General features: G+C 40.6%; 4 protein-coding genes and 2 long non-coding RNA genes across 12 annotated transcripts; 5 read left to right on the top strand and 1 right to left on the bottom strand.

Annotated features, from left to right (window-relative positions):
* Positions 1-13,779: 13,779 nt before the first annotated feature.
* LOC133552130 (class I histocompatibility antigen, F10 alpha chain-like) lies at positions 13,780-19,410 on the top strand. Of its 2 annotated transcripts, XR_009806623.1 has the most exons (7): positions 13,780-14,142; positions 14,824-15,090; positions 15,263-15,541; positions 17,798-18,106; positions 18,272-18,382; positions 18,602-19,005; positions 19,117-19,410. XR_009806623.1 is itself a non-coding variant. In XM_061899494.1 (6 exons), exons 1-6 carry the CDS (start codon positions 14,088-14,090, stop codon positions 18,625-18,627), a joined length of 1,047 nt encoding a protein of 348 aa, XP_061755478.1. In that variant the 5' UTR covers positions 13,780-14,087; the 3' UTR covers positions 18,628-19,410. The 2 variants fall into 2 exon arrangements, 1 of the variants encoding a protein (XP_061755478.1); XM_061899494.1 differs by having other exon boundaries at positions 18,602-19,410.
* Positions 19,411-22,619: 3,209 nt separating this feature from the next.
* LOC133550619 (uncharacterized) lies at positions 22,620-26,929 on the bottom strand. The gene is made up of 5 exons (XR_009806346.1): positions 26,869-26,929; positions 26,414-26,515; positions 26,292-26,340; positions 24,242-24,385; positions 22,620-24,053 (listed from the first exon to the last, which is right to left on the bottom strand). It is a non-coding gene; the product is annotated as an uncharacterized LOC133550619 (long non-coding RNA).
* Positions 26,930-33,271: 6,342 nt separating this feature from the next.
* On the top strand, positions 33,272-39,313 carry LOC133550621 (uncharacterized). The gene is made up of 2 exons (XR_009806347.1): positions 33,272-33,562; positions 38,880-39,313. It is a non-coding gene; the product is annotated as an uncharacterized LOC133550621 (long non-coding RNA).
* A 24,191-nt stretch (positions 39,314-63,504) lies between these two features.
* On the top strand, positions 63,505-68,414 carry LOC133552131 (class I histocompatibility antigen, F10 alpha chain-like). 3 transcript variants are annotated; one of them, XR_009806624.1, is made up of 7 exons: positions 63,505-63,683; positions 64,367-64,633; positions 64,841-65,119; positions 66,810-67,118; positions 67,284-67,385; positions 67,605-68,008; positions 68,120-68,414. XR_009806624.1 is itself a non-coding variant. In XM_061899495.1 (6 exons), exons 1-6 carry the CDS (start codon positions 63,629-63,631, stop codon positions 67,628-67,630), a joined length of 1,038 nt encoding a protein of 345 aa, XP_061755479.1. In that variant the 5' UTR covers positions 63,505-63,628; the 3' UTR covers positions 67,631-68,414. The 3 variants fall into 3 exon arrangements, 2 of the variants coding, with proteins under 2 accessions (XP_061755479.1, XP_061755480.1); XM_061899495.1 differs by having other exon boundaries at positions 67,605-68,414; XM_061899496.1 differs by lacking the exons at positions 67,605-68,008; positions 68,120-68,414 and adding an exon at positions 67,472-67,503.
* Positions 68,415-93,784: 25,370 nt separating this feature from the next.
* On the top strand, positions 93,785-99,158 carry LOC133552128 (class I histocompatibility antigen, F10 alpha chain-like). The gene is made up of 6 exons (XM_061899492.1): positions 93,785-94,171; positions 94,855-95,121; positions 95,319-95,597; positions 97,555-97,863; positions 98,029-98,130; positions 98,701-99,158. The coding sequence occupies exons 1-6, from the start codon at positions 94,117-94,119 to the stop codon at positions 98,751-98,753; spliced, it is 1,065 nt and encodes a 354-aa protein (XP_061755476.1). The 5' UTR covers positions 93,785-94,116; the 3' UTR covers positions 98,754-99,158.
* Positions 99,159-126,879: 27,721 nt separating this feature from the next.
* On the top strand, positions 126,880-132,211 carry LOC133552120 (class I histocompatibility antigen, F10 alpha chain-like). Of its 4 annotated transcripts, none has more exons than XM_061899479.1 (8): positions 126,880-127,267; positions 127,949-128,215; positions 128,439-128,717; positions 130,611-130,919; positions 131,085-131,183; positions 131,403-131,420; positions 131,754-131,806; positions 131,918-132,211. In XM_061899479.1, the coding sequence occupies exons 1-7, from the start codon at positions 127,213-127,215 to the stop codon at positions 131,804-131,806; spliced, it is 1,080 nt and encodes a 359-aa protein (XP_061755463.1). In that variant the 5' UTR covers positions 126,880-127,212; the 3' UTR covers positions 131,918-132,211. The 4 variants fall into 4 exon arrangements, 2 of the variants coding, with proteins under 2 accessions (XP_061755463.1, XP_061755464.1); XR_009806619.1 differs by having other exon boundaries at positions 126,884-127,267; positions 131,403-131,695; XR_009806618.1 differs by having other exon boundaries at positions 126,884-127,267; positions 131,403-131,695; positions 131,754-132,211.
* Positions 132,212-142,755: the final 10,544 nt, after the last annotated feature.

The raw sequence follows: 142,755 nt of genomic DNA on the forward strand, positions 1-142,755 counted from the left end.
TGGGTTCTGACCTTGATCTGACCATTGAATTATGGTCATTTTTCCCAACCTATATTCTAAAAAACAAATACAACGTTGAAACAACATGCTTTTTGACAACGTTTAATCAATGTTGGATTCTGACCTTGATCTGACCATTGAATTATGGTCATTTTTCCCAACCTATATTCTAAAAAACAAATACAACGTTGAAACAACATGATTTTTGACAACGTTTAATCAATGTTGGGTTCTGACCTTGATCTGACCATTGAATTATGGTCATTTTTCCCCACGAATATTATAAAAAACAAATACAACGTTGAAACAACATGCTTTTTGACCATCTTTAATCAATGTTGGATTCTGACCTTGATTTGACCTTTGAATTATGGTCATTTTTCCCAACCTATATTCTAAAAAACAAATACAACGTTGAAACAACATGATTTTTGACAACGTTTAATCAATGTTGGGTTCTGACCTTGATCTGACCATTGAATTATGGTCATTTTTCCCCACGAATATTATAAAAAACAAATACAACGTTGAAACAACATGCTTTTTGACGTTTAATCAATGTTGGGTTCTGCTGTTGATTTGACCGTTAAATTTTGGTCCTTTTTCCCAACCTATATGCTAAAAAAAACAAATACAACGTTGAAACAACATGCTTTTTGACAACGTTTAATCAATGTTGGATTCTGACGTTGATTTGACCATTGAATTATGGTCATTTTCCCAACCTATATTCTAAAAAACAAATACAACGTTGAAACAACATGCTTTTTGACAACGTTTAATCAATGTTGGGTTCTGCTGTTGATCTGACCATTGAATTATGGTCATTTTTCCCCACGAATATTCTACAACACAAATACAGGGTTGGAACAACATGCTTTTTGACGTTTAATCAATGTTGGGTTCTGCTGTTGATTTGACCGTTAAATTTTGGTCATTTTTCCCAACCTATATGCTAAAAAAAACCAAATACAACGTTGAAACAACATGCTTTTTGACAACGTTTAATCAATGGTGGGTTCTGACGTTGATTTGACCATTGAATTATGGTCATTTTTCCCCACGAATATTCTACAACACAAATACAGGGTTGGAACAACATGCTTTTTGACGTTTAATCAATGTTGGGTTCTGCTGTTGATTTGACCGTTAAATTTTGGTCCTTTTTCCCAACCTATATGCTAAAAAAAAACAAATACAACGTTGAAACAACATGCTTTTTGACAACGTTTAATCAATGGTGGGTTCTGACGTTGATTTGACCATTGAATTATGGTCATTTTTCCCCACGAATATTCTACAACACAAATACAGGGTTGGAACAACATGCTTTTTGACGTTTAATCAATGTTGGGTTCTGCTGTTGATTTGACCGTTAAATTTTGGTCCTTTTTCCCAACCTATATGCTAAAAAAAAACAAATACAACGTTGAAACAACATGCTTTTTGACAACGTTTAATCAATGGTGGGTTCTGACGTTGATTTGACCATTGAATTATGGTCATTTCCCCCCACAAATATTCTACAACACAAATACAGGGTTGGAACAACATGCTTTTTGACGTTTAATCAATGTTGGGATCTGCTGTTGATTTGACCGTTAAATTTTGGTCATTTTTCCCAACCTATATGCTAAAAAAAAACAAATACAACGTTGAAACAACATGCTTTTTGACAACGTTTAATCAATGGTGGGTTCTGACGTTGATCTGACCATTGAATTATGGTCATTTCCCCCCACAAATATTCTACAACACAAATACAGGGTTGGAACAACATGCTTTTTGACGTTTAATCAATGTTGGGATCTGCTGTTGATTTGACCGTTGAATTTTGGTCATTTTTCCCAACCTATATGCTAAAAAAAAACAAATACAACGTTGAAACAACATGCTTTTTGACAACGTTTAATCAATGTTGGGTTCTGACGTTGATTTGACCATTGAATTATGGTCATTTCCCCCCACAAATATTCTACAACACAAATACAGGGTTGGAACAACATGCTTTTTGACGTTTAATCAATGTTGGGATCTGCTGTTGATTTGACCGTTGAATTTTGGTCATTTTTCCCAACCTATATGCTAAAAAAAAACAAATACAACGTTGAAACAACATGCTTTTTGACAACGTTTAATCAATGGTGGGTTCTGACGTTGATTTGACCATTGAATTTTGCTCATTTTCCCAACCAATATTCTACAACAGTGGTCCCCAACCACCGGTTGGTACCGGGCCGCAGAAGAATTTTTTATTCATTTTTATTTAAAAAAAAATATATATATATATATATATATATATTTTTTTTTTTTATTAAATTAACATAAAAAACACAATATACACTTACAATTGGTGCACAAACCACAAAAACCTCCCTTTTTCATGACAAAAACGTCCCTTTTTCATGACAAAGAAAAAAAAAAAAAGATTCGTGGATTTGACCATAGAATTTGGATAATTTTCCCTACAACACAAATACAACGTTTAAACAACATGTTTTTTGACAACGTTTAATCAATGTCTGGTTGTGATGCTGATTTGACCATTGAAATTTGGGTATTTGCTCAACCAATATTCTACAACACAAATACAACGTTGAAACAACATGCTTTTTGGCGACATTTATTCAATGTCAGGTTGTGACGTTGATTTGACCATGAAAATTTGGTCATTTTCCCAACCAATATTCTACAACACAAATACATTGTTGTAACAACATGCTTTATGACGTTTAATCAATGTTGTGTTCTGACGTTGATTTGATCATTGAATGTTGGTCATTTCCCCCACAAATATTCAAATACAACGTTGAAACAACATGCTTTTTGACAACGTTTAATCAATGTTGGGTTCTGACGTTGATTTGACCATTGAATTTTGGTCATTTTCCCAACCAATATTCTACAACACAAATACAATATTGAAACAACATGCTTTTTGACAACGTTTAATCAATGTTGGGTTCTGACGTTGATATGACCATTGAATTTTGGTCATTTTCCCAACCAATATTCTACAACACAAATACAACGTTGAAACAACATGCTTTTTGGCAACGTTTATTCAATGTCAGGTTGTGACGCTGATTTGACCATTGAATTTTGGTCATTTTTCACCACAAATATTCTACAACACAAATAAAACGTTGAAACAACATGCTTTTTGCCTGCGTTTATTGAATGTTGGATTCTGACGCTGATTTGACCATTGAGTTTTGGTCATTTTCCCAACCAATATTCTACAACACAAATAAAATGTTGAAACAACATGCTTTTTGACAACGTTTATTCAATGGCAGTTTGTGAGGCTGATTTGACCATTGAAATGTGGTTATTTTTTCAACCGATATTCTACAACACAAATACAACGTTGAAACAACATGCTTTTTGGCGACATTTATTCAATGTCAGGTTGTGACGTTGATTTGACCATGAAAATTTGGTCATTTTCCCAACCAATATTCTACAACTCAAATACAACGTTGAAACAACATGCTTTTTGACAATATTTAATCAATGTTGTGTTCTGACGTTGATTTGACCATTGAATGTTTGTCATTTTCCCAACCAATATTCTACAACACAAATACAACGTTGAAACAACATACTTTTTGACAACGTTTAATCAATGTTGGATTCTGACCTTGATCTGACTATTGAATTATGGTCATTTTTCCCAACCTATATTCTAAAAAACAAATACAATGTTGAAACAACATGCTTTTTGACAACGTTTAATCAATGTTGGGTTCTGACGTTGATTTGACCATTGAATTTTGCTCATTTTCCCAACCAATATTCTACAACAGTGGTCCCCAACCACCGGTTGGTACCGGGCCGCAGAATAATTTTTTATTCATTTTTATTTAAAAAAAAAATATATATATATATATATATATATATATATATATTTTTTTTTTCAATTTTTTTATTTATTTATTAAATTAACATAAAAAACACAATATACACTTACAATTGGTGCACCAACCACAAAAACCTCCCTTTTTCATGACAAAAACGTCCCTTTTTCATGACAAAGAAAAAAAAAAAAAAGATTCGTGGATTTGACCATAGAATTTGGATAATTTTCCCTACAACATTTTCTACAACACAAATACAACGTTTAAACAACATGTTTTTTGACAACGTTTAATCAATGTCTGGTTGTGACGCTGATTTGACCATTGAAATTTGGGTATTTGCTCAACCAATATTCTACAACACAAATACAACGTTGAAACAACATGCTTTTTGGCGATATTTATTCAATGTCAGGTTGTGACGTTGATTTGACCATGAAAATTTGGTCATTTTCCCAACCAATATTCTACAACACAAATACATTGTTGTAACAACATGCTTTATGACGTTTAATCAATGTTGTGTTCTGACGTTGATTTGATCATTGAATTTTGGTCATTTCCCCCACAAATATTCAAATACAACGTTGAAACAACATGCTTTTTGACAATCTTTAATCAATGTTGTGTTCTGACGTTCATTCGACCATTGAATTATGGTCATTTTTCCCCACAAATATTCCACAACACAAATCCAACGTTGAAACAACATGCTTTTTGGCGACGTTTATTCAATGTCATGTTGTGACGCTGATTTGACCATTGAAATATGGTTATTTTCTCAACCAATATTCTACAACACAAATACAACGTTGAAACAACATGCTTTTTGACCATCTTTAATCAATGTCGGGTTCTGACATTGATTTGACCATTGAATTTTGGTAATTTTCCCAACCAATAGTCTACAACACAAATACAACGTTGAAACAACATCCTTTTTTTGACAAGGTTTAGTCAATGTTGGGTTCTGACGTAGATTTGACCATTGAATTTTGGTCATTTTCCCAACCAATATTCCACAACACAAATACAATGTTGAAACAACATGCTTTTTGACAACGTTTAATCAATTTTGGGTTCTGACGTTGATTTGATCATTGAATTTTGGTCATTTCCCCCCACAAATATTGTAATACAACATTGAAACAAGATGCTTTCTTGACAATCTTTAGTCAATGTTAGGTTCTGACGTTGATTCGACCATTGAATTATGGTCATTTTTCCCCACACAAATATTCCACAACACAAATACAACGTTGAAACAACATGCTTTTTGGCGATGTTTATTCAATGTCAGGTTGTGACGCTGATTTGACCATTGAAATGTGGTTATTTTCTCAACCAATATTCCACAACACAAATACAACGTTGAAACAACATGCTTTTTGACCAACGTTTAATCAATGTCGGGTTCTGACAAGTATTTGACCATTGAATTTTGGTAATTTTCCCAACCAATAGTCTACAACACAAATACAACGTTGAAACAACATCCTTTTTTTGACAACGTTTAATCAATGTTAGGTTCTGACGTTGATTTGACCATTGAATTTTGGTCATTTTCCCAACCAATATTCCACAACACAAATACAATGTTGAAACAACATGCTTTTTGACAACGTTTAATCAATGTTGGGTTCTGACGTTGATTTGATCATTGAATTTTGGTCATTTCCCCCCACAAATATTCTAATACAACATTGAAACAACATGCTTTTTTGACAATCTTTAATCAATGTTGGGTTCTGACGTTGATTCGACCATTGAATTATGGTCATTTTTCCCCACACAAATATTCCACAACACAAATACAACGTTGAAACAACATGCTTTTTGGCGATGTTTATTCAATGTCAGGTTGTGACGCTGATTTGACCATTGAAATTTGGTTATTTTCTCAACCAATATTCTACAACACAAATACAACGTTGAAACAACATGCTTTTTGACTACGTTTAATCAATGTTGTGTTCTGACGTTGATTTGACCATTGAATTTTGGTCATTTTCTCAACCAATATTCTACAACACAAATACAACGTTGAAACAACATGCTTTTTGACCATCTTTAATCAATGTCGGGTTCTGACATTGATTTGACCATTGAATTTTGGTAATTTTCCCAACCAATAGTCTACAACACAAATACAACGTTGAAACAACATCCTTTTTTTGACAACGTTTAATCAATGTTGGGTTCTGACGTTGATTCGACCATTGAATTATGGTCATTTTCCCCCACAAATATTGCACAACACAAATACGGCGTTGAAACAACATGCTTTTTGGCGACGTTTATTCAATGTCAGGTTGTGACACTGATTTGACTATTGAAATTTGGTTATTTTCTCAACCAATATTCTACAACATAAATACAACGTTGAAACAACATGCTTTTTGACAACATTTAATCAATGTTGTGTTCTGACGTTGATTTGACCATTGAATTTTGGTCATTTTCCCAACCAATATTCTACAACACAAATACAACGTTGAAACAACATGCTTTTTGGCGACGTTTATTCAATATTTGACCATTGAATTTTGATTTTTTTTCCCAAAACCAAGAACGTGGATCCAACGATGGACATCGACGTTGTCTCTCAATTTACAAATACAACTTTTTTGCAACGTTGTTTCAAAGTCAGCTTTAAAGGACACATTGTATCAATGATCTTGTGTCTTCTGGGAGGCGATGGCATGATGTTGTTAGTAAAACAAACACATTCGGGTCTAGAGTTATATTGAGAGTAAATGTAATAAGTCGTCATCCAAATAATTACTCGAGTATAAATGCAGTGAAAAAATTACACGTACTGAGTGAGTAACTTCTGATTTATTTGATAGCATGTTTGGTGTCTCGTAGGTACTGCATGCACACCTGAACACACACCTGCATGCTTCATGATCCTCAAATTTTACTGTTTAGAGGGAGAGAGAAACAATTACTTCAAAATATGCAGATTTTACACTCACTAATATTTGTTTTTTTATTTAATTTACCAGGTAAAATCCATCCATCCATCCATTTCCTACCGCGTATTCCCTTTGGGGTTGCAGAGGGCGCTGGCGCCTATCTCAGCTACAATCAGGCGGAAGGCGGTGTACACCCTGGACAAGTCGCCACCTCATCACAGGGCACCAGGTAATTTATTATGTTTATTCATATATTATTTTGTATATTTATAAATTACCAGGTTGGTAATTTAATTTTATTTAGTATTTTTATTTATTAGTATATCCGATTTTCATATATCGTTCGCGGACCCTTGAGCTCTTGCAGTCTGCTTTTGATCTTTCTAGCATAGCGTTCCTAAAAATAGATTTACTGGCCCCCCAGACACATTTTTTTTCTCTAAATGTGGCCCTCGAGTCAAAATAATTGCCCAGACCGGTTCTACGGTATCTCCTTCCAGCTGCATCTCTGTCAATTAGACCTGGACGTCCTTTTATCGTCATTCAAAATTGAACTTTCCAGTACAGATAACAACATTTTGTTGCATTAGCTCGTTGGAGTGTAGGATAAAGGATATCAATAAATAGATTACTATAAAGATAAATATACTGCACTTTTGCATATTCATCCACGTTTATGAATGTATGTTGTACTGTCTTTATATCCCAATCACTCCATCCGCAGCTTCTTCATATTTTCATGGATAAATGTCCGCCGTTTGGATGTCACTGTAACATTCCTGGCTAACGTTATCGGCTCATTCTGCTGCTGTCACGACTTGGACTTGGGCGTGGATTGTTTTCCCGAGGCAACAAAAAGTTGGCGTGAATGAAGGTACGTATTTTTTATTTACACTATAACTAAAAACAGGAACACATAAAATGGCGATACAAAAACTGGGCTACGAAACAAAAGACTAGCATAAAGGTTATGAACTAAAAACACGAAACAAAACACTTGCACTGTGGCATGAATAATGAGAAAAACGTACTTGGAACAAAACGAGAACGGGACATGGAGCATTGGCATGGGTTACAAGGTGCACAGCAGGTGATCGAGGGTATGAAGGAGGCGATGTCGCCAGAATGAACAACAGAAACAGACAGGCTTAAATAATACGATTAGTGAAAACAGGTGTGAGACATGAGAACAGGGGCGTGACATGAGGACAAGGGGAGTTGGCATGGTAATAAGACAAACAAGGAAGTGCAAAAAACTAGAAACAACGGAGTGTTTAAGCAAAACAGAACATAACTAAACAAAAACATGACAGCTGCAGTTTGATGCTACACTCCATAGCTGCTTCGCCCAAGTCAGCTAGCTGCGCGCTCCGCCATATTTTTGATTTCTTTCTTTAATTCAACGATTATCATCCACGTCTTCACAGCACTACGTCTGGAAAAGCATCCATCTCTGGCTATAAGCTAATGCTAGAGAGTAAGAACTGATGGAGCATATATATTGTCTCACAAGTGTGTTATTTCAGAATAACAATGTTCCGTAACAAAATTGAGCGACTTGCTAGTCGATATTAAATCTGCTGGATGAATCGGAGTCTTCCTCGTCTTCTTCGGCAGGTCAGGCGGGTAAATTAATCCTAAATAATAAACTCTGGAAAATGGAGCTTAACAGCTTAACGTTAAATGAATTGTCACTCGGGGGAAAAAAAGTCTTTATTTTCAATCTGCTCTTTGAACTGCTTTTTTTTTTTTTTTTTTTTTACTTTTCTTGCTTAAGTTTTTTTTTTTTTTGTCAAACTACTCCGAGTCGCACGTGAAAACAAATACTTGCGCCTACTGTTGGGTGGAAAACGAGTGCAGGAGGGGGGAAAGGGCCAAACACTTTGGCACACTCTAGTGGACCCTTTGTGCAATTACAGGTTAATTGATCGATGACGGAGATAAGCGAAGGTTAATTGGAGGGAGATGCTTAGAGAATCCGTCACGTTGGGGACGGAAAAAGTATTAAAAATAACATAAGTATGTGATTTTGTTTCTGTGACGTCGCCTCTTGTGGGGATGAGAGCGACAAAAGGTATTAAACAAGTCCTGTTAGAACACTGGTGTCAAACTCAGATCTGGCCCTCCACGTCATTTTATATGGCCCGCAAAAGCCTGGAAAAGTGTCAATAAAATCCCTTATATTTTATTTATTTACTTTCTATTTATTAACTAAAAGGTTGTTTTTTTTTGTAGTTTGACAGGGGAAAAAAACATTGTCCAATATTCATCTTTTTTAGTCAAAATCCAAATAAATACTAAAATATTTGCATTAGGTTTTTTTTTTTCTATTTTGACTTGGGGAAAAAAATATCTTCCAACACTGAACTTTTTTTGTCACAATCCAAATAAATATTTAAATATCTGCATTAGTTTTTTTTGTTGTAGTTTGACAAGGGAAACAAAATATTGTCCAATATTCAACTTTTTTTTTGTCAAAATCCAAATAAATACTTAAATGTCTGCATTATTTTTTTATTTTTTTTTGTTTGATAGGGAAAAAATATTGTCCAATATTCAACTTTAGTCAAAATCCAAATAAATACTAAAATATCTGCATTAGGTTTTTTTTTCTATTTTGACAGGGGAAAAAAATATCTTCCAACACTGAACTTTTTTTTGTCACAATCCAAATAAATATTTAAATATCTGCATTAGTTTTTTTTGTTGTAGTTTGACAAGGGAAACAAAATATTGTCCAATATTCAACTTTTTTTTCTGTCCAAATCCAAATAAATACTTAAATGTCTGCATTAGTTTTTTGTTTTTTTTTGTTTGATAGGGAAAAAATATTGTCCAATATTCAACTTTAGTCAAAATCCAAATCAATCCTTAAATATCTGCATTTGGTGTTTTTTTCTAGTTTGACAGGGAAAAATATTGTCCAATATTCAACTTTTTTTTTTGTCAAAATCCAAATAAAATACTTAAATGTCTGCATTAGGTCTTTTTTTTTTCTAGTTTGACAGGGAAAAATATTGTCCAATATTCAACTTTTTTTTCTGTCAAAATCCAAATAAATACTTAAATTTCTGCATTAGTTTTTTGTTTTTTTTGTTTGATAGGGAAAAAATATTGTCCAATATTCAACTTTTTTTTTGTCAAAATCCAAATAAATACTTAAATGTCTGCATAATTTTTTTTTATTTATTTTATTTTTTGATAGGGAAAAAATATTGTCCAATATTCAACTTTTTTAGTCAAAATACAAATAAACACTTAAATGTCTGCATTATTTTTTCTGTTTTTTTTTGTTTGATAGGGAAAAAATATTGTCCAATATTCAACTTTTTTAGTCAAAATCCAAATAAATATTTCAATATCTGCATTAGGTTTTTTTTTCTGGTTTGACAGGGAAAAAATATTGTCCAATATTCAACTTTAGTCAAAATCCAAATAAATCCTTAAATATCAGCATTTGGGTTTTTTTTCTAGTTTGACAGGGAAAAAATATTGTCCAATATACCACTTTTTTTTGGTCAAAATCCAAATAAATACTTAAATGTCTGCATTAGGGTTTTTTTTTTTTTTAGTTTGACAGGAAAAAATATTGTCCAATATTCAACTTTTTTAGTCAAAATCCAAATAAATACTTAAATATCTGCATTAGGTTTTTTTTTTTCTAGTTTGACAGGGAAAAATATTGTCCAATATTCAACTTTAGTCAAAATCCAAATAAATACTTAAATATCAGCATTTGGGGTTTTTTTCTAGTTTGACAGGGGAAAAATACTGTCCAATATTCAACTTTTTTTTTGTCAAAATCCAAATAAATACTTAAATGTCTGCATTAGGGGTTTTTTTCTAGTTTGACAGGGAAAAATATTTTCCAATATTCAACTTTTTTTTTGTCAAAATCCAAATAAATACTTAAATGTCTGCATTATTTTTTTTTCTTTTTTTTTGTTTGATAGGGAAAAAATATTGTCCAATATTCAACTTTTTTAGTCAAAATCCAAATAAATATTTAAATATCTGCATTAGGTTTTTTTTTTCTAGTTTGACAGGGAAAAAATATTGTCCAATATTCAACTTTAGTCAAAATCCAAATAAATCCTTAAATATCTGCATTTGTTTTTTTTTTCTAGTTTGACAGGGAAAAAAAATTGTCCAATATTCAACTTTTTTTTGGTCAAAATCCAAATAAATACTTAAATGTCTGCATTATTTTTTTTGTTTTTTTTGTTTGATAGGGAAAAAATATTGTCCAATATTCAACTTTAGTCAAAATCCAAATAAATACTTAAATATCAGCATTTGGGTTTTTTTTCTAGTTTGACAGGGAAAAAATATTGTCCAATATTCAACTTTTTTTTGGTCAAAATCCAAATAAATACTTAAATGTCTGCATTATTCTTTTTCTTTTTTTTTGTTTGATAGGGAAAAAATATTGTCCAATATTCAACTTTTTTTTTCAAAATCCAAATAAATACTTAAATATCTGCATTAGGTTTTTTTTTTTCTATTTTGACCGGGGAAAAAAATATCTTCCAATATTCAACTTTTTTTGTCAAAATCCAAATAAATATTTAAATACCTGCATTAGTTTTTTTTTTTGTAGTTTGACAGGGGAAACAAAATATTGTCCAATATTCAACTTTTTTTTTGGTCAAAATCCAAATAAATACTTAGCTACTTGAAGCTAATCTTAGGGAGCTGACTCGCAACAGGCCTAGTAAACACGTACGAATGGCTAACCGCACCACTAGTTATGCGAACATAGTTGTACACGTTGGCTCCAATGACGTTAGGATGAGACAATCAGAGATTACAAAGAGAAACATAACCAGGGCTTGTAATCTCGCTAGAAAGATGTCCAGGCATCGAGTAATTGTCTCTGGCCCCCTGCCTGGGAGAGGCAATGATGAGAGATATAGCAGATTAGTCTCTCTTAACAAGTGGCTGGATAGCTTCTGTAGACAACAGGGATTTACGTTTATTGATAATTGTCCCTCTTTCTGGGGCAAACCTGGCTTGCTGAGGAGAGACGGCCTTCACCCTAACCAGAAAGGCGCTATCCTCTAATCTCGGAACATAGATTTCGCATTGAGCCACATTTGACTAACTGCACTAGTGCAAGCCCGGTCACAGGCAATTACAGAGCCTGCTAGACTGGGTATGGAGTCAGTTAAGTTAGAACTAGCCAGCGCCAGGCTGGATAAACCCTGTACACATAGCAATTTTCTTAGAACAATACACAACTCACATAATGGTTTTTCTGCTATGACTATGACTACGTCAGAGTTAGACATGCGTTCTACTGAGGTGGCAAATTATGGTGCGTTCAGTTTATCGCAGCACCAAGTAGACAATCTGAAAATTCCCCTCATATCAATTCCTAGATATAGTCGTAATTATTTTAAGTGCACTGCGTATAATAAACGCAACATTATTAATATTGCTACTACGGATAATTTTATCAACAACTCCTTAAAACCGCCCACTACCTATAATATTGGGTTTTCTAAAGATCAGATCATTGTCTCCAAAAACGTTATTAGTTAATGAGGGTCATCCCCCCCCTTGTGGAGGGGGTCCGGTCCGATGACCATGGATGAAATACTGGCTGTCCAGAGTCGAGACCCAGGATGGACCGCTCACCTGTGTATCGGTTGGGGACATCTCTACGCTGCTGATCCGCCTCGCTTGGGATGGTTTCCTGTGGACGGGACTCTCGCTGCCGTCTCGGATCCGCTTTGAACTGAACTCCCGCGGCTGTGTTGGAGCCACTATGGATTGAACTTTCACAGTATCATGTTAGACCCGCTCGACATCCATTGCTTTTGGTCCCCTAGAGGGGAGGGGGGAGGGGTTGCCCACATTTCAAGTCCTCTCCAAGGTTTCTCATAGTCATCATTGTCACTGGCGTCCCACTGGGTGTGAGTTTTCCTTGCTCTTATGTGGGTTCTTCCGAGGATGTCGTAGTCGTAGTGGTTTGTACAGTCCTTTGAGACATTTGTGATTTAGGGCTATATAAATAAACATTGATTGATTGATTGATGCGTTGAAATTTTTAAGCCTCCAATTATTATATACTCTCAAATATTCCACTTTAATATTCTATTGGGGGAAACTATTGCATATTTTGTGTTTTTTCCATAACAAAACAGGGTTTTCTTTGACAAAAAGGGCATACAACTTAAATCTTTGAAAAGGTTATATTGACAGATAGACCTAATGTTGATCTACAGATTTAAACCTGGAATAATAATAATACAAAATAATGACACATTTTAAATATATTTTTGACCAAAATCCTTTGGGGTCCCTGGGATGAAGCCTGAGTGGAGGCCTAAATGTATATTTTTATACATATATTGAATATGTTATATAGCAAAGTAAAAGTTGTGTTTCTTATCTAAGTAAATGTAACTCGTTACTACTCACCTACGTGGATAAGTGTGTTCACCTTTGACAGGTACGACAAAATAAAAATAAAAATAAAAATAATCACCATCGAGTTCAATGTTTGGCTTTACCGTGTCTACTTTTACTTTCACTTTCTTTGATATTCTGCCAGCAGAAGCGTCTGCCTCACACTTTTCCCCCACGTTCAGCACTTTGGCCACAGCGAGTCCATCTCATGAAGGCTTTCTGCTGACTTTTTTACTCAGGATGAAACTTCCTGATGCAACCCTGGCCGGGAATCGAACCCATGCGAGGCAGATGCGTGTCCCGTTACCCCAGCAGGGACGCCTCACGCTTGGGAGACATAACGGAGGTGAAAGTTAAGACGTGAAATAAAAAGAAGTGAGGATGTCCTGCGGTGTAGCGACTTTATGTCTATCAATCATTATTTGTATTGATGCTTTCTTGAGAGGACTACAATACGATCACTGATCGGATGTTCCAGCCCTGTCATTACTTTTAACTCTCAATCTCACCTTCATTCCTCTTTCTTTCTTTTCTTTCCAAGTTTGGCGGCCAACTTGACACACCTTTTTGTTGTCAAGTCACGTGATTTCCCAGAAAAGCCACACAAGCATTTACCTGACGTGGCCACAAGGGGCGCTCTCTAGTGAGTCCAGTAGAAGACTTCTTGTCAGTTGACTGCTGCCACTTTTCTGTGCAGAATAGCGTTTCGTTTTCTCTCCTCACTGTGACGTCACAGAATGCTGACTCCTCATTGGCTCAGGTGGAGTATTATAAAAAGAGCCTCGACAGTTCCTGGTTCATTTTTCCTGTTTGCGAGTCAAGCGAGTGTTCGTCACTTTTGTCTTTCTCTGCGGGATTAAAAGTGGCAAACATCTTTTTGTTTCGCGCTGACATCATGAACTTGTTTTTATTCTTTCTTCTGGTCGTGCAAATGCACAGCGTGACGCCTGGTAAGTCCTTTTTATAAGTTTATTAATATTTTATTCATAAATCCTCTTTGTGCCTTCACTTATTTGACTTCTGAGAGTTTCTGTTACTTATTAATTAAATTATTGTTGTATTATTTAAGCCCTTTATTACTTAATCCTGGTTCTTTTTAAACATATTTTATTGTTTTCCCTTTTTCCTAGTAAAAATTCAAAATGTTCCAATAAGGTTACAGAAGCAGATAAATCCGTTTAGGCTCTTTATTTTTTTTACTTTAGTGTTTCTTGTTCAAAGACTTATTTTTTCCAAGGCTTGTAAGAACGAACACAAATCTTCAAACACGGAAGTGTCAGAAACTAATCAAGTGTAGTAACATCACCCCGCCACAAGATGTCAGTAAGAGTCGACATCAAATGGGCAGAACAGGTTGTGTTCAACTCTGTTGTACTTTTTATTCAGCCTCCATTGTAGAAAATATATGTTTATTTTCAAAATGTTCAAACCGTCAACAGATGTTAGTAATATTATTAATGTGTTGTATTTGTCATAGAACATGTGAGTCTTGACTGTGATATCTAGCAGTGTTTGATGTTCACTTTAAGACCCGACTGAAGACGGAAGGAGCTAAAATATTCACAGTGCAAGATTGTTGAACATGAAACTAAATAATAAAAAGTCATCCTGTTGTTGTTTTCTTCTTTCAGTGATTCACACGCTGCAGTATTTCTACACTGTGTCCTCTCAAGTTCCAAACTTCCCAGAGTATGTGAGTGTTGGTTATGTTGATGGAGTTCAGATTGATCACTATGACAGCAACAGCAGGAAAGCAGAAGCCAAACAAGACTGGATGAACAAAATCACAGCAGAGGATCCAAAATACTGGCAGAGACAAACAGGGATCAATATTGGTAATGAGTTGAGGGGCAAACACAGCCTTGAAGTTCTTAAGAAGCGTTTCAACCAAACTGGAGGTTTGTTTATGTTGAACTTTCTACTACTTAAATGTATTTGATGTACTCTTTTTATACTGTAGTAAACACACATTACTGCACTGATACTTGTCTCTGTCCATCCCATAATAATCTACACTAATACTGTGTGTGTGTGTGTGTGTGTGTGTGTGTGTGTGTGTGTGTGTCTCAGGTGTTCACATTCTCCAGTGGATGACTGGATGTGAATGGAATGATGAGACTGATGAAGTTAAAGGTTGGTATCAGAGAGGTTATGATGGAGAAGATTTCATATCGTTGGACATGAAGACATGGACATTTACTGCAGCAAAACAACAAGCTTTCCCCGACAAACTCAAGTGGGACCAGAACAAACATCTACTAGAATACTATAAGTTTTACTACACTGAGGATTGTCCTTCTTACTTGAAGAAGCATGTGAACAATGGGAAGGAGGTCCTAATGAGAACAGGTAGAAACACAACATGTACTTTCACCTTTTAACTTGTTAGCACTCCCCCTATAGGAACATTACTGACATTACACCCTGTCTCTTTATACTCTTCTCTCTTTCTCTCACCTTCTCTCCATCTTTACCTTCATTCTCACCTTCTCTCCATCTTTACCTTTGTTCTCACCTTCTCTCCATCTCTACCTCCATCCTCACCTTTTTCCCGTCTTTTCCTCCATCTACACCTTCACTCCATCTTTATCTCATTCTCTCCTTCTCTTTGTCTTTACCTCCATCCTCACCTTCTATCCATCTTTACTTCCGTCTACACCTCTACATCTGTATCTCCACTCTAACCTTCTCTCCATCTTTACCTCTATCCACACGTTCTCTCCATCTTAACCTGCGTTCTCTCCTTCTCTCCATCTTTACCTCCATTCTCTCCTTTATATCATTCTCTCCATCCCTCCATCTTTCCCTCCATCCTCAACTTCTATCCAACTTTACCTCCATTCTCACCGTCTATTCATCTTTACCTCCATTCTTCCCTTCCCTCCATCTTTACCTCCATTCCCTTCTCCATCTTTACCTCCATTCTCTCCATCTTTACCTCCATCCACACGTTCTCTCCATCTTAACCTTTTCTCCATCTTTACATCATTCTCTCCTTCTCTCCATCTTTACCTCCATTCTCTCCTTCTTTCCATCTTTATATCATTCTCTCCTTCTCTCCATCTTTACCTTATTCTCTCCATCCCTCCATCTTTCCCTCCATCCTCAACTTCTATCCAACTTTACCTCCATTCTCACCGTCTATTCATCTTTACCTCCATTCTTCACTTCCCTCCATCTTTACCTCCATTCACTCCTCTCCATCTTTACCTCCATTCTCTCCATCTTTACCTCCATCCACACGTTCTCTCCATCTTAACCTGCGTTCTCACCTTTTCTCCATCTTTACATCATTCTCTCCTTCTCTCCATCTTTACCTCCATTCTCTCCTTCTTTCCATCTTTATATCATTCTCTCCTTCTCTCCATCTTTACCTTATTCTCTCCATCCCTCCATCTTTCCCTCCATCCTCAACTTCTATCCAACTTTACCTCCATTCTCACCGTCTATTCATCTTTACCTCCATTCTTCCCTTCCCTCCATCTTTACCTCCATTCTCTCCATCTTTACCTCCATCCACACGTTCTCTCCATCTTAACCTGTGTTCTCACCTTCTCTCCATCTTTACCTCCATTCTCACCTTCTCTCCATCTTTACCTCCGTTCTCACCTTCTCTCCATCTTTACCTCCATTCTCACCTTCTCTCCATCTTTACCTCCATCCCCACCTTTTCTCCATCTTTATCTCCACTCTAACCTTCTCTCCATCTTTATCTCATTCTCTTCTTCTTTCCATCTTTACCTCCATCATCACCTTTTCTCCATCTTTACCTCCATCATCACCTTTTCTCCATCTTTACCTCCACTCTAACCTTCTCTCCATCTTTATCTCATTCTCTCCTTCTCTCCATCTATACCTCCATTCTCCCCTTCTCTCTATTTGTACCGCCATTCTCTCCATATTTACCTCCATCCACATGTTCTCTCCATCTTTACATCATTCTCTCCTTCTCTCCATCTTTATATCATTCTTTCCATCTTTACCTCCATTCTCTCCTCTCCATCTTTATATCATCCTCACCTAATCTTCATCTTTACCTCCGTTCTCACCTTCTCTCCATTTTTACCTCCGTTCTCACCTTCTCTCCATTTTTACCTCCGTTCTTCCTTTCTCTCCATTTTTACCTCCATTCTTCCCTTATCTCCATCTTTACTTTAATCTACAATTTCTGTCCATCTGTACCTCCATCCACACCTTCTCTCCATCTTTACCTCCGTCCACACCTTCTCTCCATTTTTCCTCCATCCACACCTTCTCTCCATCTTTCCTCCGTCCACACCTTCTTTCCATCCACACATTCTCTCCATTTTTACCTCCATCCACACCTTCTTTCCATCCACACATTCTCTCCATTTTTACCTCCATCCACACCTTCTTTCCATCCACACCTTCTCTCCATTTTTACCTCCATCCACACCTTCTCTCCATTTTTACCTCCATCCACACCTTCTTGCCATCCACACCTTCTCTCCATTTTTACCTCCATCCACACCTTCTTGCCATCCACACCTTCTCTCCATCTTTACCTCCATCCCCACCTTCTCTCCATCCACACCTTCTCCCCACATTGTCCTGTGTTCACACGTGACATCACTTCCTGTGCAGAGCTTCCAGAGGTGTTCCTGCTCCAGAAGACGCCGTCCTCTCCGGTCAGCTGCATGGCGACAGGTTTCTACCCCGACGGTGCCGACCTGTTTTGGAGGAAAGACGGCGAGCAGATCTTCGAGGACGTGGAGCACGGAGAGATACTCCCCAACCACGACGGAACCTTCCAGATGTCGGTGGCGCTGAAAGTGGAGGTGACGGCCGACGTGGAGGGCAAGTACGAATGTGTGTTTCAGCTGTCAGGCGTCAAGGAGGACTTGGTCACCAAGCTGGAGAGAAGAAGCATCCTGAGCAACGCAAGCCATGAAGGTGAGAAAGACACATTTAGTTGGAGATGTTTCCCATCACAAGTCCACCTGTCACCATTATTGATCCATGTCACCATGACAACGCTTGACGTCTGCATGCAAAGTAGTCATGAAGGTTTCCTCTTCATGCTTTGTCACTCCACTTGTGCTTTTTTGCTCTCCACAGACAACTTGAGCGTCGCCCTCGCTGCCACGGCGGCGGTCCTCGCTGTGGCGGCCATCATCCTCATCATCATCATCATCATGGTCATGGTCAGGCGTCACAGAAACAGACAAGGTGAGGGACGCCAATGTCCTCTGTCTTCTTCTTCTCGGTGCACTCGGTCCAGGCCGTGAGTTGATGCTTTCATCCGGGCTGCAAAGGTGCGGCCATCTTTTAGTTGCCTTCCAGCCAAACACTCAAAGATCCACAGAGACAGAGCGCACACTCTCACGTAGAAACACGGCGTGACGTGAGGGGAAAAGTCCACTTCACCTTGTTTCTCTTTCATTTCAGCCCAGTACGATCCAGCTGGTAAGTAAAACATCTTTTCTTTGAGCCGCAAGAAACAAAGCCGTGGTGAAGCGTCACTCACATGGAGGTCTGATGTGGACCTTTGTTACAAGTTTAGCCGGAAAAGCCCAACTGGAGCTGACTCCTTCACAATAAAAGTCCCTCCTGTGAGCACACGCAATACAAAGTCTGGCATATCTCACTTTTGACAGGAGTCCTCATGATGAGGATCAGCCAAATGAGACATCAAGTGTGCTGACTCGTCATGTTTCCAAGTCACACCTCAAAGATCTGATGTGAGTGACGAGGCACCTTCTGGATGTTCTTCCTTCACCGTTTGCGTTTGTCCCGCAGCTCGCCACGGCGGCGTGGAGCTCGACGAGAACGTGCAGGCGGCTGAAGGCTGAGTAAGCTCACATGGACTGTCTGCACCTCCAAATGTTCTTGTGTGAAGATGATGTTCAACTTGGATTCACCTGCTTCTGTCGGGAATGTGCTGAGTGGTCTTCTTCCTCCAGGATGCTTTGTGCACTGGAACACAGGGAGATGTCTCCATCGCTGAGGGACGTCATCACACTCGGAGATGAGATGGAGATGTGCTTTGTTCTTCGTCCGACTGCTCCTCACGCTATTCCATGTATTCTTCTTTGGCCGTTAAAAGACTTTCAAGATCAAACGTTGGTGGCTGTAAAATCGCACGTTTCATGGCCTTGACGTCATGACGAGGATTTCTTCTTTTCTTTCAATGGCCGCTGCTTATGATCAATATCACATTGTGTCACATCTCTGTCAATAAATCCGTTTTTTCTCCACTCGCCTCGCACTGCTTTCTTGGGGACCAGGAAGAGTCTCAGTCATAAAAATGGTAGAAGTAGGTCATTTTTGTTTGTTTTTACTTTTTCATTCAACACTTAAATCCCTTGATCAATTTCAGGTTTATCCGTCCTTATCAGTCTTTTTTTTTTCATAATTTACGCCATTTTTGTCAAAACCTTGTTTTGTTATGGCAAAACCACAAAATAATAATTTTCACTCGACGTAATTGCAATCTTAAATATGTCAATAATTCATAACATTATCGATTTTAATTCATTATTTTTTTTGAGCAATGACAATTAAAACTTGTCCCACTGAAATTATTAGGATCCAAACGGGCCCCACTCATAAAAATAAGTCAAATATTATTTGTTTTACTTTCAACACTTAAGTCCCTCGATAAACTTCAGATCCATCCCTCGTTTCTGTGACGACCTGTCACGTCAGGTGTCACGCGGTCTGTTTGCGTTTGTGTTTATCTCCTAGTCAGCGCTCTTATTTTGGTCCCACTTCCTGTTTGTCTCCCTGAGCCCTTTTCCCTCCTCACCTGTCGCTGATTGGCAGCCTGGCCACACCTGGTCATGGGGTGAGGGTGATGGGTCAAATGCAGAGGAAAATCTCACCACACCTAGTGTATGTGTGACAATCATTGGTACTTTTACTTTAATCAACTGGCTTCTATTTATGCCCGCCTCGCCCTCCAGTCAGGGCTCAAGGATTGTTTTGTGAAACGTTACTTTGGTTTTTCTGTATGCTGCTTATGCTTCTGTGCACTTCCCTGCTGCACCTCCCTGTGCTCCCTGTGGGAATTAAAAGACTCTCACCCGCACGTCGTCCTCCTGTCTCCTGCATCTTGGGGTCACAACTAGAGCAGCCATGCAAGTACGTGACAGCTTCTTCATTTCTGGTTTTTTTTTTTTTGCCCTTTTAGTCAAAAACCCTTTTTTTTGTAGGATAAACACAAAATATCCTATAAAAATACTCTTAAGTCAAATTTTGTAAGTGACGTAATTGGAGCCATGACTAGTTTAAATAATTTGTAACAACATTGAGTTTGATTCATTATTATTTTTGAGCAATGACAGCTTTAAAGAGAAAACAACCTGCATGGCAGCTTTATTAGACTCAACAATGCAACTTTTCTTTGTTCCATTTCACATGTTTTCACCTCTTTTATTCCACTATTTAGTTGTTTTATACACTATCTGTAGAATGTGTCGTGTATGAGCTTATATGGGACATAATGTATAATATTTCTAATTGCCTTTTTCTTTTTCATGCCTTTTTAACCTGAGTCTTTCAAGCAAAATCGTTCCAAAAATCAGCAAACCCGCCTTTCTTCTTCCCCCGTCAAAAGTAGGTGAATCCACAAATATAAATAACTACAGACCGATTTCCAAATTGGGTTAATGTTGAATGTCCAATCCAAGATGGCCGACAGGACTGTCTTTTGTTTGTCTGCTTGTCAAAGTGGTCTGAATTTCTATGTGTTTTAGTCCCTTTTTTTTAGCCGATTTAAGTAAATTGCACTAGTTTTAAGCGTAACAATTGATGAATGAAGGCTTACTTCCAAAAAATTGTATTTCTGACTGCTTTTGTTGGATTTGGAAATCTGGAGGCCTCTGACCTGCAGAAGCCGGGGGATGTTTTGCTAGCTGAAATTTTGGCCTTCCATCTGCCACAGTCTGGATCTATACTAGTCTCAGCTTGGCCTTCCACTACCTACAGTCTGAGTCGACTGGCTTCATCTTGGCCTTCCGTCTTCCACGGCCTGGATCCATCTTAGCCTCAGACTGACTAAAGCTGGGCCTCTGCTAGCCTTAGCTTGGTCTTCCAACTCTTGTAGCTTGGACATCTGAACTTTGATTATTGGACCTGGGTAGGTAGTAAAACAATTTAACAATGACTTTGACAAAAGCTCTCTATTTAATATTAATGCTTCTTCCTGGGCTTCCATCCATCCATCCATTTTCTACCGCTTATTCCCTTTCGGGGTCACGGGGGGCGCTGGCGCCTATCTCAGCTACAATCGGGCGGAAGGCGGGGTACACCCTGGACAAGTCGCCACCTCATCCTGGGCTTGTTTTCTGCAATTGTAGTGGGGTACCTGACCAGGTGCTCCACCAACCTTTAACTCTACCAAACGCAATAACAATCACCTGGTCCTTTGAAACTACAGCATTTACACAAAGGTTATTGATATCCACATGTGGGTCAGTGCTAAGTAATTCGAACCAGCTTCAGTTATGGTGTATTTCTGTGCTAAACAGATGGTTTTCTCCTTCTGATATTACTCATTTTGATATTGTGAAGCCAAATAATGTTGTCATGAGGTCACCTTGCCATATGAAACGGAAAATCTTTATATTGCTCTTACTTCTGCTATCAGGCAATGTGCAACCAAATCCAGGCCCAGCTTTATAGTGTGAAGTGAATTATATTTATATAGCGCTTTTCTCTAGTGACTCAAAGCGCTTTACATAGTGAAACCCAATATCTAAGTTACATTTAAACCAGTGTGGGTGGCACTGGGAGCAGGTGGGTAAAGTGTCTTGCCCAAGGACACAACGGCAGTGACTAGGATGGCGGAAGCGGGAATCGAACCTGCAACCCTCAAGTTGCTGGCACGGCCACTCTACCAACCGAGCTATACCTAAGCTATACAACATCAGTACTCCTGATGAACTTAGAGCTAGCCCATAGCAAAGCAAAATTGAAGATGAGATCTCATATATGTCTTATATATATCTCCTAGACATAAAAGAGCACTAATCGAGACCAAAGTAGATTTCTCATTCTTCTCAAATGTAGCTCCTGAGAAATAAGGCTCGCAGTGAGCACTGTGAGAGATCTCAAAGTTGTCTAACAGTTATCTCTTTTTCCGATTTCAACAAAGACCAAAATGAGAGATGAATGAGCTGGTCTCCAATATGTCTCAATAATGACTCAGTGAGAGATACACATGGTTTTGTTTCTCACTACTCACTGTTTGAGTTCTCAGATGTCTCTTTGCTATTTCGGCAAAAAGACAATCAATGAGTATTGGTTTCAATATGTCTCAATGATGTCTGAGTGAGAGATATACTTGGTTTTGTCTCTCACTGCTCACTATTTGAGTTGTAATATACCCGTTTTCTGGCTTAGAAAAAATAATTTCAAAAATGCATTTTAATTGACACAGTTTAATTATACCTCAATCATACTCCAGTTTATCTCACGCTAACATTTGGAGAAAATAATTAATTCAGGCAATATGGATATATGGTCTGTAATCTAAATGGTTTATTTAAATAATTTTCTACTTAATTTGTTGATTTCTTATCCACACGCAATGTACAGTAACTCAGTGACTACAATTGTGAGATTTAAAACTGAACCCAAACAATACTGATATGATCACAAGACACTTTTTAAGAGCTTTTAACATTTGTGAACTTTCTAGAGCAGTGGTTCTCAAACTCTTTTAACAAGGTACCACTTCAGAAGATATTTGGCTCTCCAACCACCATTATAAGGACTAATATTAAAATACAGTAGCATAGTAGGCCTATGTATTCATTAAAAAAAGACAGTGGTTTTATTAAACAAGTAAATTTAATAAATTGGCCACTGAAATATTACACACAATGCAAAAACATAATCAACAATGATACTCCATATACAGTACATATTTACAGACTTTTACAGCATCCACGGCAACATCACATCAGTGTGTATTTTCAGAGCATTTATAACAATGATCAAAAAATTGATTTGTGGCTTCTTAGGCCAGTTCAGTTCTTAATTATCTAAAACTTTTCAAGTGTATTGGGGAAATGAACTGCAAACACAATGCCAAGCATAGATGTGAAGTCAAGGAAAACAACTTTACCCAATATGTCATCCAAGGATACTACTGTACTGGCAGAAGTTTCCAATAGGGGAATAACATGACTGCATGTCTCATATGTTACACTATCTTGCAGCAAAGAAAAACCTGCATGTTTAAATTCACGAACAAGGGCCCATTTGGCACATGAATGTGCTACGGTAAACAAGAAATCAATCTGTACATACTTTTAAAAAAAGGATGAGGATCTTTCTTCTGACACACTAGTCCCACAAAACAGGCATTTTATTTGTTTACTTTCTATTGGCCCAAAACAATTACTGGAGGATTTATGTAATATAATAAGCGATGATGCAGAGTGGGATAAAAAAAGTTTTTGAACTTCTGCACACTGTTTAAGCAGTCTGTGTTCAGACTATCGGGATAAAGCAACTTGAACATTTTGAGCATATCGCTTAGGGCCTTATCAGTGACTTTATGACAGTTTACATAACCCATGATGATCAGAAGGCACTCTGCCATGGCTTCTGATGCATTGTCATGTATTGGTTTGTCTGTTGTGTCCTTGAAATTTGACTCTTCTGCACACTCCTCACTCAAACTATCTTCAAATCCTTCATAAAACGTATGTCCGTCATTGTACATCCAATCCCCTATATCAGGGAGAGCTTCCTCAAATGATTGAGATGAATCATACTCAGCATCGACATGTAGTTTAGTTGTTAGGCCATCAGGAGGATCTGTGAGGGCTGTTCTGGAAAATGTTTTTCCATTGTCTTTGATAGTCAGAAGTAGAAATATTTTCATGTGCTGGAATTAAAATAGAATACAAATCATTAAAGGTTTTTTATAACATTTTGTCAAAAGGCAAAACGTATAACATCTCAGCATATCGCTCACATTCTTACACCCAAAAGTTTGTCATATTTTAGCAGGATTTGCTTCGTGACAAAATTCACAACAAAACAATAGTCAGACACAGAAGACGGTGGGTGTACCTGGCAGGTAGGGAGAGGCTTGATGTTCCAGAGTGGTACATCCTGCACGGTCACCTGAAGGTTGGATGTGTTCCATTTGAAGAGCAGTGTTTTGGGATCCTTCAGGAGGCACCGCCTCCTTCAGTGTTATTCTGCTGCTATCCCCTGACACAAAGAAGAGGAACCTGGGTGTGAGTTTTCCTTGCCCTTTTGTGGGTTCTTCCGAGGATGTTGTAGTCGTAATGATTTGTGCAGTCCTTTGAGACATTTGTGATTTGGGGCTATATAAATAAACATTGATTGATTGAGTAAACACACAGCATCAAACCAAACCTATGAGAAAGGATCTTGACGAGGGATGCAACATTATTGTAAATATTACGTTATATTGGTTTCAAAATTCTCACAATAATGCCGTGATGTGTGACGCTATCAAACGAGAACTCCAGTGGGTGTGTTTTTTTCTGACAATATTAAGTGGGCTCATCTGAGAAGTAAACTCGATCTCCCATGATAACCCGCGTAGTGTGGGACAACAAAGTTCAAACAGGGGACATTATATAGGGGTGAAAAAGTGGAAGTGTGCAGGAGTGACGGGAATGTTTGTGCTTCGGTGATCCGAGGAATTGTTGCTGTGAAATATTTCTGTGCCTATAACTGTCGTGCTTGTTTAACCTTAAATAAAGTCTGCATAATACAAGGTAAAGCTTGCCACGTTCATCCAGACCATTTCCAAGTCGGCCCAGAGCTGTTGCACCTCACCAAAGGAAATGTGGACATGCACAAAATAAGAAATTTGCCGACACTTCACACCACAATGTCTACAATAAGTTAGGGACTATGAGTAATATATTAGAATGAGTTGTATTTTAGAACCATTATTTGGAAAATATCATTGATGTGAAACCAAGACGTAAGCAAGGGACAATATCCATTTGTGAGGTATTTATATGATTAAAAGTCAAATTATTAGTTAATTCTTAAGAATCAGTATTTTACAAACTAATACTAACATTTCCATTGCAAATGACAGTTTCTTAGGAAGTTAAAAGTAAAAAAAACACTAAACTAAACAGCAGTGATGTAACAATACCAAAATGTCATATCACCGTTACTGTGACCAAAATGATCACTGTTTGCATTATAATCGCATTATTGTTGAATGTGCTAAAAATGTAATCAAACCCACAATAATACAAAGTTGTATTTAAAAAAAAAAAACATACAGGACAAACACAGTATAGTTTCTTGGCTAAAGAAACATTATTGTTCTACATTAGTTACACTGCAAGTTTACTGTTAATGTCAGTTTAAAGACACATATTTGAAAGTTTTGTTTTTTGTTTGTTTTTGTGTGTTACTTGAAATTCTGGAATTCTGCACCATTCCTTTGCACCTGAAATACCTGTTTATAATAATAAATATGACTACAACATATGAACATTATGTTTGTGTTCAATTATAGTAAGTGTGTTTATCCTAAACATTCCTGCCACTTCATTTAACACCACCCATCTATCCATTTTCTACCGCTTATTCCCTTTGGAGTCGCGGGGGGCGCTGGTGCCTCTCAGCTACAATCGGGCGGAAGGCGGTGTACACCCAGGACAAGTCGCCACCTCATCGCAGGGCCAACACAGATAGACAGACAACATTCACACTCACATTCACACACCAGGGACCATTTAGTGTTGCCAATCAACCTATCCCCAGGTGCATGTCTTTGGACTTTGACATTTTTGTAACAATATCTTATTGTGGCTTTAACACTGTGACGATATCATACAGTGAAATGTTGATATTGTTACATCCCTAATCATGACCTGATGTTACCTACCAGCCTTAACTTGAAGGTGAAAGATTCAAAAAACATTAATTACACATGCTGAGATTACTTATATTTCAAGTTTCATTCTTCATACGTACTACTGTAATCAGGGTAAAAGAAAGCAATATTTCCATGCTTGTTCCTGACAAACTGTGGACAGCTTTTTATCCTTCTATCTGGTCTGTAAATCTCAATCAGAACTAATCCATTTAAACAAAGAAAACGCACATACATGTAACTTACTTAGCCATTGCTCATCAGTCTTCACATAGGTGGTTGCAGGACGGGATGACTGCAGCAAGAAAAATAAAATATCATATATCTGCTGCCAGTTTAATGCACCACTACTATGCCAGTCTGCTTACCAGCTTTACAGTCCTTCTTGATCATTTATTTGAGTCGACTTCTTTACCAGTTCTTCTCCATCGTTTTCCAGGTTTTCATTTTGTCATTTCGACACTCCAATACTATGTAAATACAGACAAAGGTTGCTGAAATATACAGTGGAACTTCTTGTAAATGTAAAACTCTATATCATGTCGAAGCAGTGTATGTTCAGTAATTTATATTGTTCATCTTCAAATGTTCTTTGAACATTTACTTCTATCATTGCTATTTCACTATGGGATGTATGAAGTGTAGCTTATCACTTGAGATGCCTCGCTGGAGGTAACTTTCATAGCTTCTAGCAAGGTTGAATGCGGCATTTATAGCTATATTTCCGTAAATCAGTGACGTTACAGTAGTTTAATAAATACTAACTCGTGTATGTTAAAGTAATTTAAATACCAAAACAAAAACAATAAATGGTATTACTTACTTGCAGTTGTTATTCCTTCAGTGCCGAATTGTTTCTTCAAGTCACATCCGCCCACTAAATGCGCATGCGTGTTTTTCAGGTAGAGCAAATATGATTGGACAGATTCATGGGGCGCGGTGCCAAATCTCGCGAGAGTGTCGTTGAGATCCACATCTCAGAATTTTGATAAAGTTGATTTTCTCCTTATATGACCATCTGAAAATAGCCATTTTTGGCTATGAGTAACTTTCAAAGGAAGGAAATTTAGAAAATTTACGCTTTCTATCAGACGGCGGCGGACATGACGCGTGGTTTGCCGTCAGTTAACGTCAGAAGAAGAAGAAGAGGCGGGGAAACAGTAGGTGGCGTAACATTTGAACGTTGTCTGTGCGCCTACCTTAAACTAAAACGAGGAAGAAGAAGAAAGCGAAGAAGAAAGAGAAGAAGAAGCGGGAAAGTTTTTGGAAACGAAGGTCGCAACGCTTGCGACATGAGACTTGGAGAGGTAAGTATGATAATATTTTTTAGTTGGTCAACCATGTAATGTTGTGAAATGAAAATATTTAACTGTTGTGAAATGAAAATATTTAACTGTTGTGACAACGGAGCGGTCCTTTAGGAGGCTGCGGTAACCATAATGGCGTCTGCCCAACAAGTAATGTTAGCATACATAATGACCTTCACAATTGGATTCTACAGTGCATATTAATTTGGGGAGCTTAACTTAAAAATGTTTTTTATAATACTGTTGTAGATAAAGTGACACTCGACAAAGGAGGTCCGGGTTGAATTTTATCGGTAAGGCTGGCTATTTGCAATAAATAAGAGATTACATCCAAAAGTATTAAATGATTCACTAATTTGCCCCGCCATTTTGAAAGCAGCAGTATATTTGCTTACTCGCTGGCAGTGGCCCAGTATGTTTTGTATCATGCTATCGATTGTATAAACTGTATATATTTAGGAAAATAAAGTAGGTATGTGTGTAAAATGTTAAACATTCATTAAATGAATTCGGTATTATCAGTCAGGTCTTGTTAAGACTAGCAACATGATATAAGAATAGTTTTCCTGTGATACATGTTTAAAAAATTATGATTGTGTTAACCTGGTCAAAATGCACTAATTATGGTCAACCTCTTCAACACAAAGTCATTGGGGCTCGAGATTATATTCATGACCTTTTTGTTAAAAATACTATAACTTTCCTAAAATGTACCCCATTATAAAAAGGTGCCATCAAGCCCACCGCACATCAAAATAGATACGAATTAAAATAAGAATTAAACTGTCTGGTTTAAGATTTTTTTTTACTATAGCCAGAACGATCATAAATTATAATTTTGTTTACTTGTTTTTAACAGAAGTTAAATATGATTCACCCTAAAAGTTACCATCCATATGGAGTGACCCCATATATGTAAATAATTTCAATTTATATAATAGTTCCATCCATATATTTTCTACTGCTTTTCCCTTTCGTGTCGTGGGGGTGCTATGTCCTATCCCAGTTCCGCTCGGGCGAAAGGCGGGGTACACCATGGACAAGTCAATTTAGATCGACAGACAACATTCACACACGCGTCAATTCAGTGTTGCCAATCAACCTATCCTTAGTTTGTGATCCAAAATGTATTTTTTAATTTACAGCATGGACCAAAAGGAAATGACTACAAGAAAGAGGTTAAGAGTTCCCACAAAGAAAATGAAGGACCTGCATAATTCTCCTCCCCCAATTAAGCAATCTGGTAAGTTTCTATGTATGTGTAGCAAAGCGGACTACGGTTAAGCCAAATTGCAGTACATGTAGCTAACAAACTGGAAAAAGGACTTTATTAGTTTGTGTAGTATTTAAAGATCAGCTGAGAATACCACCTTGGGAAAGTTGCCCCAAGGAAGTTAGGTAACAGTACCCTAATTGTAATGAGGCCACACACCTCTAAGACAGCGATGGGCAAGCTCTTCCTACTGCATCTGCTTTAAAATGCAAATAGGGATGGGGAGAGGGAATAATCATAACATTGATGTCCAAATGAGATGACAAATACCAGTCCAATTTTTTATACTCAAATTAACTATTTTAAACACTTTCTCTTTTGCACTCTCTCTTTCAGATTGTTTGGCATTCGTCAGATGGGAGGACGGTTATACCGGCAAAATCTTTACAGGAGCAGACATTTTGCCAAGAGATGAAGCTCCTGTGCAGATCTTAGATCTTAAAACAGGAGATTCTGTTTTAGCAAAGTGGTCAGATAGTAAATTTTATAGGGCAACTGTTGAACATATTTTAGGAAAAGATCAGACTCAGTCACCAAAAGGCTGCCAAACTCCACAGGAGTTATTTTTAAATATGTTGGAAGCCAGTGAGCCATCACACTCAACATCAGGGTCTGAAACCATTACAGTAGATCAGAACCCACTGTCTGAACATGATAATATTACAGCGCTGAATCTATCAAGTGACGGGGGACTTGTAACAGGCGGCAACACTGCCTATGGGTAAGCTTGACATTTATTACCTCATGCCTATGGGTCTACAAGTTCAAAACGTTTAATCTTTAGCAAATTTAGTGAATTTCAAAACCAAAAAAACCAGCATTAATTTAAACATTATTTTATTTGCCATCAAATCATTGTTTCAGTAAATAGTATGTTAATGACAAATACAAATATTTGATGTATTAAGTTGCCCAAAACCCAACATCTGTATCCACTCTGATTTCAGGATTAAAAGTTCTGAACTTGTGGACCCTGAAAACAATTTGTTGCCATCATTTTATTACTTTTTAGTTATGGTCAAAACATTCATAGAGTGTAAATATCCACTCTACAATCTCATGTGTCAAAACTAGGGAGTAACAAAATGAACATTTCATGTCATGGTTACAATTGTTATCACAGTATTGATGAATGTGCTCAAGAAGTACTTGAACACACACTGAAATCTTATAAACAAGTTTTATTGAGAAAAATTTACACAATATGTACTTTCTTAACAGTTTTTAAACATTCAGTTTCACGTCAAAATATAAATTCCGTTTGTTTTTTTTTTCAATTAAATATAAATAAGAATATGAGAAATATAAATAAAAGTAGTTTAAGGATGGGCGTTCAAGGATGAGTGTCAAAAAATCCGGAGCTAACTTCTTATCAGCAATCAAGTATTAACTAAACACTTGTAGGTTCTCAGAGCAACACTCATCGGAAATGTGTCCAGTAAAAACCTGTCCGATCGGAGCGTTCAACAATAACAAAAATTCCATGGATGAATTAAGTAAACAATATCCAAAAAATAGGATCCAAACAAAATTTGTGGAACGCTCTCCTTGGCCGCTGGTACTTGCTGCTGCTCTTGCCTAAACACCGCACTGAATTTCAGGACAGGGACACCAAAACAAGCTTGGCTTGCTAGTTAGCATAATTATCATCATCGAGCTAGCTTACTTGTTGTTGATACTGTTACATGATTGGCTGTTGGCGTGTCCCTTCCATTGCTCAGTAAATACTGTTAACTGATTGTCTGTTGTAGCATGTCACTTCCATTGCTCAGTGACACTTCCTGTTTTCTGTTTACTGGGTTCCCAAAGCGCGAGTGACCTCATGCAGCGAATCATGCTGGCTCGAATATTTTATCGAAAGCATTTAATATTGATATGATTATGTGTATTGCGATGTATAATTATTGTTTTATTGGCCCAGTGCTATGTAGTATTGATTCTTAAAAAATATTTTCGGGGCTTTTGTCGGAGCCCTACATGCGGATGGAAATGTTCCTCTTTTTTGTGAATTTTCCTCCTCTTTTGTCAAAGGGTGCTCACATGCCTGTGCTTCCTTTGTGGAGAAAGGAGGTAGGGCAGAAATCTCAATAAGCAATAGTTAAAAAAAAAAACATATTTAAACAAAATATAAGTACTGGTTTGACAGTTTATACTTAATTGTACATTTCATAAATAATCCTGAGATATATAAAGTAATAACTTTTTCGTGATAGTCAATGTTATGTATCACTTACTATTAAAAAAATCTGTTATTTGTTATTGTTGACTAAGTGAGTTGTCTATTTCCTTGCAGTCAAGATGATTTCATCTTCAGTACTGGTCCAGTTCCTTTGTCTTTGATGTGAAATGTTTTTGTTAAGGAGTACTGTACAGAATGATTATAGATATAGTCAATTTTGGTCATGGTACATTTATTTTCATTATTGGTACTGTCCATCATAGAATGAGGAGAACAAATCATTTATACATTGGTGATTTTGTAGTTCGATGTCTGTTACTTATATTATTATTTTTAGTAATATCATTATAGGCACACTTCAATTGTAAGTGATAGAATCCAAAACAAAAATCCGTAAAATCACATTGTATGAATTTTTTAAAAGTAATTAATTTGCATCTAATTGCATGAAATTTATATTTGATACTTCAGAGAAGTAGAGGTTACTATGTGATCAATTCCGTGGAGAGAAAAAAATGCAAGTTACTTGAAAATAATAAAATGTGTAATTTTTTGTTTTGTTTTAGATTTTACAGAACTGCCAGTCTATTAAATACTTGTTCTCCTCACTGCACATAGACTAAGGTCCACTTTGGCCGCTGCAGGTTCAATCAATCAATCAATGTTTATTTATATAGCCCCAAATCACAAATGTCTCAAAGGACTGCACAAATCATTACGACTACAACATCCTCGGAAGAACCCACAAAAGTTAAAATATACTGTAGGTCATTTCAGTAATTTTTTTGTAGTTCAGTATTTCTCATCTCTTTTGATGTTGTATATACATATATGGACAAATTGGGTTTATACAATTGTAATCTATTGTTCAATGAAATATCACGATAGGTTTACCATAGAGGGAACCATTGGTCCATCACCCTACAGCGGCAATACAGCCGTCCCATCACTGTATGACCTCCACATCAATTGTCAATTTCCTTACGGAGGCCATATATCTAGCCTATCACCATATGACAGGGGTGTCCAAAGTGCGGCCCGGGGGCCATTTTGGGGCCCCCAGGTCATTCTTTAACGGCACATTTTAAAAATACAACTGAAAAAAATAAAAAGTGATAAAAAGCGCAAACAGGTGAAATGTAACAAGAAAATGTTGCAATGCTTTAATAACACAAAGATGCCATGCAGGCTGTTTCTTTCTTTAAAAAATAATGAATCAAAATCAATGTCATTTTGAATTATTGACTTATTCAAAACTTCAATTACGTCACGTTAAATATTCCACTTCAAGATATTTTTTGGGGAAAATGTTGCATATTTTGTGTTTTGCCATATAAAAAAACTGAGCTGTTTTTTTTTTTTTTAAAGAAGGGCCTAAAACAAACAAACCAAAAAAATTAAACAATAATAAAAGTTCTAAAATTGACGGATATATCTGAGGTTGATCTCGAGATTATTGTGCTAAAAGTAAACAGTAAAAAAATGTATTATTTATTTTTTAACACTTTAACGAGTAGGACACTTTGGGATCCCCAATTATTTTAGTGTGATTTGTTTTTAAGTGTCATTCCTCAAAAAAAAATAATGATTAAATATCCAAAATTAAGGCTCCAATTATTATATAATCTCAAAAATTCCACCCCAAAAAGTTATTGGATGAAAATATTGCATATTTTGTTTTTTCCATTTTTTTTTTCCTAATGTTGATCTAGAGATTTAAAACATGAATAATGATAATAATACTGAATAATGACACATTTTTAATATTTTTTTTGACCAAAACCCTTTGGGGTCCCGGGATCGTAACTAAGTGGAGGCCTAACTGTATATTTTTTTATACATTTATTGTATTGGTTTTTAAAATATGAAAATGGCCCCCGCTTGCTTTGATTTTTCAGTGTGCGGCCCTCAGTGGAAAAAGTTTGGACACCCCTGCCATATGGTCTCAACATAAAAGGTCCATTTCCCTACGAAGACCATGCATCCTGCCCATCAACCAATGGCCTCACCACCGAAGGTTGATCACTCTGGAGGCTGTACACCCCGCCTATCCCCACACGACTTCAACACCGCTGGCCCATCACCAAATGTCCACAACACCTCTGGTCCTTCACCCGGCGTACACAATAGCTTGCCACCTAGCCGGGTGAATCCACCTGAGAATAAAAACGCAGCTTTCCTGGCACCAGACAGGAGAAATGCACTCAACCCATCTGTTGAGGACACTATCTGTTATCAACCACAGGCAGAAAAATCATGGACGCCATGTGATGGATGTAGGGAGGAGTTGGAAAAAATCCGGCGAGAAAAGCAACGAATCAAAGAAGTCCTCTTGAAAATAGGTAAGTACCCAATGCTAATTCATTCATGATGTAATTGTTTTGTTTACTTAAACTTGTGATTGGGCCTTGAACACATTATTTTCTCATTCTGGTATTGTTTGTGCTATTTTTTCCCTTTCAGATCCGGGCCAAGTCAGAGTACTTCAAACTCCCTGCGACCTCGTTGGAGACAAATACACCGACGGCCCTCATTAATCGGACCAGCAAGAGCTCTTTCCTGAGAGCGGCGTATTTATATCATCGTTCCGCCTTGCTGCCATGAGACATGCTTCAAAGCCCAAATGTATGCGTTTATTCCACGCACTTTTTGACCTCCTTTTTACAGTAGAGGAGTGTCCCTTTTGGTCGCCCTGAAAACAAACCTGCAGGAACACGAAAGCGCATCCTTGACCGGAAAAAAGTTGAAGGAATCCTAAGTAAGTTTTCCCAAACTGAGGGTGTTTTCAGGCCAAAATTGGGTAACAATAATTAATTAAAGCTGCAAGCAGCGTTGGTCGGGTCCGCCGCCGTGTCCCGAGTCCCGATCTTAGTCTGACCAACATAGAAGTTTTTGTTTCATCACTCTACGACATTCCTAACAGAAGTTACAAGCAGTTTTGTCTGGAAAAAGGTGACGGCTTTTTACAAAACTTTTATTTTGAAGGGGTAATTGGCAACTTCCTGTTGATTTTAACTGAAAGATGCCAATTATCAAAATGTAGGTCTAAGTCAGACCTACACAGAGGTTTTTGTTTCATGTCTCTACGACATTCCTAACGGAAGTTACAAGCAGTCTGTTTTTTGTATCTTCCTAGGGGGCGCTAGCGCGCAATTTTCATTTTTGGGGTTTGGTTACCTAATATGTTGGTCTGCCGCTCCATACCAATGTGTGTGTCAAATTTGGTGAGTTTTGAAGCATGTTAAGGTGGTCAAATTAGGGTATTGTCTGTGTTGTATTCCTAGGGGGCGCTAGAGCACAATTTTGAGTTTTGGAGTTTGGTTTTTTCATTAGCTCGCAATTGTTGCCAGTCCTGATGTGTGTGCCAAGTTTGGTGAGTTTTGAAGCATTTTAAGGGGGTCAAATTACAGCTCAAAGAGGTAAAAATGATATTTTTTGGGAAAATTTGCGCAGAGGTTCTTTGAAGGCGCATAAAATCAAAACCGTAGAACTTATCACAACTTTGTCCGACCACTTTTTTTAAAAGGGTTCAATCTCTCTCCTGTGCGAGTTTGAAGCCGAAACGACAAACGCACTGGGAGGAGTTTCGATTTGAAAAAGGTGACGGGTTTTTACAAAACTTTTATTTTGAAGGGGTAATTGCCAACTTCCTGTTGATTATTTCTGATAGCTGTCAATTATTAAAATGTAGGTCTAAGTGAGACCTACATAGAAGTTTTTGTTTCATGTCTTTCCAACATTCCTACCGGAAGTTACAAGCAGTTTTGTCTGTGGTTTCTTCCTGGAAGCAGTTTTTTCTGTGTTTTATTGAAAAATTGCGCTAGAGCGCAATTTTGAGTTTTTTTTTTTTTTTTTTTCATTAGATTGCAATTTCTGCCAGTCCTGATGTGTCTGCCAAGTTTGGTGAGTTTTGAAGCATTTTAAGGGGGTCAAATTACAGCTCAAAGAGGCAAAAATAGCATTTTTTTGTAAAAATTTTGCTTTGAATGGGTTTTTGCAAAATTTCTGTTGATTTTTGCCCGAGAACATACTATTATGAAATGTAGGTCTAAGTCAGACCTACACAGAGGTTTTCGTTTCATGTTTCTACGACATTCCTAACGGAAGTTACAAGCAGTATGTTTTTTTTTTTTCATAGGGGGCGCTAGCGCGCAATTTTGATTTTTCTGGTTTGGCTCCCTAATATGTTGGGAAGGCATGAAAGACCGACGTGTGTGTCAAATTTGGTGAGTTTTGAAATATGTTAAGAGGGTGAAATTGGGGCGCGACGGTGCGGAAGAAAGAAAGAAAGAAAGAATAATAATTAAAGCTGCAAGCAGCGTTGGTCGGGTCCGCCGTTGGCCGCCGCCGCCGCCGCCGTGTCCCGAGTCCCGATCTTAGTCAGACCAACATAGAGGTCTTTGTTTCATGTCTCTACGACATTCCTAACAGAAGTTACAAGCAATTTTGTCTGGAAAAAGGTGACGGCTTTTTACAAAACTTTTATTTTGAAGGGGTAATTGCCAACTTCCTGTTGATTTTAACTGAAAGATGCCACCTATCAAAATGTAGGTCTAAGTGAGACCTACATAGAGTTTTTTGTTTCATGTCTGTCCGACGTTCCTACCAGAAGTTACAAGCAGTTTTATCCGTTTCCTCTTCCTAGGAGCAGTTTTTTCTGTGTTTCTTTCAAAAATTGCAATAGAGCGCAATTTTGAGTTTTAAGGTTTGGTTTTTTCACTAGATCGCAATTTCTGCCAGTCCTGATGTGTGTGCCAAGTTTGGTGAGTTTTGAAGCATTTTAAGGGGGTCATATTACAGCTCAAAGAGGCAAAAATAGCATTTTTTGCGTAAATGTTGCTTTGAATGAGTTTTAGCAAAATTTCTGTTGATTTTGGGTATAGACGTTTTTTATTGGAAATGTAGGTCTTAGTCAGACCTACACAGAAGTTTTTGTTTCATGTCTCTACGACATTCCTAACGGAAGTTACAAGCAGTCTGTGTTTTGTCTCTTACTAGGGGGCGCTACCGCGCAATTTTCATTTTTGGGGTTTGGTTGCTTAATAAGTTGGTCTGCCGCTCCATACCGATGTGAGTGTCAAATTTGGTGAGTTTTGAAGCATGTTAAGGGGGTCAAATTAGGGTGCGAAGGTGCGAGCGCGCCTTGGGTTGCTGCCCCCGAGCCCCAGGGCTTAAGACGCCTTCGTCCCACTATTTAATGCATTGTGAAAGTAATGCAGTTGTTGTATTGAAGTGAAAATATCTAGCTTCCTGTTGATTTTTGCCAAAGTATGTCAATTATTCAAATGTAGGTCTAAGTCAGACCTACATAGTGGTTTTTGTTTCATGTCTCTCTGACATTCCTACCGGAAGTTACAAGCAGTTTTGTCTTTGTTTTCTTCCTAGGAGCAGTTTGTCTGTGTTGTATTCCTAGGGGGCGCTAGAGCACAATTTTGAGTTTTGGGGTTTGGTTTTTTCACTAGATCGCAATTGTTGCCAGTCCTGATGTGTATGCCAAGTTTGGTGAGTTTTGAAGCATTTTAAGGGGGTCAAATTACAGCTGAAAGAGGCAAAAATGAAATTTTTAGGAAACTTTGCGCAGGGGATATTTAAAGGCGCGTAAAATCAAAACTTTAAAACTTATCAAAACTTTGATCTATACTTTTAATCAGAAGGGTCCAAACTCTCTCCTGTGCGAGTTTGAAGCCGAAACGACAAACGCACTGGGAGGAGTATCGATTTGAAAAAGGTGACGGGTTTTTACAAAAACTTTTATTTTGAAGGGGTAATTGTCAACTTCCTGTTGATTTTTTCTGCTAGCTGTCAATTATTCAAATGTAGGTCTAAGTGAGACCTACATAGAAGTTTTTGTTTCATGTCTTTCCGACATTCCTACCGGAAGTTACAAGCAGTTTTGTCTGTGTTTTCTTCCTAGAAGCAGTTTTTTCTGTGTTTCATTCAAAAAATTTTGTAGAGCGCAATTTTGAGTTTTATACTTTTTTTTTTTCATTAAATCACAATTTCTGCCAGTCCCGATGTGCCTGCCAAGTTTGGTGAGTTTTGAAGCATTTTAAGGGGGTCAAATTACAGCTCAAAGAGGCAAAAATAGCATTTTTTGCAAAAATTTTGCTTTGAAAGGGTTTTGCAAAATTTCTGTGAATTTTTGCCCTGGAAAGTACAATTATGAAATCTAGGTCTAAGTCAGTTCTACATAGGGAATTTTGTTTCATGTCTCTACGACATTCCTAGTGGAAGTTACAAGCAGTCTGTTTTTTTTTTTTCCTAGGGGGCGCTAGAGCGCATTTTTGATTTTTGGGGTTGGGTTGCTTAATATCATGTGGTGTCACGGTAGACCGACGTGAGTGTCAACTTTGGTGAGTTTTGAAGCATGTTAAGGGGGTGAAATTGGGGCGCCAAAGTGCGGAATAATAAAGAATAATAAAACGCAGCAGATTCAATAGGGTCCTTGCCATGGCAAAGGACATGGATGTCCTTTGCCATTGCAGGGCGGACCCTAAATAGAAGTTCAATATGAGAAATGTTAATCCCTTATCGATTACAGCACACTGGAAGTATAACTCAATGTTACATAATTACAATTTGTGATTGACTAAAAACTAGCGTTATGATGAGCAATATAGTGTTATGTCCATCAACTTGAAGTGTGGTTGTATGTATTAATGATTTTGCGTAAATTAAGGCTTTAAACGGCAATAAAAAGCATTAAATACTTTGCCCAGAGGCATTTAAAAAATTTAATACGATTGTAGGACATGGCGGACAGTCAATATGTCAAACGGTAAATGAAAATTAACTTAAGAAGGTTACGGTCATCGAAATTGTTAGTCTTCCTGTGTGTTTCTTTTTTTAACTGCGGCTGTCAAACTGCATACAAGAGGTATTGTAAGGTGGGAACACGACAAAAGCACTGCTTCAATAAAGCAAAATGAAACTGCTCTGGGGGCCTAAACTTTTCCATTCTTTGGTCACTGTAGGCGTGTAGTCCTTAACTGTGACACCATGTCAGGATAATGGAAAAGCTGAGCTTTTTTAATACACTGAGTCGTTTATTTCAATCATCTGCACTTCAACACATATGAGCTAACTTGCCTAACATTAGCAACTGTTGTGACGCAAGTGATCTACGCTAGCGAGGCAATTTTCACAGCAGACCACAACTCTTTTATTTTCTGACATTCCCACAATAAATGAATACAAGTTCCTTCAGCTGCCGGACACTTGATACATACTTGCTATTTACTGTAAACATTTTAAACAGAGAAGGTGTAAAATACAATAAATTCAAAATGTTTAATTGCCATAGCTTTTTTTCAAATGCATCTTATTGGCATTTTTACCAATATTGTTCTGTATTTTTCTAAAATGTTTAAATAGATCATCCATTTCCAAACACATGCATAATTTGCAATCCTGGTATGATGTTCATTTATTATTCCATAAAACCTTTTAACTATTTAAAACAAATTGTATCCTGATTAAAAATGGTATCCTCCAGTTTGTGGCTATTATAAATCATATTTTCAGAGAATATATATATATACTTACAGCATGTTTCAAACAGACACAACTAAATAAATGGCTAATGGGTATATTATATTGATCATCTGATGCAGAATGGGATGTTTGTTTAGAGGGTTTAAGTGCAGTTCTCCTTTAATATTTTTGATAGCCTTTTAATTAGCGATTGTCTACGGCCATGCATACGGTCAAAACACCAGATGCTACTCCACAAAAATAAATAAATAAAAATACATTCTCCAATTAAACAGCTTTGTAAGCCAATTCTAATACATTAGATAGTAACAGTTAATGTAAACTTTTCAACTAATTAACTAATGCTTGCAACTGTGTGTATACAGATAGATAATTGTAAGCTTTTGACTCTATAAAAAAAAAAACTATGCAGTCGCACATGGGCATTCCTTTTTTATAGTACCAAAAAATGGCATTAAAAAGCATTACATTTGAATTTGCATTATTATTGTTATTGCATTGCATTGCATAGATTAGATACCTGTAGAAACTGATGTGGGACAAAATTACGAATGGCTGATTATTATGTTCTTGCCTTGCAGCGTATGTCCTGAGATGCGGTACCCTTCCTGATTGGGACAATATTGAGGAGGCCAAGCTCAAAAAAGCTTTGGTAAACAAATGTCGGGCCAGAGCCGGTTTTAAGTAGGCCCTTGTACCTGTCAAGTTCATTCTATGGTAGGATGTTTCCTTGGTAAACATGTTCAATATTTTGGTCTAGGTTTGCGTAGTATATATTGTAAAAAATTGCCTTATGATGTAGCTTTTAGTACCACGTTATTCTGTGATAATGCATATTGAGGTGTGCTGTGCCAACCAAATTTGGCACTGATGCCAGCGCCCCCCGCGACCCCAAAAGGGAATAAGCGGTAGAAAATGGATGGATGGATGGATGCAACCTCACTAACAAGCTAGCGGCTAATATCCTTTCACAGTGCAAAGTTTTTTCCAAATAAAAAAATAATGCAACCGGAAATTACGCAGTATGTTGCTGCTTACATAATCAGGTATATTAGTAGCTTTTGTAACCAATTTCAAAATATTTCAATGATCATTTATGTACCAAATGTTATATTGTTATCGCAGGAGGCTGTTCTATTGTTTACAACAGTGTTTCTTAATCATAGGGCTGGGGCCCACTGTTTGGCTGCGAGTACCCCTTGGAAGCCGCCAATAAATATCTGTTTCTTAGCTGTTGTCCGTCCATATGGGCAGCAATGGTACTCGGTTGTCTTACACTTTAGTGTAAGATGACTAATTCAGTGTTTATATTTCAGTTGGTCCCAGACCCTTGTGTAGTGGAAAAGTTGGTCGTGCCCCAAGGTAAAAATGTTAAGTATCCCTGGTTTTCAATGTGTGATTATTTTTTGTATGTAGACTAGTTCCACACAGCACAGTTACAATTTTATAAATGTATTTCAGTTTTTACTTGGAATATTTCAAAAATGGAAATTTTGTCATTTACTCACCCTCTTACTGAGATGAAGTCAAGTGTTTTTTTAACTAAGGTACATGGTTTGCTCAACAAGGAGTTAAAAAGCTACACCTGACTTTTTCACAATAGCAAAGTGAGTACTCAAGGTCAAATTCATTTATTTTTGTATTTGTTTTATTTTTTGTATATTGTTTTCTATGTTTTAAGTATTGTGAATGTCAATATGTACATTATGTATGTACTAATTAACTACATTTACATTTTTGTATTTAATCTATTTTTATATTATATTTTGTATTTTTGTGTAGCCAAATAAAGTGATACACCTTTCAATATTTGAGTATTTGTTTAGTGTTATTTCTAATTAAGTCAGATGAATATTTTAATTGCACTCTCAATTTGTTCTCATGATTCTCAAATTTGAGATATGATAATACATTTAAGAGAAATAAGACATGAAAAAGACATACATAAGATCTCTTTTATTGCTCATACATCTCGTTTCTTTCTCTTTTTATTATCCTTCAAAATAAATGAGACATAATTGAGATCAATGGCATACATATATGAGCTCTCGTCAGTGTATCCCACTTCTCAAATATTGCTCAAAGGGTTGTCTCAACTCAACCTCCTTTGTCTCAGTGATGTCTTGTCTCTTTTTAGCTTATTTATTGCTCCTAAGGGTCCCTTAGGAGCAATAAAAGAGAAACAATTGATCACAGAATTAGACAGATATGAGAAGCTCAAAATGTTCTCAAGATACGAGATTAAGCAACAGTTGAGCAAGCAAATTTTTGCTATGGGAGGTCAGGTCTTGGTTTAATTCATTCAAATATTAGAAGCCTACTGCCAAAATTAGACTTAGTCAAAATTTGGATTTAAACAACCAATGCAGATATATTTATTTTATCAGAAACCTGGCTAAGTAAAGCAGTCTCTGACAAGGACATTGCTATAAATGGATACAATGTCTTCCGATGCGATCGTCCTCGAAAAGGTGGAGGGGTGGCTATGTATATAAAAAACAGATTTAATGTTACTTTATTATCATCACTGTCAATCACTAAACCATTTGAACTCCTTGCCCTGCAGCTTGAATTCTCGCATGGCCAAACTCTCGCAATTGTAGGGTGTTATAGACCTCCCTATGCCTCCACTGAAGCCCTTGCCTCTCTTGAATCCTTTATGAGTGGACTAGTGAACTTCTCTTGGTTGGTGATTTAAATTTTGACTGGTTGACTTCCTCTTCTGATAACCTTAAAGCTGTATGCAACACACTAAATTTAACTCAATTATTCACTTCCCCAACTCGACCCAATACTAAAAACCCCTCAAAATCATCTTTACTTGATCTAATTCTAACCAACGCTCCCCATAAGTACACTGGTACTGGGGTGTTTGTCAATGACTTGAGTGATCATTGTACAATTGCAGCTGTAGGAAACTGCAAGCTACCAAAATCAAAACCCATTATTACATGCAAAAGAGATATTAACATTTTTTGCCTCCCAGCTTTTATATACGACTTAGCTGCCTTTGAGTGGAATAGAGTTGCTTTAATTGATGATATTGAGATAGCGTTGAAATACTTTTATAACGAATTTCAACGTATAGTCAATAAACATGCTCCCTTTCGAAAATTTAGAGTTAAAGGTCAAAATCAGGGGCGTCGCCAGACATATTTCACTGGGGCACGTGCCCCACTGTTGATCTGCAGTGCCCCAGTAAAAATGTCACCAATAAAAAAAAACGCTTCAGAGTTTTAAGTCTACATAACATAGACAACAGCGCACATACTACTTAGTATGGTAATTGATTGCTACTGTATTCACTCCACGAAACAGTGAGCACAAGGCTACTTAATATGGTAATTTATTCACGTGTGGATCGAGACTTCGGTTGAGAGAGAGAGAGAGGGGGGGGGGGGGGATTCGAATCACTGTGTGAGGTAGGTGACATTAGCTAACAACAATTTGTTAATTACATTATTTTTATTTTTATTTGACTCAAACTGTAACTCCTAGATGGATTTAAGAAAGTTATTGGCCCGCAGCAGGGAAGAAGCAGCAAGGAATGAGAGATGTAAGTGAAGTCCTAGCTAGCTAGGCAACATCATTGTCTTGAGTTGATGCTAAGTTAGCTAACGTTATTCCTTGTATCAAGACAAACATATTCATTTGCTGTACGAACTGTGTGAGTTGAGTGCTTCTCAAATGGTTTATCTTCAGGAAGAAAAACATTTTTCCATATCAAGTCGTGAGCCAAATTTTTAAATCATTCAAGTTTATTTCACAGAAAAATAGCACAGTAGACTTGTCTTGTTAATCGGTGTGACTTTGACTAAAATAATCTTGTTTTGTCACCAGAAAAATGGCTACAGCTAAAGCATCTGGTTTTGTTTCCAGAAAAAAATAGTAACATTTCTATATTTGTTTTCAGAAAGATGGCTGAAAATATCGGGTTTTGTTGCCCCATTTAGATTTTTTTCAAATATATTTCCATGTCTGTCCTGAGTCCTCCTCCAACTTGTTAGTCGGTTTGCCTTTTGCTAAAATACTCACTAATAGTCACTAGAAAAATGGCTAAAAATATCTGGTTTTGTTGCCACAATTTAATTTTTTCTCCCTAAACTTTTTTTTTTTCAGCACACATCTGACTGAAAATGACACACAATCCACTTTTATGTCAGGAGCCAGCAGTTGGGAACCACTGGTCAACTGTATAACAGTTACTGTAATATTTCCATGTCTGTCCAGAGTGATTGACCACTTTGCAAAAATGAAAAGGAGACATTAGTTTACTTCTCAGAAAATGATTCCCTGAACAGACACACAACAGTTGTTCATTTATTCTACTACTGTGGCTTTATTGTTTTGTGTATATTTTATAGTTTTGTGTATCTGAAATAGGATTAGCCACATTGCCGTAAATGGAAATTAAATAATATAAAAGAACCCAGAGATGTAGGGGTGCTTTATTTTTTGTTTTACTTTTGTCGATGTTAAATTTGCAGATGATTACTGCAATAAATATTTCAAAAAGATTCATTGCTCTTCCTTTTTGCTTTTACCAGTAGCAGTTTGGAAGTCTGGAGTAAAAAAAGTGCACAAGTAGGTCAAATGCATGAGTTAATTTCAGGTGGTTCATCAAAGATCCATACAACATCATCTGATATGATTTCATAGTTTAAAGCACTATTTATGTATTTTTTATGATAAATAAGTGCTAAAAATGGTTTTGCTTGCGCGCTTTGCACGCTCACATGGATTATTTGTGCCCCAGGTGTGCCCCAGTACAGTATTAGGTCCAGTGACGCCCCTGGTCGAAATAATCCCTGGTTTACCGCTGCAATTGGAAACATTCTCAAAGAGAGAGATGTTGCTTGGGCCAGGGCTCGAAAAACAAAGACAGAGGTTGACTGGCTTAGCTTTCGCCAGCTTAGAAATAAATGTACTTCGCTTGTTAAGAGAGCCAAGTCTGATTTTTACCTGCATGAATGCAAAAAACATATCAATGACCCCAAAAAGTTTTGGCAAACCATAAAAGCTTCTTTAAATCATGTGAAAACAAATGACTTTCCATGTCCTTTGATTACTCAATCTGGTACTTTGTCTGATAAGACAACTATATCAAATTGTTTTAATGAGTATTTAGTTTCTGCTGGATTTTTGTTAGAGTCGTTGAATCCTCAATCGTCAAATGTTGGTTTAACTAATGTTAATATCCCAAATACACCACAGGCTGTAATTAGACGCAGCACCTGCACTTGTGACTTCACACCTGTATCAGTATCTGAGGTATACAATGCACTAAAGAGCCTGGACGCAACTAAAGCAGCAGGACCGGACCAAATTGAACCCTTTTTCTTAAAAGTGGCTGCTGATTTTATTGCTGAGCCTCTCTCGCATATTTTTAACCTCAGTCTAACAAGTAAAAGCATTCCAAAAATCTGGAAATCAGCCTTTGTTCTTCCCCTGCTAAAAGGGGGTGAACCCACAAATATGAATAATTACAGACCAATTTCTAAATTATGCATTTTAGCAAAATTGTTTGAGAAAATCATCAGTAACCAGCTAAATGAATTTTTTAGAATTAAACAATATTTAATCCCCATTTCAATCGGGTTTTAGAATACAGCATAGCACTATTACAGCTGCTCTTAAGGTCCTCAATGATTTAATCGAGACTGTGGACGGCAAAAAAATACTTTTTATTGATTTGTCAAAAGCATTTGACACAGTAGACCACAGTCTGCTCATTGAAGCTCTCCATCACGTTGGATTATCTAAAAATGCAGCTGCTTGGTTCACAGACTATCTTTCCAGCAGAACACAACGTGTACAGGTGGCTGGGACAACCTCTTCATTATTGGACATTACCAAAGGAGTTCCACAAGGCTCAGTGCTGGGGCCCATTTTATTTTCTATCTACTTGAATCATCTTTGCAATAATCCGTCAAATGCAATGTACCATTTTTATGCAGACGACACCATTATTTATTGCTGTTCAACCTCCAGCACTCAGGCTTTTGAGTTTTTACAAGCTGCTTTTGATGTCATCCAGGCTCGCTTATTTGATCTTAAATTGGTTTTAAATACAGATAAAAGCAAAGTAATGGTTTCTCTCATTCAAGGGTGCTACTGAAAAATATTCCAAATATTGTAACATCAAATGGAAACCCTATAGAGCAGGTCTTAAATTACAAGTACTTGGGTTTTACTCTTGATCAGGAGCTTTCATTTAAAGCCCGTATTAACAACTTGGTCTCTAAGCTCAGGGTAAAGCTCAGTTTCCTTTTTAGAAATAAAAACGGCTTCTCTCTTAAAGTCAGAAAGAAATTGGTGACAGCGACTATCTTGCCCGTAAATGATTATGGAGACCTGCTTTATTTTAGTGCTTCATCTAAATGCCTCCAGTCCTTGGACACTGTTTTTCACTCAGCACTAAGATTTGTTCCTGGCTGTCGTAGTCTCACCCACCACTGTCAACTGTATATGAAGTCAGACTTATCTTCATTGAGTGCACACAGATACACACATTGGCTGGCCATCATTTATAAAGCTCTTTTAGGTTTAATACCTCCATACTTGTCTACTTTGTGACAAAGAAAAAACAGCTCTTATGCGTTCTAACAATTTGTATGTTTTAACTGTTCCCCATGTACGGACTGAATTTGGCAAAAGAGCTTTTGGCATTGCTGCCCCTATGGCATGGAATGCATTGCAGACGAAACTGAAACTCACTGAACTAATTCCATTCGGAGCCTTCCGTTCTGTCCTGAGGGACAGAGAGCAAGAGACTTTTGCTCAGTGCCTGTGTTGCCCACATATGTGGTCCTCTCCAAGGTTTCTCATAGTCATCATGGTCGACGTCCCACTGGGGCGAGTTTTTCCTTGCCCTTATGTGGGCCCTACCGAGGATGTCCTTGTGGTTTGTGCGGCCCTTTGAGGCACTTGTGATTTAGGGCTATATAAATAAACATTGATTGATGATTGATTGATTGAAAGGCCTACTGAAAGCCACTACTAGCGACCACGCAGTCTGATAGTTTATATATCAATGATGAAATATTAACATTGCAACACATGCCAGTTTACTAAATTGCCATTTTAAATTTCGCGCCAATGTATCCTCCTGAAACGCCGCGGTATGATGATGCGTGTGCGTGACGTCACGCATTGTAGAGGACATTTTGTTCCAGCACCGTTCCCAGCTATAAGTCGTCTGTTTTAATCGCATAATTCCACAGTATTCTGGACATCTGTGTTGCTGAATATTTAGCTATTTTTTCAATGAATAATGGAGACGTCAAAGAAAGAAAGCTGTAGGTGGGAAGCGGTGTATTGCGGCCGCCTTTAGCAACACAAACACAGCCGGTGTTTCATTGTTTACATTCCCGAAGGATGACGTTGAAGCTTTACTATGGAACAGAGCGGTCAAGCGAACACGGCTGGATTGGACCACACACACAAAGTACAGTGTATTATGCAGCGGTCACTTTGAAAGATCGTGTTTCGAAGAGGGTCCCTTGCGAAGGGCAGAGATGGGCGTCACCACCACCCGTCGACTGGTGCTGAAGAAAGGTGCGGTGCCGACCTTCAGGTTGTACTGTTACGACCATGTAATCTCACTAAAACACTAGTAACACAATAACCAGATAAGGAAATTTCCTGAATTATCCTAGTAAATTTGTCTAATAATATCTGAATCGCTCCCACTGTAGTCTTTTTTTTTTCTAGTCCTTCACTCTCACTTTCCTCATCCACAAATCTTTCATCCTCGCTCAAATTAATGGGGAAATTGCCGCTTTCTCGGTCCGAATCGCTCTCGCTGCTGGTGGCCATGATTGTAAACAATGTTCAGATGTGAGGAGCTCCACAACCCGTGATGTCACGCGCACATCGTCTGCTACTTCCGGTACAGGCAAGGCTTTTTTATCAGCACCAAAAGTTGCCAACTTTATCGTCGATGTTCTCTACTAAATCCTTTCAGCAAAAATATGGCAATATCTGGAAATGATCAAGTATGACACATAGAATGGACCTGCTATCCCCGTTTCAATAAGAAAATCTCATTTCAGTAGGCCTTTAATGTTAGTGCGGCCCGCAAGTTTTATATGAACGGTGCTTGACAGCGTTGTGTTATTCGGGTCCAAAATGGCTCTTTCAACATTCTGGGTTGCCTACCCTGCGTTGGTGGAAAAGCGGCAAATGAGTGAAAGCGACAGAGACGTTGCCATGGAGACGGGGGTTCACTTACGTGCCTGGCTGCAGTCACACCGCGACACCTGTCCGTCAGTAATAACAGTCCCCGATAACCTGGACCAATTCAAACCGTTATTTGTCTTTTTTCTTGTTTAGTTTGCATTGCCTCACACGATGAACACTACATATAAACACTCCGGGAGCCGTCACTTTTTAGCGCTCGCTATCCCGGTACTTTCCCGGCTATTATCCGCCGACCGCCGTGTTGCTGTAGGGAGGAAAAGCGGAGCGACGCACATTGCGGAAACAACATTATTCTCCGTGCGTGGGCTAAATACAAATATATTCCACAACCCCAAACATGTCTTTTTCAAAGCCTGCAGTGAAGAGAAGGGTTAGTGATGAGCAAAGACAATTCCAGGAAAAGTGGGGGATGCGATATTTCTTTGTTGAGCACAGGGGCACCCCGACGTGTCTTATTTGCACCCAGAAAGTTGCACAAGGGATACAATTTGAAACGTCATTATACAACTAGACATGCTGAGGAGTATGCAAAAAAAAAAATAAAAAAAAATCTTTTCTTGCGGCCCAGCCCCACTCAGACTCTGCATCCAGTGGCCCCCTGGTAAATTGAGTTTGAGACCCCTGGTCTAGAGTGTAGGCAGTGCTGTTAAGTTTCTCTGTGTGTGAATAAGTGGAGGAGGCGGAAACTTTGAGGCATGACGCAGCTGACTTGTTGATAAACTAGTTTGAGAAGAATGTTTTTGTTTTGCTCATAAGTGGATTGTACTTTTCAGTGGTGTAAATATTGACTATTGTGTGTGAAGTCCTACTAAAGGTGAACATTCAGTTTAAGAATTAGGCCATCAAGTTAAGATAAATGTAGTGATGGTGGGAAAAATATGGATCAAGGATACTTTATTGAGTTGAGTTCACTTTTATTTTTTTACTTCCCCTCCTGAGAGATTGGCACCTTCTTGTGGTTATTTTGAGCTTAGTCTTCAGGTGGCACACCCAAGTTGCACAGGTGTGAAGGTAGAGGCCTGACAAAGTGCAATCCTCGTCTCCAGGATGGAGTTGAACTCATAGGGCCTGATTTATTAAAGGTTTGCGTGTACTAAAAGACGTGCAAACCCGATAGCACACGCAGAGCTGATCTACTAAACCTGTGCAAAGTGGATTGTGTCTCTTAAGTGAGCAGAATAAGGCGTGCAATACATTTTGGGTCTCTGTCTTCATTAACATGCAAAATATATGCTGATCATTAAAACTCCCACAATACTGGGAGAAAATGCTAATATAATTATTTATCACGCCCAATATGATTTATCAACACTCACCGCTGTCGTGCCAGCACTATTTAGTTTTTATTTAGTAACTGGGCACACTGACAGTTCCACACACGGCTGCAGGATCAGTGCTTGTGCTCCACAGACACACATTTTAGAGATATCGTCTTTTCAGCAACATCATTTTATAGCTGCTAAAGGACTTAAGGGGCTAATTACAACCAATTTGATCGATGCGTTTTTGTGGCCTTTATTATTTTTTTAAATAATGTTATTTTTTTCAATATACAAAACCCGAAATCAATGAAGTTGGCACGTTGTGTAAATGGTAAATAAAAACAGAAAACAGTGATTTGCAAATCTTTTTCAACCCATATTCAATTGAATAGACTGCAAAGGCAAGATACTAAACGCTCAAACTAGAAAACTTTATTTTTTGCAAGTATTAGCTCATTTGGAATTGCCTGCAACATATTTGAAAAAAATGGCACAAGTGGCAAAAAAGACTGACAAAGTTGAGGAATGCGCATCAAAAACTTATTTGAAACATCCCACAGGTGAACAGGCTAATTGGGAACAGGTGGGTGCCATGATTGGGTATAAAAGCAGCTTCCATGACATTTTTGTTCATTCACAAACAAGGATGGGGCGAGGGTCACCACTTCATGAACAAAAGTTTAAAAACAACATCTCTCAACTAGCTATTGCAAGGAATTTAGGGATTTCACCATCTGCGATCCGTGATATAATCAAAAGGTTCAGAGAATCTGGGTAAATCCCTGCACGTAAGCAGCAAAGCTGAAAACCAACATTGAATCCCCTTGACCTTCGATCCCTCAGGCCGTACTGCATCAAAAAGTGGCATCAGTGTGTAAAGGTTATCACCACATGGGCTCAGGAACACTTCAGAAAACCACTGTCAGTAACTACAGTTGGTTGCTACATCTGTAAGTACAAGTTAAAACTGTACTATTCAAAGCGAAAGCCAGTTATCAACAACACCCAGAAATTCTGCCAGCGTCGCTAAACCCGAGCTCATCCAAGATGGACTGATGCAAAGTGTAAAAGTGTTCTGTGGTCTGACGAGTCCACATTTCAAATTGTTTTTGGAAACTGTGGACGTTGTGTCCTCCAGATCAAAGAGGAAAAGAACCATGCGGATTGTTCTAGGTGCAAAGTTCAAAAGCCAGCATCTGTGATGGTGTGGGGGTGTATTAGTGCCCAAGGCATGGGTAACTTACACATCTATGAGGGCACCATTAATGCTGAAAGGTACATACAGGTTTTGGAGCAACATATGTTGCCATCCAAGCAACGTTATCATGGACGCCCCTGCTTATTTCAGCAAGACAATGCCAAGCCACATGTTACAACAGCGTGGCTTCGTAGCAAAAGAGTGAGGGTACTGGACTGTTCTGCCTGTAGTCCAGACCTGTCTCCCATTGAAAATGTGTGGCACATTATGAAGCCTAAAAGACCACAACCGAGACCCTGGACTGTTGAACAACTTAAGCTGTTCATCAAGCAAGAATGGGAAATAATTCCACCTGGAAAGCTTCAAAAATGGGTCTCCTCTATCACCCGGTCGGACACGTTGCACAAAGTGTCGCTTTATGCGGACGACTTGCTCCTATACATCTCAGATCCTGCTAGCTCACTCCCAGTAATCTTTAACATTTTGGAGCGGTTTGGCACACACTCTGGCTACAAACTTAATTACCAAAAAAGTGAACTGTTTCCGATCAATTCCTTAGCTAAACAGTTACCACGATCTTTAGCTGCATTCAAATGGGCACATGACGGGATCCATTACTTGGGAATCCGTATTACTCCGGCTATGTCTGAAATTTTTGACCTCTAATGGAAAAAATGGAGAAGGACTTTGCCCGCTGGTCTGTTTTACTATTATCTCTCGCTGACCGGATCAATCTGATCAAGATGATCTCTCTGCCTGAATTCCTTTACCTTTTCCAACATATCCCCATATTTATCACTAAATCATTCTTCGATAAATTAGACAAATCAATATGCAAATTTATACGGGGGGCCGGATCGGCCCGAATCCGCAAGTCGGTCCTACAATCTCCCAAATCTGAGGGAGGGCTTGCACTCCCCAATTTCAGACAGTACTATTGGGCGGCTAATGTACAGAAACTCCTATACTGGATGGACGGAGGCTCTCAGACCCTCCCGGCCTGGGTATCCCTTGAAACGGCAATCCCACACTTTTCATGACGTTCTTGCTTATGCTCACCACTCCCTTTTCCATTTAAACTTGAAGGCGCAAACACCATTGTATCGATCTCCATGAAAATATGGAACCAGCTAAGGAAACATTTGGGTTTTCAAGGCCCATCTATATTGACCCCGCTACTTAAAAAACAGTTATTTAAACCTTCCCGTAGCGACCCCGCATTTATGACCTGGCACGATCACGGTATCACCACTGTGGAAGACCTCTATACAGACGGAGTGTTCTCATCCTTCGCTGAACTCTCTCCCAAATACGATTTGCCAAACTCCCACCTTTTTCCTTTTTTTCAGGTGAGGGACTTCGTAAAGAAGCAGTTCCCACACTTCCCAAATCGTCCTCCGGAAACTCTTATAGATACTTTGCTATCTCTGAGCCCAAATCATAAAAAATGTATCTCTGTGATAAATACCTCCTTAAGTTCAGTTGCTCCAAACTCTTTATCAGTGATAAGAGCCCCGTATATGTTTTATTTATATGTATATATACAAATATATATATATATATATATATATATATATATATATATATATATATATATATATATATATATAAATAATTGACGGATGGATCTGAAGTTGATATGAAGACGATTGGGTTTAAAGTAAACAATAAGAAAAAATATATTTTTTTATTTCTAATGAGTAGGACACTTTTGGATCCCCAATAATTTCAGTAGGATTTGTGTGTCATTGCTAAAAAAAAAATAATAATAAATTAAAATCAATATTTTTATTTGTGATGAGGTGGCGACTTGTCCAGGGTGTGCCCCGCCTTCCGCCCGATTGTAGCTGAGATAGGCGCCAGCACCCCCCGCGACCCCAAAAGGGAATAAGCGGTAGAAAATGGATGGATGGATGGATTTTTGTTTGTTGAAATTTTTAAGGCTCCAATTATTATATAATCTCAAATATTCCACTTTAAAATTCTATTGGGGGAAACTATTGCATATTTTGTGTTTTTTCCCATAACAAAACAAGGTTTTCTTTGACGAAAAGGGCATACAACTTAAATCTTTGAAAAGGTTATATTGACAGATAGACCTAATGTTGATCTACAGATTTAAACCTGGAATAATAATAATACAAAATAATGACACATTTTAAATATTTTTTGGACCAAAATCCTTTGGGGTCCCTGGGTGGAGGCCTAAATGTATATTTTTATACATATATTGAATATGTTATATAGCAAAGTAAAAGTTGTGTCTCTTATCTAAGTAAATGTAACTCGTTACTACTCACCTACGTGGATAAGTGTGTTCACCTTTGACAGGTACGACAAAATAAAAATAAAAATAAAAATGATCACCATCGAGTTTAATGTTTGGCTTTACCGTGTCTACTTTTACTTTCACTTTCTTTGATATTCTGCCAGCAGAAGCGTCTGCCTCACACTTTTCCCCCACGTTCAGCACTTTGGCCACAGCGAGTCCATCTCATGAAGGCTTTCTGCTGACTTTTTTACTCAGGATGAAACTTCCTGATGCAACCCTGGCCGGGAATCGAACCCATGCAAGGCAGATGCGTGTCCCGTTACCCCAGCAGGGACGCCTCACGCTTGGGAGACATAACGGAGGTGAAAGTTAAGACGTTGTTATATATTCAAATAACGAGGTAGCACACACGTTCAGTAACTTTTATATCTGACTGGGAGTAGCAGTAGCATACACTCTAGAGAGGGATCATCAACACTCATGTACAGCACTTGGTGAGCATGCTAAGTAGACACAACTCAACTACGGCAAGTCAGTCAGGACAAACAACGCTGAGTCAGCATGCACATTAATACACCACATCACCTCCCCTCATAGATCAAAGGCAATGCAAAATCAGTACACACTTTCAATACGGCAACATTCAATTCTTCAATGCTGTAATAAACAAACACCAAAATGTCACAGATGTTATACCAGATAGTGCATTCAAACTCAAATTCAACCCTCTTTAATAACAAATGAAAAACTCCCTTCTGAAAAGAATCAGTCCCTGTAACGCTGAGGTCGCCTGATAGTACGCTCTGAGCGTCTCAAAGTCTCTGTCTCTGGGTCAGGCAGCACTGGCGGTTCCAACTCAAAAGCTGGTGGTTCAGGTTCTGCGGAGTCCGTTCCGCTCAGCTGACTCAGTTTCACCTGCAGGCTCTGAATCTGGAGTATCAGGAAGGTAGCGAGGTCTCAGCTGATCTCCGTGACGCCGGTACACTTGGTCTGGTGTCTCGCCTTGCACTCGGTATGACACTGGACCAGTCTGTTGTGTCACTACCCCAGGAATCCATTTGGGTTTCTCTCCTGCGGTGTTGCGCAGATACACAGAGTCATTTACATCAAACTGTCTCTCGGCAGCCTGACTGTCATGTTTCTCCTTCTGCTGATACTGTCTCTTTCTGACTCGTTCGGTGATGCTTGGTTTCAGGAAGTCCAAACGTGTTCGCACATGTCTTTTCAGGAACAAGTCCGCTGGTGACTCTCCAGTGGTGCTGTGGGGAGTAGTGCGATAGCGCAGCATGATGTGTGATATCTTGTCCTCAACACTCAGGTTCTGTCCAACAAGCTTTTTCATGCCTGCTTTAAAAATAGCAACATATTTGTAGCTGGATGTCTCGGTGCACCGGTCGTGTGAAGGACTCCATTCCTCTTTATGAACTGCTGAAACTCATCCGATGTGAACGTTGTCGCATTGTCTGTGACTATTTGTTCTGGCACACCGAATGATGCGAACAGTCTCTTAAGTCGTGTAATGGTTGCAGTGGACGTGATTTGTGCCATTTTGTAAACCTCCAGCCACTTAGAGTATGCATCAACCACAATCATGAACATGTGACCCAAGAACGGGCCTGCAAATTCAATGTGTAGTCTTTTCCAAACCTCTCCAGGAAAAATTCCCAGGGATGCAGCGGGACCTGGCGTGGCGTGCGCTGTTCCAGCTGGCAGGTCTCACACTGCTTGCAGACTCTCTCAGCATCCATATCTACATTTGGCCACCAGACATATTGTCTGCCAGAGTGTCCGTCGTGGATCTCTTTTAGCACTGCACCTCTCATTTTTGCAGGTACTATTACTCTTGTTCCCCATAGAACACACCCCTGTTCGACAGATAGCTCATCTCTCTTTCTGTAGTACACCCTCAGTTCATCTGGTATTTCTTTTGGCCATCCTTCCATGATGTACCTGTGCAGCTTTGAGAGCTCTGTGTCCTTTCGTGTAGCCTTGGAAATTTGTTTTTGCACTCATATAACATATAACAGTGCATTTATGCAAGCTGTCATTGTCTCTGTACCTGTATCTTTGGTCTCAGGCAGCGGAACACGAGACAGCCCGTCCGCATTGCCGTGCTCCTCTGACCTGCGGTATGTCCTGTGGTAATCATACGCAGACAGTATGATGGCCCATCTCTGAAGGCGCGCTGCTGCCATTGTAGGAAGTCTCTCATGTTCTCCAAACAGCGCGAGCAGGGGCTTGTGGTCGGATATTAAGTCGAACTTGCGCCCCCACAGATATTGATGGAACTTCTTCACACCAAACACCAGGCTCAATGCCTCTTTTTCTATCTGTGAATAGTTTTTCTCTGCCGGAGAGAGCGTGCGGGAAGCATAGGCTATTGGATGTTCATGCCCGTCTAGTGTTGTGTGCTGTATCACTGCTCCGATCCCATAAGCAGAAGCATCACATGCAAGCGAAAGCGGCAGACGTGGATCATAGTGAACCAGCACTTTGTCACTGGTCAAAAGCTCCTTGCATTTGCCAAAAGCACTCTGCTCCGCCTCGCGCCATCTCCATTTAACTTTATCTTTCATTAGCCTGTAAAGTGGGGCCAAAATTGTGCTTTGCTGAGGCACAAAACGTCCATAGTAGTTCACTAGGCCCAGGAAAGCTCTGAGCTCTTTGACATTTCTGGGTGCCGGAACATCATGTATGGCTATGACCTTATTTTTGGATGTGTAGACGCCTTTCCCGTCCAGCACATCCATCCATCCATCATCTTCCGCTTATCCAAGGTCGGGTCACGGGGGAAACAGCCTAAGCAGGAAAACCCAGACTTCCCTCTCCCCAGCCACTTCGTCTAGCTCTTCCCGGGGGATCCCGAGGCGTTCCCAGGCCAGCCGGGAGACATAGTCTTCCCAACGTGTCCTGGGTCTTCCCCGTGGCCTCCTACCGGTTGGACGTGCCCTAAACACCTCCCTAGGGAGGCGTTCGGGTGGCATCCTGACCAGATGCCCGAACCACCTCATCTGGCTCCTCTCGATGTGAAGGAGCAGCGGCTTTACTTTGAGTTCCTCCCGGATGGCAGAGCTTCTCACCCTATCTCTAAGGGAGAGCCCCGCCACACGGCGGAGGAAACTCATTTGAGGTAGTTAAAAAGCTCCTCGGTGGCAAGGCCCCAGGGGTGGACGAGATCCGCCCGGAGTTCCTTAAGGCTCTGGATGCTGTGGGGCTGTCTTGGTTGACAAGACTTTGCAGCATCGCGTGGACATCGGGGGCGGTACCTCTGGATTGGCAGACCGGGGTGGTGGTTCCTCTCTTTAAGAAGGGGGACCGGAGGGTGTGTTCCAACTATCGTGGGATCACACTCCTCAGCCTTCCCGGTAAGGTTTATTCAGGTGTACTGGAGAGGAGGCTATGCCGGATAGTCGAACCTCGGATTCAGGAGGAACAGTGGGGTTTTCGTCCTGGTCGTGGAACTGTGGACCAGCTCTATACTCTCGGCACGGTTCTTGAGGGTGCATGGGAGTTTGCCCAACCAGTCTACATGTGCTTTGTGGACTTGGAGAAAGCATTCAACCGTGTCCCTCGGGAAGTCCTGTGGGGAGTGCTCAGAGAGTATGGGGTATCGGACTGTCTTATTGTGGCGGTCCACTCCCTGTATGATCAGTGCCAGAGTTTGGTCTGCATTGCCGGCAGTAAGTCGAACACATTTCCAGTGAGGGTTGGACTCCGCCAAGGCTGTCCTTTTTCACCGATTCTGTTCATAACTTTTATGGACAGAATTTCTAGGCGCAGTCAGGGCGTTGAGGGATTCCGGTTTGGTAACCGCAGGATTAGGTCTCTGCTTTTTGCAGATGATGTGGTCCTGATGGCTTCATCTGACCGGGATCTTCGGCTCTCGCTGGATCGGTTCGCAGCCGAGTGTGAAGCGACCGGAATGAGAATCAGCACCTCTAAGTCCGAGTCCATGGTTCTCGCCCGGAAAAGGGTGGAATGCCATCTCCGGGCTGGGGAGGAGACCCTGCCCCAAGTGGAGGAGTTCAAGTACCATGGAGTCTTGTTCACGAGTGAGGGAAGAGTGGATCGTGAGATCGACAGGCACATCGTCCAGCACATGTCCCAGATATTCAATCTGTGTCTTGCCGAAGTCACACTTTGACTTTTTCACTCTCATGCCATTCTCTTGCAGTCTCTGTAAAACCTTGTCCAGGTTCACGAGATGCTGGGCTTCATCTCGGCCCGTAATCAATAAATCATGGAGATAAATTACCACATCAAGATCTTTCAACAGGTTCTCCATATTGCGTTGAAAAAATACTAACAGCTGAAGTGACACCGAGACAAAGTCTATTGTACACAAACAGTCCCTTGTGAGTATTCACTGTTGTATACTTTTTCGACTCTTCATCCAGGAGTACTTGTTGATAGGCTGGTTCTAGATCTATTTTAGAAAATATTTTTCCTCCACATAGTGCTGCTAACACCTCCTCAATTCTTGGTAGGGGGTACGTTTCAGCGTTTGTAGCCAAGTTCACAGTTATCTTGTAGTCGCCACACAAGCGAAGTCCTCCATCCCGCTTAAGCACTGGAACCACTGGAGCAGCCCAGTCACTGTGGTTCACTGGACTGATGACACCCTCCTTTTCTAGGCGCTGCAGCTCCTTTTCAACTTTTTCTTTCATGGCGAATGGCAGGACGCGGGCTTTGTGGAACTTTGGGACTGCGTCAGGCTTTACAGAAATTGTGGCTTTAATGTCCTTTAATGTTCCAAGCTCATCCTTGAATACCTCATCAAATTTAGCCAGCACTTCTTGGATTGATTTGGGCTTTTGTGCTGATGTTAAATTTTCAGCGACTGTGTTGATTGCGGCTGCTTTAATCATTTTCCAGTTTAGCCTGATCTCATCTAGCCATTCTCTACCACACAGTGAAGGACTCTCACCTCCCACAACTATCAGTGGTAGGCTAGCAGTCTGATTTCCAGAAGCCACTTTTGCCATAAACTGGCCTTTAACAGGAATTGGCTCCCCTGAGTCGCCCTTTAGCTTTACGCGGCTGCCCACTAGTGGTACATGTGAGAATGACTGCTCATAGACATCTTCTGAGATTATACTCATTCCTGATCCTGTGTCTATTTCCATCAGGACTTTCTTTCCATTTACATCAAATATGGCCTTGTATGGCTGTCGGCCTGCACCATTTGTGCTGAAAACAGTCAAAATATCACCAACATCATCTTCATTTTTGTCAGTTTGCACATAGCCTGTCCTTCAATCAATCAATCAATCAATGTTTACTTATATAGCCCTAAATCACTAGTGTCTCAAAGGGCTGCACAAACCACTACGACATCCTCGGTAGGCCCACATAAGGGCAAGGAAAACTCACACCCAGTGGGACGTCGGTGACAATGATGACTATGAGAACCTTGGAGAGGAGGAAAGCAATGGATGTCGAGCGGGTCTAACATGATACTGTGAAAGTTCAATCCATAATGGATCCAACACAGTCGCGAGAGTCCAGTCCAAAGCGGATCCAACACAGCAGCGAGAGTCCCGTTCACAGCGCAGCCAGCAGGAAACCATCCCAAGCGGAGGCGGATCAGCAGCGCAGAGATGTCCCCAGCCGATACACAGGCGAGCAGTACATGGCCACCGGATCGGACCGGACTCCCTCCACAAAGGAGAGTGGGACATAGAAGAAAAAGAAAAGAAACGGCAGATCAACTGGTCTAAAAAGGGAGTCTATTTAAAAGCTAGAGTATACAAATGAGTTTTAAGGTGAGACTTAAATGCTTCTACTGAGGTGGCATCTCGAACTGTTACCGGGAGGGCATTCCAGAGTACTGGAGCCCGAAATGAAAAAGCTCTATAGCCCGCAGACTTTTTTTGGGCTTTGGGAATCACTAATAAGCCGGAGTCCTTTGAACGCAGATTTCTTGCCGGGACATACGGTACAATACAATCGGCAAGATAGGATGGAGCTAGACCGTGTAGTATTTTATACGTAAGTAGTAAAACCTTAAAGTCACATCTTAAGTGCACAGGAAGCCAGTGCAGGTGAGCCAGTACAGGCGTAATGTGATCAAACTTTCTTGTTCTTGTCAAAAGTCTAGCAGCCGCATTTTGTACCAACTGTAATCTTTTAATGCTAGACATGGGGAGACCCGAAAATAATACGTTACAGTAATCGAGACGAGACGTAACAAACGCATGGATAATGATCTCAGCGTCTTTAGTGGACAGAATGGAGCGAATTTTAGCGATATTACGGAGATGAAAGAAGGCCGTTTTAGTAACGCTTTTAATGTGTGCCTCAAAGGAGAGAGTTGGGTCGAAGATAATACCCAGATTCTTTACCGTGTCGCCTTGTTTAATTGTTTGGTTGTCAAATGTTAAAGTTGTATTATTAAATAGAGGTCGGTGTCTAGCAGGACCGATAATCAGCATTTCCGTTTTTTTGGCGTTGAGTTGCAAAAAGTTAGCGGACATCCATTGTTTAATTTCATTAAGACACGCCTCCAGCTGACTACAATCCGGCGTGTTGGTCAGCTTTAGGGGCATGTAGAGTTGGGTGTCATCAGCATAACAGTGAAAGCTAACACCGTATTTGCGTATGATGTCACCTAGCGGCAGCATGTAGATGCTGAAGAGTGCAGGGCCAAGGACCGAACCCTGGGGAACTCCACACGTTACCTTAACGTAGTCCGAGGTCACATTGTTATGGGAGACACACTGCATCCTATCAGTAAGATAAGAGTTAAACCAAGACAGGGCTAAGTCTGACATACCAATTCGTGTTTTGATACGTTCTAATAAAATATTATGATCGACAGTATCGAAAGCAGTGCTGTCCTTCTCTCCTCTCTTCGCTCACTGCTTTTCTTCCCCTTTTTTATCATATTTATTTTCACGTGCTGGTCCTCCAGATCTGCCTGCTTTCTGTATGTGCCCCATTTTATCACATTTAGGACACTTTGCATTCTTGTAGTAGCAGTCACTTGCATTATGATTCTTGCCTTTGCATCTGTAGCATGCCTGTTGTTCTGAAGGCGAGCGCCGTCTTTGCCTCTCCTTTACCTTGTGAACAGCTGAGGTGACGTCATCACCCTTTCTCAACTGCCGTCTCCATGTTGACAGCCAGCTCCACAGCTCTTGCAAAAGTCCGTCTGTCCTCCGAGAGCAACTTGCGTCGACATGCCTCAGAACTGACCCCGCTGACAAAGCCATCACGCAGAGCCTCATCCAGTCCGTCACCAAAATCACACTTTGCAGCTAGTTGACGCAGCTCAGCGGCATATTCCGTAACCGTCTGGTTGCTTTCCTGAACACACTTGCGGTACCTGAAGCGTTCGGCAATAACCAACGGCTTTGGCTCATAATAGTCTTTCAGAGTGTCCACAATCTGGTCAAATGTTTGGTTTTCGGGCAAATCGGGCTGAACCAAATTGCGCAGAAGTCCATATGTCACTGCCCTCACTGAACTTAACAACAATGGGACCCTCTTTTCATCATCGACATCATGGGCTTCAAACAGCAACTCCATGCGCTCAATGTAGGCTGACCATGATTCAATCTCAGACTTAAACTCGTCCGGTCGCTGGGAAAAGTATGCCATCTTCACTTCCAAAAAAAAAACCGCAAGGAACACACAAACCGATTAAACTCATCGCCAATATGTTATGTATTCAAATAACGAGGTAGCACACACGTTCAGTAACTTTTATATCTGACTGGGAGTAGCAGTAGCATACACTCTAGAGAGGGATCATCAACACTCATGTACAGCACTTGGTGAGCATGCTAAGTAGACACAACTCAACTACGGCAAGTCAGTCAGGACAAACTACGCTGAGTCAGCATGCACATTAATATACCACAGGGGACTAAACATACTAGATGCCGGATCACAACACATTTCTTCACCCGAAAATTAATCTTTAACATCAATAATTGTCCCTCAGTGGACACCATAGTCAGAGAGAACTAGGCGCCATTGGTTTAACTCTTATCTTACTGATAGGATGCAGTGTGTCTCCCATAACAATGTGACCTCGGACTACGTTAAGGTAACGTGTGGAGTTCCCCAGGGTTCGGTCCTTGGCCCTGCACTCTTCAGCATCTACATGCTGCCGCTAGGTGACATCATACGCAAATACGGTGTTAGCTTTTACTTTTATGCTGATGACACCCAACTCTACATGCCCCTAAAGCTGACCAACACGCCGGATTGTAGTCAGCTGGAGGCGTGTCTTAATGAAATTAAACAATGGATGTCCGCTAACTTTTTGCAACTCAACGCCAAAAAAACGGAAATGCTGATTATCGGTCCTGCTAGACACCGACCTCTATTTAATAATACAACTCTAACATTTGACAACCAAACAATTAAACAAGGCGACACGGTAAAGAATCTGGGTATTATCTTCGACCCAACTCTCTCCTTTGAGGCACACATTAAAAGCGTTACTAAAACGGCCTTCTTTCATCTCCGTAATATCGCAAAAATTCGCTCCATTCTGTCCACTAAAGACGCTGAGATCATTATCCATGCGTTTGTTACGTCTCGCCTCGACTACTGTAACGTATTATTTTCGGGTCTCCCCATGTCTAGCATTAAAAGATTACAGTTGGTACAAAATGCGGCTGCTAGACTTTTGACAAGAACAAGAAAGTTCTCATAGTCATCATTGTCACCGATGTCCCACTGGGTGTGAGTTTTCCTTGCCCTTATGTGGGCCTACCGAGGATGTCGTGGTGGTTTGTGCAGCCCTTTGAGACACTAGTGATTTAGGGCTATATAAGTAAACATTGATTGATTGATTGATATTTGACAATGTTTTTCTTTTCCACTGAAAAGGTGAGACCTGTTTTATGACTGTCTGAACACTTTATAAGATAGTAAAGTTAAAAATGCCCGTCCAGCGAATTCGTTGCAATACAGTGTTAGCTAAGGTGTTTACTTACATTTTGATGTGTTTTGAAGAAATGTGCAATTCCGTTTTTGTACTTAAATGTTTGATGTAAGTTGGCCAGTGTGATTAACATTTAGTAGAGTCTGAATTGAATGGGGTTGTGAAGGATGTCTTTTTACATGTTTATTCTGGTCACTGTGTTTGAACTACTGATTTGTGATTTATTGTTATTTAGCATCTGGGCATATTGAATATGAGACAGATTTATATGTTAATGTGTTCTTTTGCATTGAGACACATTTGTAATGTGAATGTTTTTCTTTTCCACTGAAAAGCTTAATGACCAGAGCCAGAGAGGACCACTAGTGTGAGCAAATACATGCAACAAGGTCTCATCCACAATCCAGAACCACTGTGTCCAGTGTCCAATCTCTCCGCACAACAACCCACCTTATAAACACTAAAAACACAACGCAGAGTCCAAGGGTGTGTCGAGAGGCAGTGACATTGTGGGTTACATAAACAAGGAAGTGCGCTATCAAACGGGATCGATAGAGTCCAAAACATGATCAAAACATAATAGGAAAATACAAAAAGGGGACTAAACATACTAGATGTGTGATCCGGAAGCCGGATCACAACACATTTCTTCACCAAAAAATTCATCTTTAACATCAATATTTATGAAACATGTCCACAAAAAAAATCTAGCTGTCAACACTGAATACTGCATTCTTTTCACAGTTTATGAACTTACATTCAGATTTTGTTGGAAGTATTATTCAATAAATATATTTATAAAGGATTTTTGAATTGTTGCTATTTTTAGAATATTTAAAAAAAAATCTCACGTACCCCTTGGCATACCTTCAAGTACCCCCAGGGGTACGCGTACCCCCATTTGAGAACCACTGCTGTAGAGGATGTGACTCATTTGTTTGTGGAATTTGGGAGGGGGTCAGAAATCGTTTGAGAGCCAGTTAAGGGTGTGGAGATATCAAATTTGGCATATGTATAGATGAAGGGAACATAGAAAATGCTTGTCAATATAATTATGTTGCAAGCTAAACATTTTTGTATAAAAATGTTGATTTCTGAAAGTGAAAACAACATTTTCACATTGGCTTAATGATTTACAAATAGGTGGTTCGGGCATCTGGTTAGGATGCCACCCGAACGCCTCCCCAGGGAGGTGTTAAGGGTACGTCTGACCGGTAGGAGGCCACGGGGAAGACCCAGGACACGTTGGGAAGACTATGTCTCCCAACTGGCCTGGGAAGGCCTTGGAATCCCCCGGGAGGAGCTGTGCAAAGTGGCTGGGGAGAGGGAAGTCATGGCTTCCCTGCTTAGGCTGCTTCCCCCGCAACCCGACCTCGGATAAGCGGAAGAAGCTGGATGGATGGAATTAAATCTTGGATATTGGTTAGAAGTAGAACATCCCTCATGTTCGAATCTCTATTGGAGGAATTTGAATTGGATTAGCACTATTTGTAAATGTGGTATTTTTCATTATTATTGTGATTATTATTTTGAAATAATGTATTTGTATTGTCTTTTACTTCACTTTCCTTGACATGTTTTTTTTTCAAAACGCTAATTGCTCATCCTGGTGGATGTTTGAAATGGTTTGTATGTGTTGAAAGTAGAGATGTCCGATAATGGCTTTTTTGCCGATATCCGTTATTCCGATATTGTCCAACTCTTGATTACCGATTCCGATATCAACGGACACCGATATATACAGTCGTGGAATGAACACATTATTATGCCTAATTTAGTTGTGATGCCCCGCTGGATGCATTAAACAATGTAACAAGGTTTTCCAAAATAAATCAACTGAAGTTATGGAGAAAAATGCCAACATGGCACTGCCATATTTATTATTGAAGTCACAAAGTGCAATATTTTTTGGAACATGCCTCAAAACCAGGGGTCACCAAGGCGGTGCCCGCGGGCACTAGGTCACCTGTAAGGACCAGATGAGTCGCCCGCTGGCCTCTTCTAAAATTAGCTCAAATAGCAGCACTTACCAGTGAGCTGACTCTATTTTTTAAATTGTATTTATTTACTGGCAAGCTCGTCTCGCTTTGCTCGACATTTTTAATTCTAAGAGAGACAAAACTCAAACAGAATTTGAAAATCCAAGAAAATATTTTAAAGACTTGGTCTTCACTTGTTTAAATAAATTCATTCATTTTTTTACTTTGCTTCTTATAACTTTCAGAAAGACAGTTTTAGAGAAAAAATACAACCTTAAAAATGATTTTAGGATTTTGAAAAACATATACCTTTTTACCTTTTAAATTCCTTCCTCTTCCTGACAATTTAAATCAATGTTCAAGTAAATTTATTTTTGTTGTTGTAGAGAATAATAAATACATTTTAATTTAATTCTTTATTTTAGCTTCTGTTTTTTCGACAAAAAATATTTGTGAAATTTTTCTTCAATTATGATTAAAATTCAAAAAAATGATTGTGGCAAATCTAGAAAAACCTTTAGAATCAAATTTAAATCTTATTTCAAAGTCTTTTGAATTTCTTTTAAAATTCTTCTTCTGGAAAATCTAGAAGAAATGATGATTTGTCTTTGTTAGAAATATAGCTTGGTCCAACTCGTTATATATTCTAACAAAGTGCAGATTGGATTTTAACCTATTTAAAACATGTCATCAAAATTCTAAAATTAATCTTAATTAGGAAAAAATACTAATGATGTTCCATAAATTCTTTTTTTTAATTTTTTCAAAAAGATTCGAATTAGCTAGTTTTTCTCTTCTTTTTTTCGGTTGAATTTCGAATTTTAAAGAGTCGAAATTGAAGATAAACTATGTTTCAAAATTTAATTTTCCTTTTTTCCCTGTTTTCTCCTCTTTTAAACCGTTCAATTAAGTGCTTTTTTCATCATTTATCCTCGACAAAAAACCTTCCGTAAAAGGAAAAAAAATGTATGATGGAATGACGGACAAAAATACCCATTTTTTTATACATATAGATTTATTTATTAAAGGTAAATTGAGCAAATTGGCTATTTCTGGCAATTTATTTAAGTGTGTATCAAACTGGTAGCCCTTCGCATTAATCAGTACCCAAGAAGTAGTTCTTGGTTTCAAAAAGGTTGCTGACCCCTGATATAAATGAATGTAACGATGGTAATAATATGTTATATAGCAAAGTAAAAGTTGTGTTTCTTATCTAAGTAAATGTAACTCGTTACTACTCACCTACGTGGATAAGTGTGTTCACCTTTGACAGGTACGACAAAATAAAAATAAAAATAAAAATAATCACCATCGAGTTCAATGTTTGGCTTTACCGTGTCTACTTTTACTTTCACTTTCTTTGATATTCTGCCAGCAGAAGCGTCTGCCTCACACTTTTCCCCCACGTTCAGTTCCTGGTTCATTTTTCCTGTTTGCAAGTCAAGCGAGTGTTCGTCACTTTTGTCTTTCTCTGCGGGATTAAAAGTGGCAAACATCTTTTTGTTTCGCGCTGACATCATGAACTTGTTTTTATTCTTTCTTCTGGTCGTGCAAATGCACAGCGTGACGCCTGGTAAGTCCTTTTTATAAGTTTATTAATATTTTATTCATAAATCCTCTTTGTGCCTTCACTTATTTGACTTCTGAGAGTTTCTGTTACTTATTAATTAAATTATTGTTGTATTATTTAAGCCCTTTATTACTTAATTCTGGTTCTTTTTTTAACATATTTTATTGTTTTCCCCTTTTCCTACTAAAAATTTAAAATGTTCCAAGAAGGGTACAGAAGCACAGAAATCCGTTTTGGCTCTTTATTTATTTTGACTTTAGGTTTTCTTGTTCAAAGACTTATTTTTTCCAAAGCTTGTAAGAACGAACACAAATCTTCAAACACGGAAGTGTCAGAAACTAATCAAGTGTAGTAACATCACCCCGCCACAAGATGTCAGTAAGAGTCGACATCAAATGGGCAGAACAGGTTGTGTTCAACTCTGTTGTACTTTTTATTCAGCCTCCATTGTAGAAAATATATGTTTATTTTCAAAATGTTCAAACCGTCAACAGATGTTAGTAATATTATTAATGTGTTGTATTTGTCATAGAACATGTGAGTCTTGACTGTGATATCTAGCAGTGTTTGATGTTCACTTTAAGACCCGACTGAAGACGGAAGGAGCTAAAATATTCACAGTGCAAGATTGTTGAACATGAAACAAAATAATAAAAAGTCATCCTGTTGTTGTTTTCTTCTTTCAGTGATTCACACGCTGCAGTATTTCCGCACTGCGTCCTCTCAAGTTCCAAACTTCCCAGAGTATGTGATTGTTGGTTATGTTGATGGAGTTCAGATTTCTCACTATGACAGCAACAGCAGGAAAGCAGAAGCCAAACAGGACTGGATGAACAAAATCACAGCAGAGGATCCAAAATACTGGCAGAGAGAAACAGAGATCGGTGTTGTTAGTGAGTTGACTGACAAACACAACCTTGAAGTTCTTAAGAAGCGTTTCAACCAAACTGGAGGTTTGTTTATGTTGAACTTTCTACTACTTAAATGTATTTGATGTACTCTTTTTATACTGTAGTAAACACACATTACTGCACTGATACTTGTCTCTGTCCATCCCATAGTAACCTACACTAATACTGTGTGTGTGTGTGTGTGTGTGTGTGTGTGTGTGTGTGTGTGTGTGTGTGTCACTCTGCTTTACAACACTGTGTGTGTCTCAGGTGTTCACATTCTCCAGAGGATGTCTGGATGTGAATGGAATGATGAGACTGATGAAGTTAAAGGTTGGCAACAGCAAGGTTATGATGGAGAAGATTTCATATCGTTGGACATGAAGACATGGACATATACTGCAGCAAAACAACAAGCTTTCCCCGACAAACTCAATTGGGACAAGGACAAACATCTACTAGAATACCAGAAGTTTTACTTCACTGAGTATTGTCCTTCTTACTTGAAGAAGCATGTGAACAATGGGAAGGAGGTCCTAATGAGAACAGGTAGAAACACAACATGTACTTTCACCTTTTAACTTGTTAGCACTCCCCCTATAGGAACATTACTGACATTACACCCTGTCTCTTTATACTCTTCTCTCTTTCTCTCACCTTCTCTCCATCTTTACCTTCATTCTCACCTTCTCTCCATCTTTACCTTTGTTCTCACCTTCTCTCCATCTCTACCTCCATCCTCACCTTTTTCCCGTCTTTTCCTTCATCTACACTTTCACTCCATCTTTATCTCATTCTCTCCTTCTCTTCGTCTTTACCTCCATCCTCACCTTCTATCCATCTTTACTTCCGTCTACACCTCTACATCTGTATCTCCACTCTAACCTTCTTTCCATCTTTATCTCATGCTCTCCTTCTCTCCATCTTTACCTCCATCCACACGTTCTCTCCATCTTAACCTGCGTTCTCACCTTTTCTCCATCTTTACATCCTTCTCTCCATCTTTATATCATTCTCTCCATCCCTCCATCTTTCCCTCCATCCTCAACTTCTATCCAACTTTACCTCCATTCTCACCGTCTATTCATCTTTACCTCCATTCTTCCCTTCCCTCCATCTTTACCTCCATTCTCTCCATCTTTACCTCCATTCTCTCCATCTTTACCTCCATCCACACGTTCTCTCCATCTTTACATCATTCTCTCCTTCTCTCCATCTTTACCTCCATTCTCTCCTTCTTTCCATCTTTATATCATTCTCTCCTTCTCTCCATCTTTACCTTATTCTCTCCATCCCTCCATCTTTCCCTCCATCCTCAACTTCTATCCAACTTTACCTCCATTCTCACCGTCTATTCATCTTTACCTCCATTCTTCCCTTCCCTCCATCTTTACCTCCATTCACTTCTCTCCATCTTTACCTCCATTCTCTCCATCTTTACCTCCATCCACACGTTCTCTCCATCTTAACCTGTGTACTCACCTTCTCTCCATCTTTACCTCATTCTCTCCTTCTTTCCTTCTCTCCATCTTTACCTCCATTCTCACCTTCTCTCCATCTTTACCTCCGTTCTCACCTTCTCTCCATCTTTACCTCCGTTCTCACCTTCTCTCCATCTTTACCTCCATCTTCACCTTTTCTCCATCTTTATCTCCACTCTAACCTTTTCTCCATCTTTATCTCCACTCTAACCTTCCCTCCATCTTTATCTCATTCTCTTCTTCTTTCCATCTTTACCTCCATCATCACCTTTTCTCCATCTTTACCTCCACTCTAACCTTCTCTCCATCTTTATCTCATTCTCTCCTTCTCTCCATCTATACCTCCATTCTCCCCTTCTCTCTATTTGTACCGCCATTCTCTCCATATTTATCTCCATCCACACGTTCTCTCCATCTTTACATCATTCTCTCCTCCTCTCCATCTTTATATCATTCTCACCTAATCTTCATCTTTACCTCCGTTCTCACCTTCTCTCCATTTTTACCTCCATTCTTCCCTTCTCTCCATCTTTACCTGCATTATTACCTTATCTCCATCTTTACTTTAATCTACAATTTCTGTCCATCTGTACCTCCATCCACACCTTCTCTCCATCTTTCCTCCATCCACACCTTCTCTCCATTTTTACCTCCATCCACACCTTCTCTCCATTTTTACCCCCGTCCGCACCTTCTCTCCATCCACACCTTCTCCCCACGTTGTCCTGTGTTCACACGTGACATCACTTCCTGTGCAGAGCTTCCAGAGGTGTTCCTGCTCCAGAAGACGCCGTCCTCTCCGGTCAGCTGCATGGCGACAGGTTTCTACCCCGACGGTGCCGACCTGTTTTGGAGGAAAGACGGCGAGCAGATCTTCGAGGACGTGGAGCACGGAGAGATACTCCCCAACCACGACGGAACCTTCCAGATGTCGGTGGCGCTGAAAGTGGAGGTGACGGCCGACGTGGAGGGCAAGTACGAATGTGTGTTTCAGCTGTCAGGCGTCAAGGAGGACTTGGTCACCAAGCTGGAGAGAAGAAGCATCCTGAGCAACGCAAGCCATGAAGGTGAGAAAGACACATTTAGTTGGAGATGTTTCCCATCACAAGTCCACCTGTCACCATTATTGATCCATGTCACCATGACAACGCTTGACGTCTGCATGCAAAGTAGTCATGAAGGTTTCCTCTTCATGCTTTGTCACTCCACTTGTGCTTTTTTGCTCTCCACAGACAACTTGAGCGTCGCCCTCGCTGCCACGGCGGCGGTCCTCGCTGTGGCGGCCATCATCATCATCATCATGGTCATGGTCAGGCGTCACAGAAACAGACAAGGTGAGGGACGCCAATGTCCTCTGTCTTCTTCTTCTCGGTGCACTCGGTCCAGGCCGTGAGTTGATGCTTTCATCCGGGCTGCAAAGGTGCGGCCATCTTTTAGTTGCCTTCCAGCCAAACACTCAAAGATCCACAGAGACAGAGCGCACACTCTCACGTAGAAACACGGCGTGACGTGAGGGGAAAAGTCCACTTCACCTTGTTTCTCTTTCATTTCAGCCCAGTACGATCCAGCTGGTAAGTAAAACATCTTTTCTTTGAGCCGCAAGAAACAAAGCCGTGGTGAAGCGTCACTCACATGGAGGTCTGATGTGGACCTTTGTTACAAGTTTAGCCGGAAAAGCCCAACTGGAGCTGACTCCTTCACAATAAAAGTCCCTCCTGTGAGCACACGCAATACAAAGTCTGGCATATCTCACTTTTGACAGGAGTCCTCATGATGAGGATCAGCCAAATGAGACATCAAGTGTGCTGACTCGTCATGTTTCCAAGTCACACCTCAAAGATCTGATGTGAGTGACGAGGCACCTTCTGGATGTTCTTCCTTCACCGTTTGCGTTTGTCCCGCAGCTCGCCACGGCGGCGTGGAGCTCGACGAGAACGTGCAGGCGGCTGAAGGCTGAGTAAGCTCACATGGACTGTCTGCACCTCCAAATGTTCTTGTGTGAAGATGATGTTCAACTTGGATTCACCTGCTTCTGTCGGGAATGTGCTGAGTGGTCTTCTTCCTCCAGGATGCTTTGTGCACTGGAACACAGGGAGATGTCTCCATCGCTGAGGGACGTCATCACACTCGGAGATGAGATGGAGATGTGCTTTGTTCTTCGTCCGACTGCTCCTCACGCTATTCCATGTATTCTTCTTTGGCCGTTAAAAGACTTTCAAGATCAAACGTTGGTGGCTGTAAAATCGCACGTTTCATGGCCTTGACGTCATGACGAGGATTTCTTCTTTTCTTTCAATGACCGCTGCTTATGATCAATATCACATTGTGTCACATCTCTGTCAATAAATCCGTTTTTTTCTCCACTCGCCTCGCACTGCTTTCTTGGGGACCAGGAAGAGTCTCAGTCATAAAAATGGTAGAAGTAGGTCATTTTTATTTATGTTTGTATTTTTTCATTCAACACTTAAATCACTAAATCAATTTCAGGTTTATCCGTCCTTATCAGTCTTTTTTTTTCATAATTTACGCCATTTTTGTCAAAACCTTGTTTTGTTATGGCAAAAGCACAAAATAATAATTTTCACTCAACTTAATTGCAATCTTAAATATGTCAATAATTCATAACATCATCGATTTTAATTCATAATTTTTTTTGGAGCAATGACAATTAAAACTTGTCCCACTGAAATTATTAGGATCCAAACGGGCCCCACTCATAAAAATAAGTCAAACATTTTTTTTTTTACTTTCAACACTTAAGTCCCTCGATAAACTTCAGATCCATCCCTCGTTTCTGTGACGACCTGTCACGTCAGGTGTCACGCGGTCTGTTTGCGTTTGTGTTTATCTCCTAGTCAGCGCTCTTATTTTGGTCCCACTTCCTGTTTGTCTCCCTGAGCCCTTTTCCCTCCTCACCTGTCGCTGATTGGCAGCCTGGCCACACCTGGTCATGGGGTGAGGGTGATGGGTCAAATGCAGAGGAAAATCTCACCACACCTAGTGTGTGTGTGACAATCATTGGTACTTTTACTTTAAACAACTGGCTTCTATTTATGCCTGCCTCGCCCTCCAGTCAGGGCTCAAGGATTGTTTTGTGAAACGTTACTTTGGTTTTTCTGTATGCTGCTTATGCTTCTGTGCATTTCCCTGCTGCACCTCCTTGTGCTCCCTGTGGGAATTAAAAGACTCTCAGCCGCACGTCGTCCTCCTGTCTCCTGCATCTTGGGGTCACAACTAGAGCAGCCATGCAAGTACGTGACAGCTTCTTCATTTCTTTTTTTTTTTTTTTTTGCCCTATTAGTCAAAAACCCTTTTTTTGTAGGATAAACACAAAATATCCTAGAAAAATACTCTTAAGTCAAATTTTGTATGTGACGTAATTGGAGCCATGACTAGTTTAAATAATTTGTAACAACATTGAGTTTGATTCATTATTATTTTTGAGCAATGACAGCTTTAAAGAGAAAACAACCTGCATGGCAGCTTTATTAGACTCAACAATGCAACTTTTCTTTGTTCCATTTCACATGTTTTCACCTCTTTTATTCCACTATTTAGTTATTTTATACACTATCTGTAGAATGTGTCGTGTATGAGCTTATATGGGACATAATGTATAATATTTCTAATTGCCTTTTTCTTTTTCATGCCTTTTTAACCTGAGTCTTTCAAGCAAAATCGTTCCAAAAATCAGCAAACCCGCCTTTCTTCTTCCTCCGTCAAAAGTAGGTGAATCCACAAATATAAATAACTACAGACCGATTTCCAAATTGGGTTAATGTTGAAGATGGCGGCGCCCGGACGGGCTGCGCTCTCGAGGAGCTGCTGCTAAAGATGGAACATTTGGCAGAAATACCGGACAATTCCACAAACTTTATGGCTGGCTCACATCGTGGTCACTCCGTGATCACGTACGACCGCCAGACACTTCTGGATGTGGACACATCGGGCCGTTTTGGACCGATAGACACTTGCGTGCTAGACTTGCTAACTAGCATGGGATTACATCGGCGGCTACATCCAGCGGCCTGTGAAGCAGGGGAGTCTAGTAGCAGCGGGGGCCGTCTACGGAGCAGACGCCAGCGGTGTGATCGGAAACGCGGATGCCGAGCGGGGCTAAAAACAAAGCAGAAGGCTAATCCCCACAGAACACCACTTTCCTCCATCCCGAAGACGGATTTAGATGGAAAATGCGCGACTACTGGTCTGGGTAAGGAGTCTGTTAAATTAGAACAAGTTTTTTCTGCTTTGAGTGTTTCAGAGTTGGACATGTGTTTTACTGAGGTGGCTAACTATGATGCGTGCAGTTTATCAAAGCAACAAACAAACAATCGGAAAATCCCCGTTACTGAGGTGGCTAACCATGATGCGTGCAGTTTATCAAAGCAACAAACAAACAATCGGAAAATCCCCGTTACTGAGGTGGCTAACCATGATGCGTGCAGTTTATCAAAGCAACAATCAAACAATCGGAAAATTCCTGTCGTATCAATTCCTAGATATGGTCGTAACTATACTGGGCATAATAAACACAACATTATTAATATTGCTACTACGGATAATTTGATCAAAAACTCCCTAAAACAGCCCACTACCTATAATGTAGGTTTTTTAAACATAAGATCATTGTCTCCCAAAACGTTGTTAGTTAATGATATTATCAGAGACAACAATCTTAACGTCATCGGTCTCAGCGAAACCTGGCTTAAACCAAACGACTTTTTTGCGCTAAATGAGGCATGTCCTCCTAACTTTACACATGCGCATATTGCCCGTCCGCTCAAAAGGGGTGGGGGGGTCGCACTAATATACAACGAAAACTTTAACCTTAGTCCTAACATAAATAATAAATATAAATCGTTTGAGGTGCTTACTATGAGGTCTGTCACACCGCTGCCTCTACACCTGGCTGTTATCTACCGCCCCCCAGGGCCCTATTCGGACTTTATTAATGAATTCTCAGAGTTCGTTGCTGATCTAGTGACACACGCCGATAATATAATCATAATGGGGGACTTTAATATCCATATGAATACCCCATCGGACCCACCGTGCGTAGCGCTCCAGACTGTAATTGATAGCTGTGGTCTCACACAAATAATAAATGAACCCACGCATCGCAACGGTAATACGATAGACCTAGTGCTTGTCAGGGGCATCACCGTTTCCAAAGTTACGATACTCCCGTATACTAAAGTATTGTCCGATCATTACCTTATAAAATTCGAGGTTCAGACGCATGTTCGTCAAACTAATAATAATAATAACTGCTATAGCAGCCGCAACATTAATACAGCCACAACGACAACTCTTGCGGACCTACTGCCCTCGGTAATGGCACCATTCCCAAAGTATGTGGGCTCTATTGATAACCTCACTAACAACTTTAACGACGCCCTGCGCGAAACCATTGATAACATAGCACCGCTAAAGTTAAAAAAGGCTCCAAAAAAGCGCACCCCGTGGTTTACAGAAGAAACTAGAGCTCAGAAATTATTATGCAGAAAGCTGGAACGCAAATGGCGCACGACTAAACTTGAGGTGCACCATCAAGCATGGAGTGATGGTTTAATAACTTATAAACGCATGCTTACCTTAGCTAAAGCTAAATATTACTCAAATCTCATCCACCGTAATAAAAACGATCCTAAATTTTTGTTTAGTACGGTAGCATCGCTAACCCAACAAGGGACTCCTTCCAGTAGCTTAACCCACTCAGCTGATGACTTTATGCAATTCTTTAGTAAGAAAATTGAAGTCATTAGAAAGGAGATTAAAGACAATGCGTCCCAGCTACAACGGGGTTCTATTAACACTGACACGATTGCATATACGGCGGATACTGCCCTCCAAAATAGTTTCTCTCGTTTTGAGGAAATAACATTAGAGGAATTGTTACAACGTGTTAAGGGAATAAAACAGACAACATGTTTACTTGACCCTCTTCCTGGGAAACTGATCAAGGAACTCTTTGTATTATTAGGTCCATCAGTGCTAAATATTATAAACTTATCACTCTCCTCGGGCACTGTTCCCCTAGCATTCAAAAAAGCGGTTATTCATCCTCTTCTTAAAAGACCTAACCTCGATCCTGACCTCATGGTAAATTACCGACCGGTGTCTCACCTTCCCTTTATTTCAAAAATCCTTGAAAAAATTGTTGCGGAGCAGTTAAATGAACACTTAGCGTCTAACAATCTATGTGAAACCTTTCAATCCGGTTTCAGGGCAAATCACTCGACGGAGACAGCCCTCGCAAAAATGACTAATGATCTATTGCTAACGATGGATTCTGATGCGTCATCTATTGCTAACGATGGATTCTGATGCGTCATCTATGTTGCTGCTCCTCGATCTTAGCGCTGCTTTCGATACCGTCGATCATAATATTTTATTAGAACGTATCAAAACACGAATTGGTATGTCAGACTTAGCCCTGTCTTGGTTTAACTCTTATCTTACTGATAGGATGCAGTGTGTCTCCCATAACAATGTGACCTCGGACTACGTTAAGGTAACGTGTGGAGTTCCCCAGGGTTCGGTCCTTGGCCCTGCACTCTTCAGCATCTACATGCTGCCGCTAGGTGACATCATACGCAAATACGGTGTTAGCTTTCACTGTTATGCTGATGACACCCAACTCTACATGCCCCTAAAGCTGACCAACACGCCGGATTGTAGTCAGCTGGAGGCGTGTCTTAATGAAATTAAACAATGGATGTCCGCTAACTTTTTGCAACTCAACGCCAAAAAAACGGAAATGCTGATTATCGGTCCTGCTAGACACCGAACTCTATTTAATAATACAACTCTAACATTTGACAACCAAACAATTAAACAAGGCGACACGGTAAAGAATCTGGGTATTATCTTCGACCCAACTCTCTCCTTTGAGGCACACATTAAAAGCGTTACTAAAACGGCCTTCTTTCATCTCCGTAACATCGCTAAAATTCGCTCCATTCTGTCCACTAAAGACGCTGAGATCATTATCCATGCGTTTGTTACGTCTCGCCTCGACTACTGTAACGTATTATTTTCGGGTCTCCCCATGTCTAGCATTAAAAGATTACAGTTGGTACAAAATGCGGCTGCTAGACTTTTGACAAGAACAAGAAAGTTTGATCACATTACGCCTGTACTGGCTCACCTGCACTGGCTTCCTGTGCACTTAAGATGTGACTTTAAGGTTTTACTACTTACGTATAAAATACTACACGGTCTAGCTCCATCTTATCTTGCCGATTGTATTGTACCATATGTCCCGGCAAGAAATCTGCGTTCAAAGGATTCCGGCTTATTAGTGATTCCCAAAGCCCAAAAAAAGTCTGCGGGCTATAGAGCATTTTCCGTTCGGGCTCCAGTACTCTGGAATACCCTCCCGGTAACAGTTCGCGATGCCACCTCAGTAGAAGCATTTAAGTCTCACCTTAAAACTCATTTGTATACTCTAGCCTTTAAATAGACTCCCTTTTTAGACCAGTTGATCTGCCGTTTCTTTTCTTTTTCTTCTATGTCCCACTCTCCCGTGTGGAGGGGGTCCAGTCCGATCCGGTGGCCATGTACTGCTTGCCTGTGTATCGGCTGGGGACATCTCTGCGCTGCTGGTCCGCCTACGCTTGGGATGGTTTCCTGCTGGCTCCGCTGTGAACGGGACTCTCGCTGCTGTGTCTTGGATCCTCTTTGGACTGGACTCCCGCGACTGTGTTGTATCCATTGTGGATTGAACTTTCACAGTATCATGTTAGACCCGCTCGACATCCATTGCTTGCTTTCCTCCTCTCTAAGGTTCTCATAGTCATCATTGTCACCGACGTCCCACTGGGTGTGAGTTTTCCTTGCCCTTATGTGGGCCTACCGAGGATGTCGTGGTGGTTTGTGCAGCCCTTTGAGACACTAGTGATTTAGGGCTATATAAGTAAACATTGATTGATTGATTGATTGAATGTCCAATCCAAGATGGCCGACAGGACTGTCTTTTGTTTGTCTGCTTGTCAAAGTGGTCTGAATTTCTATGTGTTTTAGTCTCTTTTTTTGGCCGATTTAAGTAAATTGCACTAGTTTTAAGCGTAACAATTGATGAATGAAGGCTTACTTCCAAAAAGTGGTATTTCTGACTGCTTTTGTTGGATTTGGAAATCTGGAGGCCTCTGACCTGCAGAAGCCGGGGGATGTTTTGCTAGCTGAAATTTTGGCCTTCCATCTGCCACAGTCTGGATCTATACTAGTCTCAGCTTGGCCTTCCACTACCTACAGTCTGAGTCGACTGGCTTCATCTTGGCCTTCCGTCTTCCACGGCCTGGATCCATCTTAGCCTCAGACTGACTAAAGCTGGGCCTCTGCTAGCCTTAGCTTGGTCTTCCAACTCTTGTAGCTTGGACATCTGAACTTTGATTATTGGACCTGGGTAGGTAGTAAAACAATTTAACAATGACTTTGACAAAAGCTCTCTATTTAATATTAATGCTTTTTCCTGGACTTGTTTTCTGCAATTGTAGTGGGGTACCTGACCAGGTGCTCCACCAACCTTTAACTCTACCAAACGCAATAACAATCACCTGGTCCTTTGAAACTACAGCATTTACACAAAGGTTATTGATATCCACATGTGGGTCAGTGCTAAATAATTCTAACCAGCTTCAGTTATGGTGTATTTCTGTGCTAAACAGATGGTTTTCTCCTTCTGATATTACTCATTTTGATATTGTGAAGCCAAATAATGTTGTCATGAGGTCACCTTGCCATATGAAACGGAAAATCTTTATATTGCTCTTACTTCTGCTATCAGGCAATGTGCAACCAAACCCAGGCCCAGCTTTATACAACATCAGTACTCCTGGTGAACTTAGAGCTAGGTCAGGTCTTGGTTTAATTCATTCAAATATTACAAGCCTACTGCCAAAATTAGACTTAGTCAAAATTTGGATTCAAACAACCAATGCAGATATATTTATTTTATCAGAAACCTGGCTAAGTAAAGCAGTCTCTGACAAGGACATTGCTATAAATGGATACAATGTCTTCCGATGCGATCGTCCTCGAAAAGGTGGAGGGGTGGCTATGTATATAAAAAACAGATTTAATGTTACTTTATTATCATCACTGTCAATCACTAAACCATTTGAACTCCTTGCCCTGCAGCTTGAATTCTCGCATGGCCAAACTCTCGCAATTGTAGGGTGTTATAGACCTCCCTATGCCTCCACTGAAGCCCTTGCCTCTCTTGAATCCTTTATGAGTGGACTACTGAACTTCTCTTGGTTGGTGATTTAAATTTTGACTGGTTGACTTCCTCTTCTGATAACCTTAAAGCTGTATGCAACACACTAAATTTAACTCAATTATTCACTTCCCCAACTCGACCCAATACTAAAAACACCTCAAAATCATCTTTACTTGATGTAATTCTAACCAACGCTCCCCATAAGTACACTGGTACTGGGGTGTTTGTCAATGACTTGAGTGATCATTGTACAATTGCAGCTGTAGGAAACTGCAAGCTACCAAAATCAAAACCCATTATTACATGCAAAAGAGATATTAACATTTTTCGCCTCCCAGCTTTTATATACGACTTAGCTGCCTTTGAGTGGAACAGAGTTGCTTTAATTGATGATATTGAGATAGCGTTGAAATACTTTTATAACGAATTTCAACGTATAGTCAATAAACATGCTCCCTTTCGAAAATTTAGAGTTAAAGGTCAAAATCAGGGGCGTCGCCAGATATATTTCACTGGGGCACGTGCCCCACTGTTGATCTGCAGTGCCCCAGTAAAAATGTCACCAATAAAAAAAAAAACGCTTCAGAGTTTTAAGTCTACATAACATAGACAACAGCGCACATACTACTTAGTATGGTAGTTGATTGCTACTGTATTCACTCCACGAAACAGTGAGCACATGGCTACTTAATATGGTAATTTATTCACGTGTGGATCGAGATTTCGGTTGCGAGAGAGAGAGAGAGGGGGGATTCGAATCACTGCGTGAGGTAGGTGACATTAGCCAACAACAATTTGTTAATTACATTATTTTTATTTTTATTTGACTCAAACTGTAACTCCTAGATGGATTTAAGAAAGTTATTGGCCCGCAGCAGGGAAGAAGCAGCAAGGAATGAGAGATGTAAGTGAAGTCCTAGCTAGCTAGGCAACATCATTGTCTTGAGTTGATGCTAAGTTAGCTAACGTTATTCCTTGTATCAAGACAAACATATTCATTTGCTGTACGAGCTGTCGGGGCAATTTCCAATCAACATGAAACATCATGTTGGTTATTGTCTGCTGCTTCTGCATCAATGATGATTTGGAGTCAGCATGTGTGAGTTGAGTGCTTCTCAAATGGTTTATCTTCAGGAAGAAAAACATTTTTCCATATCAAGTCGTGAGCCAAATTTTTAAATCATTCAAGTTTATTTCACAGAAAAATAGCACAGTAGACTTGTCTTGTTAATCGGTGTGACTTTGACTAAAATAATCTTGTTTTGTCACCAGAAAAATGGCTACAGCTAAAGCATCTGGTTTTGTTTCCAGAAAAAATAGTAACATTTCTGTATTTGTTTTCAGAAAGATGGCTGAAAATATCGGGTTTTGTTGCCCCATTTAGATTTTTAAAAAATATATTTCCATGTCTGTCCTGAGTCCTCCTCTAACTTGTTAGTCGGTTTGCCTTTTGCTAAAATACTCACTAATAGTCACTAGAAAAATGGCTAAAAATATCTGGTTTTGTTGCCACAATTTAATTTTTTCTCCCTAAACTTTTTTTTTTTTCATGCACACATCTGACTGAAAATGACACACAATCCACTTTTATGTCAGGAGCCAGCAGTTGGGAACCACTGGTCAACTGTATAACAGTTACTGTAATATTTCCATGTCAGTCCAGAGTGATTGACCACTTTGCAAAAATGAAAAGGAGACGTTACAGTTTACTTCTCAGAAAATGATTCCCTGAACAGACACACAACAGTTGTTCATTTATTCTACTACTGTGGCTTTATTGTTTTGTGTATATTTTATAGTTGTGTGTATCTGAAATAGGATTAGCCACATTGCCATAAATGGAAATTGAATAATATAAAAGAACCCAGAGATGTAGGGGTGCTTTATTTTTTGTTTTACTTTTGTCGATGTTAAATTTGCAGATGATTACTGCAATAAATATTTCAAAAAGATTCATTGCTCTTCCTTTTTGCTTTTACCAGTAGCAGTTTAGAAGTCTGGAGTAAAAAAGTGCACAAGTAGGTCAAATGCATGAGTTAATTTCAGGTGGTTCATCAAAGATCCATACAACATCATCTGATATGATTTCATAGTTTAAAGCACTATTTATGTATTTTTTATGATAAATAAGTGCTAAAAATGGTTTTGCTTGCGCGCTTTGCACGCTCACATGGATTATTTGTGCCCCAGGTGTGCCCCAGTACAGTATTAGGTCTAGTGACGCCCCTGGTCGAAATAATCCCTGGTTTACCGCTGCAATTGGAAACCTTCTCAAAGAGAGAGATGTTGCTTGGGCCAGGGCTCGAAAAACAAAGACAGAGGTTGACTGGCTTAGCTTTCGCCATCTTAGAAATAAATGTACTTCGCTTGTTAAGAGAGCCAAGTCTGATTTTTACTTGCATGAATGCAAAAAACATATCAATGACCCCAAAAAGTTTTGGCAAACCATAAAAGCTTCTTTAAATCATGTGAAAACAAATGACTTTCCATGTCCTTTGATTACTCAATCTGGTACTTTGTCTGATAAGACAACTATATCAAATTGTTTTAATGAGTATTTAGTTTCTGCCGGATTTTTGTTTGAGTCGTTGAATCCTCAATCGTCAAATGTTGGTTTAACTAATGTTAATATCCCAAATACACCACAGGCTGTAATTAGACGCAGCACCTGCACTTGTGACTTCACACCTGTATCAGTATCTGAGGTATACAATGCACTAAAGAGCCTGGACACAACTAAAGCAGCAGGACCGGACCAAATTGAACCCTTTTTCTTAAAATTGGCTGCTGATTTTATTGCTGAGCCTCTCTCGCATATTTTTAACCTCAGTCTAACAAGTAAAAGCATTCCAAAAATCTGGAAATCAGCCTTTGTTCTTCCCCTGCTAAAAGGGGGTGAACCCACAAATATAAATAATTACAGACCAATTTCTAAATTATGCATTTTAGCAAAATTGTTTGAGAAAATCATCAGTAACCAGCTAAATTATTTTTTAGAATCAAACAATATTTCATCCCCATTTCAATCGGGTTTTAGAAAAGAGCATAGCACTATTACAGCTGCTCTTAAGGTCCTCAATGATTTAATCGAGGCTGTGGACGGCGGACATTTTGTTCCAGCACCGTTCCCAGCTATAAGTCGTCTGTTTTCATCGCATGATTCCACAGTATTCTGGACACCTGTGTTGCTGAATCTTTTGCTATTCGTTCAATAAATAATGGAGACATCAAAGAAGAAAGCTGTAGGTGGGAAGCGGTGTATTGCGGCCGCCTTTAGCAACACAAACACACAAACCCTAACCCTAACCCTAACCAAAACATCGACACTGCAGTGTTGAGCACGAGCCCCACCCACTGCAGACCTCCTATATATTCTCCTCCTGCTCAAAACGGCTCAGTACTCTCCGGCAGTTGAATGGAGCACATCCTGCTGTAGAGAAAAATAGAGAAGCCGTAAATCTAGGGGATTAGAAGTGCCCCACCTACTAGGGAATTAGGAGTGTCCCAGTAGGCACAGACTCGCAGTTAAAAATATGTTTACATCCTGCAATCAGTGCAAAGCCAGCCTGAAGAGGTCAAGAGACCGAAACGCGTCGCTGGATGGCAGGGCCAGTCATGCCCGTCACTAATTTGGCTGTATGTGTCTGACGCAGCATGCGCACCTTTCAGGGTCTTCATTGTTTACATTCCCGAAGGATGACGTTGAAGCTTTACTATGGAACAGAGCGGTCAAGCGAACACGGCTGGATTGGACCACACACACAAAGTACTGTGTATTATGCAGCGGTCACTTTGAAAGATCGTGTTTCGGAGAGGGTCCCTTGCGCAGGGCAGAGATGGGCATCGCCACCACCCGTCGACTGGTGCGGGACCGACCTTCAGGTTGTACAGTTACGACCATGTCATCTCACTAAAACACTAGTAACACAATAAGCAGATAAGGGATTTTCCTGAATTATCTTAGTAAATTTGTCTAATAACATCTGAATCGCTCCCACTATATAGTCTTTTTTTTTTGTAGTCCTTCACTCTCACTTTCCTCATCCACGAATCTTTCATCCTCGCTCAAATTAATGGGGAAATAGCCGCTTTCTCGGTCCGAATCGCTCTCGCTGCTGGTGGCCATGATTGTAAACAATGTTCAGATGTGAGGAGCTCCACAACCCGTGACGTCACGCGCACATCGTCTGCTACTTCCGGTACAGGCAAGGCTTTTTTATCAGCACCAAAAGTTGCTAACTTTATTGTCGATGTTCTCTACTAAATCCTTTCAGCAAAAATATGGCAATATCTGGAAATGATCAAGTACGACACATAGAATGGACCTGCTATCCCCGTTTAAATAAGAAAATCTCATTTCAGTAGGCCTTTAATGTTAGTGCGGCCCGCAAGTTTTATATGAACGGCGCTTGACAGCGTTGTGTTATTCGGGTCCAAAATGGCTCTTTCAACGTTCTGGGTTGCCTACCCTGCGTTAGTGGAAAAGCTGCAAATGAGTGAAAGCGACAGAGACGTTGTCATGGAGACGGGGGTTCACTTACGTGCCTGGCTGCAGTCACACCGCGACACCTGTCCGTCAGTAATAACAGTCCCCGATAACCTGGACCAATTCAAACCGTTATTTGCTTTTTTTTTCTTGTTTAGTTTGCATTGCCTCACACGATGAACACTACATATAAACACTCCGGGAGCCGTCACTTTTTTGCGCTCGCTATCCCGGTACTTTCCCGGCTATTATCCGCCGACCGCCGTGTTGCTGTAGGGAGGAAAAGCGGAGCGACGCACATTGCGGAAACAACATTATTCTCCGTGCGTGGGCTAAATACAAATATATTCCACAACCCCAAACATGTCTTTTTCAAAGCCTGCAGTGAAGAGAAGGGTTAGTGATGAGCAAAGACAATTCCAGGAAAAGTGGGAGATGCGATATTTCTTTGTTGAGCACAGGGGCACCCCGACGTGTCTTATTTGCACCCAGAAAGTTGCACAAGGGATACAATTTGAAACGTCATTATACAACTAAACATGCTGAGGAGTATGCAAAAAAAAAAATGTAAGAAATCTTTTCTTGCGGCCCAGCCTCACTCAGACTCTGCATCCAGTGGCCCCCTGGTAAATTGAGTTTGAGACCCCTGGTCTAGAGTGTAGGCAGTGCTGTTAAGTTTCTCTGTGTGTGAATAAGTGGAGGAGGCGGAAACTTTGAGGCATGACGCAGCTGACTTGTTGATAAACTAGTTTGAGAAGAATGTTTTTGTTTTGCTCATAAGTGGATTGCACTTTTCAGTGGTGTAAATATTGACTATTGTGTGTGAAGTCCTACTAAAGGTGAACATTCAGTTTAAGAATTAGGCCATCAAGTTAAGATAAATGTAGTGATGGTGGGAAAAATGTGGATCAAGGATACTTTATTGAGTTGAGTTCACTTTTATTTTTTTACTTCCCCTCCTGAGAGATTGGCACCTTCTTGTGGTTATTTTGAGCTTAGTCTTCAGGTGGCACACCCAAGTTGCACAGGTGTGAAGGTAGAGGCCTGACAAAGTGCAATCCTCGTCCCCAGGATGGAGTTGGACTCATAGGGCCTGATTTATTAAAGGTTTGCGTGTACTAAAAGACGTGCAAACCCGATAGCACACGCAGAGCTGATCTACTAAACCTGTGCAAAGTGGATTGTGTCTCTTAAGTGAGCAGAATAAGGCGTGCAATACATTTTGGGTCTCTGTCTTCATTAACATGCAAAATATATGCTGATCATTAAAACTCCCACAATACTGGGAGAAAATGCGAATATAATTATTTATCACGCCCAATATGATTTATCAACACTCACCGCTGTCGTGCCAGCACTATTTAGTTTTTATTTAGTAACTGGGCACACTGACAGTTCCACACACGGCTGCAGGATCAGTGCTTGTGCTCCACAGACACACATTTTACAGATATCGTCTTTTCAGCAACATCATTTTATAGCTGCTAAAGGACTTAAGGGGCTAATTACAACCAATTTGATCGATGCGTTTTTATGGCCTTTATTATTTTTTTCAATGATGTTCTTTTTTTCAATATACAAAACCCGAGACCAATGAAGTTGGGACGTTGTGTAAATGGTAAATAAAAACAGAAAACAGTGATTTGCAAATCTTTTTCAACCCATATTCAATTGAATAGACTGCAAAGACAAGATACTAAACGCTCAAACTAGAAAACTTTATTTTTTGCAAGTATTAGCTCATTTGGAATTGCCTGCAACATGTTTGGAAAAATATGGCACAAGTGGCAAAAAAGACTGAGAAAGTTGAGGAATGCTCATCAAACACTTATTTGAAACATCCCACAGGTGAACAGGCTAATTGGGAACAGGTGGGTGCCATGATTGGGTATAAAAGCAGCTTCAATGACATTTTTGTTCATTCACAAACAAGGATGGGGCGAGGGTCACCACTTCATGAACAAATGTTTAAAAACAACATCTCTCAACGAGCTATTGCAAGGAATTTAGGGATTTCACCATCTGCGGTCCGTAATATAATCAAAAGGTTCAGAGAATCTGGGTAAATCCCTGCACGTAAGCGGCAAGGCTGAAAACCAACATTGAATCCCCTTGACCTTCGATCCCTCAGGCGGTACTGCATCAAAAAGTGGCATCAGTGTGTAAAGGTTATCACCACATGGGCTCAGGAACACTTCAGAAAACCACTGTCAGTAACTACAGTTGGTTGATACATCTGTAAGTACAAGTTAAAACTGTACTATTCAAAGCGAAAGCCAGTTATCAACAACACCCAGAAATTCTGCCACCGTCGCTAAACCCGAGCTCATCCAAGATAGACTGATGTAAAGTGTAAAAGAGTTGTGTGGTCTGACGAGTCCACATTTCAAATTGTTTTCTGGAAACTGTGGCCGTTGTGTCCTCCAGATCAAAGAGGAAAAGAACCATGCGGATTGTTCTAGGGCAAAGTTCAAAAGCCAGCATCTGTGATGGTGTGGGGGTGTATTAGTGCCCAAGGCATGGGTAACTTACACATCTATGAAGGCACCATTAATGCTGAAAGGTACATACAGGTTTTGGAGCTACATATGTTGCCATCCAAGCAACGTTATCATGGACGCCCCTGCTTATTTCAGCAAGACAATGCCAAGCCGCATGTTACAACAGTGTGGCTTCGTAGTAAAAGAGTGAGGGTACTGGACTGTTCTGCCTGTAGTCCAGACCTGTCTCCCATTGAAAATGTGTGGCACATTATGAAGCCTAAAAGACCACAACCGAGACCCTGGACTGTTGAACAACTTAAGCTGTTCATCAAGCAAGAATGGGAAATAATTCCACCTGGAAAGCTTCAAAAATGGGTCTCCTCTATCACCCGGTCGGACACGTTGCACAAAGTGTCGCTTTATGCGGACGACTTGCTCCTATACATCTCAGATCCTGCTAGCTCACTCCCAGTAATCTTTAACATTTTGGAGCGGTTTGGCACACACTCTGGCTACAAACTTAATTACCAAAAAAGTGAACTGTTTCCGATCAATTCCTTAGCTAAACAGTTACCACGATCTTTAGCTGCATTCAAATGGGCACATGACGGGATCCATTACTCGGGAATCCGTATTACTCCGGCTATGTCTGACATTTTTGACCTCTAATGGAAAAAATGGAGAAGGACTTTGCCCGCTGGTCTGTTTTACTATTATCTCTCGCTGACCGGATCAATCGGATCAAGATGATCCCTCTGCCTGAATTATTTTACCTTTTCCAACATATCCCCGTATTTATCACTAAATCATTCTTCGATAAATTAGACAAATCAATATGCAAATTTATATGGGGGGATGGATCGGCCCGAATCCGCAAGTCGGTCCTACAATCTCCCAAATCTGAGGGAGGGCTTGCACTCCCCAATTTCAGACAGTACTATTGGGCGGCTAATGTACAGAAACTCCTATACTGGATGGACGGAGGCTCTCAGACCCTCCCGGCCTGGGTATCCCTTGAAACGGCAATCCCACACTTTTCATGACGTTCTTGCTTATGCTCACCACTCCCTTTTCCATTTAAACTTGAAGGCGCAAACACCATTGTATCGATCTCCATGAAAATATGGAACCAGCTAAGGAAACATTTGGGTTTTCAAGGCCCATCTATATTGACCCCGCTACTTAAAAAACAGTTATTTAAACCTTCCCGTAGCGACCCCGCATTTATGACCTGGCACGATCACGGTATCACCACTGTGGAAGACCTCTATACAGACGGAGTGTTCTCATCCTTCGCTGAACTCTCTCCCAAATACGATTTGCCAAACTCCCACCTTTTTCCTTTTTTTCAGGTGAGGGACTTCGTAAAGAAGCAGTTCCCACACTTCCCAAATCGTCCTCCGGAAACTCTTATAGATACTTTGCTATCTCTGACCCCAAATCATAAAAAATGTATCTCTGTGTGTGTATATATATATATATATATATATATATATATATATATATATATATATATATATATATATATATATATATATATATATATATATATATAAAATTGACGGATGGATCTGAAGTTGATATGAAGACGATTGTGTTTAAAGTAAACAGTAAGAAAAAATATATTTTTTTATTTCTAATGAGTAGGACACTTTTTGGATCCCCAATAATTTCAGTAGGATTTTTTTGTGTGTGTCATTGCTAAAAAAAAAATAATAATAAATTAAAATCAATATTTTTATTTGTTGAAATTTTTTAAGGCTCCAATTATTATATAATCTCAAATATTCCACTTTAAAATTCTATCGGGGGAAACTATTGCATATTTTGTGTTTTTTTTTTCCATAACAAAACAGGGTTTTCTTTGACAAAAAGGGCATACAACTTAAATCTTTGAAAAGGTTATATTGACAGATAGACCTAATGTTGATCAACAGATTTAAACCTGGAATAATAATAATACAAAATAATGACACATTTGAAATATTTTTTTGACCAAAATCCTTTGGGGTCCCTGGGATGAAGCCTGAGTGGAGGCCTAAATGTATATTTTTATACATATATTGAATATGTTATATAGCAAAGTAAAAGTTGTGTTTCTTATCTAAGTAAATGTAACTCGTTACTACTCACCTACGTGGATAAGTGTGTTCACCTTTGACAGGTACGACAAAATAAAAATAAAAATAAAAATGATCACCATCGAGTTCAATGTTTGGCTTTACTGTGTCTACTTTTACTTTCACTTTCTTTGATATTCTGCCAGCAGAAGCGTCTGCCTCACACTTTTCCCCCACGTTCAGCACTTTGGCCACAGCGAGTCCATCTCATGAAGGCTTTCTGCTGACTTTTTTACTCAGGATGAAACTTCCTGCTGCAACCCTGGCCGGGAATCGAACCCATGCGAGGCAGATGTGTGTCCCGTTACCCCAGCAGGGACGCCTCACGCTTGGGAGACATAACGGAGGTGAAAGTTAAGACGTTGTTATGTATTCAAATAACGAGGTAGCACACACGTTCAGTAACTTTTATATCTGACTGGGAGTAGCAGTAGCATACACTCTAGAGAGGGATCATCAACACTCATGTACAGCACTTGGTGAGCATGCTAAGTAGACACAACTCAACTACGGCAAGTCAGTCAGGACAAACTACGCTGAGTCAGCATGCACATTAATACACCACAGTGAGAGAATGGCTTTGTTGTCAGAAATAAAAAAGTGTGACAATGAAGTGCTGATAAAAGCAAAACGGGTATAAAACTTCTCCCACAGAAGACGAGAGGTCGTTGAACAGAGGCCCATGATAGAGGAAATCAAAACTGGTGACCCGCCCGGTTTCAGCAGAGTGAAGTACTATCTATCAATAAAGTACTATCTAGTAAGTTAACTTGTATTTTTATGTATTGATATTTAACTGTAAGAAAATGGCACATTTTTCCAAATACATTTTATTGAATATTTTTCAGATTAATGAGGAGTTCTTGCAAATCACTACAAAGCCACTGCAGTCAAAGTTTATAAACATCTGGACCACATTTCACTCAAGCTGATGCAGATCTTCAAAAGCAAAGGTGGAGTGAAGGGGCAACAAATCAAAGAAGTATATATATATATATATATATATATATATATATATATATATATATATATATATATATATATATATATATATATATATATATATATATGTAGGTGTGGGAAAAAAATCACAAGACTACTTCATCTCTACAGATCTGTTTCATGAGGGGTTCCCTCAATCATCAGGAGATTTTAATGGAAGAATTCACATACAATGGTTTATATAGAGCACAGAGTGGGTGGGTACAAGCAGGCGTAGGGTGTGGTGATTGGCTCATGTGTTACCTAGGAGGTGTTTCCGTTTGTGGCGGCATGTTGAAATGATTTCACTGCGCTTGTTGAGGGATGATAAATCTGGATGATATATAATAAACAGTTTCTCTTTTAAGCATTGGTTGCATCTTTTATTACCACTGTTGTAAGGTGAGCTGGATGCAAGAATTTGCCATGTTATTGAATATTCAACATTATTGTCTTTGAGGTTCCAAATGCGTTTGCTGAGTTCTGTAGAATTCTGCAAAGTCTGGTTTCTAAAGGAGAAGTTGTGATTATTCCATCTTGTTTTGAACGCTCCTTCGGTTAATCCTACGTACGTGTCGGATGTGTATGTGAATGCTTCCATTAAAATCTCCTGATGATTGAGGGAACCCCTCATGAAACAGATCTGTAGAGATGAAGTAGTCTTGTGATTTTTTTCCCACACCTACACATTGCGCTCTACCACGGTATCGAGCACTATTCTCTGGATAATCCAATCAAGACATATATATATATATATATATATATATATATATAAAAGATGTATTGGTTTATCTAGTTTTCTTTACACACTGTCGTCAACTTGCCCCTCTCCCTGTGCCACTGTTGCACCAATATAGAGCTAAATTCTGTGTTGATTTTTCACCCCTGCTTTAGTGTGACGACACTGACATCAGGAGGGAGAGCATCCTGAGAAGCCTTGTTATCCGTCTCAATGAAGACCCAGACACTTTCTTCAAGGAATATCTAGTAAGTTAATAGTTTGTGTTACACAGTAGCATGAAATGATGTTACCCATTTTTATTGACATATTTTTTGCTTCTTTGAGCTCCACACACTACAACTTTTTGAATAACTGGCATTTTGTAAACAATGGGGCTCTTTCAATTTTTGTTTTTGTTTGGAATCACTGGTAGGTGCAAGAAAAGACAGAGTCAGAGTCTCCTAAGCTAGTAGTGGCAAACGGGCAGAGGCCCTGTGGAGTAAAACAGCTATTTCTGTCTCACAGGTCCATTTCTATAGGGTTCTCAACCTTTTTTCAGTGATGTACCCCCTGTGAACATTTTTTTAATTCAAGTACCCCCTAATCAGAGCAAAACATTTTTGGTTGAAAAAAAGAGATAAAGCAGTGAAATACAGCACTATGTCATCAGTTTCTGATTTATTAAATTGTATAACAGTGCAAAATATTGCTCATTTGTAGTGGTCTTTCTTGAACTATTTGGAAAAAAGATATGAAAATAACTAAAAACTGTTGAAAAATAAACAAGTGACTCAATGGCAAGATGGCGGCGCCCGGACGGGCTGCGACACTGCGGTGCTCTTGCTAAAGATGGAACATTTGGCGGAAATGCCGGACAGTTCTGCAGACTTCATGGCTGGCTCGCATCGTGGTCACTCCGTGATCACGTACGACCGCCAGACACTTCTGGATGTGGACACATCGGGCCGTTTTGGACCGATAGACACTTGCGTGCTAGACTTGCTAACTAGCATGGGAATACATCGGCGGCTACATCCAGCGGCCTGTGAAGCAGGGGAGTCTAGTAGCAGCGGGGGCCGTCTACGGAGCAGACGCCAGCAGTGTGATCGGAAACGCGGATGCCGAGCGGGGCTAAAAACAAAGCAGAAGGCTAATCCCCACAGAACACCACTTCCCTCCACCCTGAAGACGGATTTAGATGGAAAATGCGAGACTACTGGTCTGGGTAAGGACTCTGTTAAATTAGAACAAGTTTTTTCTGCTTTGAGTGTTTCAGAGTTGGACATGTGTTTTACTGAGGTGGCTAACTATGATGCGTGCAGTTTATCAAAGCAACAAACAAACAATCGGAAAATCCCCGTTACTGAGGTGGCTAACCATGATGCGTGCAGTTTATCAAAGCAACAATCAAACAATCGTAACATTCCCGTCGTATCAATTCCTAGATATGGTCGTAATTATACTGAATGCACTGGGCATAATAAACACAACATTATTAATATTGCTACTACGGATAATTTGATCAAAAATTCCCTAAAACAGCCCACTACCTATAATATAGGTTTTTTAAACATAAGATCATTGTCTCCCAAAACGTTGTTAGTTAATGATATCATCAGAGACAACAATCTTAACGTCATCGGTCTCAGCGAAACCTGGCTTAAACCAAACGACTTTTTTGCGCTAAATGAGGCATGTCCTCCTAACTTTACACATGCGCATATGGCCCGTCCGCTTAAAAGGGGTGGGGGGGTCGCACTAATATACAACGAAAACTTTAACCTTAGTCCTAACATAAATAATAAATATAAATCGTTTGAGGTGCTTACTATGAGGTCTGTCACACCGCTGCCTCTACACCTGGCTGTTATCTACCGCCCCCCAGGGCCCTATTCGGACTTTATTAATGAATTCTCAGAGTTCGTTGCTGATCTAGTGACACACGCCGATAATATAATCATAATGGGGGACTTTAATATCCACATGAATACCCCATCGGACCCACCGTGCGTAGCGCTCCAGAGTATAATTGATAGCTGTGGTCTCACACAAATAATAAATGAACCCACGCATCGCAACGGTAATACGATAGACCTAGTGCTTGTCAGGGGTATCACCGCTTCCAAAGTTACGATACTCCCGTATACTAAAGTATTGTCCGATCATTACCTTATAAAATTCGAGGTTCAGACGCATGTTCGTCAAACTAATAATAATAATAACTGCTATAGCAGCCGCAACATTAATACAGCCACAACGACAACTCTTGCTGACCTACTGCCCTCGGTAATGGCACCATTCCCAAAGTATGTGGGCTCTATTGATAACCTCACTAACAACTTTAACGACGCCCTGCGCGAAACCATTGATAACATAGCACCGCTAAAGTTAAAAAAGGCTCCAAAAAAGTGCACCCCGTGGTTTACAGAAGAAACTAGAGCTCAGAAATTATTATGCAGAAAGCTGGAACGCAAATGGCGCACGACTAAACTTGAGGTGCACCATCAAGCATTTAGTGATGGTTTAATAACTTATAAACGCATGCTTACCTTAGCTAAAGCTAATTATTACTCAAATCTCATCCACCGTAATAAAAACGATCTTAAATTTTTGTTTAGTACGGTAGCATCGCTAACCCAACAAGGGACTCCTTCCAGTAGCTCCACCCACTCAGCTGATGACTTTGTGCAATTCTTTAGTAAGAAAATTGAAGTCATTAGAAAGGAGATTAAAGACAATGCGTCCCAGCTACAACGGGGTTCTATTAACACTGACACGATTGTATATACGGCGGATACTGCCCTCCAAAATAGTTTCTCTCGTTTTGAGGAAATAACATTAGAGGAATTGTTACAACGTGTAAATGGAATAAAACAAACAACATGTTTACTTGACCCTCTTCCTGGGAAACTGATCAAGGAGCTCTTTGTATTATTAGGTCCATCAGTGCTAAATATTATAAACTTATCACTTTCCTCGGGCACTGTTCCCCTAGCATTCAAAAAAGCGGTTATTCATCCTCTTCTTAAAAGACCTAACCTCGATCCTGACCTCATGGTAAACTACCGACCGGTGTCTCACCTTCCCTTTATTTCAAAAATCCTCGAAAAAATTGTTGCGGAGCAGTTAAATGAACACTTAGCGTCTAACAATCTATGTGAAACCTTTCAATCCGGTTTCAGGGCAAATCACTCGACAGAGACAGCCCTCGCAAAAATGACTAATGATCTATTGCTAACGATGGATTCTGATGCGTCATCTATGTTGCTGCTCCTCGATCTTAGCGCTGCTTTCGATACCGTCGATCATAATATTTTATTAGAACGTATCAAAACACGAATCGGTATGTCAGACTTAGCCCTGTCTTGGTTTAACTCTTATCTTACTGATAGGATGCAGTGTGTCTCCCATAATGTGACCTCGGACTACGTTAAGGTAACGTGTGGAGTTCCCCAGGGTTCGGTCCTTGGCCCTGCACTCTTCAGCATCTACATGCTGCCGCTAGGTGACATCATACGCAAATACGGTGTTAGCTTTCACTGTTATGCTGATGACACCCAACTCTACATGCCCCTAAAGCTGACCAACACGCCGGATTGTAGTCAGCTGGAGGCGTGTCTTAATGAAATTAAACAATGGATGTCCGCTAACTTTTTGCAACTCAACGCCAAAAAAACGGAAATGCTGATTATCGGTCCTGCTAGACACCGAACTCTATTTAATAATACAACTCTAACATTTGACAACCAAACAATTAAACAAGGCGACACGGTAAAGAATCTGGGTATTATCTTCGACCCAACTCTCTCCTTTGAGGCACACATTAAAAGCGTTACTAAAACGGCCTTCTTTCATCTCCGTAATATCGCTAAAATTCGCTCCATTCTGTCCACTAAAGACGCTGAGATCATTATCCATGCGTTTGTTACGTCTCGCCTCGACTACTGTAACGTATTATTTTCGGGTCTCCCCATGTCTAGCATTAAAAGATTACAGTTGGTACAAAATGCGGCTGCTAGACTTTTGACAAGAACAAGAAAGTTTGATCACATTACGCCTGTACTGGCTCACCTGCACTGGCTTCCTGTGCACTTAAGATGTGACTTTAAGGTTTTACTACTTACGTATAAAATACTACACGGTCTAGCTCCATCCTATCTTGCCGATTGTATTGTACCATATGTCCCGGCAAGAAATCTGCGTTCAAAGGACTCCGGCTTGTTAGTGATTCCCAAAGCCCAAAAAAAGTCTGCGGGCTATAGAGCGTTTTCCGTTCGGGCTCCAGTACTCTGGAATGCCCTCCCGGTAACAGTTCGAGATGCCACCTCAGTAGAAGCATTTAAGTCTCACCTTAAAACTCATTTGTATACTGTAGCCTTTAAATAGACTCCCTTTTTAGACCAGTTGATCTGCTGTTTCTTTTCTTTTTCTTCTATGTCCCACTCTCCCCTGTGGAGGGGGTCCGGTCCGATCCGGTGGCCATGTACTGCTTGCCTGTGTATCGGCTGGGGACATCTCTGCGCTGCTGATCCGCCTCCGCTTGGGATGGTTTCCTGGTGGCTCCGCTGTGAACGGGACTCTCTCTGCTGAGTTGGACCCGCTTTGGACTGGACTCTTGCGACTGTGTTGGATTGGATCCATTGTGGATTGAACTTTCACAGTATCATGTTAGACCCGCTCGACATCCATTGCTTTCCTCCTCTCCAAGGTTCTCATAGTCATTATTGTCACCGACGTCCCACTAGGTCATTATTGTCACCGATGTCCCACTGGGTGTGAGTTTTCCTTGCCCTTATGTGGGCCTACCGAGGATGTCGTGGTGGTTTGTGCAGCCCTTTGAGACACTAGTGATTTAGGGCTATATAAGTAAACATTGATTGATTGATTGATTGAATTATAAATAAAGATTTCTACACATAAAAGTAATCATCAACTTAAAGTGCCCTCTAATAGAGATCCCTCTGGATTCATCAACTTCATTCCAAGCATTTCTTTACAAAAAAAAAGAAATATTTAACATCAATATTTATGAAAAAATCTAGCTGTCAACGCGGAATATTGCATTGTTGCAGGTCTTTTCACAGTTTATGTACTTACATTCATATTTCATTAAAGTATTATTCAATACATATATTTATAAATGATTTTTGCATTGTTGCTATTTTTAGAATATTTTTTTAAAATCTCACGTACCCTTTGGCATACCTTAAGTACCCCCAGGGGTGCGTGTACCCCATTTGAGAACCACTGGCCTAAATGATCACGTTGCAGCAATTGCATTATGTTCATGAGCTTTCACTGTTATGCTGATGACACCCAACTCTACATGCCCCTAAAGCTGACCAACATGCCGGATTGTAGTCAGCTGGAGGCGTGTCTTAATGAAATTAAACAATGGATGTCCGCAAACTTTTTGCAACTCAACGCCAAAAAAACGGAAATGCTGATCATCGGTCCTGCTAGACACCGACCTCAATTTAATAATACAACTCTAACATTTGACAACCAAACAATTAAACAAGGCGACACGGTAAAGAATCTGGGTATTATCTTCGACCCAACTCTCTCCTTTGAGGCACACATTAAAAGCGTTACTAAAACGGCCTTCTTTCATCTCCGTAATATCGCTAAAATTCGCTCCATTCTGTCCACTAAAGACGCTGAGATCATTATCCATGTGTTTGTTACGTCTCGCCTCGACTACTGTAACGTATTATTTTCGGGTCTCCCCATGTCTAGCATTAAAAGATTACAGTTGGTACAAAATGCGGCTGCTAGACTTTTGACAAGAACAAGAAAGTTTGATCACATTACGCCTGCACTGGCTCACCTGCACTGGCTTCCTGTGCACTTAAGATGTGACTTTAAGGTTTTACTACTTACGTATAAAATACTACACGGTCTAGCCCCATCCTATCTTGCCGATTGTATTGTACCATATGTCCCGGCAAGAAATCTGCGTTCAAAGGACTCCGGCTTGTTAGTGATTCCCAAAGCCCAAAAAAAGTCTGCGGGCTATAGAGCGTTTTCATTTCGGGCTCCAGTACTCTGGAGTACCCTCCCGGTAACAGTTCGAGATGCCACCTCAGTAGAAGCATTTAAGTTTCACCTTAAAACTCATTTGTATACTCTAGCCTTTAAATAGACTCCCTTTTTAGACCAGTTGATCTGCCGTTTCTCTTCTTTTTCTCCTATGTCCCACTCTCCCTTGTGGAGGGGGTCCGGTCCGATCCGGTGGCCATGTACTGCTTGCCTGTGTATCGGCTGGGGGGCACCTCTGCGCTGCTGATCCGCCTCTGCTTGGGATGGTTTCCTGCTGGCTCCGCTGTGAACGGGACTCTCGCTGCTGTGTTGGATCCGCTTTGGACTGGACTCTCGTGACTGTGTTGGATCCATTATGGATTGAACTTTCACAGTATCATGTTAGACCCGCTCGACATCCATTGCTTTCCTCCTCTCCAAGGTTCTCATAGTCATCATTGTCACCGATGTCCCACTGGGTGTGAGTTTTCCTTGCCCTTATGTGGGCCTACCGAGGATGTCGTAGTGGTTTGTGCAGCCCTTTGAGACACTAGTGATTTAGGGCTATATAAGTAAACATTGATTCATTGATTGATTGAGGACTGCTTGCTGAACTTATTTACGAACCAATTCCAAACATATTATATATATATATATATATGGTTAATTTTCCAATCACGTTTTAACTCAGGATGCATAAATGATTGATTTGACAAGCAATGAGGACTTTAAAAAAAAAAAAAAAAAAAAAAAAAGAAAGCTAATTCATTTTCTGCTAGTGGTGTTCAGCATTTTACCTAACACAAGTGTTCTGTTTTTGTGTTGTTCAGGCCTCCGCCACTGAGGATGCAGAAAGGGACATTGCCCTCACAGTCATGGGGATATACAGTACATAATCCGTGGAGATGGCGATAGGGAGCCAGAGGATGTTGGAGTTGTTATCGAAGGCATCAAAGTCCTGAGCAACGTGGACATTGTCATCATGGGGATTATAATGATGTTTGGTCTCAATTATGCTCTCGATCTAAGGTTTCCAGACAACCTCAAGTACACATTCGAGTTTTTCCAGAAGATCCTAATGAACTTGGATGGTCACAAACTGAACACAAAGATACAGCAGCTGAAAATTAAGTTGTTTGCATGGGAGGTGAACACTTGTTGATGAAGTTCATCATCGGATCTTTGACATCTTGTGGTAAAGTAAAAATAATCACCATCGAGTTTAATGTTTGGCTTTACCGTGTCTACTTTTACTTTCACTTTCTTTGATATTCTGCCAGCAGAAGCGTCTGCCTCACACTTTTCCCCCACGTTCAGCACTTTGGCCACAGCGAGTCCATCTCATGAAGGCTTTCTGCTGACTTTTTTACTCAGGATGAAACTTCCTGATGCAACCCTGGCCGGGAATCGAACCCATGCGAGGCAGATGCGTGTCCCGTTACCCCAGCAGGGACGCCTCACGCTTGGGAGACATAACGGAGGTGAAAGTTAAGACGTGAAATAAAAAGAAGTGAGGATGTCCTGCGGTGTAGCGACTTTATGTCTATCAATCATTATTTGTATTGATGCTTTCTTGAGAGGACTACAATACGATCACTGATCGGATGTTCCAGCCCTGTCATTACTTTTAACTCTCAATCTCACCTTCATTCCTCTTTCTTTCTTTTCTTTCCAAGTTTGGCGGCCAACTTGACACACCTTTTTGTTGTCAAGTCACGTGATTTCCCAGAAAAGCCACACAAGCATTTACCTGACGTGGCCACAAGGGGCGCTCTCTAGTGAGTCCAGTAGAAGACTTCTTGTCAGTTGACTGCTGCCACTTTTCTGTGCAGAATAGCGTTTCGTTTTCTCTCCTCACTGTGACGTCACAGAATGCTGACTCCTCATTGGCTCAGGTGGAGTATTATAAAAAGAGCCTCGACAGTTCCTGGTTCATTTTTCCTGTTTGCGAGTCAAGCGAGTGTTCGTCACTTTTGTCTTTCTCTGCGGGATTAAAAGTGGCAAACATCTTTTTGTTTCGCGCTGACATCATGAACTTGTTTTTATTCTTTCTTCTGGTCGTGCAAATGCACAGTGTGACGTCTGGTAAGTCCTTTTTATAAGTTTATTAATATTTTACTCATAAATCCTCTTTGTGCCTTCACTTATTTGACTTCTGAGAATTTCTGTTACTTATTAATTAAATCATTGTTGTATTATTTAAGCCCTTTGTTACTTAATCCTGGTTCTTTTTTTTAACACATTTTATTGTTTTCCCTTTTTCTAAGTAAAATTCAAAATGTTCCAATAAGGTTACAGAAGCAGACAAATCCGTTTAGGCTCTTTATTTATTTTGACTTTAGTGTTTCTTGTTCAAAGACTTATTTTTTCCAAGGCTTGTAAGAACGAACACAAATCTTCAAACACGGAAGTGTCAGAAACTAATCAAGTGTAGTAACATCACCCCGCCACAAGATGTCAGTAAGAGTCGACATCAAATGGGCAGAACAGGTTGTGTTCAACTCTGTTGTACTTTTTTTTCAGCCTCCATTGTAGAAAATATATGTTTATTTTCAAAATGTTCAAACCGTCAACAGATGTTAGTAATATTATTAATGTGTTGTATTTGTCATAGAACATGTGAGTCTTGACTGTGATATCTAGCAGTGTTTGATGTTCACTTTAAGACCCGACTGAAGACGGAAGGAGCTAAAATATTCACAGTGCAAGATTGTTGAACATGAAACAAAATAATAAAAAGTCATCCTGTTGTTGTTTTCTTCTTTCAGTGATTCACACGCTGCAGTATTTCTACACTGCGTCCTCTCAAGTTCCAAACTTCCCAGAGTATGTGAGTGTTGGTTATGTTGATGGAGTTCAGATTGATCACTATGACAGCAACAGCAGGAAAGCAGAAGCCAAACAGGACTGGATGAACAAAATCACAGCAGAGGATCCAAAATACTGGCAGAGACAAACAGAGATCAATGTTGTTAATGAGTTGACTGACAAACACGGCCTTGAAGTTCTTAAGAAGCGTTTCAACCAAACTGGAGGTTTGTTTATGTTGAACTTTCTACTACTTAAATGTATTTGATGTACTCTTTTTTATACTGTAGTAAACACACATTACTGCACTGATACTTGTCTCTGTCCATCCCATAATAACCTACACTAATACTGTGTGTGTGTGTGTGTGTGTGTGTGTGTGTGTGTGTGTGTGTGTGTGTGTGTGTGTGTGTGTGTGTCTCAGGTGTTCACATTCTCCAGTGGATGTATGGATGTGAATGGAATGATGAGACTGATGAAGTTAAAGGTTGGCAACAGCAAGGTTATGATGGAGAAGATTACATATCGTTGGACATGAAGACATGGACATTTACTGCAGCAAAACAACAAGCTTTCCCCGACAAACTCAAGAGGGACCAGGACAAACATCTACTAGAATACAATAAGTTTTACTACACTGAGGAATGTCCTTCTTACTTGAAGAAGTATGTGAACAATGGGAAGGAGGTCCTAATGAGAACAGGTAGAAACACAACATGTACTTTCACCTTTTAACTTGTTAGCACTCCCCCTATAGGAACATTACTGACATTACACCCTGTCTCTTTATACTCTTCTCTCTTTCTCTCACCTTCTCTCCATCTTTACCTCCATTCTAACCTTCTCCCCATCTTTACCTTTGTTCTCACCTTCTCTCCATCTTTACCTCCATCCTCACCTTTTCTCCATCTTTACTTTCATCTACACCTCTCCATCTTTACCTCCACTCTAACCTTCTCTCCATCTTTATCTCATTCTCTTCTTTCCATCTTTACCTCCACTCTAACCTTCTCTCCATCTTTACCTCCATCCACACGTTCTCTCCATCTTAAACTGCGTTCTCACCTCTCCATCTTTACCTCCATTCTCTCCATCTTTATATCCTTCTCTTGATCTTTACCTCCATTCTCTCCTTCTCGCCATCTTTACCTTATTCTCTCCATCCGTCCATCTTTCCCTCCATCCTCACCTATCCAACTTTACCTCCATTCTCACCTTCTCTTCATCTTTACCTCCGTTCTCCCTTTCTCTCCATCTTTACCTCCATTCTCCTTTTCTCTCCACCTTTACCTCCATTCTTCCCTTCTCTCCACCTTTACCTCCATCCACACCTTTTCTCCATCTTTTCCTCCATCTACACCTTCTCTCCATCTTTATCTCCACTCTAACCTTCTCTCCATCTTTATCGCATTCTCTTCTTCTTTCCATCTTTACTTCCAACCTCACCTTTTCTCCATCTTTACCTCCATCCACATGTTCTCTCCATCTTTACCTCCACTCTAACCTTCTCTCCATCTCTACCTCTGTTCTCACCTTTTCTCCATCTTTACCTCTTTTCTCCCCTTCTCTCCATCTATACCTTCTCTCTATTTGTACCACCATTCTCTCCATATTTACCTCCATCCACACGTTCTCTCCATCTTTACATCATTCTTTCCTTCTCTCCATCTTTACTTCCATTCTCTCCTTCTCTCCATCTTTGTATCATTCTCTCCTTCTCTCCATGTTTACCTTATTCTCTCCTTCCCTCCATCCTCTCCTTCTATCCAACTTTACCTCCATTCTCACCTCTTCATCTTTACCTGCATTCTCCCTTTCTCTCCATCTTTACCTCCATCCACACGTTCTCTCCATCTTTACCTCTGTTCTCGCCTTCTCTCCATCTTTACCTCTGTTCTCGCCTTCTCTCCATCTTTACCTCCGTTCTCATTTTCTGTCCATCTTTACCTCCATCCACTCTCTCACTCCATTTTAACCTCCGTCCACAAGTTCTCTCCATATATACCTCCGTTATTACCTTCTCTCCATCTTTACCTCATTCTCTCCATCTTTACTTCCATTCTCACCTTCTCTCCATCTTTACTTCCATTCTCCCCTTTTCTCCATCTTTACCTCCATCCACTCTCTCCCTCCATCTTTACCTCTGTTCACACCTTCTCTCCATCTTTACCTCCGTTCACACCTTCTCTCTATTTGTACCCCCATTCTCTCCAGCTTTACCTCCGTTCTCACCTTCTCTCCAGCTTTACCTCAATCTAGACTTTCTTTCCATCTTTACCTCCATCCACTCTCTCACTCCATCTTTACCTCCATTATTACCTTTTCTTCCATATTTACTTTAATCTACACTTTCTGTCCATCTTTACCTCCATCCACACCTTCACTCCATCTTTGTCTCCATCCACACCTTCTCTCCATCTTTACCTCCATCCACACCTTCACTCCATCTTTGCCTCCATCCACACCTTCTCTCCATTTTAACCTCCGTCCACACATTCTCTCCATATTTACCTCCGTTATTACCTTATCTCCATCTTTACTTTAATCTACAATTTCTGTCCATCTTTACCTCCATCCACACCTTCTCTCCATCTTTACCTCCATCCACACCTTCTCCCCACGTTGTCCTGTGTTCACACGTGACATCACTTCCTGTGCAGAGCTTCCAGAGGTGTTCCTGCTCCAGAAGACGCCGTCCTCTCCGGTCAGCTGCATGGCGACAGGTTTCTACCCCGACGGTGCCGACCTGTTTTGGAGGAAAGACGGCGAGCAGATCTTCGAGGACGTGGAGCACGGAGAGATACTCCCCAACCACGACGGAACCTTCCAGATGTCGGTGGCGCTGAAAGTGGAGGTGACGGCCGACGTGGAGGGCAAGTACGAATGTGTGTTTCAGCTGTCAGGCGTCAAGGAGGACTTGGTCACCAAGCTGGAGAGAAGAAGCATCCTGAGCAACGCAAGCCATGAAGGTGAGAAAGACACATTTAGTTGGAGATGTTTCCCATCACAAGTCCACCTGTCACCATTATTGATCCATGTCACCATGACAACGCTTGACGTCTGCATGCAAAGTAGTCATGAAGGTTTCCTCTTCATGCTTTGTCACTCCACTTGTGCTTTTTTGCTCTCCACAGACAACTTGAGCGTCGCCCTCGCTGCCACGGCGGCGGTCCTCGCTGTGGCGGCCATCATCATCATCATCATCATCATGGTCAGGCGTCACAGAAACAGACAAGGTGAGGGACGCCAATGTCCTCTGTCTTCTTCTTCTCGGTGCACTCGGTCCAGGCCGTGAGTTGATGCTTTCATCCGGGCTGCAAAGGTGCGGCCATCTTTTAGTTGCCTTCCAGCCAAACACTCAAAGATCCACAGAGACAGAGCGCACACTCTCACGTAGAAACACGGCGTGACGTGAGGGGAAAAGTCCACTTCACCTTGTTTCTCTTTCATTTCAGCCCAGTACGATCCAGCTGGTAAGTAAAACATCTTTTCTTTGAGCCGCAAGAAACAAAGCCGTGGTGAAGCGTCACTCACATGGAGGTCTGATGTGGACCTTTGTTACAAGTTTAGCCGGAAAAGCCCAACTGGAGCTGACTCCTTCACAATAAAAGTCCCTCCTGTGAGCACACGCAATACAAAGTCTGGCATATCTCACTTTTGACAGGAGTCCTCATGATGAGGATCAGCCAAATGAGACATCAAGTGTGCTGACTCGTCATGTTTCCAAGTCACACCTCAAAGATCTGATGTGAGTGACGAGGCACCTTCTGGATGTTCTTCCTTCACCGTTTGCGTTTGTCCCGCAGCTCGCCACGGCGGCGTGGAGCTCGACGAGAACGTGCAGGCGGCTGAAGGCTGAGTAAGCTCACATGGACTGTCTGCACCTCCAAATGTTCTTGTGTGAAGATGATGTTCAACTTGGATTCACCTGCTTCTGTCGGGAATGTGCTGAGTGGTCTTCTTCCTCCAGGATGCTTTGTGCACTGGAACACAGGGAGATGTCTCCATCGCTGAGGGACGTCATCACACTCGGAGATGAGATGGAGATGTGCTTTGTTCTTCGTCCGACTGCTCCTCACGCTATTCCATGTATTCTTCTTTGGCCGTTAAAAGACTTTCAAGATCAAACGTTGGTGGCTGTAAAATCGCACGTTTCATGGCCTTGACGTCATGACGAGGATTTCTTCTTTTCTTTCAATGGCCGCTGCTTATGATCAATATCACATTGTGTCACATCTCTGTCAATAAATCCGTTTTTTCTCCACTCGCCTCGCACTGCTTTCTTGGGGACCAGGAAGAGTCTCAGTCATAAAAATGGTAGAAGTAGGTCATTTTTGTTTATGTTTTTACTTTTTCATTCAACACTTAAATCTCTTGATCAATTTCAGGTTTATCTGTCCTTATCAGTCTTTTTTTTCATAATTTACGCCATTTTTGTCAAAACCTTGTTTTGTTATGGCAAAAGCACAAAATAATTTTCACTCAACGTAATTGCAATCTTAAATATGTCAATAATTCATAACATCATCGATTTTAATTCATTATTTTTTTTGAGCAATGACAATTAAAACTTGTAAAACTGAAATTATTAGGATCCAAACGGGCCCCACTCATAAAAATAAGTCAAACATTTATTTTTACTTTCAACACTTAAGTCCCTCGATAAACTTCAGATCCATCCCTCGTTTCTGTGACGACCTGTCACGTCAGGTGTCACGTGGTCTGTTTGCGTTTGTGTTTATCTCCTAGTAGGCGCTCTTATTTTGGTCCCACTTCCTGTTTGTCTCCCTGAGCCCTTTTCCCTCCTCACCTGTCACTGATTGGCAGCCTGGCCACACCTGGTCATGGGGTGAGGGTGATGGGTCAAATGCAGAGGAAAATCTCACCACACCTAGTGTGTGTGTGACAATCATTGGTACTTTTACTTTAATCAACTGGCTTCTATTTATGCCTGCCTCGCCCTCCAGTCAGGGCTCAAGGATTGTTTTGTGAAACGTTACTTTGGTTTTTCTGTATGCTGCTTATGCTTCTGTGCACTTCCCTGCTGCACCTCCTTGTGCTCCCTGTGGGAATTAAAAGACTCTCAGCCGCACGTCGTCCTCCTGTCTCCTGCATCTTGGGGTCACAACTAGAGCAGCCATGCAAGTACGTGACAGCTTCTTCATTTTTTTTTTTTTTTTTTGCCCCTTTAGTCAAAAACCTTTTTTTTTGTAGGATAAACATAAAATATCCTATAAAAATACTCTTAAGTCAAATTTTGTATGTGACGTAATTGGAGCCATGACTAGTTTAAATAATTTGTAACAACATTGAGTTTGATTCATTATTATTTTTGAGCAATGACAGCTTTAAAGAGACAACAACCTGCATGGCAGCTTTATTACACTCAACAATGCAACTTTTCTTTGTTCCATTTCACATGTTTTCACCTCTTTTATTCCACTATTTAGGTTTTTTTTATACACTATCTGTAGAATGTGTCGTGTATGAGCTTATATGGGACATAATGTATAATATTTCTAATTGCCTTTTTCTTTTTCATGCCTTTTTAACCTGAGTCTTTCAAGCAAAAGCGTTCCAAAAATCAGCAAACCCGCCTTTCTTCTTCCTCCGTCAAAAGTAGGTGAATCCACAAATATAAATAACTACAGACCGATTTCCAAATTGGGTTAATGTTGAATGTCCAATCCAAGATGGCCGACAGGACTGTCTTTTGTTTGTCTGCTTGTCAAAGTGGTCTGAATTTCTATGTGTTTTAGTCTCTTTTTTTTAGCCGATTTAAGTAAATTGCACTAGTTTTAAGCGTAACAATTGATGAATGAAGGCTTACTTCCAAAAAGTGGTATTTCTGACTGCTTTTGTTGGATTTGGAAATCTGGAGGCCTCTGACCTGCAGAAGCCGGGGGATGTTTTGCTAGCTGAAATTTTGGCCTTCCATCTGCCACAGTCTGGATCTATACTAGTCTCAGCTTGGCCTTCCACTACCTACAGTCTGAGTCGACTGGCTTCATCTTGGCCTTCCGTCTTCCACGGCCTGGATCCATCTTAGCCTCAGACTGACTAAAGCTGGGCCTCTGCTAGCCTTAGCTTGGTCTTCCAACTCTTGTAGCTTGGACATCTGAACTTTGATTATTGGACCTGGGTAGGTAGTAAAACAATTTAACAATGACTTTGACAAAAGCTCTCTATTTAATATTAATGCTTTTTCCTGGACTTGTTTTCTGCAATTGTAGTGGGGTACCTGACCAGGTGCTCCACCAACCTTTAACTCTACCAAACGCAATAACAATCACCTGGTCCTTTGAAACTACAGCATTTACACAAAGGTTATTGATATCCACATGTGGGTCAGTGCTAAATAATTCTAACCAGCTTCAGTTATGGTGTATTTCTGTGCTAAACAGATGGTTTTCTCCTTCTGATATTACTCATTTTGATATTGTGAAGCCAAATAATGTTGTCATGAGGTCACCTTGCCATATGAAACGGAAAATCTTTATATTGCTCTTACTTCTGCTATCAGGCAATGTGCAACCAAATCCAGGCCCAGCTTTATACAACATCAGTACTCCTGATGAACTTAGAGCTAGGTCAGGTCTTGGTTTAATTCATTCAAATATTACAAGCCTACTGCCAAAATTAGACTTTGTCAAAATTTGGATTCAAACAACCACCCAGTGGGCACCCGTCCTTAGTTCAACGTCGAGGTGACGTTGAAATTACGTCGCGACGTCACTCAACCATATCCCGACCAAATCACAACCAACTGACCCCACCACACCATATGTTGCAAATCTGGTTTGTTTTCATCATTGGGGGACATCGTCTATTTAACGTCCTTTCAACGTTTACAATTCAACTTGCCAACCATTCCGCGCGCATCGGCCATTTGCGACAGTTTTCAACGAAAGCGCCGCTTGATGGCAGCGTGAACTAAAAGCCAAGCTTGTGCGCATGCGTGCTGAAGTACTTCCTTTCCAATCCAGCAAGCAAGACGAAGAGCGAAGATTTGAAGTGGAAATCGAACTATTTCACTGCAAAGAAAACCATCGACGTCCATAAAGATTCAGGTTTGTACCTTGAGATAATACTGCTTATTTATATCGATATCATTTTGGCCCTTTTCACAAGAGGGTTGCAGGAAAACGAGAAATGTATCTCACGCCTATTCTCAACGTTTATTTTGACTGTATAAACTGGACCTGAGCAAACTTTTTTTTTTCTCCCCAAGCAGACAACTAACAATTTGTTCCCCCACCTGCCCAAAAGCAAACAATTGTTTTTCCAGGTTTAGTTTAGTTTAGTTTAGGGGCGGTTTAGCTCGGTTGGTAGAGCGGCCGTGCCAGTAACTTGAGGGTTGCAGGTTCGATTCCCGCTTCTGCCATCCTAGTCACTGCCGTTGTGTCCTTGGGCAAGACACTTTACCCACCTGCTCCCAGTGCCACCCACACTGGTTTGAATGTAAATACATAAATACATACGTACATAAATACATAACTCGCTCTGATCTCAACCACAATAACCTTGAATCCGTGTGGGCAGAAATCAAATTCCCTAACGCTAAGCCGGTACTAATAGGGACTGTATACAGACCCCCTAATCAGAGTGATTTCTATGGTGCCCTGGAGGAGTGCTTAGCTGGTGTAGAAAACATGGAGATTATTATAACTGGAGATCTGAACACAGATATTCAACGCAGAGATGCGCCTGTCTTCAAATCTTACAGCAAATTCTGTAATCTGCATGCTCTTTCCCAGCTAATAACATTCCCCACACGGGTGTGTGTTTCCACCCAGTCAACCATAGATCTCATCCTCACATCGGACCGGCTAAATATTAAAAATAGTGGGGTCATGATCTGTGGTCTTAGCGACCACTATATAACCTTCTGCACGCGCAAAATAAGTAAACCTAAAGCCAATGGCCACATAACAGTGCAATCCAGATCCCTTAAAAAATACAACAGTGATAATTTCAACCTCAAATTAGATGAGTGGGACTGGTCCCCTGTGCTCACGAGCAACCTGGTTGAGGATGCTTGGGATCGCTTCAAAACAGCGTTCCTAGCTATACTAAATGATATGGCTCCCATGAGAACAGTCAGGATCAAAGCCCGTTCCGAACCGTGGATCAATCCAGACCTGTTAGCTGCCATAAAAGACAGGGACAGAAAATATTTCGAATACCAAAAGTGTAAACCCGAAGTAAATAAACAACCCAATAATAATAACCTCAAATCACTCCTTTCAACGCTCAAAAAGCAATGCAATAAATTAAGAAATAAAACAAACAACCTGACTAAATCCTTAAAAAAAATTTATGTCAATGACAAAATAGAGGAAAACACAAATAAGCCACGTGAGCTCTGGAAAATTCTCAACAACCAGAAACAGCCAGAAACTTAAAAGCAGACTCACCAACATCAACATCAAGGAGGGTGACGCCCTCATTACAGACAAAATAGAGGTAGCAAGCAGACTTAACATCTTTTTCACCAACATAGCCACAACTCTCGTTAACAAGCCATCCCAACATTCTGGTCGCTTTGGTGTAGAACACATTAAAGCCTTCTACAGAAAGCTAGGAGTAGTTAACAACAATTTCAAATTAGAAATGGTCTCAGCTAACGAGGTGCTTAATAAATTGAGCGCGCTCCACCCAAACAAGGCCACCGGCCTTGACAATATCCCCTCCAGATTCCTCATGGACTCTGCCACCACCATTGCCCCAATAATCACTCATATAATAAACCTCTCAATCAAACAAGGCCAAGTACCCAAGGATTTCAAGATAGCAAGAGTAACCCCCTTTTATAAAAAAGGAAGCAAATTAGAACCTGGTAACTACCGACCTGTTTCTATTCTCAGTTCCATTTCGAAAGTAATGGAGAAAATAGTTTATGAACAGGTTGATAGATACCTTGCTACTAATAAACTAATGTACAAATTCCAATCCGGCTTCAGAACTAAGCACTCCACTGACACATGCCTTCTCTATCTGAGCGACCACATCAAACATGAGGTGGACGCGGGCAAATACTGCGGCATGGTCATGCTGGACATTCAGAAGGCCTTTGACACCGTTAACCACGCTATACTGTTGGATAAGCTCCGAGCAATCGGATTCGACGAAACCTCATCAAGCTGGATGCAATCTTACTTGGAGGGGAGGAAACAGGTGGTAGAGGTGAACGGCACCATGTCCCCTCCCCTCTCAGTAAGCTGTGGAGTCCCTCAGGGGAGTATACTAGGACCTTTACTGTTCCTAATATACGTGAATGACATGCCATCAGCATGCCACTGTGAATTGTTCCTGTATGCGGATGACTCGGCCCTGCTGGTATCCGGCAAGGACAAGTCACAGGTGGAACAAATCCTCAGTGCTGAACTCCTCAATATTTGCACCTGGCTCGCTGACAACAAGCTATCCATACACTTAGGTCAAACGGAATCCATCCTATTTGGGTCCCATATCAAACTTAAGAAGGTCAGTGACTTCACTATAAAAGTGGGTGACATTGTTATCACCAGGAAGGACGAGATCACCTACCTAGGTTCCATTCTAGAGGCTAATCTTTCCTGTGATAAAATGGCAACCAAGGTGATCAAAAAGGTCAACCAAAGAACGAGATTCCTCTACAGAATCTCCTCTCTGGTCAACAAAAGCACCTTGAGGATTCTAGCGGGAACTCTCGTTCAACCCTTCTTCGATTACGCTTGCACCTCCTGGTACCCCAGCACCTCCAAAACCCTCAAATCTAGACTCCAAACATCCCAGAATAAACTAATCCGGTTACTTTTAGACCTCCACCCCAGATCACACCTCAATCCAACCCACTTCTCCAAAGTGGGCTGGCTCAGGGTGCAGGCTCACCTGCACTGGCTTCCTGTGCACTTAAGATGTGACTTTAAGGTTTTACTACTTACGTATAAAATACTACACGGTCTAGCTCCAGCCTATCTTGCCGATTGTATTGTACCGTATGTCCCGGCAAGAAATCTGCGTTCAAAAGACTCCGGCTTATTAGTGATTCCTAGAGCTCAAAAAAAAGTCTGCGGGCTATAGAGCGTTTTCCGTTCGGGCTCCAGTACTCTGGAATGCCCTCCCGGTAACAGTTCGAGATGCTACCTCAGTAGAAGCATTTAAGTCTCATCTTAAAACTCATCTGTATACTCTAGCCTTTAAATAGACCTCCTTTTTAGACCAGTTGATCTGCCGCTTCTTTTCTTTCTCCTATGTCCCCCCCTCCCTTGTGGAGGGGGTCCGGTCCGATGACCATGGATGAAGTACTGACTGTCCAGAGTCGAGACCCAGGATGGACCGCTCGTCGGGACCCAGGATGGACCGCTCGCCTGTATCGGTTGGAGACATCTCTACGCTGCTTATCCGCTTGAGATGGTTTCCTGTGGACGGGACTCTCGCTGCTGTCTTGGAGCCACTATGGATTGAACTTTCACAGTATCATGTTAGACCCGCTCGACATCCATTGCTTTCGGTCCCCTAGAGGGGGGGGGGGGTTGCCCACATCTGAGGTCCTCTCCAAGGTTTCTCATAGTCAGCATTGTCACTGGCGTCCCACTGGATGTGAATTCTCCCTGCCCACTGGGTGTGAGTTTTCCTTGCCCTTTTGTGGGTTCTTCCGAGGATGTTGTAGTCGTAATGATTTGTGCAGTCCTTTGAGACATTTGTGATTTGGGGCTATATAAATAAACATTGATTGATTGATTGATTGAAACAACTTGCACTGAGCCTGGTCTATAAAATCCGCTACACCTCCTTGATACCGAAGTACATGTCAAATTACTTCCTTAACGTAAATGACCGCCATAACCACAACACCAGGGGGAGCTCCACAAACCACGTTAAACCCAGATTCCGATCTAACAAAGGTCTTAACTCATTCTCTTTCTATGCCACATCAATGTGGAATGCACTCCCAACAGGTATAAAAGTAAGTGCATCTCTATCCTCCTTCAAAACCGCTCTAAAACAACACCTCTAGGCAACTTCAACACTTTACTAATACCCTCCTCCATTCACATCCCATCTCCCCGGATTATAAACAACTCAAATGTACTTCTAATGTATATACTTGTTCTTATGCTATGTGAACTCACTATGTTCTCTGCTGGCTGTACATATCCTACTAAATAAGACCTACGCTGTTTCAATGTCCACATTTCTCTGTTGATGCAATTGTTGATGACTGAAGTTCTGATATCAACCAAAGCTCCTCATCCCACCCCCCGGATTGTAAATAATGTAAATAATTCAATGTATATACTATGATGATTAACTTGTGTGATGACTGTATTATGTTGATAGTATATATTTGTACCATGAAATGATTAACGTGGACCCCGACTTAAACAAGTTGAAAAACTTATTGGGGTGTTACCATTTAGTGGTCAATTGTACGGAATATGTAGTGAACTGTGCAATCTACTAATAAAAGTATCAATCAATCAATCAATCAATTGGTTCACAGACTATCTTTCCAGCAGAACACAACGTGTACAGGTGGCTGGGACAACCTCTTCATTATTGGACATTACCAAAGGAGTTCCACAAGGCTCAGTGCTGGGGCCCATTTTATTTTCTATCTACTTGAATAATCTTTGCAATAATCTGTCAAATGCAATGTACCATTTTTATGCAGACGACACCATTATTTATTGCTGTTCAACCTCCAGCACTCAGGCTTTTGAGTTTTTACAAGCTGCTTTTGATGTCATCCAGGCTCGCTTATTTGATCTTAAATTGGTTTTAAATACAGATAAAAGCAAAGTAATGGTTTCTCTCATTCAAGGGTGCTACTGGAAAATATTCCAAATATTGTAACATCAAATGGAAACCCTATAGAGCAGGTCTTAAATTACAAGTACTTGGGTTTTACTCTTGATCAGGAGCTTTCATTTAAAGCCCGTATTAACAACTTGGTCTCTAAGCTCAGGGTAAAGCTCGGTTTCCTTTTTAGAAATAAAAACGGCTTCTCTCTTAAAGTCAGAAAGAAATTGGTGACAGCGACTATCTTGCCCGTAAATGATTATGGAGACCTGCTTTATTTTAGTGCTTCATCTAAATGCCTCCAGTCCTTGGACACTGTTTTTCACTCAGCACTAAGATTTGTTCCTGGCTGTCGTAGTCTCACCCACCACTGTCAACTGTATATGAAGTCAGACTTATCTTCATTGAGTGCACACAGATACACACATTGGCTGGTCATCATTTATAAAGCTCTTTTAGGTTTAATACCTCCATACTTGTCTACTTTGTTACAAAGAAAAAACAGCTCTTATGCGTTACGTTCTAACAATTTGTATGTTTTAACTGTTCCCCATGTACGGACTGAATTTGGCAAAAGAGCTTTTGGCATTGCTGCCCCTATGGCATGGAATGCATTGCAGACGAAAGTGAAACTCACTGAACTAATTCCATTCGGAGCCTTCCGTTCTGTCCTGAGGGACAGAGAGCAAGAGACTTTTGCTCAGTGCCTGTGTTGCCCACATATGTGGTCCTCTCCAAGGTTTCTCATAGTCATCATGGTCGACGTCCCACTGGGGTGAGTTTTTCCTTGCCCTTATGTGGGCCCTACCGAGGATGTCGTTGTGGTTTGTGCGGCCCTTTGAGGCACTTGTGATTTAGGGCTATATAAATAAACATTGATTGGTGATTGATTGATTGAAAGGCCTACTGAAAGCCACTACTAGCGACCACGCAGTCTGATAGTTTATATATCAATGATGAAATATTAACATTGCAACACATGCCAGTTTACTAAATTGCAATTTTAAATTTCGCGCCAAAGTATCCTGCTGAAACGTCGCGGTATGATGACGCGTGTGCGTGACGTCACGCATTGTAGAGGACATTTTGTTCCAGCACCGTTCCCAGCTATAAGTCGTCTGTTTTAATCACATAATTCCACAGTATTCTGGATATCTGTGTTGCTGAATATTTAGCTATTTTTTCAATGAATAATGGAGACATCAAAGAAGAAAGCTGTAGGTGGGAAGCGGTGTATTGCGGCCGCCTTTAGCAACACAAACACAGCCGGTGTTTCATTGTTTACATTCCCCAAGGATGACGTTGAAGCTTTACTATGAAACAGAGCGGTCAAGCGAACACGGCTGGATTGGACCACACACACAAAGTACAGTGTATTATGCAGGGGTCACTTTGAAAGATCGTGTTTCGAAGAGGGTCCCTTGCGAAGGGCAGAGATGGGCATCGCCACCATCCGTCGACTGGTGCGGGGCCGACCTTCAGGTTGTACAGTTACGACCATGTAATCTCACTAAAACACTAGTAACACAATAAGCAGATAAGGGATTTTCCTGAATTATCCTAGTAAATTTGTCTAATAACATCTGAATCGCTCCCACTGTATAGTCTTTTTTTTTTCTAGTCCTTCACTCTCACTTTCCTCATCCACAAATCTTTCTTCCTCACTCAAATTAATGGGGAAATCGTCGCTTTCTCTGTCTGAATCGCTCTCGCTGCTGGTGGCCATGATTGTAAACAATGTTCAGATGTGAGAAGCTCCACAACCCGTGACGTCACGCGCACCTAGTCTGCTACTTCCGGTACAGGCAAGGCTTTTTTATCAGCACCAAAAGTTGCAAACTTTATCGTCTATGTTTTCTACTAAATCCTTTCAGCAAAAATATGGCAATATCTGGAAATGATCAAGTATGACACATAGAATGGACCTGCTATCCCCGTTTAAATAAGAAAATCTCATTTCAGTAGGCCTTTAATGTTAGTGCGGCCCGCAAGTTTTATATGAACGGCGCTTGACAGCGTTGTGTTTTTCGGGTCCAAAATGGCTCTTTCAACGTTCTGGGTTGCCTACCCTGCATTAGTGGAAAAGCTGCAAATGAGTGAAAGCGACAGAGACGTTGCCATGGAGACGGGGGTTCACTTAGGTGCCTGGCTGCAGTCACACCGCGACACCTGTCCGTCAGTAATAACAGTCCCCGATAACCTGGACCGATTCAAACCGTTATTTGCTTTTTTTTTTTCTTGTTTAGTTTGCATTGCCTCACACGATGATCACTACATATAAACACTCCGGGAGCCGTCACTTTTTTGCGCTCGCTATCCCGGTACTTTCCCGGCTATTATCCGCCGACCGCCGTGTTGCTGTAGGGAGGAAAAGCGGAGCGACGCACATTGCGGAAACAACATTATTCTCCGTGCGTGGGCTAAATACAAATATATTCCACAACCCCAAACATGTCTTTTTCAAAGCCTGCAGTGAAGAGAAGGGTTAGTGATGAGCAAAGACAATTCCAGGAAAAGTGGGAGATGCGATATTTCTTTGTTGAGCACAGGGGCACCCCGACGTGTCTTATTTGCACCCAGAAAGTTGCACAAGGGATACAATTTGAAACGTCATTATACAACTAGACATGCTGAGGAGTATGCAAAAAAAATAAATAAATACATCTTTTCTTGCAGCCCAGCCTCACTCAGACTCTGCATCCAGTGGCCCCCTGGTAAATTGAGTTTGAGACCCCTGGTCTAGAGTGTAGGCAGTGCTGTTAAGTTTCTCTGTGTGTGAATAAGTGGAGGAGGCGGAAACTTTGAGGCATGACGCAGCTGACTTGTTGATAAACTAGTTTGAGAAGAATGTTTTTGTTTTGCTCATAAGTGGATTGTACTTTTCAGTGGTGTAAATATTGACTATTGTGTGTGAAGTCCTACTAAAGGTGAACATTCAGTTTAAGAATTAGGCCATCAAGTTAAGATAAATGTAGTGACGGTGGGAAAAATGTGGATCAAGGATACTTTATTGAGTTGATTTCACTTTTATATATTTACGTCCCCTCCTGAGAGATTGGCACCTTCTTGTGGTTATTTTGAGCTTAGTCTTCAGGTGGCACACCCAAGTTGCACAGGTGTGAAGGTAGAGGCCTGACAAAGTGCAATCCTCGTCTCCAGGATGGAGTTGGACTCATAGGGCCTGATTTATTAAAGGTTTGCGTGTACTAAAAGACGTGCAAACCCGATAGCACACGCAGAGCTGATCTACTAAACCTGTGCAAAGTGGATTGTGTCTCTTAAGTGAGCAGAATAAGGCGTGCAATACATTTTGGGTCTCTGTCTTCATTAACATGCAAAATATATGCTGATCATTAAAACTCCCACAATACTGGGAGAAAATGCGAATATAATTATTTATCACGCCCAATATGATTTATCAACACTCACCGCTGTCGTGCCAGCACTATTTAGTTTTTATTTAGTAACTGGGCACACTGACAGTTCCACACACGGCTGCAGGATCAGTGCTTGTGCTCCACAGACACACATTTTACAGATATCGTCTTTTCAGCAACATCATTTTATAGCTGCTAAAGGACTTAAGGGGCTAATTACAACCAATTTGATCGATGCGTTTTTGTGGCCTTTATTATTTTTTTCAATTATGTTCTTTTTTTCAATATACAAAACCCGAGACCAATGAAGTTGGGACGTTGTGTAAATGGTAAACAAAAACAGAAAACAGTGATTTGCAAATCTTTTTCAACCCATATTCAATTGAATAGACTGCAAAGACATGATACTAAACATTCAAACTGGAAAACTTTATTTTTTGCAAGTATTAGCTCATTTGGAATTGCATGCAACATGTTTGGAAAAATATGGCACAAGTGGCAAAAAAGACTGAGAAAGTCGAGGAATGCTCATCAAACACTTATTTGAAACATCCCACAAGTGAACAGGCTAATTGGGAACAGGTGGGTGCCATGATTGGGTATAAAAGCAGCTTCCATGAAATGTTTGGTCATTCACAAACAAGGATGGGGCGAGGGTCACCACTTCATGAACAAAAGTTTAAAAACAACAACTCTCAACTAGCTATTGCAAAGAATTTAGGGATTTCACCATCTGCGGTCCATAATATAATCAAAAGGTTCAGAGAATCTGGGTAAATCCCTGCACGTAAGCAGCAAAGCTGAAAACCAACATTGAATCCCCTTAACCTTCGATCCCTCAGGTGGTACTGAATCAAAAAGTGGCATCAGTGTGTAAAGGTTATCACCACATGGGCTCAGGAACACTTCAGAAAACCACTGTCAGTAACTACAGTTGGTTGCTACATCTGTAAGTACAAGTTAAAACTGTACTATTCAAAGCGAAAGCCAGTTATCAACAACACCCAGAAATTCAGCCAGCGTCGCTAAACCCGAGCTCATCCAAGATGGACTGATGCAAAGTGTAAAAGAGTTGTTAGGTTTGACGAGTCCACATTTCAAATTGTTTTCTGGAAACTGTGGCCGTTGTGTCCTCCAGATCAAAGAGGAAAAGAACCATGCGGATTGTTCTAGGGCAAAGTTCAAAAGCCAGCATCTGTGATGGTGTGGGGGTGTATTAGTGCCCAAGGCATGGGTAACTTACACATCTATGAAGGCACATTAATGCTGAAAGGTACATACAGGTTTTGGAGCTACATATGTTGCCATCCAAGCAACGTTATCATGGACGCCCCTGCTTATTTCAGCAAGACAATGCCAAGCCACATGTTACAACAGCGTGGCTTCGTAGTAAAAGAGTGAGGGTACTGGACTGTTCTGCCTGTAGTCCAGACCTGTCTCCCATTGAAAATGTGTGGCACATTATGAAGCCTAAAAGACCACAACCGAGACCCTGGACTGTTGAACAACTTAAGCTGTTCATCAAGCAAGAATGGGAAATAATTCCACCTGGAAAGCTTCAAAAATGGGTCTCCTCTATCACCCGGTCGGACACGTTGCACAAAGTGTCGCTTTATGCGGACGACTTGCTCCTATACATCTCAGATCCTGCTAGCTCACTCCCAGTAATCTTTAACATTTTGGAGCGGTTTGGCACACACTCTGGCTACAAACTTAATTACCAAAAAAGTGAACTGTTTCCGATCAATTCCTTAGCTAAACAGTTACCACGATCTTTAGCTGCATTCAAATGGGCACATGACGGGATCCATTACTTGGGAATCCGTATTACTCCGGCTATGTCTGACATTTTTGACCTCTAATGGAAAAAATGGAGAAGGACTTTGCCCGCTGGTCTGTTTTACTATTATCTCTCGCTGACCGGATCAATCTGATCAAGATGATCTCTCTGCCTGAATTCCTTTACCTTTTCCAACATATCCCCATATTTATTACTAAATCATTCTTCGATAAATTAGACAAATCAATATGCAAATTTATACGGGGGGCCGGATCGGCCCGAATCCGCAAGTCGGTCCTACAATCTCCCAAATCTGAGGGAGGGCTTGCACTCCCCAATTTCAGACAGTACTATTGGGCGGCTAATGTACAGAAACTCCTATACTGGATGGACGGAGGCTCTCAGACCCTCCCGGCCTGGGTATCCCTTGAAACGGCAATCCCACACTTTTCATGACGTTCTTGCTTATGCTCACCACTCCCTTTTCCATTTAAACTTGAAGGCGCAAACACCATTGTATCGATCTCCATGAAAATATGGAACCAGCTCAGGAAACATTTGGGTTTTCAAGGCCCATCTATATTGACCCCGCTACTTAAAAAACAGTTATTTAAACCTTCCCGTAGCGACCCCGCATTTATGACCTGGCACGATCACGGTATCACCACTGTGGAAGACCTCTATACAGACGGAGTGTTCTCATCCTTCGCTGAACTCACTCCCAAATACGATTTGCCAAACTCCCACCTTTTTCGTTTTTTTCAGGTGAGGGACTTCGTAAAGAAGCAGTTCCCACACTTCCCAAATCGTCCTCCGGAAACTCTTATAGATACTTTGCTATCTCTGAGCCCAAATCATAAAACATGTATCTCTGTGTGTATGTGTATATATATATATATATATATATATATATATATATATATATATATATATATATATATATATATATATATATATATATATATATATATATAAGTGACGGATGGATCTGAAGTTGATATGAAGACGATTGTGTTTAAAGTAAACAGTAAGACTAATGAGTAGGACACTTTTGGATCCCCAATAATTTCAGTAGGATTTTTTTGTGTGTGTCATTGCTAAAAAAAATAATGATAATAAATTAAAATCAATATTTTTATTTGTTGAAATTTTTAAGGCTCCAATTATTATATAATCTCAAATATTCCACTTTGAAATTCTATCGGGGGAAATTATTGCATATTTTGTGTTTTTTTTTCCCATAACAAAACAGGGTTTTCTTTGACAAAAAGGGCATACAACTTAAATCTTTGAAAATGTTATATTGACAGATAGACCTAATGTTGATCTACAGATTTAAACCTGGAATAATAATAATACAAAATAATGACACATTTTAAATATTTTTTGGACCAAAATCCTTTGGGGTCCCTGGGATGAAGCCTGAGTGGAGGCCTAAATGTATATTTTTATACATATATTGAATATGTTATATAGCAAAGTAAAAGTTGTGTTTCTTATCTAAGTAAATGTAACTCGTTACTACTCACCTACGTGGATAAGTGTGTTCACCTTTGACAGGTACGACAAAATAAAAATAAAAATAAAAATGATCACCATCGAGTTCAATGTTTGGCTTTACCGTGTCTACTTTTACTTTCACTTTCTTTGATATTCTGCCAGCAGAAGCGTCTGCCTCACACCTTTCCCCCACGTTCAGCACTTTGGCCACAGCGAGTCCATCTCATGAAGGCTTTCTGCTGACTTTTTTACTCAGGATGAAACTTCCTGATGCAACCCTGGCCGGGAATCGAACCCATGCGAGGCAGATGCGTGTCCCGTTACCCCAGCAGGGACGCCTCCGCTTGGGAGACATAACGGAGGTGAAAGTTAAGACGTTGTTATATATTCGAATAACGAGGTAGCACACACGTTCAGTAACTTTTATATCTGACTGGGAGTAGCAGTAGCATACACTCTAGAGAGGGATCATCAACACTCATGTACAGCACTTGGTGAGCATGCTAAGTAGACACAACTCAACTACGGCAAGTCAGTCAGGACAAACAACGCTGAGTCAGCATGCACATTAATACACCACATCACCTCCCCTCATAGATCAAAGGCAATGCAAAATCAGTACACACTTTCAATACGGCAACATTCAATTCTTCAATGCTGTAATAAACAAACACAAAAATGTCACAGATGTTATACCAGATAGTGCATTCAAACTCAAATTCAACCCTCTTTAATAACAAATGAAAAACTCCCTTCTGAAAAGAATCAGTCCCTGTAACGCTGAGGTCGCCTGATAGTACGCTCTGAGCGTCTCAAAGTCTCTGTCTCTGGGTCAGGCAGCACTGGCGGTTCCAACTCAAAAGCTGGTGGTTCAGGTTCTGCGGAGTCCGTTCCGCTCAGCTGACTCAGTTTCACCTGCAGGCTCTGAATCTGGAGTATCAGGAAGGTAGCGAGGTCTCAGCTGATCTCCGTGACGCCGGTACACTTGGTCTGGTGTCTCGCCTTGCACTCGGTATGACGCTGGACCAGTCCGTTGTGTCACTACCCCAGGAATCCATTTGGGTTTCTCTCCTGCGGTGTTGCGCAGATACACAGAGTCATTTACATCAAACTGTCTCTCGGCAGCCTGACTGTCATGTTTCTCCTTCTGCTGATACTGTCTCTTTCTGACTCGTTCGGTGATGCTTGGTTTCAGGAAGTCCAAACGTGTTCGCACATGTCTTTTCAGGAACAAGTCCGCTGGTGACTCTCCAGTGGTGCTGTGGGGAGTAGTGCGATAGCGCAGCAGGATGTGTGATATCTTGTCCTCAACACTCAGGTTCTGTCCAACAAGCTTTTTCATGCCTGCTTTAAAAATAGCAACATATTTGTAGCTGGATGTCTCGGTGCACCGGTCGTGTGAAGGACTCCATTCCTCTTTATGAACTGCTGAAACTCATCCGATGTGAACGTTGTCGCATTGTCTGTGACTATTTGTTCCGGCACACCGAATGATGCGAACAGTCTCTTAAGTCATGTAATGGTTGCAGTGGATGGGATTTGTGCCATTTTGTAAACCTCCAGCCACTTAGAGTATGCATCAACCACAATCATGAACATGTGACCCAAGAACGGGCCTGCAAATTCAGTGTGTAGTCTTTTCCAAACCTCTCCAGGAAAAATCCCAGGGATGCAGCGGGACTTGGCGTGGCGTGCGCTGTTCCAGCTGGCAGGTCTCACACTGCTTGCAGACTCTCTCAGCATCCATATCTACATTTGGCCACCAGACATATTGTCTGCCAGAGTGTCCGTCGTGGATCTCTTTTAGCACTGCACCTCTCATTTTTGCAGGTACTATTACTCTTGTTCCCCATAGAACACACCCCTGTTCGACAGATAGCTCATCTCTCTTTCTGTAGTACACCCTCAGTTCATCTGGTATTTCTTTTGGCCATCCTTCCATGATGTACCTGTGCAGCTTTGAGAGCTCTGTGTCCTTTCGTGTAGCCTTGGAAATTTGTTTTTGCACTCATATAACATATAACAGTGCATTTATGCAAGCTGTCATTGTCTCTGTACCTGTATCTTTGGTCTCAGGCAGCGGAACACGAGACAGCCCGTCCGCATTGCCGTGCTCCTCTGACCTGCGGTATGTCCTGTGGTAATCATACGCAGACAGTATGATGGCCCATCTCTGAAGGCGCGCTGCTGCCATTGTAGGAAGTCTCTCATGTTCTCCAAACAGCGCGAGCAGGGGCTTGTGGTCGGATATTAAGTCAAACTTGCGCCCCCACAGATATTGATGGAACTTCTTCACACCAAACACCAGGCTCAATGCCTCTTTTTCTATCTGTGAATAGTTTTTCTCTGCCGGAGAGAGCGTGCGGGAAGCATAGGCTATTGGATGTTCATGCCCGTCTAGTGTTGTGTGCTGTATCACTGCTCCGATCCCATAAGCAGAAGCATCACATGCAAGCGAAAGCGGCAGACGTGGATCATAGTGAACCAGCACTTTGTCACTGGTCAAAAGCTCCTTGCATTTGCCAAAAGCACTCTGCTCCCCCTCGCGCCATCTCCATTTAACTTTATCTTTCATTAGCCTGTAAAGTGGGGCCAAAATTGTGCTTTGCTGAGGCACAAAACGTCCATAGTAGTTCACTAGGCCCAGGAAAGCTCTGAGCTCTTTGACATTTCTAGGTGCCGGAACATCATGTATGGCTATGACCTTATTTTTGGATGTGTAGACGCCTTTCCCGTCCAGCACATCCATCCATCCATCCATCATCTTCCGCTTATCCAAGGTCGGGTCGCGGGGGCAACAGCCTAAGCAGGGAAACCCAGACTTCCCTCTCCCCAGCCACTTCGTCTAGCTCTTCCCGGGGGATCCCGAGGCGTTCCCAGGCCAGCCGGGAGACATAGTCTTCCCAACGTGTCCTGGGTCTTCCCCGTGGCCTCCTACCGGTTGGACGTGCCCTAAACACCTCCCTAGGGAGGCGTTCGGGTGGCATCCTGACCAGATGCCCGAACCACCTCATCTGGCTCCTCTCGATGTGAAGGAGCAGCGGCTTTACTTTGAGTTCCTCCCGGATGGCAGAGCTTCTCACCCTATCTCTAAGGGAGAGCCCCGCCACACGGCGGAGGAAACTCATTTGAGGTAGTTAAAAAGCTCCTCGGTGGCAAGGCCCCAGGGGTGGACGAGATCCGCCCGGAGTTCCTTAAGGCTCTGGATGCTGTGGGGCTGTCTTGGTTGACAAGACTTTGCAGCATCGCGTGGACATCGGGGGTGGTACCTCTGGATTGGCAGACCGGGGTGGTGGTTCCTCTCTTTAAGAAGGGGGACCGGAGGGTGTGTTCCAACTATCGTGGGATCACACTCCTCAGCCTTCCCGGTAAGGTTTATTCAGGTGTACTGGAGAGGAGGCTGCGCCGGATAGTCGAACCTCGGATTCAGGAGGAACAGTGTGGTTTTTGTCCTGGTCGTGGAACTGTGGACCAGCTCTATACTCTCGGCAGGGTTCTTGAGGGTGCATGGGAGTTTGCCCAACCAGTCTACATGTGCTTTGTGGACTTGGAGAAGGCATTCGACCGTGTCCCTCGGGAAGTCCTGTGGGGAGTGCTCAGAGAGTACGGGGTATCGGACTGTCTTATTGTGGCGGTCCGCTCCCTGCACGATCAGTGCCAGAGCTTGGTCTGCATTGCCGGCAGTAAGTCGAACACATTTCCAGTGAGGGTTGGACTCCGCCAAGGCTGTCCTTTGTCACCGATTCTGTTCATAACTTTTATGGACAGAATTTCTAGGCGCAGTCAAGGCGTTGAGGGGTTCCGGTTTGGTGACTGCAGGATTAGGTCTCTGCTTTTTGCAGTTGATGTGGTCCTGATGGCTTCATCTGACCGGGATCTTCAGCTCTCGCTGGATCGGTTCGCAGCCGAGTGTGAAGCGACCGGAATGAGAATCAGCACCTCTAAGTCCGAGTCCATGGTTCTCGCCCGGAAAATGGTGGAATGCCATCTCCGGGCTGGGGAGGAGACCCTGCCCCAAGTGGAGGAGTTCAAGTACCTAGGAGTCTTGTTCACGAGTGAGGGAAGAGTGGATCGTGAGATCGACAGGCACATCGTCCAGCACATGTCCCAGATATTCAATCTGTGTCTTGCCGAAGTCACACTTTGACTTTTTCACTCTCATGCCGTTCTCTTGCAGTCTCTGTAAAACCTTGTCCAGGTTCACGAGAAGCTGGGCTTCATCTCGGCCCATAATCAATAAATCATGGAGATAAATTACCACATCAAGATCTTTCAACAGGTTCTCCATATTGCGTTGAAAAAATACTAACAGCTGAAGTGACACCGAAACAAAGTCTATTGTACACAAACAGTCCCTTGTGAGTATTCACTGTTGTATACTTTTTCGACTCTTCATCCAGGAGTACTTGTTGATAGGCTGCTGCTAGATCTATTTTAGAAAATATTTTTCCTCCACATAGTGCTGCTAACACCTCCTCAATTCTTGGTAGGGGGTACTTTTCAGCGTTTGTAGCCAAGTTCACAGTTATCTTGTAGTCGCCACACAAGCCAAGTCCTCCATCCCGCTTAAGCACTGGAACCACTGGAGCAGCCCAGTCACTGTGTTTCACTGGACTGATGACACCCTCCTTTTCTAGGCGCTGCAGCTCCTTTTCAACTTTTTCTTTCATGGCGAATGGCAGGACGCGGGCTTTGTGGAACTTTGGGACTGTGTCAGGCTTTACATAAATTGTGGCTTTGATGTCCTTTAATGTTCCAAGCTCATCCTTGAATACCTCATCATATTTAGCCAGCACTTCTTGGATTGATTTGGGCTTTTGTGCTGATGTTAAATTTTCAGCGACTGCGTTGATTGCGGCTGCTTTAATCATTTTCCAGTTTAGCCTGATCTCATCTAGCCATTCTCTACCACACAGTGAAGGACTCTCAACTCCCACAACTATCAGTGGTAGGCTAGCAGTCTGATTTTCATAAGCCACTTTTGCCATAAACTGGCCTTTAACAGGAATTGGCTCCCCTGAGTCGCCCTTTAGCTTTACGTGGCTGCCCACTAGTGGTACATGTGAGAATGACTGCTCATAGACATCTTCTGAGATTATACTCATTCCTGATCCTGTGTCTATTTCCATCAGGACTTTCTTTCCATTTACATCAAAAATGGCCTTGTATGGCTGTCGGCCTGCACCATTTGTGCTGAAAACAGTCAAAATATCACCAACATCATCTTCATTTTTGTCAGTTTGCACATAGCCTGTCCTTCAATCAATCAATGTTTACTTATATAGCCCTAAATCACTAGTGTCTCAAAGGGCTGCACAAACCACTACGACATCCTCGGTAGGCCCACATAAGGGCAAGGAAAACTCACACCCAGTGGGACGTCGGTGACAATGATGACTATGAGAACCTTGGAGAGGAGGAAAGCAATGGATGTCGAGCGGGTCTAACATGATACTGTGAAAGTTCAATCCATAATGGATCCAACACAGTCGCGAGAGTCCAGTCCAAAGCGGATCCAACACAGCAGCGAGAGTCCCGTTCACAGCGGAGCCAGCAGGAAACCATCCCAAGCGGAGGCGGATCAGCAGCGCAGAGATGTCCCCAGCCGATACACAGGCGAGCAGTACATGGCCACCGGATCGGACCGGACTCCCTCCACAAAGGAGAGTGGGACATAGAAGAAAAAGAAAAGAAACGGCAGATCAACTGGTCTAAAAAGGGAGTCTATTTAAAAGCTAGAGTATACAAATGAGTTTTAAGGTGAGACTTAAATGCTTCTACTGAGGTGGCATCTCGAACTGTTACCGGGAGGGCATTCCAGAGTACTGGAGCCCGAAATGAAAAAGCTCTATAGCCCGCAGACTTTTTTTGGGCTTTGGGAATCACTAATAAGCCGGAGTCCTTTGAACGCAGATTTCTTGCCGGGACATATGGTACAATACAATCGGCAAGATAGGATGGAGCTAGACCGTGTAGTATTTTATACGTAAGTAGTAAAACCTTAAAGTCACATCTTAAGTGCACAGGAAGCCAGTGCAGGTGAGCCAGTACAGGCGTAATGTGATCAAACTTTCTTGTTCTTGTCAAAAGTCTAGCAGCCGCATTTTGTACCAACTGTAATCTTTTAATGCTAGACATGGGGAGACCCGAAAATAATACGTTACAGTAATCGAGACGAGACGTAACAAACGCATGGATAATGATCTCAGCGTCTTTAGTGGACAGAATGGAGCGAATTTTAGCGATATTACGGAGATGAAAGAAGGCCGTTTTAGTAACGCTTTTAATGTGTGACTCAAAGGAGAGAGTCGGGTCGAAGATAATACCCAGATTCTTTACCGTGTCGCCTTGTTTAATTGTTTGGTTGTCAAATGTTAGAGTTCCATCCATCCATCCATCCATCATCTTCCGCTTATCCGAGGTCGGGTCGCGGGGGCAGCAGCCTAAGCAGGGAAGCCCAGACTTCCCTATCTCCAGCCACTTCGTCTAGCTCTTCCCGGGGGATCCCGAGGCGTTCCCAGGCCAGCCGGGAGACATAGTCTTCCCAACGTGTCCTGGGTCTTCCCCGTGGCCTCCTACCGGTTGGACGTGCCCTAAACGCCTCCCTAGGGAGGCGTTCGGGTGTCATCCTGACCAGATGCCCGAACCACCTCATCTGGCTCCTCTCAATGTGAAGGAGCAGCGGCTTTACTTTGAGTTCCTCCCGGATGGCAGAGCTTCTCACCCTATCTCTAAGGGAGAGCCCCGCCACACGGCGGAGGAAACTCATTTTGGCCGCTTGTACCCGTGATCTTATCCTTTCGGTCATGACCCAAAGCTCATGACCATAGGTGAGGATGGGAACGTAGATCGACCGGTAAATTGAGAGCTTTGCCTTCCGGCTCAGCTCCTTCTTCACCACAACGGATCGATACAACGTCCGCATTACTGAAGACGCCGCACCGATCCGCCTGTCGATCTCACGATCCACTCTTCCCCCACTCGTGAACAAGACTCCTAGGTACTTGAACTCCTCCACTTGGGGCAGGGTCTCCTCCCCAACCCGGAGATGGCACTCCACCCTTTTCCGGGCGAGAACCATGGACTCGGACTTGGAGGTGCTGATTCTCATTCCGGTCGCTTCACACTCGGCTGCGAACCGATCCAGTGAGAGCTGAAGATCCCGGTCAGATGAAGCCATCAGGACTACATCATCTGCAAAAAGCAGAGACCTAATCCCGTGGCCACCAATGTTAGAGTTGTATTATTAAATAGAGGTCGGTGTCTAGCAGGACCGATAATCAGCATTTCCGTTTTTTTGGGCGTTGAGTTGCAAAAAGTTAGCGGACATCCATTGTTTAATTTCATTAAGACACGCCTCCAGCTGACTACAATCCGGCGTGTTGGTCAGCTTTAGGGGCATGTAGAGTTGGGTGTCATCAGCATAACAGTGAAAGCTAACACCGTATTTGCGTATGATGTCACCTAGCGGCAGCATGTAGATGCTGAAGAGTGCAGGGCCAAGGACCGAACCCTGGGGAACTCCACACGTTACCTTAACGTAGTCCGAGGTCACATTGTTATGGGAGACACACTGCATCCTATCAGTAAGATAAGAGTTAAACCAAGACAGGGCTAAGTCTGACATACCAATTCGTGTTTTGATACGTTCTAATAAAATATTATGATCGACAGTATCGAAAGCAGTGCTGTCCTTCTCTCCTCTCTTCGCTCACTGCTTTTCTTCCCTTTTTTATCATATTTATTTTCACGTGCTGGTCCTCCAGATCTGCATGCTTTCTGTATGTGCCCCATTTTATCACATTTATGACACTTTGCATTCTTGTAGTAGCAGTCACTTGCATTATGATTCTTGCCTTTGCATCTGCAGCATGCCTGTTGTTCTGAAGGCGAGCGCCGTCTTTGCCTCTCCTTTACCTTGTGAACAGCTGAGGTGACGTCATCACCCTTTCTCAACTGCCGTCTCCATGTTGACAGCCAGCTCCACAGCTCTTGCAAAAGTCAGTCTGTCCTCCGAGAGCAACTTGCGTCGACATGCCTCAGAACTGACCCCGCTGACAAAGCCATCACGCAGAGCCTCATCCAGTCCGTCACCAAAATCACACTTTGCAGCTAGTTGACGCAGCTCAGCGGCATATTCCGTAACCGTCTGGTTGCTTTTCTGAACACACTTGCGGTACCTGAAGCGTTCGGCAATAACCAACGGCTTTGGCTCATAATAGTCTTTCAGAGTGTCCACAATCTGGTCAAATGTTTTGTTTTCGGGCAAATCAGGCTGAACCAAATTGCGCAGAAGTCCATATGTCACTGCCCTCACTGAACTTAACAACAATGGGACCCTCTTTTCATCATCGACATCATGGGCTTCAAACAGCAACTCCATGCGCTCAATGTAGGCTGACCATGATTCAATCTCAGACTTAAACTCGTCCGGTCGCTGGGAAAAGTATGCCATCTTCACTTCCAAAAAAAAAAAAACCGCAAGGAACACTCATAAACCGATTAAACTCATCGCCAATATGTTATGTATTCAAATAACGAGGTAGCACACACGTTCAGTAACTTTTATATCTGACTGGGAGTAGCAGTAGCATACACTCTAGAGAGGGATCATCAACACTCATGTACAGCACTTGGTGAGCATGCTAAGTAGACACAACTCAACTACGGCAAGTCAGTCAGGACAAACTACGCTGAGTCAGCATGCACATTAATACACCACAGGGGACTAAACATACTAGATGCCGGATCACAACACATTTCTTCACCGGAAAATTAATCTTTAACATCAATAATTGTCCCTCAGTGGACACCATAGTCAGAGAGAACTAGGCGCCATTGGTTTAACTCTTATCTTACTGATAGGATGCAGTGTGTCTCCCATAACAATGTGACCTCGGACTACGTTAAGGTAACGTGTGGAGTTCTCCAGGGTTCGGTCCTTGGCCCTGCACTCTTCAGCATCTACATGCTGCCGCTAGGTGACATCATACGCAAATACGGTGTTAGCTTTCACTGTTATGCTGATGACCCCCAACTCTACATGCCCCTAAAGCTGACCAACACGCCGGATTGTAGTCAGCTGGAGGCGTGTCTTAATGAAATTAAACAATGGATGTCCGCTAACTTTTTGCAACTCAATGCCAAAATGCTGATTATCGGTCCTGCTAGACACCGAACTCTATTTAATAATACAACTCTAACATTTGACAACCAAACAATTAAACAAGGCGACACGGTAAAGAATCTGGGTATTATCTTCGACCCAACTCTCTCCTTTGAGGCACACATTAAAAGCGTTACTAAAACGGCCTTCTTTCATCTCCGTAATATCGCTAAAATTCGCTCCATTCTGTCCACTAAAGACGCTGAGATCATTATCCATGCGTTTGTTACGTCTCGCCTCGACTACTGTAACGTATTATTTTCGGGTCTCCCCATGTCTAGCATTAAAAGATTACAGTTGGTACAAAATGCGGCTGCTAGACTTTTGACAAGAAGAAGAAAGTTCTCATAGTCATTATTGTCACCGACGTCCCACTGGGTGTGAGTTTTCCTTGCCCTTATGTGGGCCTACCGAGGATGTCGTGGTGGTTTGTGCAGCCCTTTGAGACACTAGTGATTTAGGGCTATATAAGTAAACATTGATTGATTGATTGATATTTGACAATGTTTTTCTTTCCCACTGAAAAGGTGAGACCTGTTTTATGACTGTCTGAACACTTTATAAGATAGTAAAGTTAAAAATGCCCGTCCAGCGAATTCGTTGCAATACAGTGTTAGCTAAGGTGTTTACTTACATTTTGATGTGTTTTGAAGAAATGTGCAATTCCGTTTTTGTACTTAAATGTTTGATGTAAGTTGGCCAGTGTGATTAACATTTAGTAGAGTCTGAATTGAATGGGGTTGTGAAGGATGTCTTTTTACATGTTTATTCTGGTCACTGTGTTTGAACTACTGATTTGTGATTTATTGTTATTTAGCATCTGGGCATATTGAATATGAGACAGATTTATATGTTAATGTGTTCTTTTGCATTGAGACACATTTGTAATGTGAATGTTTTTCTTTTCCACTGAAAAGCTTAATGACCAGAGCCAGAGAGGACCACTAGTGTGAGCAAATAAATGCAACAAGGTCTCATCCACAATCCAGAACCACTGTGTCCAGTGTCCAATCTCTCCGCACAACAACCCACCTTATAAACACTAAAAACACAACGCAGAGTCCAAGGGTGTGTCGAGAGGCAGTGACATTGTGGGTTACATAAACAAGGAAGTGCGCTATCAAACGGGATCGATAGAGTCCAAAACATGATCAAAACATAATAGGAAAATACAAAAAGGGGACTAAACATACTAGATGTGTGATCCGGAAGCCGGATCACAACACATTTCTTCACCAAAAAACTCATCTTTAACATCAATATTTATGAAACATGTCCACAAAAAAAATCTAGCTGTCAACACTGAATACTGCATTCTTTTCACAGTTTATGAACTTACATTCATATTTTGTTGGAAGAATTATTCAATAAATATATTTATAAAGGATTTTTGAATTGTTGCTATTTTTAGAATATTTAAAATAAAATCTCACGTACCCCTTGGCATACCTTCAAGTACCCCCAGGGGTACGCGTACCCCCATTTGAGAACCACTGCTGTAGAGGATGTGACTCATTTGTTTGTGGAATTTGGGAGGGGCTCAGAAATCGTTTGAGAGCCAGTTAAGGGTGTGGAGATATCAAATTTGGCATATGTATAGATGAAGGGAACATAGAAAATGCTTGTCAATATAATTATGTTGCAAGCTAAACATTTTTGTAGAAAAATGTTGATTTCTGAAAGTGAAAACAACATTTTCACATTGGCTTAATGATTTACAAATAGGTGGTTCGGGCATCTGGTCAGGATGCCACCCGAACGCCTCCCCAGGGAGGTGTTAAGGGTACGTCTGACCGGTAGGAGGCCACGGGGAAGACCCAGGACACGTTGGGAAGACTATGTCTCCCAACTGGCCTGGGAAGGCCTTGGAATCCCCGGGAGGAGCTGTGCAAAGTGGCTGGGGAGAGGGAAGTCAGGGCTTCCTTGCTTAGGCTGCTTCCCCCGCAACCCGACCTCGGATAAGCGGAAGAAGCTGGATGGATGGAATTAAATCTTGGATATTGGTTAGAAGTAGAACATCCCTCATGTTCGAATCTCTATTGGAGGAATTTGAATTGGATTAGCACTATTTGTAAATGTGGTATTTTTCATTATTATTGTGATTATTATTTTGAAATAATGTATTTGTATTGTCTTTTACTTCACTTTCCTTGACATGTTTTTTTTTTTAAACGCTAATTGCTCATCCTGGTGGATGTTTGAAATGGTTTGTATGTGTTGAAAGTAGAGATGTCCGATAATGGCTTTTTTGCTGATATCCGTTATTCCGATATTGTCCAACTCTTGATTACCGATTCTGATATCAACGGACACCGATATATACAGTCGTGGAATGAACACATTATTATGCCTAATTTAGTTGTGATGCCCCGCTGGATGCATTAAACAATGTAACAAGGTTTTCCAAAATAAATCAACTGAAGTTATGGAGAAAAATGCCAACATGGCACTGCCATATTTATTATTGAAGTCACGAAGTGCAATATTTTTTGGAACATGCCTCAAAACCAGGGGTCACCAAGGCGGTGCCCGTGGGCACCAGGTCACCCGTAAGGACCAGATGAGTCGCCCGCTGGCCTCTTCTAAAATTAGCTCAAATAGCAGCACTTACCAGTGAGCTGCCTCTATTTTTTAAATTGTATTTATTTACTGGCAAACTAGTCTCGCTTTGCTCGACATTTTTAATTCTAAGAGAGACAAAACTCAAACAGAATTTGAAAATCCAAGAAAATATTTTAAAGACTTGGTCTTCACTTGTTTAAATAAATTCATTTATTTTTTACTTTGCTTCTTATAACTTTCAGAAAGACAGTTTTAGAGAAAAAATACAACCTTAAAAATGATTTTAGGATTTTCAAAAACATATACCTTTTTACCTTTTAAATTCCTTCCTCTTCCTGACAATTTAAATCAATGTTCAAGTAAATTTATTTTTTTATTGCAAAGAATAATATATACATTTTAATCTAATTCTTTATTTTAGCTTCTGTTTTTTCGACAAAAATTATTTGTGAAATATTTCTTCAATTATGATTAAAATTCAAAAAAATGATTGTGGCAAATCTAGAAAAACCTTTAGAATCAAATTTAAATCTTATTTCAAAGTCTTTTGAATTTCTTTTAAAATTCTTCTTCTGGAAAATCTAGAAGAAATGATGATTTGTCTTTGTTAGAAATATAGCTTGGTCCAACTCGTTATATATTCTAACAAAGTGCAGATTGGATTTTAACCTTTTAAAACATGTCATCAAAATTCTAAAATTAATTTTAATCAGGAAAAAATACTAATGATGTTCCATAAATTCTTTTTTTTTATTTCTTCAAAAAGATTCGAATTAGCTAGTTTTTCTCTTCTTTTTTTCGGTTGAATTTTGAATTTTAAAGAGTCGAAATTGAAGATAAACTATGTTTCAAAATTTAATGTTCCTTTTTTTCCTGTTTTCTCCTCTTTTAAACCGTTCAATTAAGTGTTTTTTTCATCATTTATTCTCTACAAAAAACCTTCCGTAAAAGGAAAAAAAATGTACGACGGAATGACGGACAGAAATACCCATTTTTTTATACATATATATTTATTTATTAAAGGTAGATTGAGCAAATTGGCTATTTCTGGCAATTTATTTAAGTGTGTATCAAACTGGTAGCCCTTCGCATTAATCAGTACCCAAGAAGTAGCTCTTGGTTTCAAAAAGGTTGCTGACCCCTGATATAAATGAATGTAACGATGGTAATAAAATGTTATATAGCAAAGTAAAAGTTGTGTTTCTTATCTAAGTAAATGTAACTCGTTACTACTCACCTACGTGGATAAGTGTGTTCACCTTTGACAGGTACGACAAAATAAAAATAAAAATAAAAATGATCACCATCGAGTTTAGGTGACTTGAAACAAGCATGCATTCAATGTTTGGCTTTACCGTGTCTACTTTTACTTTCACTTTCTTTGATATTCTGCCAGCAGAAGCGTCTGCCTCACACTTTTCCCCCACGTTCAGCACTTTGGCCACAGCGAGTCCATCTCATGAAGGCTTTCTGCTGACTTTTTTACTCAGGATGAAACTTCCTGATGCAACCCTGGCCGGGAATCGAACCCATGCGAGGCAGATGCGTGTCCCGTTACCCCAGCAGGGACGCCTCACGCTTGGGAGACATAACGGAGGTGAAAGTTAAGACGTGAAATAAAAAGAAGTGAGGATGTCCTGCGGTGTAGCGACTTTATGTCTATCAATCATTATTTGTATTGATGCTTTCTTGAGAGGACTACAATACGATCACTGATCGGATGTTCCAGCCCTGTCATTACTTTTAACTCTCAATCTCACCTTCATTCCTCTTTCTTTCTTTTCTTTCCAAGTTTGGCGGCCAACTTGACACACCTTTTTGTTGTCAAGTCACGTGATTTCCCAGAAAAGCCACACAAGCATTTACCTGACGTGGCCACAAGGGGCGCTCTCTAGTGAGTCCAGTAGAAGACTTCTTGTCAGTTGACTGCTGCCACTTTTCTGTGCAGAATAGCGTTTCGTTTTCTCTCCTCACTGTGACGTCACAGAATGCTGACTCCTCATTGGCTCAGGTGGAGTATTATAAAAAGAGCCTCGACAGTTCCTGGTTCATTTTTCCTGTTTGCGAGTCAAGCGAGTGTTCGTCACTTTTGTCTTTCTCTGCGAGATTAAAAGTGGCAAACATCTTTTTGTTTCGCGCTGACATCATGAACTTGTTTTTATTCTTTCTTCTGGTCGTGCAAATGCACAGCGTGACGCCTGGTAAGTCCTTTTTATAAGTTTATTAATATTTTATTCATAAATCCTCTTTGTGCCTTCACTTAGTTGACTTCTGATAGTTTCTGTTACTTATTAATGAAATTATTGTTGTATTATTTAAGACCTTTATTACTTAATCCTGGTTCTTTTTAAACATATTTATTGTTTTCCCTTTTTCCTAGTAAAAAATTAAAATGTTCCAAGAAGTTTACAGAAGCAGATAAATCCGTTTAGGCTCTTTATTTATTTTCACTTTAGTGTTTCTTGTTCAAAGACTTATTTTTTCCAAGGCTTGTAAGAACGAACACAAATCTTCAAACACGGAAGTGTCAGAAACTAATCAAGTGTAGTAACATCACCCCGCCACAAGATGTCAGTAAGAGTCGACATCAAATGGGCAGAACAGGTTGTGTTCAACTCTGTTGTACTTTTTATTCAGCCTCCATTGTAGAAAATATATGTTTATTTTCAAAATGTTCAAACCGTCAACAGATGTTAGTAATATTATTAATGTGTTGTATTTGTCATAGAACATGTGAGTCTTGACTGTGATATCTAGCAGTGTTTGATGTTCACTTTAAGACCCGACTGAAGACGGAAGGAGCTAAAATATTCACAGTGCAAGATTGTTGAACATGAAACAAAATAATAAAAAGTCATCCTGTTGTTGTTTTCTTCTTTCAGTGATTCACACGCTGCAGTATTTCCTCACTGCGTCCTCTCAAGTTCCAAACTTCCCAGAGTATGTGGAGGTTGGTTATGTTGATGGAGTTCAGATTTCTCACTATGACAGCAACAGCAGGAAAGCAGAAGCCAAACAGGACTGGATGAACAAAATCACAGCAGAGGATCCAAAATACTGGCAGAGACACACAGAGATCAATGTTGGTAATGAGTTGATTCTCAAACACAGCCTTGAAGTTCTTAAGAAGCGTTTCAACCAAACTGGAGGTTTGTTTATGTTGAACTTTCTACTACTTAAATGTATTTGATGTACTCTTTTTATACTGTAGTAAACACACATTACTGCACTGATACTTGTCTCTGTCCATCCCATAATAACCTACACTAATAGTGTGTGTGTGTGTGTGTGTGTGTGTGTGTGTGTGTGTGTGTGTGTGTGTGTGTGCGTGTGCGTGTGTCACTCTGCTTTACAACACTGTGTGTGTCTCAGGTGTTCACATTCTCCAGATGATGACTGGATGTGAATGGAATGATGAGACTGATGAAGTTAAAGGTTGGCAACAGCAAGGTTATGATGGAGAAGATTTCATATCGTTGGACATGAAGACATGGACATTTACTGCAGCAAAACAACAAGCTTTCCCCACCAAACTCAATTGGGACCAGGACAAACATCTACTAGAATACAATAAGTTTTACTACACTGAGGATTGTCCTTCTTACTTGAAAAAGCATGTGAACAATGGGAAGGAGGTCCTAATGAGAACAGGTAGAAACACAACATGTACTTTCACCTTTTAACTTGTTAGCACTCCCCCTATAGGAACATTACTGACATTACACCGTCTCTTTATACTCTTCTCTTTCTCTCACCTTCTCTCCATCTTTACCTTCATTCTAACCTTCTCTCCATCTTTACCTTTGTTCTCACCTTCTCTCCATCTTTACCTCCACTCTAACCTTCTCACCATCTTTATCTCATTCTCTTCTTCTTTCCATCTTTACCTCCATCATCACCTTTTCTCCATCTTTACCTCCACTCTAACCTTCTCTCCATCTTTACCTCCATCCACACGTTCTCTCCATCTTAAACTGCGTTCTCACCTCTCCATCTTTACCTCCATTCTCTCCATCTTTATATCCTTCTCTTGATCTTTACCTCATTCTCTCCTTCTCGCCATCTTTACCTTATTCTCTCCATCCCTCCATCTTTCCCTCCATCCTCACCTATCCAACTTAACCTCCATTCTCAGCTTCTCTTCATCTTTACCTCCGTTCTCCCTTTCTCTCCATCTTTACCTCCATTCTCCTTTTCTCTCCACCTTTACCTCCATCCACACCTTTTCTCCATCTTTTCCTCCATCTACACCTTCTCTCCATCTTTATCTCCACTCTAACCTTCTCTCCATCTTTATCTCATTCTCTTCTTCTTTCCATCTTTACTTCCATCCTCACCTTTTCTCCATCTTTACCTCCACTCTAACCTTCTCTCCATCTTTACCTCTGTTCTCACCTTTTCTCCATCTTTACCTCTTTTCTCCCCTTCTCTCCATCTATACCTCCATTCTCTCCATATTTACCTCCATCCACACGTTCTCTCCATCTTTACATCATTCTCTCCTCTCCATCTTTATATCATTCTCTCCTTCTCTCCATGTTTACCTTATTCTCTCCTTCCCTCCATCCTCTCCTTCTATCCAACTTTACCTCCATTCTCACCTTCTCTTCATCTTTACCTGCGTTCTCCCTTTCTCTCCATCTTTACCTCCATCCACACGTTCTCTCCATCTTTACCTCCATCCACACGTTCTCTCCATCTTTACCTCTGTTCTCGCCTTCTCTCCATCTTTACCTCTGTTCTCGCCTTCTCTCCATCTTTACCTCCGTTCTCGCCTTCTCTCCATCTTTACCTCTGTTCTCATTTTCTGTCCATCTTTACCTCCATCCACTCTCTCACTCCATTTTGACCTCCGTCCACAAGTTCTCTCCATATATACCTCCGTTATTACCTTCTCTCCATCTTTACTTCCATTCTCCCCTTCTCTCCATCTTTACCTCCATCCACTCTCTCCCTCCATCTTTACCTCTGTTCACACCTTCTCTCCATCTTTACCTCCGCTCACACCTTTTGTCCATCTTTACCTCCGTCCACACCTTCTCTCCAGCTTTACCTCAATCTAGACTTTCTTTCCATCTTTACCTCCATCCACTCTCTCACTCCATCTTTACCTCCATTATTACCTTTTCTTCCATATTTACTTTAATCTACACTTTCTGTCCATCTTTACCTCCATCCACACCTTCTCTCCATTTTAACCTCCGTCCACAAATTCTCTCCATATTTACCTCTGTTATTACTTTATCTCCATCTTTACTTTAATCTACAATTTCTGTCCATCTTTACCTCCATCCACACCTTCTCTCCATCTTTGCCTCCATCCACACCTTCTCTCCATCTTTACTTCCATCCACACTTTCTCTCCATCTTTACCTCCATCCACACCTTCTTTCCATCCACACCTTCTCTCCATCTTTACCTCCATCCACACCTTCTTTCCATCCACACCTTCTCTCCATCTTTACCTCCATCCACACCTTCTCTCCATCCACAACTTCTCCCCACGTTGTCCTGTGTTCACACGTGACATCACTTCCTGTGCAGAGCTTCCAGAGGTGTTCCTGCTCCAGAAGACGCCGTCCTCTCCGGTCAGCTGCATGGCGACAGGTTTTTACCCCGACGGTGCCGACCTGTTTTGGAGGAAAGACGGCGAGCAGATCTTCGAGGACGTGGAGCACGGAGAGATACTCCCCAACCACGACGGAACCTTCCAGATGTCGGTGGCGCTGAAAGTGGAGGTGACGGCCGACGTGGAGGGCAAGTACGAATGTGTGTTTCAGCTGTCAGGCGTCAAGGAGGACTTGGTCACCAAGCTGGAGAGAAGAAGCATCCTGAGCAACGCAAGCCATGAAGGTGAGAAAGACACATTTAGTTGGAGATGTTTCCCATCACAAGTCCACCTGTCACCATTATTGATCCATGTCACCATGACAACGCTTGACGTCTGCATGCAAAGTAGTCATGAAGGTTTCCTCTTCATGCTTTGTCACTCCACTTGTGCTTTTTTGCTCTCCACAGACAACTTGAGCGTCGCCCTCGCTGCCACGGCGGCGGTCCTCGCTGTGGCGGCCATCATCATCATCATGGTCATGGTCAGGCGTCACAGAAACAGACAAGGTGAGGGACGCCAATGTCCTCTGTCTTCTTCTTCTCGGTGCACTCGGTCCAGGCCGTGAGTTGATGCTTTCATCCGGGCTGCAAAGGTGCGGCCATCTTTTAGTTGCCTTCCAGCCAAACACTCAAAGATCCACAGAGACAGAGCGCACACTCTCACGTAGAAACACGGCGTGACGTGAGGGGAAAAGTCCACTTCACCTTGTTTCTCTTTCATTTCAGCCCAGTACGATCCAGCTGGTAAGTAAAACATCTTTTCTTTGAGCCGCAAGAAACAAAGCCGTGGTGAAGCGTCACTCACATGGAGGTCTGATGTGGACCTTTGTTACAAGTTTAGCCGGAAAAGCCCAACTGGAGCTGACTCCTTCACAATAAAAGTCCCTCCTGTGAGCACACGCAATACAAAGTCTGGCATATCTCACTTTTGACAGGAGTCCTCATGATGAGGATCAGCCAAATGAGACATCAAGTGTGCTGACTCGTCATGTTTCCAAGTCACACCTCAAAGATCTGATGTGAGTGACGAGGCACCTTCTGGATGTTCTTCCTTCACCGTTTGCGTTTGTCCCGCAGCTCGCCACGGCGGCGTGGAGCTCGACGAGAACGTGCAGGCGGCTGAAGGCTGAGTAAGCTCACATGGACTGTCTGCACCTCCAAATGTTCTTGTGTGAAGATGATGTTCAACTTGGATTCACCTGCTTCTGTCGGGAATGTGCTGAGTGGTCTTCTTCCTCCAGGATGCTTTGTGCACTGGAACACAGGGAGATGTCTCCATCGCTGAGGGACGTCATCACACTCGGAGATGAGATGGAGATGTGCTTTGTTCTTCGTCCGACTGCTCCTCACGCTATTCCATGTATTCTTCTTTGGCCGTTAAAAGACTTTCAAGATCAAACGTTGGTGGCTGTAAAATCGCACGTTTCATGGCCTTGACGTCATGACGAGGATTTCTTCTTTTCTTTCAACGGCCGCTGCTTATGATCAATATCACATTGTGTCACATCTCTGTCAATAAATCCGTTTTTTCTCCACTTGCCTCGCACTGCTTTCTTGGGGACCAGGAAGAGTCTCAGTCATAAAAATGGTAGAAGTAGGTCATTTTTATTTATGTTTGTATTTTTTCATTCAACACTTAAATCACTAAATCAATTTCAGGTTTATCCGTCCTTATCAGTCTTTTTTTTTTCATAATTTACGCCATTTTTGTCAAAACCTTGTTTTGTTATGGCAAAAGCACAAAATAATAATTTTCACTCAACGTAATTGCAATCTTAAATATGTCAATAATTCATAACATCATTGATTTTAATTCATTATTTTTTTTGAGCAATGACAATTAAAACTTGTCCCACTGAAATTATTAGGATCCAAACGGGCCCCACTCATAAAAATAAGTCAAACATTTATTTTTACTTTCAACACTTAAGTCCCTCGATAAACTTCAGATCCATCCCTCGTTTCTGTGACGACCTGTCACGTCAGGTGTCACGCGGTCTGTTTGCGTTTGTGTTTATCTCCTAGTCGGCACTCTTATTTTGGTCCCACTTCCTGTTTGTCTCCCTGAGCCCTTTTCCCTCCTCACCTGTCGCTGATTGGCAGCCTGGCCACACCTGGTCATGGGGTGAGGGTGATGGGTCAAATGCAGAGGAAAATTTCACCACACCTAGTGTGTGTGTGACAATCATTGGTACTTTTACTTTAATCAACTGGCTTCTATTTATGCCTGCCTCGCCCTCCAGTCAGGGCTCAAGGATTGTTTTGTGAAACGTTACTTTGGTTTTTCTGTATGCTGCTTATGCTTCTGTGCACTTCCCTGCTGCACCTCCTTGTGCTCCCTGTGGGAATTAAAAGACTCTCACCCGCACGTCGTCCTCCTGTCTCCTGCATCTTGGGGTCACAACTAGAGCAGCCATGCAAGTACGTGACAGCTTCTTCATTTATGTTTTTTTTTTTTTTTCCCTATTAGTCAAACACCCTTTTTTTTGTAGGATAAACACAAAATATCCTATAAAAATACTCTTAAGTCAAATTTTGTATGTGACGTAATTGGAGCCATGACTAGTTTAAATAATTTGTAACAACATTGAGTTTGATTCATTATTATTTTTGAGCAATGACAGCTTTAAAGAGAAAACAACCTGCACGGCAGCTTTATTAGACTCAACTATGCAACTTTTCTTTGTTCCATTTCACATGTTTTCACCTCTTTTATTCCACTATTTAGTTGTTTTCTACACTATCTGTAGAATGTGTCGTGTATGAGCTTATATGGGACATAATGTATAATATTTCTAATTGCCTTTTTCTTTTTCATGCCTTTTTAACCTGAGTCTTTCAAGCAAAATCGTTCCAAAAATCAGCAAACCCGCCTTTCTTCTTCCTCCGTCAAAAGTAGGTGAATCCACAAATATAAATAACTACAGACCGATTTCCAAATTGGGTTAATGTTGAATGTCCAATCCAAGATGGCCGACAGGACTGTCTTTTGTTTGTCTGCTTGTCAAAGTGGTCTGAATTTCTATGTGTTTTAGTCTCTTTTTTTAGCCGATTTAAGTAAATTGCACTAGTTTTAAGCGTAACAATCGATGAATGAAGGCTTACTTCCAAAAAGTGGTATTTCTGACTGCTTTTGTTGGATTTGGAAACCTGGAGGCCTCTGACCTGCAGAAGCCGGGGGATGTTTTGCTAGCTGAAATTTTGGCCTTCCATCTGCCACAGTCTGGATCTATACTAGTCTCAGCTTGGCCTTCCACTACCTACAGTCTGAGTCGACTGGCTTCATCTTGGCCTTCCGTCTTCCACGGCCTGGATCCATCTTAGCCTCAGACTGACTAAAGCTGGGCCTCTGCTAGCCTTAGCTTGGTCTTCCAACTCTTGTAGCTTGGACATCTGAACTTTGATTATTGGACCTGGGTAGGTAGTAAAACAATTTAACAATGACTTTGACAAAAGCTCTCTATTTAATATTAATGCTTTTTCCTGGACTTGTTTTCTGCAATTGTAGTGGGGTACCTGACCAGGTGCTCCACCAACCTTTAACTCTACCAAACGCAATAACAATCACCTGGTCCTTTGAAACTACAGCATTTACACAAAGGTTATTGATATCCACATGTGGGTCAGTGCTAAATAATTCTAACCAGCTTCAGTTATGGTGTATTTCTGTGCTAAACAGATGGTTTTCTCCCTCTGATATTACTCATTTTGATAATTTGAAGCCAAATAATGTTGTCATGAGGTCACCTTGCCGTATGAAACGGAAAATCTTTATACTGCTCTTACTTCTGCTATCAGGCAATGTGCAACCAAATCCAGGCCCAGCTTTATACAACATCAGTACTCCTGATGAACTTAGAGCTAGCCCATAGCAAAGCAAAATTGAAGATGAGATCTCATATATGTCTTATATATATCTCCTAGACATAAAAGAGCACTAATCGAGACCAAAGTAGATTTCTCATTCTTCTCAAATGTAGCTCCTGAGAAATAAGGCTCGCAGTGAGCACTGTGAGAGATCTCAAAGTTGTCTAACAGTTATCTCTTTTTCCGATTTCAACAAAGACCAAAATGAGAGATGAATGAGCTGGTCTCCAATATGTCTCAATAATGACTCAGTGAGAGATACACATGGTTTTGTTTCTCACTACTCACTGTTTGAGTTCTCAGATGTCTCTTTGCTATTTCGACAAAAAGACAATGAGTATTGGTTTCAATATGTCTCAATGATGTCTGAGTGAGAGATATACTTGGTTTTGTCTCTCACTGCTCACTATTTGAGTTGTAATATACCCGTTTTCTGGCTTGGAAAAAATAATTTCAAAAATGCATTTTAATTGACACAGTTTAATTATACCTCAATCATACTCCAGTTTATCTCACGCTAACATTTGGAGAAAATAATTAATTCAGGCAATATGGATATATGGTCTGTAATCTAAATGGTTTGTTTAAATAATTTTCTACTTAATTTGTTGATTTCTTATCCACACGCAATGTACAGTAACTCAGTGACTACAATTGTGAGATTTAAAACTGAACCCAAACAATACTGATATGATCACAAGACACTTTTTAAGAGCTTTTAACATTTGTGAACTTTCTAGAGCAGTGGTTCTCAAACTCTTTTAACAAGGTACCACTTCAGAAGATATTTGGCTCTCCAACCACCATTATAAGGACTAATATTAAAATACAGTAGCATAGTAGGCCTATGTATTCATTAAAAAAAGACAGTGGTTTTATTAAACAAGTAAATTTAATAAATTGGCCACTGAAATATTACACGCAATGCAAAAACATAATCAACAATGATACTCCATATACAGTACATATTTACAGACTTTTACAGCATCCACGGCAACATCACATCAGTGTGTATTTTCAGAGCATTCATAACAATGATCAAAAAATTGATTTGTGGCTTCTTAGGCCAGTTCAGTTCTTAATTATCTAAAACTTTTCAAGTGTGTTGGGGAAATGAACTGCAAACACAATGCCAAGCATAGATGTGAAGTCAAGGAAAACAACTTTACCCAATATGTCATCCAAGGATACTACTGTACTGGCAGAAGTTTCCAATAGGGGAATAACATAACTGCATGTCTCATATGTTACACTATCTTGCAGCAAAGAAAAACCTGCATGTTTAAATTCACGAACGAGGGCCCATTTGGCACATGAATGTGCTATGGTAAAGAAGAAATCAATCTGTACATACTTTAAAAAAAAGGATGAGAATCTTTCTTCTGACACACTAGTCCCACAAAACAGGCATTTTATTTGTTTACTTTCTATTGGCCCGAAACAATAACTGGAGGATTTATGTAATATAATAAGCGATGATGCAGAGTGGGATAAAAAAAGTTTTTGAACTTCTGCACATTGTTTAAGCAGTCTGTGTTCAGACTATCGGGATAAAGCAACTTGAACATTTTGAGCATATCGCTTAGGGCCTTATCAGTGACTTTATGACAGTTTACATAACCCATGATGATCAGAAGGCACTCTGCCATGGCTTCTGATGCATTGTCATGTATTGGTTTGTCTGTTGTGTCCTTGAAATTTGACTCTTCTGCACACTCCTCACTCAAACTATCTTCAAATCCTTCATAAAACGTATGTCCGTCATTGTACATCCAATCCCCTATATCAGGGAGAGCTTCCTCAAATGATTGAGATGAATCATACTCAGCATCGACATGTAGTTTAGTTGTTAGGCCATCAGGAGGATCTGTGAGGGCTGTTCTGGAAAATGTTTTTCCATTGTCTTTGATAGTCAGAAGTAGAAATATTTTCATGTGCTGAAATTAAAATAGAATACAAATCATTAAAGGTTTTTTATAACATTTTGTCAAAAGGCAAAACGTATAACATCTCAGGATATCGCTCACATTCTTACACTTAAAAGTTTGTCATATTTTAGCAGGATTTGCTTCGTGACAAAATTCACAACAAAACAATAGTCAGACACAGAAGACGGTGGGTGTACCTGGCAGGTAGGGAGAGGCTTGATGTTCCAGAGTGGTACATCCTGCACGGTCACCTGAAGGTTGGATGTGTTCCATTTGAAGAGCAGTGTTTTGGGATCCCTCAGGAGGCACCGCCTCCTTCAGTGTTATTCTGCTGCTATCCCCTGACACAAAGAAGAGGAACCAAAAAACTCAAAAGACTAAGATTTAGTAAACACACAGCATCAAACCAAACCTATGAGAAAGGATCTTGACGAGGGATGCAACATTATTGTAAATATTACGTTACATTGGTTTCAAAATTCTCACAATAATGCCGTGATGTGTGACGCTATCAAACGAGAACTCCAGTGGGTGTGTTTTTTTCTGACAATATTAAGTGGGCTCATCTGAGAAGTAAACTCGATCTCCCATGATAACCCGCGTAGTGTGGGACAACAAAGTTCAAACAGGGGACATTATATAGGGGTGAAAAAGTGGAAGTGTGCAGGAGTGACGGGAATGTTTGTGCTTCGGTGATCCGAGGAATTGTTGCTGTGAAATATTTCTGTGCCTATAACTGTCGTGCTTGTTTAACCTTAAATAAAGTCTGCATAATACAAGGTAAAGCTTGCCACGTTCATCCAGACCATTTCCAAGTCGACCCAGAGCTGTTGCACCTCACCAAAGGAAATGTGGACATGCACAAAATAAGAAATTTGCCGACACTTCACACCACAATGTCTACAATAAGTTAGGGACTATGAGTAATATATTAGAATGAGTTATATGTTAGAACCATTATTTGGAAAATATCATTGATGTGAAACCAAGACGTAAGCAAGGGACAATATCCATTTGTGAGGTATTTACATGATTAAAAGTCAAATTATTAGTTAATTCTTAAGAATCAGTATTCTACAAACTAATACTAACATTTCCATTGCAAATGACAGTTTCTTAGGAAGTTAAAAGTAAAAAAACACTAAACTAAACAGCAGTGATATAACAATACCAAATTGTCATATCACCGTTACTGTGACCAAAATGATCACTGTTTGCATTATAATCGCAGTATTGTTGAATGTGCTAAAAATGTAATCAAACCCACAATAATACAAAGTTGTATTTAAAAAAAAAAAAAACATACCAGACAAACACAGTATAGTTTCTTGGCTAAAGAAACATTATTGTTCTACATTAGTTACACTGCAAGTTTACTGTTAATGTCAGTTTAAAGACACATATTTGAAAGTTTTGTTTTTTGTTTGTTTTTGTGTGTTACTTGAAATTCTGGAATTCCGCACCATTCCTTTGCACCTGAAATACCTGTTTATAATAATAAATATGACTACAACATATGAACATTATGTTTGTGTTCAATTATAGTAAGTGTGTTTATCCTAAACATTCCTGCCACTTCATTTAACACCATCCATCTATCCATTTTCTACCGCTTATTCCCTTTGGAGTCGCGGGGGGCGCTGGTGCCTATCTCAGCTACAATCGGGCGGAAGGCGGTGTACACCCAGGACAAGTCCCCAACTCATCGCAGGGCCAACACAGATAGACAGACAACATTCACACTCACATTCACACACCAGGGACCATTTATTGTTGCCAATCAACCTATCCCCAGGTGCATGTCTTTGGACTTTGACATTTTTGTAACAATATCTTATTGTGGCTTTAACACTGTGAGGATATCATACAGTGAAATGTTGATATTGTTACATCCCTAATCATGACCTGATGTTACCTACCAGCCTTAACTTGAAGGTGAAAGATTCAAAAAACATCAATTACACATGCTGAGATTACTTATATTTCAAGTTTCATTCTTCATACGTACTACTGTAATCAGGGTAAAAGAAAGCAATATTTCCATGCTTGTTCCTGACAAACTGTGGACAGCTTTTTATCCTTCTATCTGGTCTGTAAATCTCAATCAGAACTAATCCATTTAAACAAAGAACACGCACATACATGTAACTTACTTAGCCATTGCTCATCAGTCTCCACATAGGTGGTTGCAGGACGACATGACTGCAGGAAGAAAAATAAAATATCATATATCTGCTGCCAGTTTAATGCACCACAACTATGCCAGTCTGCTTACCAGCTTTACAGTCCTTCTTGATCATTTATTTGAGTCGACTTCTTTACCAGTTCTTCTCCATCGTTTTCCAGGTTTTCATTTTGTCATTTCGACACTCCAATACTATGTAAATACAGACAAAGGTTGCTGGAATATACAGTGGAACTTCTTGTAAATGTAAAACTCTATATTATGTCGAAGCAGTGTATGTTCAGTAATTTATATTGTTCATCTTCAAATGTTCTTTGAACATTTACTTCTATCATTGCTATTTCACTATGGGATGTATGAAGTGTAGTTTATCACTTGAGATGCCTCGCTGGAGGTAACTTTCATAGCTTCTAGCAAGGTGGTTGTGACGTTGAATGCGGCATTTATAGCTTTATTTCCGTAAATCAGTGACGTTACAGTAGTTTAAAAAATACTAACTCGTGTATGTTAAAGTAATTTGAATACCAAAACAAAAACAATAAATGGTATTACTTACTTGCAGTTGTTATTCCTTCAGTGCCGAATTGTTTCTTCAAGTCACATCCGCCCACTAAATGCGCATGCGTGTTTTTCAGGTAGAGCAAATATGATTGGACAGATTCATGGGGCGCGGTGCCAAATCTCGCGAGAGTGTCGTTGAGATCCACATCTCAGAATTTTGATAAAGTTGATTTTCTCCTTATATGACCATCTGAAAATAGCCATTTTTGGCTATGAGTAACTTTCAAAGGAAGGAAATTTAGAAAATTTACGCTTTCTATCAGACGGCGGCGGACATGACGCGTGGTTTGCCGTCAGTTAACGTCAGAAGAAGAAGAAGAGGCGGGGAAACAGTAGGTGGCGTAACATTTGAACGTTGTCTGTGCGCCTACCTTAAACTAAAACGAGGAAGAAGAAGAAAGCGAAGAAGAAAGAGAAGAAGAAGCGGGAAAGTTTTTGGAAACGACAGTCGCAACGCTTGCGACATGAGACTTGGAGAGGTAAGTATGCTAATATTTTTTAGTTGGTCAACCATGTAATGTTGTGAAATGAAAATATTTAACTGTTGTGAAATGAAAATATTTAACTGTTGTGACAACGGAGCGGTCCTTTAGGAGGCTGCGGTAACCATAATGGCGTCTGCCCAACAAGTAATGTTAGCATACATAATGACCTTCACAATTGGATTCTACAGTGCATATTAATTTGGGGAGCTTAACTTAAAAATGTTTTTTATAATACTGTTGTAGATAAAGTGACACTCGACAAAGGAGGTCCGGGTTGAATTTTATCGGTAAGGCTGGCTATTTGCAATAAATAAGAGATTACATCCAAAAGTATTAAATGATTCACTAATTTGCCCCGCCATTTTGAAAGCAGCAGTATATTTGCTTACTCGCTGGCAGAGGTACAGTATGTTTTGTATCATGCTATCGATTGTATAAACTGCATATATTTAGGAAAATAAAGTAGGTATGTGTGTAAAATGTTAAACATTCATTAAATGAATTCGGTATTATCAGTCAGGTCTTGTTAAGACTAGCAACATGATATAAGAATAGTTTTCCTGTGATACATGTTTAAAAAATTATGATTGTGTTAACCTGGTCAAAATGCACTAATTATGGTCAACCTCTTCAATACAAAGTCTTTGGGGCTCGAGATTATATTCATGACCTTTTTGTTAAAAATACTATAACTTTCCTAAAATGTACTCCATTATTAAAAAGGTGCCATCAAGCCCACCGCACCTCAAAATAGATATGAATTAAAATAAGAATTAAACTGTCTGGGTTAAGATTTTTTTTTTACTATAGCCAGAACGATCATAAAATATCATTTTGTTTACTTGTTTTTAACAGAAGTTAAATATGATTCACCCTAAAAGTTAACATCCATATGGAGTGACCCCATATATGTAAATAATTTCCATTTATATTATAGTTCCATCCATATATTTTCTACTGCTTTTCCCTTTCGTATTGTGGGGGTGCTATGTCCTATCCCAGTTCCGCTCGGGCGAAAGGCGGGGTACACCATGGACAAGTCAACTTAGATCGACAGACAACATTCACACACGCGTCAATTTAGTGTTGCCAATCAACCCATCCTCAGTTTGTGATCCAAAATGTATTTTTTCATTTACAGCATGGACCAAAAGGAAACGACTACAAGAAAGTGGTTAAGAGTTCCCACAAAGAAAATGAAGGACCTGCATAATTCTCCTCCCCCAATTAAGCAATCTGGTAAGTTTCTATGTATGTGTAGCAAAGCGGACTACGGTTAAGCCAAATTGCAGTACATGTAGCTAACAAACTGGAAAAAGGACTTTATTAGTTTGTGTAGTATTTAAAGATCAGCTGAAAATACCACCTTGGGAAAGTTGCCCCAAGGCAGTTAGGTAACAATACCCTAATTGTAATGAGGCCACACACCTCTAAGACAGCGATGGGCAAGCTCTTCCTACTGCATCTGCTTTAAAATGCAAATAGGGATGGGGAGAGGGAATAATCATAACATTGATGTCCAAATGAGATGACAAATACCAGTCCAATTTTTTATACTCAAATAAACAATTTTAAACACTTTCTCTTTTGCACTCTCTCTTTCAGATTGTTTGGCATTCGTCAGATGGGAGGACGGTTATACCGGCAAAATCTTTACAGGAGCAGACATTTTGCCATGAGATGAAGCTCCTGTGCAGATCTTAGATCTTAAAACAGGAGATTCTGTTTTAGCAAAGTGGTCAGATAGTAAATTTTATAGGGCAACTGTTGAACATATTTTAGGAAAAGATCAGACTCAGTCACCAAAAGGCTGCCAAACTCCACAGGAGTTTTTTAAAATATGTTGGAAGCCAGTGAGCCATCACACTCAACATCAGGATCTGACACCATTACAGTAGATCAGAAACCACTGTCTGAACATGATAATATTACAGCGCTGAATCTATCAAGTGACGGGGGACTTGTAACAGGCGGCAACACTGCCTATGGGTAAGCTTGACATTTATTACCTCATGCCTATGGGTCTACAAGTTCAAAACGTTTAATCTTTAGCAAATTTAGTGAATTTCAAAACCAAAAAAAACAGCATTAATTTAAACATTATTTTATTTGCCATCAAATCATTGTTTCAGTAAATAGTATGTTAATGACAAATACAAATATTTGATGTATTAAGTTGCCCAAAACCCAACATCTGTATCCACTCTGATTTCAGGATTAAAAGTTCTGAACTTGTGGACCCTGAAAACAATTTGTTGCCATCATTTTATTACTTTTTAGTTATGGTCAAAACGTTCATAGAGTGTAAATATCCACTCTACAATCTCATGTGTCAAAACTAAGGAGTAACAAAATGAACATTTCATGTCATGGTTACAATTGTTATCACAGTATTGATGAATGTGCTCAAGAAGTACTTGAACACACACTGAAATCTTATAAACAAGTTTTATTGAGAAAAATTTACACAATATGTACTTTCTTAACAGTTTTTAAACATTCAGTTTCACGTCAAAATATAAATTCCGTTTGTTTTTTTTTCAATTAAATATAAATAAGAATATGAGAAATATAAATAAAAGTAGTTTAAGGATGGGAGTTCAAGGATGAGTGTCAAAAAATCCGGTGCTAACTTCTTATCAGCAATCAAGTATTAACTAAACACTTGTAGGTTCTCAGAGCAACACTCATCGGAAATGTGTCCAGTAAAAACCTGTCCGATCGGAGCGTTCAACAATAACAAAAATTCCATGGATTAATTAAGTAAACAATATCCAAAAAATAGGATCCAAACAAAATTTGTGGAACGCTCTCCTTGGCCGCTGGTACTTACTGCTGCTCTTGCCTAAACACCGCACTGAATTTCAGGACAGGGACACCAAAACAAGCTTGGCTTGCTAGTTAGCATAATTATCATCATCGAGCTAGCTTACTTGTTGTTGATACTGTTACATGATTGGCTGTTGGCGTGTCCCTTCCATTGCTCAGTAAATACTGTTAACTGATTGTCTGTTGTAGCATGTCACTTCCATTGCTCAGTGACACTTCCTGTT

Source organism: Nerophis ophidion, linkage group LG04 (assembly GCF_033978795.1).
Source record: "Nerophis ophidion isolate RoL-2023_Sa linkage group LG04, RoL_Noph_v1.0, whole genome shotgun sequence".
In the NCBI taxonomy this organism is placed as follows: Eukaryota; Metazoa; Chordata; class Actinopteri; order Syngnathiformes; family Syngnathidae; genus Nerophis; species Nerophis ophidion.

Excerpts from the sequence above, each read along its gene's own strand:
- LOC133552130 (XM_061899494.1), top strand. The coding sequence starts at position 14,088 with ATGAACTTGTTTTTATTCTTTCTTCTGGTCGTGCAAATGCACAGCGTG. Across the intron at positions 15,091-15,262 it reads GCGTTTCAACCAAACTGGAG|GTGTTCACATTCTCCAGTGG; the intron begins GTTTGTTTATGT and ends TGTGTGTCTCAG. Across the intron at positions 18,383-18,601 it reads GCGTCACAGAAACAGACAAG|CCCAGTACGATCCAGCTGGT; the intron begins GTGAGGGACGCC and ends CTTTCATTTCAG.
- LOC133552131 (XM_061899495.1), top strand. The coding sequence starts at position 63,629 with ATGAACTTGTTTTTATTCTTTCTTCTGGTCGTGCAAATGCACAGCGTG. Across the intron at positions 67,119-67,283 it reads GAGCAACGCAAGCCATGAAG|ACAACTTGAGCGTCGCCCTC; the intron begins GTGAGAAAGACA and ends TGCTCTCCACAG. Across the intron at positions 67,386-67,604 it reads GCGTCACAGAAACAGACAAG|CCCAGTACGATCCAGCTGGT; the intron begins GTGAGGGACGCC and ends CTTTCATTTCAG.
- LOC133552128 (XM_061899492.1), top strand. The coding sequence starts at position 94,117 with ATGAACTTGTTTTTATTCTTTCTTCTGGTCGTGCAAATGCACAGTGTG. Across the intron at positions 95,598-97,554 it reads GGAGGTCCTAATGAGAACAG|AGCTTCCAGAGGTGTTCCTG; the intron begins GTAGAAACACAA and ends CTTCCTGTGCAG. Across the intron at positions 98,131-98,700 it reads GCGTCACAGAAACAGACAAG|CTCGCCACGGCGGCGTGGAG; the intron begins GTGAGGGACGCC and ends TTTGTCCCGCAG.
- LOC133552120 (XM_061899479.1), top strand. The coding sequence starts at position 127,213 with ATGAACTTGTTTTTATTCTTTCTTCTGGTCGTGCAAATGCACAGCGTG. Across the intron at positions 128,216-128,438 it reads GCGTTTCAACCAAACTGGAG|GTGTTCACATTCTCCAGATG; the intron begins GTTTGTTTATGT and ends TGTGTGTCTCAG. Across the intron at positions 130,920-131,084 it reads GAGCAACGCAAGCCATGAAG|ACAACTTGAGCGTCGCCCTC; the intron begins GTGAGAAAGACA and ends TGCTCTCCACAG.